The sequence below is a fragment of the Trematomus bernacchii genome, unplaced genomic scaffold, assembly GCF_902827165.1.
Source record: "Trematomus bernacchii unplaced genomic scaffold, fTreBer1.1, whole genome shotgun sequence".
Taxonomy (NCBI): domain Eukaryota; kingdom Metazoa; phylum Chordata; class Actinopteri; order Perciformes; family Nototheniidae; genus Trematomus; species Trematomus bernacchii.
The window spans coordinates 208518-352696 of NW_022987733.1; the positions used below are offsets into that span (position 1 = coordinate 208518).

The window sequence follows — 144179 nt, forward strand, 5'->3', positions numbered from 1 at the left end:
GGTTTTCTCATACAGCATCTCTGTATAGTATGTGTATTCACTCTCTGTCCTAAACGGCTTGTTGGAGCTCCTGCCCCCCCCTCCCTGTGAGCCCACTGTGCTCTGATTGGTCAGCTCGCCCACTCTGTTCTGATGAGTCCACCACCGTTACAGCGGGAACATCAGTGATTATGTGTTACAATGGCGTTTGTTTCGTTTCCAGGAAATGACACCAGTAATGACAAACAGATGAGAATGCTGCGTGGGGTCTGGGTGCCGTGTTGGTGGGACGTTGCGGGGCTCGCTGCTCCGCCCTTTGAGGCTCGAGGAGCAGACAGTGTGAGCTGAATTACTGGTGTCATTTCCTGGTTGCTGTGTGGGGTCTGCGAGACAGCGAGACAGCGAGACAGTGAGACATCGCGGAACTCAGCCTGAGCACACACGTGAGTGTATGGCGAACTGTGAGTGTAGATCCACGGAGCCGCGGCTGAGAAAAGATAAGGCTGAGTGAGTGTGTGTGTGTGAGGAGCTTCATGGATTGGTCCATTTGGACCTGGGCATGGTTACGTCACCATACTCAGGAAGAAAAAAATGGAAAAATAAAAATCTCCAGTTCTGGGGCAGCATAGACAGGTCTTTTCTGTGTTAGAGTTTTACTCGCTACAGGGTGTACTTTGAGGGTTTGTGACTTTGCAGACCGTTTACATGCAGAAAAAGCTACATAACACACAAGGGGACGGGCAGGGGCGGACTGGGACTAAAAAACAGCCCGGGACTCTCGACCAGCCCACTTCGGTACCGCTAGTAAATTGTCAATGGGGGGGGGGGTACCGGCCAGTCCGCCACTGGGGACGGGTAATAACCGGAAAAGCATGACATGGGACCTGCATTGGATTATTATCAGTTCTGGTAATAACTTCATAAATAACTACGTCTGAAAGCAGAAGTCTAGGGCAAATAATTGAAACCAACTCTTCTCTTTTCTGAGATGAATGTATTTGTATGCATGGTCCTTGTTGAAATAAACACATAATAATAACAACAACAATTGTATTGTATATTATATTCTTTGCAAGCTCTTGCGGGCCACATAAAATGAGGTCGCAGGCCTTGAGTTTGACAACCCTGCTCTATGGGGTGGTGCAGGAATGAGTCCTAAAACATGGAAATAAGTCAGCGTTTTAGCATTTCCAGTACCATAGTATTTTAAGTATGTGTTTTTGGTTAGACGCCTCAAATAAGGTCTGTGTTTAACAGAAGCTGATGAAATGTTTACATTATGTTCTACGACATAAAATACATCAGTTAAAAACCCCACTGGTACATTTGGAAGTTTCTATGTGTATTAAAAACGGCCACTAAAGGAGACAACTAAAAGTAATCATTACTCAATTCTGATTGGTCAATTAAGAACATGTGACACGTTAATACAGTATACAGACCGCTGTCAAGGACTATAATGACCGTTGCTAAGGAGGATCAAGGGAGAGAAAGTGAAAGAGGTTCAAAGTTGTTCCTTTATAGACAAACGTTGGCTTTTTTCTCAGTCAAAGTCAAAGTCAACTTTAACTGTGTGTACTGACAGAGAGATAGAAATACTGTTTCCAAAAATGTCTGCCGCTGGATTTGAGTGTCTGTGTGTTTGGGGTGTTAGTAATTACAATTAAACTTCGAAAATCAAGCTTTTTTCCTACAATAATCTAAAAAGAAAATGAAAAATTCATTTGTTGTTTTTGTCAAGGGAGCTATTGCGTTGCTAACTTCAGGGTCTTACATCCCTGCACCTCTCCATCCCTTCAACCCACTGACATGAACTCTGCTGAACCCAACAGCTCTGCACATGCCCTCATTTTCCTCCTCTGATCCGGAGCTTAATAATAGATCGTGGTCAGCTAGTCAGGTCTTCAGTGCCTCCAAGGCCCCCATGCATACTGTACCGAACTCTTCTTTACACAACGCTCACACCGGAGAAACTGACTTCCCCGCCGCCACAGGCTCCCCGCTCTGACTTCCTGTGACTCTAGAGACAAACTCTGCACTTCATTTCCATGCGAGGGGTATGAAGCGTGAAAAAAGAAAATAACCACAAGGAATTGCTTTATGTAATCTTTTTATGTCTGAGTCTGCATCCTCAATTTATGAGGCTGTAAACAGTATGCGCATATTTCATCACCGCAAGGCGAGAGACTGTGTGTGTGTGTGTGTGTGTGTGTGTGTGTGTGTGTGTGTGTGTGTGTGTGTGTGTGTGGTGTGTGTGTGTGTGTGTGTGTGGTGTGTGTGTGTGTGTGTGTGTGTGTGTGTGTGTGGGGTGGTTGTATATGGATGTGGTGGAGAGAGGAAGAGGGGGGGGGGGGGGGGTTTGTTATAGCACTACAATATTAGAATGTGAATAATGCATACAGTATGATCCACCTTCTGAGTGAGAAAATAAAGGCCGGGCCATTAAAAAGCTGCAAAATGAAATTGATGATAAGCATCAGAGTGTGTGTGGCGATCCACCACACACACAGCGAGGTGTGTCTGAACCGTTATGTGAGGCTGTTGGGCTGCAGTTAAACATACAGTGATTGACTTAAACTTGAAACACTTTAGTCTAAAGCCTAAGTGTGCTGGAAGATCTCTGTGTAATGTTTAAAGGGATATGCATGTCTTAAAGGTCACCTATCATATTATTTTTAGGCAATAGCATAGGTCTCAGATATATAAAAAACATGTCTATGAAGTGTTTTGCTCAAAATACCAAACAGATCACCCATTCTAGCCATGCTTCATATCCCTCTATTCCACTTCCTGTTTCAAAAGTGCTGATTTAGGGTGTAAAACTTTTTTTTAAATTGATGAAAAAGAGGGGCGGAGCTTATGCCTGCTCATGCGGGAGATTCTACCGGCAGATACTGCCGTGATGAAACGCCATATCATGGATTATCAAGGATTATTTCTGAAACAGTATGGAGCTCAAAGGCTTTCTCTCTTGCCGGTTATACCACAAGGTGAGTTCCTTTTTATTTCCTGCTTCTTCACACACATGCTCTCCAGGACAGGTTAGCTCTGAGTGTTAGCGATGATAATGTAAACACCGACCATATTACGTCCAAAACAGTCGGGCATTGTTTCTGATAGCAACTTTCTGATAGGGCCGTGGGTCCGCCGCCGATATGACGTCATATCGGACGCAAATCCGGATCAGCTCCGTTGCAGCCCCGTTTTTAGAGATTTGGGTACGGAGGTTTTATTTTCTGACGCTGCGTGAGTTCCCTGACTCACCGGGGACACATATTTATGTATAAAAGACATCAGAAAGTGCATTTTGCATGATAGGTCCCCTTTAAATGCAAACAAATGCACCATGCAAAGAAAGTGAGAGCTGCACTGGAAAAAATGCTGCTCCAAAAACAAGTTAAATAATAAGTTTTCACTTGAAATAAGCACAAAAATCTGCTAATAGAACAAGTGAAAATGTGCTTGGTAAGATTTCTTGAAATAAGAAGGGATATTTAGATAAATCAGATCTTGTAATTAGCTGGGGGAACTCATTTTGAACTATATTTCACCAGAATCAGGAAATGTTGTGTTCAAAAGTGTTTTGTTTTCTGATGTTAGTTGGTGATTTTCTAATAAATATGTAAAAGAATATGTGTTTCATCTGAGATACAACTCAAAATAAGATATTTTGACTTAACAAGATGATGCATCGTCTAAAAACAAGACCCGATATCTCACTGCAGTGTTACTTCTGAAGTTATTGTGTCTTATATCAGGTGTAAAGACATATTCTGACTAAATATTAGACACATATACTTGGCAAGATTTCAAGTTTTTGTTGTGTGTTATTACAGTCAGTAGAAGGAGATATATAACTACATTTACATTTATATTCACTTGTGTTAAAGCTAAAGGTTCACATTTCCAAATAATCACCATTAGTGTACATTTCCTAAACATAAACATTGCTTTCAATTTGCATTCCTGTCTAAAAGAAAAAGTTTTTTATTGATTTTATCACAAGTGGGCGCCAGTCTGAAATGTTCAGATACTACCTATAGTGGCTTTCACTTTTTAAAAGGACATTATACTCTTATTTAATCTTGCCTTGTTTTGTTTTTTGTATTCTATTTACTTCAAATCAATGTAAAAGCTCCTGAAATGAATAAGTAATGAACTAGACTGCATCTCAGCTTTTAAGGGCATACGCAAGCAACTAAAGAATTGGTGTCCAATTTTTCAAAGTCTGTCTTGCGCTCTGATAGATAATGCTTTTTGTAATGACTTCACTTGCTAATACTCGACATTAAGGACCCTTTGAAATGCACTAACAACATTAAGTGTAGGGGGACAGTCCTTGTTTTGTGCAGTGAAATATCCAAAGGTTCACATGAAGACAAAAAATAGATGAATATCTTCACAAACTACAGTCTTTTCAGTGTAAAGATTGTCTTTTTGTGTCCCTAAATAGTGTTCCTGCAGTAGAAGTCAAGTAACAAAAAGAAAGAATACATTTGATTTGTCTACCATAGACTTTGGGGCATCTACACACAGTTAAAGTACGTTTTCAAGTCCATTTAAAACAATCCTTTGCCATTATTCATTCCTCCTCATACTGGCCATGAAGTCCCTTTTAAATCTAGTTGGGGGGGCAAAAACCTTCTCGAAGTGCGAAGAAATACTCAAAGTCTCCTCTGAGGCTTTAGCAGTCTGAGTTAGACAAAATCAGGGAATATCTTTCAAAAGTACGGCATTTTTTGTGTAAGATTTCCTGAACAATGTGTCCCTCTTGAGCTGTAGTGGAAGCAAAACGAGCGAATTTTACACTTAATAAAACACTAAGCAGAACCACTTTATTAGTCTAACGCACACTGCTGTAATCTCATATCTTGTTCTGATAAACGTAATATATATATTTTTTAGAGAAGGAGGCGTCTTAACACTAGAACCGCCAGGGGTCGCTGTATACCTAAAACCGCCAACGGGTCAAATGTACCCGCTATTATATCTTTTAAATAACCGCAGTAAACAACAGGCGTTGCTATAGCAACACGTCATGTTTACACGCGGCGAAAATCACTGTATTTTCTATATGGTAAATATTACCCGCTGATGGGTATAAATGGTCATTCTTTTGGCCATTTTTTCAATCTGACTTCATATTGACCATTTTTAACAACAGAGGGTGCTACATAACACACTTTCAGGAAAAGCCACAGACTAGGAGACTTGAATATTTTATTGAAAAAAAGTTACATACAATCAAGAAACAGCAGCAGGTAAAATTAACCCGTTGGCGGTTCTAGTGTTAAAGACCAGTATGAACAGGATCATTGCTTTAAGTGAGCCTAATTGATGTTAATGTTCATATGAGTGTTGTTATAAGACACACTTGAAGGATCACATTACCTTTTCGGTTATTATCAGTTTTCATCAAACTCCACACACTATTTCCAAACAGTGGTTTAGCTACAGTATGTTCACAATATTCACTAACTGGATTCAGCACAGAAGTGAAAGTCTATATTTTACGTGTCCGTCGAGAGGAAGCACTTAGCAGTTGTTCTTGTGTACATTCAATCGTGCACGTTTGTGTGTGTGTGTGTGTGTGTGTGTGTGTGTGTGTGTGTGTGTGTGTGTGTGTGTGTGTGTGTGTGTGTGTGTGCATTTATTTTGATAGATGTTTCATTTACTCCATGCTGGATATCAATTTGTGAGTGTGCTCAGGAGGAGTCTGGGAAGAGAGCATTGACGTATTGATGTATGAGTTAAGGTTAGACTGCACCATGGGAGAATTGGAGCCACATCCTGTTTACATGCGAATCAATACTGTTACAAGTCTAAATGGTGAGAAACGTGCAGGTCACACAGGGGAGGAGGAGTCCAGGATTAAACCGGATAAAGGAGGTGAGAATGTGTGGAAGTGGATGCTGTTGTAGATCATAAATAGATTAGAAGGAGAACATTGTGCTGTTTGCTTTCCTGAACACTGTGGTGTGATACAAGATAACTTTAGAGACATAAAACAACGGCGCCTGGATGACAGGCCGAGAGCTGGGAGTTATTGCAGTGTATACAGTATTTTGAGAGAGCGATAAAACCCATCAACTTTCTTTATCACCGCTGCTCTAATTAAGTGCCAAAAAACATCAACAGTTCAATAGCTGTTTTCATTGTGCTGTCATCCAGGTACATAATGAAGTTCTCACTTAACTACGCTGTCGGAGAGTATTTGCTGAGCTGATACACTTCAATCTTGCTTCACGTTCACGTTATGCAACACCTGTGAGTCGCTGTTGGCCAATCTGAATCAGAGAAAATGGGATTCTTGAATAAAAGGCACCCGGTGGAGTTTTTCATTAAATTGTGTTGTTTTGTTTCTCATCAAAATTCACTTTGTGCCTCATTGAGACCTAACAATGAATCCTCCATCGCCACACTGGCCTTCACTTGTTCTGTAAACAGCAACTGCAGCTCTGATGAAGTCTACAGAAACAATAAGATATTAAACATTTAAACACAATCATGTTTTAGACTTCTAACCACCAGAGCCAATGTGAAACCTTGATTTAGTTCACCTGGGTTTTAAACTACACTATAAAAGCAACAAGTCAGAGGAAATAGGTTGTTGTTTTTAAAGCCTATTATTCTTCCTGATGTTTTAACTGCGGCTTAAACATAATTTGTATTATGGGTTGGGTTTGCATGGGTTCGGACACCACATAAAGACAGATTTAAAGCCGTGTACAAGCCCTGAACCTGTCATTACATACCAAACTGTGCAATGTACTATACAAAAATATATAAAACGCCACACTACGAAAACGATACTAAACAATACGGTACAATACTGTACCAAACGATTGATAAGTTCTGGGCTTAAAGACAATCAAATGAACGTGTGTGGCTGGAGTTTTAGCTGCCAAAGAGCTAATAGTGAGATGATGAAGACAGAAACTGAGCTTGGAAGAGAATACATTTGACTTTTGTTGACAAGATTGCCAGAGAAATTGTTAAAAATGTACGATATTGCAACCTCTTCTGGGTGTCTTTGAAGTCTCATGGTATACATTTGGATTCAAGCAGCACCCATTTTTTTGATACCTGTATTTGTGAAGTTGTTCTTTCTACATCCTACATGAGAATTCAGTGTTATTTTGTTGAGGTATGACAGGGAATAGCGAAACAAAGAGCTGTGCAAAATCCAAGGTAATTAAACCAGAGAGAAATATAATTGATTATTCAATTTTTTTGCTGAATCACAGTTCCTTTTTTAAATGAAATGAGCTGAAGATCGGATGCAGAACACATCATACATCACTAGAGTTAAGGTGACCCCTTCATCAGATGAAACCATTCAAATAAATAAAGTTTGGGTGGTTTTACAGCTTACTTCCACCTGTCTGAGTACTGAAATAAATCAAACTGAGTACTGAAACAATGGAGTTAAATGGATTATGCAACACCTAAAGATCTGCTAATGTTGGGAACCAAACTGAAAATGGAGGCAACAACCTTTACACATTGATTTTGAGAAATACAGTGACCCCTCCTATGACTTTTTGACCTGAATTAGAGCAAAAATAAACATAACACCTCGACTCTAAGCAGGAAGCATGCTCTCCCTCTTTATTAAAATACATCTGCCTATCAGAAACAATTGACTTCTCACCTTATTATATTTAGTAATTGTATATCCCCCGTGGTTAATACCGCTGTTCTATACAGTATCTGTATGATTTTGATCCCTTTATCAGCACGGAGGTTGTTCCACGGCATCAATTAGTCCCGTGAATATCATCATCGTAATTTAGACCGGATTCGCGATACATCTAATCTGAGCGGCAGCGGCGGGGTTTTAAATGAGAGCTTAAAAAGAAATGAGAGGAATGGGGAATCTAAATCTGATGGTATCCACACAGCTGCGGATACAATATTAAACAGAGACCTCCTGGGCACCGAGGCTATCTGATTGGCAATAAAACCCACTTGAAGAATTTGAAACGGCGCTAATTGGGATGTGAAAGACAACGAGGCATGGCAGGAGACACGGTGATAAAGTCATGAAAGGGCCGATGCAACGTGATCATGTCTCAGTGTTCATTACATTACTTTTATTACCTCTGGTTTCATCTTGATCAGAAAAACTATATTTCATCTCGTCCCTCTTTCTCCGGACCCTTCGCCATCTGTTGTTTCTCTGACTGAATTCCTCTCCTGTTGCTTTCGCAAGATTGTCCATCACTGTACAATCAATTTCTGCAGAGATGAACCAATTAAATGAACAAAAGGCCCATTTCTACACTCACTACATGTTCTCTCTTGGCCTGGAATGGAATAAGTCTATATGTGGCCATCACATGGAAAAAAATGCAATCACACTTCAAAAAAAGAAAAGAAAAGTAAGAAGCCAACTTTTGCTCCGGGTGATGTTGAACTCGAAGGCAGAAAGATAGAACTGCATAAAAATGTAAGCGCTGTCAGTCCTCGGCATCAACACAGTGCTTCCTCTCAGGCCTTTGATATGCTTTAATACATGTTAATAGAATACAGTGTGCCCAGGGTAGAGTTTAGGAATTACAAATTGCAGCGCTCTATTCACGAGGGACTTCTTGGACGGCAGCACCTTGACACATTCCCTCGTGGCTCTCAAAACGGGAAAAGGAATGAGAATATTTCAAGAATGAAAGTCGACTGCAGGGAGAAGGGCTGCCAAGTGAATGCACAGATGGTTGTGTCGAGCTGGCAGAGGACGATGGGTAGGTCACGTGACTTTCTTTGGCAAGCATCTGGCATCTGGGGAAAGAAACGTGCATCCCCAAAACACCATCTCCCTCCTTATTCGGTTTATCTCACCGCCCAGCATCCGGGAAGACAATAGGGCTGTGGAAATCAAGTGTGTGTGTGTGTGTGTGTGTGTGTGTGTGTGTGTGTGTGTGTGTGTGTGTGTGTGTGTGTGTGTGTGTGTGTGTGTGTGTGTGTGTGTGTGTGTGGTGTGTGTGTGTGTGTGTGTGTGTGTGTGTGTGTGTGTGTGTGTGTGTGTGTGTGTGTGTGTGTGTGTGTGTGTGTGTGTGTGTGTGTGTGTGTGTGCTCTGAATGTCTCAAGGTTTATGGAAATCTCCTGGGATGCAGGACTGGGTGGTCACAGGCAAGCGAAGCATAAAGGAGACTTGCAGCTGCAGTAAATGAGAGGTTTTGTTGAGGATGGAGCGTTGGCTTTTCTTCAATGAACTGATGAGGTTGTACACATGAGCTCCCCAGTGGATGCCTCTCACACAGTTAATGGCTCATTCTGGTCGGGCACGCCTAGCTGGGTGTAAAGGGTGTAATCAAAGAGCTGGTTTCTTAATTGTGACCTTTTAAAAGATGGCTGTAATCCATTTATTGCCCAGTCTCCATTACACAAAAGGCAAGACAGTAATTAGCTGTTTTCACATCGTGTGTACGAGCCCTGAACCTGTAATTATATAGCAAATTATGCAATGCGACACAAAACGATATGATACGATACAAAATCATACAAAAAGATGCAAAACGATATATGAAAACGATACTAAACAATATCGTACCAACAATATGATACAATTAAATTAAACCAAATTATACCCTAATATTTCCAAATATTACGATACAAAACGATACGATACCAAACAACACTGTAGGATATGATACCAAACTATAAGATTAAATTGTAAATATGATGCAATATCAAAACTATTCGTTACCACACGATACAAAACGACACAAAAAGATACAATACGAAAACGATATTAAACAATACGGTACAATCCAGTACCAAACGATATGATATGATACCAAACAATACAATAACAATCCGATACCAAACAATACTGTAGGATATGATACCAAAATATATGATTAAAGAGTAAATATGATGCAATACCAAAACTATAAAATACCAAACGATACCAAACGAAATAACGATTTAACATAGCATTACAATCACTGAAGACGATATGTTCAAGACCACATCATTTGATTTGGGATTTAACTCAGAAAACAGTGCTTCAGTCTAACCCTATTCAATCTTAGGACCCTACATTTCCATTTTTCCAACAAATCATATTCTCTGTTCAGGACATCTCTTTGAGAGTTTTTACAAAGGGTTGACGTACAATCTTTGAGCAGATTTGTAATTTCTGGATCAGTTTTGACTCTTAAGCTGTGGCAAACACTTACCATGTAGTATTACAATACTGTAGAACGCATATAATCACAGCTGTGAAAAACAAAAGAAGAACAAAACATGTAAATATATTAAACTATGATCAACATCCTCCCTTCGGTTTAGAAATGAATCGCCTCAAGGTCAACAAAAAATCTCCATAATATCTTGTACATTCAGTATGTTAATATATCATTTATCATCACCTCCTTTTAAATAGAGCCTGTAACTACAGACAAGCATCTTTGCACTTTGGCAGTCGTCTCATTGATGAGTTTAACACATGAGAGCAACAATCTGGTGTCCATTTACCCCCTGCTGTGAGGCGCCTGCTAAGACTCGATCACTTGGCAGCGACCTGACTCTCAGCATCCAAAAACAGCCGCTCAGCGATACATCCAACACAAGGGCAAAACACAAGAAAAACATAGTACAAGGGCGAAATGTGTCTCAACAATGTAGGACAAGATTTCAAAAGTACACAAAAAAACTGTGCACTGTGTTGGAAAAATATTACTGGTCACCGGCTTGAGCTTCAATCTCAGGATCCATGTATTTCTGATCCTCTCAAGAATGGAAGTAGTCATCACATACAGAGCATCAACTAGTTCCTGAACAGTGTCCTTCACATGCTGATATCCAAGAGAGGGAGTTACACAGTCACAAGATGGAGGAATACCGGTTCTTCTAAGTAATCATACATCCTGTCATGTACAAAATACTGAGTTTTTTCTCAAAATGTTGGCTTTTTTCTGAAAATCTAAAAATTCTGACTTTTTCTCAAAATTCTGACTTTCTCTAAAAATTCTGACTTTTTCTCAAAATTCTGACTTTTTCTCAAAATTCTGACTTTTTCTCAAAATTCTGACTTTCTCTCAAAATTCTGACTTTTTCTCAAAATCCAGATTTTTTTCTCAAGATCCAGATTTTTTTCTCAAAATTCCGACTTTTCCCCCAAATTCTGATTTCTTTCTCAAAATTCGGACTTTTTCTCAAAATTTAGATTTTTTTTTCAAAAAATATCAAAATTCAGATATTTTTTTCCAAAGAATCTCAAATTTCTGACTTTTTCTCAAAAAATTTACTTTTTCTCAAAAATCTGCAGTATTCAATGTTTACTTCAGATTAGTTCCACGTCAGAAATGAGCATGCTTGTCATATGTCTATCTCCATAGAGGCTGAATCATCATGTTAATCACATAGCTATCATATGCCTAAAACAGTCCTGATGCTCTTCTAGGTAATCATACATCCTGTCATGTCCACAGCTACAGTTGGGGTACCTTTGTTATCATGTGTACTCTGATATTGGAAGAATACATTCAGTATTTTCCTAACACACTGTATCCGTCTTTTCATCACTTGAACTCAACTTGTCGAATCACAATTTATAACCTGTAAAAATGAGCATATATGCAAAAAGTAAATGAATAATAATGGAGCTCTGCACAGACATACTGCATGGTTGGATGTCGCACCAATATCTCACACAACTTTCCCCCAAAAAGTTCAAGGCAATTTAAATTCTGATGGATTGCAAGAAACTGTCGGTCACAGAAAATGTAATTTGTACAAACTGCTTCAAAAGCGTACAGCTCTTCTTTGCAGAACTTTGATGTCAAAGTGCCATGTCAATAATTCAGGTTAGCTTTTATCCTATAAAAACATTCTGGAGGTAGTTTTAATCTCAGTTTCTAAAGCAGAGGAACATTCACTTTCCTGCAAAGATCTCCAGTGAAAGGAAACTGGAACTATTTCTTCTGCCAGATTAAATATTATTCACACAATAAACATAAAATACATTATATATGTTCAAACTAATGGCAGTGATCTAGAAATAAATCAAAGTGGCATCAAAAGCAATATGGCTCTCCATACAATGCATGTGTTTCAGACCTAATGCTATGGAGGTAGGTGTTTCCATTTGATTTGTGTGAACAGATTAATAATCCGTGTGTAAATGTGTAATCTGCTAATGTAAAACACCTTCTACAAATACAGACAAATATTTGTAAACTCACATTGTATTTGCAGATACAAAAAAGGATCTTCAAACACACACAAAATTCCACAAATAAAAATAGAATCGGTCAATAATATAAACAATTTACATAAATGAAAAGCATTTGTGTGTATCTTTCTAAAATGTACAACTTTTGATCGGGCATTTTTTAATCCAGTTTGTATTTGTGGATCTCAATTCTCTGTTTGTGGATCAGCTTATATACACACAGACAAGCTTTCAGCCAAAATGTACTTGTGTCACTTTTTCAAACCAATAGATAGAATAGAATTGGGAGGGAGGGATGAAACCCTCTGTAATGGTTACACATGCAGAGCACACAGTGAAATGTGTTCTCTGCTTTTAACCCATCCTAGTACCAGGAGTCTAGTACTAGCAGTGGGCAGCTATTGTACAGCACCCAGGGAGCAATGGGAGTGAGGGGGGAAGGGGGGTGTCCGGTAGCTTGCTCAAGGGCACCACGGCAGGGCAGGAGGTGAACTGGGACCTCTCCAAGTAGCAGTCCACACCCTACGGCTCCCAGTCCAAGCCCCTACTGACTGAGCCACTGCCGGATGACGTGGTAGCTGCCTTTGCAAAGTAAGAACATGCAGTCGGAAAAAGACGCCTGCTTCTCGTGCATTTTATTAATCGTTTAATGTAAATGTGACACAGTGAGTATTGTGTCTTTCTTCGTTAAATGTATACAATCTTAATGTATTTGTACTTTACACAATAACAGAGTGAACACCCTTGTGGGAGTCATAAAGTATTCTTCTTCAAAGGTGTGGTGTTTGTACCTTCCATTTTGATACCACTTTAGCACTGAAACATCAACCTCCTGAAACATCAGTGACGTTACTGCAGAGATGTGTTAGCAGCAGACGCTGATGCACACTGTCACGGATGATAAAAGGAAGTCCTGCTGCAGAGGGACACTTTCTGTATCATCTGCTCTCCAGAAGAGTCTTTAGAGAGACGCAGGATTATAGATCCGGTCCACACTCACACAACCCAGTCTCACAAAAAACATTCTTGCATTTCTTCTCGCTAGAAATGTAATCAAAAAGCATTTTAACGGCCAAGCTATTCTACAATTTAGGATTTTCCACAAAAAATAAATCGGGTATCCGCCATGTTGTTTTTTTCTCACGCTGGGATAGTTTGCAATCACGTGACATGGACAGTGGTCATTAGAAATGAATAGGAAAAAATGGTGTCCATGTCACGTTTTGAGAGGGGTTATTTGTGAATAAACTACGTCTTGCCCTGTCGACCAACGTAGCTATTTCAAGTTTTTTTTGTGAGACTGGGTTGGTCTGCAGGGAGACTCGGACCATTTGAAGAGCTCAGTCAGAAACAGTGCGCTGTGGATCCAGCAGGGGGCGTTTAACCAGCTCATGGCCCTGAACAGTGTCACAGGGACTCATCGGCTGCTATAGGTCACCTATCATGCCGTTTTAAGGCGTATATTATGGGTCTCAGATATATACAAAAATATTAAAAACATGTCTATGATGTGTTTTGCTCAAAATACCAAACAGATCATGCATTTTAGACATCCCTCATATCCCTCTGTTTCAGCCCTGTTAGAGAACTGCCGGTTCGGGGTCCTTAGCTTGAAAAAACAAAAACGGAGGAGGAGCTAATGCCTGCTCAGAATTCTACGAGATACTCAGCTAAATGCTGCCGTGATTAAATGCCATCATGTTCCAAACCTCATCAAGGATTATTTCTGAAACAGTATGGAGCTCAAATGCTTTTTCTCTTTTTTCTTTACCACAAGGTGAGTTCCTTTTTTAATTTCCTGCTTCTTCACACATACTCTCTCCAGTACAGGTTAGCTCTGCTTAGCGATGCTTGCTAATGTAAACAATTTAACACAGACCATATTACGTCCAAAACACGTCGCGCATTGTTTCTGATAGCGACGTTTCTGATAGTGCCGTGGGTTCCACAGAATATTGTTGGTTTTAAAGGGATTTTTAGCCACAAATGTTATATTTTTGTAGTAAAACATTTCACATTTAGTCAGTAAGCTTTATTTAAACTGGATAAGCAGCTTTGCTTTAGCCAGAGAGGCTGCTGTCGTTCTATCAAGGACAAGTATGCGATTTTCCCATCAGTAAAAATCTATAAAATCTATATAATTGTATGGACAGACAACAGTTTGGAGCATTATTTGTAACAAGAAATAACTGCTTAGGACTTTGTGAAGGTTTGTTTATCAATGGAGAAATATAACTGAGTTTTGAAGGATTCAGAAAAGTGCAACAAAAAAAACGTATTAACGCACGCACGCTACATTTAGACTTTCTAATACTTTGCTGATGGTATCTCGCAAATAATACAAATAATAACAGAGCAGCTCAAGGCCGAGCAGAGCCCCATATTACCCACAATGCATTTCATAACCTCATCGCCCTGGTTGTTACAGTAATTCTCAGGTTTCAGCCTTGGTATAATGACAGTTTGTGACGAATGTGTATAAAACTGAAAGTGAAGTTCGTCCATTATTTCAGTGTCAAAATACAGCAATGATCTCCCAGGCTGGGACTTTTAAAGGGTGTAAAGATTACTGTTACACTACCTCAATTGTGGATTACTAGCAGGATAATAGTGTTATTAAAAACCTAAAAAGAGCATATCGTGTTTGTTGTAAAAGGATCAGATGTTATCTCTTCTCTGAGGATAATACTTTAAGTGTGAATGTATACTTCTACTGCCTGAATCTACTTTATGGTTTTCACTTTCTTTGCTTCATTTGTTCAGCAGGTGAACCGATATGTTCATAAAATAGTGTGTGTGAGCTTAACTGTGTGTATTAAACTAAAACGGAGCATTTTCTGTCAGCACAGATTTTAATTCATCTTTTTTAAACTGTAGTCTGTGCTCATGAGTTTCAGTGTTAGGCTACTGCCTGAATATGCTTCATGAAAGGCAGCTTTTCTTATAAATAAAATCACTTTAAGGTCACTTTGTTCAGTTGTCTTAGATAATACACTTAAGTATATACACACACACACACACACACACACACACACACACACACACACACACACACACACACACACACACACACACACACACACACACACACACACACACACACACACACACACACACACACACACACACACACACACACACACACACACACACACACACACACACACACACACACACACACACACACACACACACACACACACACTCTGTTGGGCCTACTGCAGCGTAGCCACGACCCTGTTTTAAATTACCACTTTCTGATGCAATTACCTCCCTTGCTGTGGGTGATGTTGGCTCTTTGTTTCACCGCCGTTTGTTTTCTCTCATCTCTCTGCGGAGCATCCCGGCAGAGACTCCGTGACCTTGGCGCCCATTCAGACATCGCCACCAGTCCGTGCAAAATAACTGAAAACGCACTACTCTAAAAGAATACAAAAAATCACAATTGAAAAACAATTCCCAGCAGGCACTCTGGGAATAAGAGGAGGAAATGGGATGCTCACTCATGTGCTGAAGAGTGTGTGTGCATGCATGTGAGCGCCTTTGTAAGAGTGTGTGTGCGTGCGTGCGCGTGCGTGCGTGTGTGTAAGAGTCGTGGGAGAACAATCCGATCAGTGTCTTTTTGTTCTTGTCTTTTCCGCTTCCTGTGTTGTGTGGACACTGCAGAGCCACGCGTTGGGAGGAGAACTGCTTCTTTCAGAACTTGTTCAGGTTACGAAAATAAAATGTAAAAGTTTGCTTCACTTCACAGAGCCTCTCTCAGTACACACACACACTCTTTGCCACATCACAGGAGCAGAAACTCAACTAGTTCTGCTGAGCCTACACGACGTGAATAGATATGAATCACCCCATATGCCAAATGGGTGTCATTTATTAAATGACAGGTGTAGTTGCGTTGGGATTTGTAGCATAAAATCAAAACAGAGTTGTTGCCAGCGTCGCTAACAATGGGTCTCAATTATCTGCTATTTGGTTTCATCAGTCCAGAGTGAGCTGTTTGGCCCGAATAAATCAGCGTGGGCAGATGGCAGATCAGTAAATTGCACATAAAAGCCGAAACGCGCAGACAGAAAGAAGATAAAAGGAATAAAGTCCTGATAGTCATTATTACAATTCATTTATCACATATGCAACCGCCTTCGGTGTCCTCACTTCACTCGGAGATGTGATGTCCGCTGCGTGATAATAACACGACGGAGGTGTGAAATCTACACCGAGCCGCAGCATCTGTTTGAGCCTCCAGTTACTCTGCTCATAAAAGCAACTCATTAAAGCCCTGATTGTGAGGAAACACTTTGAAATTCTTCATTTTATCAACGCAATGCCTTGAAACTCATCATTCATTGTCTAATTTCCACTAAAAACCCTGTTAAAGGCTCAATATGTCAGATTTTATTATCATATTATCCATGAAACGGAGGCATGTGGTGCAGTGGGTTGTGCGTTGGTGTTCGGATCAGGGGGTCACAGGGTCAAACCCCACTGCAGTCAGCATGTGGTTGTGTCCCTGGGCAAGACACTTCACCCCAACTTGCTCCTGTGGGGATTGTCCACAGTACGGAGTATGTAAGTCGCTTTGGATAAAAGCGTCTAACAAGTATCATGTAATGAAACGAACAGGGATATGTACAATTACAAAGAAATGTGTCATTTGCCACCACAAGTATGTTGGTAATTGCAGAAGTGAAAAAGGCATTTCCAAACAGTATTATATTAAAACTGAAAAGTGTCATTCTGTTTTTATCTCAAACAATTACATTTAGGAGCATTTTCATCTTCAATCTTCAATTTTAAAGGCTATTAAAAGTACTTTGTAGACTAGGACTGCATCGTGTCATATAAGCATATCATGTGTTTTATTTGTAAAAAGTAGATTGTGTAAATATGAGTAACTAAAATAAGCAATACGTTGAATGTCCCTCTGAAATGTACATGTAGTGGAGTAGAAGTGAAAAGTAACCAAAGTACGTCAAAATAGTAATCACAAGTACCATCATTTCCTTAGAGTAAATATAATTGCTGCCACAAAATTAAAAAACATTATGGCACAGGTTAACAAAGAACAACGATGGCTGTTGGTAGGAAACAGGAAATGATCAGCAGTCTCAACAAGTCTCTCGCTTCATTGACTAATCCATCCAATCAGACTTCCCCCCCCGACAAGGCTTAGCTGCTTTAACAACGTCACGCTACTTACGCCTTTGTCACTGACTTACAGGAGTTACAAATGGTCCCAGTACGTCCCGTTAAACACAGGTCAGGGTCTGAAAACATGACATATTGAATGTTAGTGACTAAAGATTTCACTGTACATGAAAAGTAAGCCTTTCTGTGTTTGGGGGAATGATTTCAACTCACTTTGAATCTGATATGGTCTACATTTGTACTTTTAAAGAACAATATCTAGTGTTATCCTCAATTTATGGACTTGTTGTTTGTTTTGTATTTTTCCTCAATTACAGCCACCGTAATATCAATTTCCAAGACTTCAATGGCAAATGTCCGACTTTGGTGTCCGTCACTCAGAATCAAAGAACCACCGGTTTATTTTTTTAATCTCACAAATCTGCAATAATCAAACTGAGAGGAATCCATCACAGAGACTTATTCTTCCACCAACAGCGGCCCCATGAGACTGAGCAATAAATCCACCTGTTGTTGGGAGTGAAAGGACACAATCATACTGTAAGTGGTCTTATTACCACTGATACAGTTCTCTTTACCATTGCATACAACAGAAATGCCTAAAATAGCCTAATGGCTTACAAAAGAAACTGTAGATTCCCTCGAGGAATCTGATCATCTGATTAAAGGTTAACATAATACTTCCAACTCATCCTATATTGACGTTTGGTCAGGATCCCTTGGCCTAACTTTCAAACGCACTGGGAAGCCCTTTAGCGTTGAATTTCAACTTGTTTCAAAGACTTGTATCAACCAATACCATACCTTACAAAGAAAAGAACATTAAGGATCTCTAACTTCAGTATTCTCAAAGGCAGTGGCGAGCCGTCAGGGCCCTCTAGGCCCTCTGTGAGGGCCTAAGATATTCCAAAAAATAATATTTAAAAACATTTTAAAAATATATATTTTTTTAAATATATATTTTTTTAATATTATTTTTGTATATTTTTCATTAGTTTTACCGAAAAAAAAATTGATTTAATTGTATTTAAAATAACATTTCCAAAGAAATAAATCCTTCGAATCTGCCTGTTCAGTCTCTGTTGAATGTGAAGGGTTACATGAAAGAAGCTCGTCTGGCCCTCTCTGCGATTCACAGAGGGCCCGCTATAGTAACTGAACGAGAGAGTAATGTCAAATGACAGTACAATTGACCAATCATATCTTCCCTCTAAATGGGTGGGTTTTATTATCGCGGACTTTATGACAAGTTCCGCCCGCTGTGAAACTTTTCTTGTTTCCATAGCAACAACAACTTCCTGTCAACAGCGTGAACTCGCCTTCAAAATAAAAGCATGCCAAATTACACTTAAGACATACAACTGCAACGAAAGTAACAAACACAATGCAATATCATTTTCATTGTCAAAGAACACAAATGGGGTTCACAGGTGTTGTTTTGTGTGGTAGAGGGTCGCTGTCATTGATGCGTTTTGCACCCTGGGCCGTTGTTTTGATATTCCGCTGAAGTATACGCTGTGACGTAATAACTATTTTTTTTTCTTTTTTTCGAGGGAAGGGGAGGGGGTCAGAGGGCCTAGGTATAAAGCTCACGGCTCGCCACTGCTCAAAGGTTTCATCTGTATGTAAACTTCATTGTAGGCTTGTTTTACCCAAAGAATGCATGCTTTCCTATTTTACCCCTGAAATATGGTTCCAGTTTTATTTACCAAGGTCACGAGACAGAAAGTTTCAGCATGAAGTTTTTGGATTTAATTTAGGAAGTGAGTCACTGAGCCAAGAAAACCCAAAGTATACACTTATAGAGTGGAGGAAGAAGTACTCAAATATAGACTAAATTAACAGTAGCAATACTTCATATAGCAAATTACCAATACATAGTGAGTATAGCAATATTACGGTAGAAGTAAAAGTCCTGCATTGAAAGTGCAAACGTATTAGCATCAAAATATACCTAAAGTACCAAAAGTAAAAGTCCTGCAAAACGGCCCATTTCAGAATCATACACATTACCTTATTGGATTATAATTAACAGTTTATTAATGTATATCTCTTGATGGTGTTACTCCTGGTATGAATGGAGTTTATTTGAATTATTTATGGTAAATGAACTGTATTCATATTCTGCTCTATCTAGTCTTGACAATTCTTCAAAGTCTTTAACATACAAGTTATTCACCCACATATACACATACAGATTCAGAGGCTGCTATACAAGGGGCCACCTGCCCAAGGATGCTAATATTGACACACACTCACACACCGTTGGCCATCTGGACTGGAGCGACTTGTGGTCAACTATCTTGCTCAAAGATACATATACATGTTGGGCTGCAGTTTAAACCCCAACGTCCAGATTGTTAACATCAAAATGTATTATTTGATTACTATTAATAATCTAATTCGGCAAAATAACTAGTAGCTTAAGCCCTCAAATGAATGTAGAGAAGTAAAATGTGCAATGGTTGCCCCAGAAATGTAGTAGAGTTAAAGTATAAAACAGCATACATTGAAAATACTCATCATTACTCACTACATTTCACCAATGGGCTCGTACAGATATTTTTACGACGTGTGATTTTGCAGCTTATTTCGTGGCTCAACTGACCTTTCAGATGCTGCACTCCCTCCTAGACTAATACGTCTGTGTGCAATCATGAATGGATAGGTCTCATAAAAGTGTGTATGTACTGTATGATACATTCTGTATTGGCTGGATACTGTAGGTGACCTTTTGGAGTATGCATGTTTGTGTGTGTGAGTGCACATAGGGGGTGGAATCGGTACACAAAACCACGTTAGAGCTGTCACAAGCAGAGCTGAAATTGGATTAGTGTCACCCGTGATAAGGCGAAAGGGGCGAAAGAAGGAAAAGGAGAAAATTGGAAGAAAGGAAACGGCTATTTCACCGCCGCTGCCGCCGCTACCTCGCTCCACACCTCCCACAATAATTTCATTTCAAATTCCAGGCGCTGAATGCACAGCCGCGCTGCTGCCGTTATGGAGCCGGCTGAAGTTAATGGAATATTTATATGCAGACTGTGGAACCCTGAGTTTCCTTTCTTTTCTGAACAACGCGTAACTCTGCCCCCACACCCCCTCCCATCCTCTCCCGTTCTGCTATCTCTCGTTCTAGATTCGCCTTTGTTAGGATTTGACACTATTTTTACACCTGCAGGAGCGCTGTGTTTCCATCGGGTGCAGTTTTGTAAGGGGAGAGAGAGAGAGTGAATGAGAGCATATTTCAGTCAGGTGCTATTAGCTTCACCACAGAGAAATCAATGCAAAGGGAGTAACAAGCCACGACTTAACATCACGTCGTTTTATAAACGCCAGTGGAAGATTCAATTAAGCTAATGCAAAGACAAAGAGAGGGAGGGATACAGATGCACGAGCATGTGACGATCAATAACAAAATAAGACCTCAAAGGGGGCAACTGCCCTTTAGAATTTAATGAAATTGTCTGACATAAAGTAAAGTTAAACAGCCCTAAACCTCTGTCTATTACACAAAAACCTTATGTGTTGCTTTTGTAATTTTCTGCCTAGTTATGAGAAGATAATGTGAATTACGTTTACAGAATTTGTAGGCACATAGTTATAGTATCTTAGCCGTATAAAATCAGCATCTTCTTACTGCCCGTTTTTTAATCCGAGTGCCTTAATTGAGAAGGTGGTAGGCCTACATTACATGTCTTCATGTATGTAGCATTAATTATCTCTATAGCCTAATGTATGTTGACACTAGTTCAAAAATGGCTTGGCCTATTTTGGAGTGATATGAGTGATTTGGGGGGGTATTGAGGATGCTGAGTCCATTGCTGACATTTTCTTGATCAAGAATAGCAGTTTTAACCCGAAAATGCCAATATGTGTACTCTCTGGGCTGATTTTGATAAATGTTGGGTCCATTTGGGAGATTTAGGGGACTCTGAATCATTTGGATTAACCAGATTGAATATTTATTTGAAAAATAATTGTCTACAGCAGAGGTAATAATGTTCATCTTGTGCTCTCTATATCCAATGCTTGTAACATACTCATGGTATTCATAATGAGTCCACTGAGAGTACAAATATGGCCACTCTCTGGTTAAAACTGCCATTTTTTTATTCTGAAAATGTCAGATATGGATTCAGTATCCTCTATAACCTCCATTGCCCAACATATGCAAGTTAGCAACCGGCAGTTTCTATGTGCTGGGGACCCGTACTATACATTTCTATCATAAAACTTTGGGGTCCTCAACATTTCCGGGTTCACTATGCTAGCAACTAGAATAATATCCCTTAAAACTGTCACAAAAGTAGCTATTCCGGGACTAGATTTATGTCAAAGTAACAACAATCTTGTGCTCTCCATATCATTAAATCACTCAAGGTAGTACAAATCAGTCCACTGAGATTACAAATATGGCCACTCTCTGGTTAAAACTGTCATTTTTCTATTCTGAAAATGTCGGATATGGATTCAGAATCCTCAATAACCTCCAAAAACACTCAAAAAGGGTTCAAATTGGCCAGGCCATTTTGTAACTATTGTTTACATAAGGCTATAATGCCATTCATTTTAATTTATGCAAGTTATGCTAATTTTGTGAATTGCCCAACATATGCAGGTTAGCATCCGGCAGTTTCTATGTGCTGGGGAACCGTACATTACATGTCTAACATAACACTTTGGGGAACCCAACATTTCCGAGTAATAATATCCCTTAAAACTCAGTCACAAAAGTAGATTTTCAGAGATTTATGCAAAAGACACAAAAATGTACAGGGTTCCCTCTTTTGAATGTGGGCCCCTGCCCCTCTAACATCCTGTGCACGTGCCTGCTGTGGAGTGATACCGCCAAAACGCTGCAATAAATAAAGATGGACGTCTGCAGAGAGCAGGCGTTACAGGAGAGTGAGAACAGGTCTGCGTGGGGGAAGTGAAAGGAGAAAAGTAGCAGGTGGAGTAAAGGATATAGTGAGAGATGGAGATGCTGACAGGTGAAACTGAAAAGAAACAGAGCAGGGAGGAGAGAGGGAAGAACTCACAGAGGAGCTATAAATACAGGAGAGAGGGTGATGCATAAAGACACAATAACATGCCTCAACATTGTTGGCATTCAGCTAGCGTAGCAGTATAGCCGAGCTCCTGCTGTGTGTATAGCGAAAAAACCAATAAGAGGGAGGTATCATGGGATTGAGCTGGAGAAATATGTGGTGCATTATTTGGCTGTTAAAGGGGGGTAAGCTTAGGGGATTGAGAGATAGGACTGGGATACGGATAGACTCCCATTAAGTATTCAACCACAGGGTCACAACAGTTTCAGCTCCTCAGCAGAGAAACACATTTCCATTTTGCCACACGCTAGGAATCATCCCTGCAGCGTTTGTGCAGTCACAGCCCCCGCTGCACCGAGGGGATTTACAATTTTATCTGGAGGGCCTTCTGCTTGTAAACAATAAGCAGGAGTTTATGCCGGGAGTTTGTCACCCAATAACTTTGCGGGGTATGACTCAGTCGCAATGCTCCAATAACGTGTTTGTGCTGATGCTTTAATCATTGTCCAATGTTTGAATGGTGAGCTCTTTCCCTGCACTGTACAAATGATATCAGCTGCTCTTCTTTTTTTCTTTGCCAGAGCTGAATATATCCGACTCTGCATGGTTTCCTCCAGTGACCTAAATACTCCCCAGAGATTTGATCAACCTTCCCTTAGTGTGGCCGAGCCTGATAACTCCTTCAACAGATAACGAGCAGAGACACACAGGGAATATATATAACAGAGGTGGGAAGCAGTGGAGTACAAATACTTCATTACTAGTACATTTATCTGGTATCAGTACTTTACTCCACTACTTATTTTTCTGACGACTTTTTACTTCTTACATTTTGAACACAAATACCTGTACTTTCTACTTCTTACATGTTGAACACAAATACCTGTACTTTCTACTTCTTACATTTTGAACACAAATACCTGTACTTTCTACTTCTTACATTTTGAACACAAATACCTGTACTTTCTACTTCTTACATTTTGAACACAAATACCTGTACTTTCTACTTCTTACATGTTGAACACAAATACCTGTACTTTCTACTTCTTACATTTTGAACACAAATACCTGTACTTTCTACTTCTTACATTTTGAACACAAATACCTGTACTTTCTACTTCTTACATGTTGAACACAAATACCTGTACTTTCTACTTCTTACATGTTGAACCCAAATACCTGTACTTTCTACTTCTTACATGTTGAACACAAATACCTGTACTTTCTACTTCTTACATTTTGAACACAAATACCTGTACTTTCTACTTCTTACATTTTGAACACAAATACCTGTACTTTCTACTTCTTACATTTTGAACACAAATACCTGTACTTTCTACTTGTTACATGTTGAACACAAATACCTGTACTTTCTACTTCTTACATGTTGAACACAAATACCTGTACTTTCTACTTCTTACATTTTGAACACAAATACCTGTACTTTCTACTTCTTACATTTTGAACACAAATACCTGTACTTTCTACTTCTTACATTTTCCAAACAGGCTGGTTCCTTTAGTTTGAATGTGTGTTTGGTGGCGTGATCATTATTATTTAGAGTCATTGCGTGCCTATTGATTTGAACACGATCCGTGTATCCATCATTTCCTGGTCTTCTCTAAAGAAGAGGGACCAATGAAAACGTTGTCATGTTGCCGTTGTTCAGCATGGAAACATTCATTAGCTAACAATGACATTATTGTTCTATTAATATAAAGGGAGGTCAGGTACTCTTTCAAACAGCTGCTAGTTATGGGTACTTTTTACTTAAGTACATTTCAAAGCCCTCTTTACTTTTACTTGAGTAAAGAAGTTTAGTCAGTACTTCTACTTTCACCAGAGTATTTTTAAACACGAGTATCTGTACTTCTGCTTGAGTAAAGGATGTGTGTTGTTTTGCCGTCTCTGTATACGAGTGAAACAGACACCACCTGTACTGTGTTTCCATTTAAGTTTGTATCTGTGCTGTTCACATCAAACAATGGGAGGGAGAAATTCCTTGGCTCCCTGTTAGGAGTTGAAAAATGACACGACTGGACACCTTTTTGAGAAAGCGACACCTCTCTCTTGTCGGGGAGGAAAGGAAGTTCAGGGTGTGATATTGGCGGAGAGGAAAAAGATGAGTTATGTCGTTTTTAATGAAAAGTATCTGCGGTGTCTTGTGTGGAGTTGTGGTTGGCACCATCAGCACATCGTTATCTCCCTCTGTTCCCCGGCTACGAGGCAGAGAAGACCACCCAGAATGCAATGCGGCAGAGTCGCACTACAGGCCATTAAACACAGACAGCAGCACCTGGCGAACAGGGGACGAGGGGGGAGGAAGTGAAGGGGGAAGGTAGCGGAAACGCCAATAAATGGATCTGAGAGGCGCTCATTATCACTCACAACAGGTACTACTGGCCACACATCTTCCCTGGTTAGAATCAGAGGGATGAAGTACAACTAAAGATGAATAAAAACAACAAATATTTATAATGAACTGCTATGAACATGCAAAGTTAAAGTGAAAACGTGCAATACATCCGTAAATCCTGTTTCCCCATCATACCGTGGTGCTTAAGATGGAGGTTTTAAGTGTCCCTCCTGTTGTCTTTGGGACACACACACACACACACACACACACACACACACACACACACACACACACACACACACACTCTTATGTGCCCATCCCCCCACATGGATCACACCTGGCACACGCAATACATGTTCAGTGTCTGTATTTACTGCAGTTGTTCATGTATACCAGTAGTCTGATACAATATTTACAGTTTGAAAGGGTGTTAAATGAAATTTGGTGATGATTAATGGTTTTTGTGTTAATGTAATAGCAGTTAAAACAGGACCGGTCAAATTTGACCACGAACACCAAAGTAAGGGGGGGAAACGAAGACAATAGGAGGGTTATATAGCAAAAAACAATGGATTTTTGGGCCAAAGATTCACGAGAAAGTGTTAAAAAACGGTCTTATATAATAAAAACGTGCCATAAAAAAATAAAGGTAAACTAGTAAATAAGAGTGTATATAAACATACGTGGAAAGACCTAAAGGTGGCTAATGTATTTATTATAATTGTATAATTGTATTCTTGATTATTCATTTTAATTATTGCATTTTTTATTCTTGTTTTATTCAGTCCTGTGTTTATTGATTTTTCCATTGGTTTGAAATGTTTTTGTCAATCAAGTATGAAGTTATGTGTGGTATTTTTATAATGTGGGTAGGATTGTTTTTATTTATGTTTTTGTGTAGCACTTTGTGTTACCTTTTGTGAAAAAGAAAAGTGCTATATGCCTAATGCTGGATTGATTAATTGATAGTAATGTGCACATTGTACTTCAATATATAACTATTAAGATTGTAAGGCCAAGGGTTTTGATGCTGACGGTGAAAAAAAAGTCCTGATGTGAAGAAGAACATGTCTGACATTGTTTTTGGTCTTAGACCTCTACATGATAGGTGTTAGAAATCTAAATAGGAAAAAGAGTGGAGTCATTTCTGCGGATTAAAATGACGTTTTGAATCAGCTCTGTATATTTTGCAACATGACAGATATAAAAGGCCACCAGTGTCGTAAAATAACAGTCTGATCTTCCCTGTCTGGACTCTCTAAAAGGCCATATTTATAATCATTTTTCAGCTCATGTTCCCCCTCGCAGTAGAATTGAATAAACCAGTCATGAATTAAGGTGTTGTAACAGTGCCCCCTAGTGGACGAGGTGAGAAAAGTGGTGTGCTTTAACCTTGAGTCTGCAGTTACTCACTGGCAGACACACTTGTTGACAGTTTAGTTTAACACTTCCTCTCTTGTTTAACCAAATATACCTGATTTTATGATGGCAATATTCGTTTCCAAGCTGTATATTAGAGTCTAAAGGTCATAACAGACATCATTATCTGAGTGAAAACACATGCTAATCACATTTTAATCTTTTCTGATCAGCGTCAGATAACGGCAGTCTTAACAAAAGGCCTCAATGTTTGCAATTATTTCTCCAGCTTCACTAGACAAAACCGTTCAAATGCCAATCCCCGCACAATGCCTGTCATTTAAACGAGCACCTGACTGTAATTATGCAAATGTGGAGTAATTAGCCAAGAAACCTGGAAGCCCTAACGAGTTGTTGCGAAAGACTACAGGGTAATTTCAGATAATGAGCCTCCCATTGTGCGCCTCGGTTTACATAACACACTTCTTCTTTTTTTTAAGGGATTCCCATGTATAGCCAAATACTTCATCGCCATGCTAATGTCTTACAAATTAGACTCGTTGCCAGTTGAGAGTGTGAAAAAAACATGTTTAGCTTAACCTGCCACAAACATGCCTTGCTGCTATTTTGGCCCCCGTCACCTGTTGACCTGACAGGCAAGTGTCGGGGGGGAATAGACATGTCAGCTGCAGGTGGAAACTCTCAACTAGGAGCGATGCTTTGGAGATGTTCGGCGCATTTGGAGATCAGGATTTCACAGCTCTGAGGGACTGCAGGTAAGGGGACTTCTCTTTTTACTTTTGCATGCTTTTTTTTACCTGTTTTGAATGGGTTAACCTGTAGTTAAATGATAGGATGGACTCAGGATTTAAGCTTCTTCCTTTGAACCGGAGGTTAGTTGAACGAAGCGGTATAGAAACAGTTTTATCTCAGCAGCTATTGCACAAATTAACACAGCATAGGAGCGTCACACAGATGCCTATTTATCTATTTAATTATGAATTTTGAATGTCCATGTTTGTACTAGTGTTTTTCTTTTTAGATGTTTTTTAATATTTTGAGATTTGACGGAGCAGGTCGTACTTTTATTAGATATGTTTGTTTGTAGAGTGTGTCAGGATGGATCCCTTGTCTTTTCATCTGCAAACTAAATCTACCTACGGGTACAAATAAAGAACTTGAACCTGAGCATCAAAGGCTTCTGGATTTCCCTTTTTTTGTTTGTTGAGTGGTTTGTGTTTGCCACGTTGGTGACATTTTATAGAAAGCAGCTGCATCAGACACAGCACAGTCACAGCTCATTTACTTCCCTTTTGTTTGTATTATCTTGCTCTCTTTTTACATGTTACTGGTGTCTGAGAAGGTGACCTGAAGTGTCACACAGGTATACAGCATATTTCCATCTTTACTTCCGTATGCTGCTGGATAGAAAGAGTTTTACTTTCTTTGGAAAGACGCCAAGCAAAATGTCTTCCTCTAATCTCCTAAGAAGACGGTGCCAAAGGTCTGTCCTCTTGAGGAAAACTGGATTCTAATAGATTATTTTTTTAGCTGTGATATTTAAAATTGCTGACCCTAACAAAGATGAGTCCAGCCAGTATTCGGGATGTGTAATTTCTTCCCCAGCTGAGCAGTTAACCAAGGCATCGATATGGAGGTTTCCAACCCTCTGAAGATGTACGGCCTGTACCTGGAAGCCGTCAACGATTACATTAATGAATCCTACGGAGAGGACGTTTGGAGGCTCATCGAGAACCGAGCAGAGATACCCCACCTCAAGTTCGTCCGACATCAGATGTACAAGTACGTAAATCATGTTTCCCCGTCACACTGTGGTGCTTGAATTGAGGTTTTAAGTGCTTGAATAGCAAAAACTGTGGATTTTGAGGCCAAATATTCACAAGCGAGTCTTATATAATACCACAGCAACCTGACTTTTGCACAATTCAAGTGCAGCATTTTAAGACCTGAATAAATGCTAAAACTAGGCTGCCAGTCACAATAATGACATTTATTCTTTGGTTAGATATGCTGTATTTAGGGGCCTAAGCTTATGTGCAGCTGAAATGCTAACAATTGTTGTGATGAAATATAAGCTGCTGCCTTTTATCAAATCAAAAAACTCTTCATATCTTCAAATTCTGAGAGTTATCTTTCTCTCTGACATATTTGTATTACATTTTTTAAAGATCAACTGTCAAACATTACACACTACTCACATACAGTAGCTGGAAGTCAAGGACAATAGAGAGTAGAGAGTAACCTTTCTACTCGTATTTACATCGGTCATATTCTATTTAACTTTGTTTTAATTGTATTTTCTTCGCTTTTTAATGACTGTCTTCCCATTTATTTCAATGTTATCTTAATGCACTTTTAATTGCCTTGTCTTAATGTGCTATAAAAGAAAACTACCCTTGCCTGCTATGACGATACCCTTCAACATGTTAGACACCATGTCAGAAACAGCTGTAGTGTCATGCAGTTTAGCACAGTAATAAAGCAAGTATTCATTAATAAATGTTGTATTACTTTGACTATTTGTACTCTCATGTTGACTGTGCTCACTCCTGCACTTGTCTTTGTTTGAGGAAACGTTGCTTACTTTTGGGTCAGAGCTCTACCAGAAAGCTGATTTTAAAATCTCGTAGCATTAGCATCTACTTTAGCATACATGTATTAATAGCTTTTCCTCGACTACGCAGTGACAACCTGATCCTGCGGCTGGCCAAGGCGGCAGGTGAGGTTCTGGGAAAGACCCACGACGAGCTGATGTATGCCTTCGGGGTCTATATGGTCAAGAGGATCGGAAACTACGGATACGAGCGGATCCTAAAGGTGATGTAGTGAACCCTCCCTTCAGATTATCTTTAGCTAACAGCAGCATTAAGTGCATGTCCTCATGTCTACACTACATCACTGACTGATGATGCATTAGTCACTAAATGAAAGAGTGATATCTGGCCTCATGGAATACAGTTATGTTTAATATTTCTGAATCAATGGATAAGTCATTTGCGAGCAGCCACATCATGAAGCTTGGACCTTGACAAGAACCGTTTAGATGTGTTGAGCTGTACAAAAAGCACTACTTGCAATTGAATGTTTGTAATGGGCAACGAAGGTCTCGTTCATTCATTAAAAAATAAATCAATGATAGAAAATCCAGAGGAAATGTATTGAATCAGATTTATCACCAGGTAGGTTCACACGTACGAGGAATTTGACTTGGTTTCGTGGTGCATACATAGAAGTAAAACAAAAATTAAAAAACACAGATAGAACTATTTTAAGAAAACTATAATAACATAAAAAAAATATATATATAGTCAAATATAGCAGTATTTACATAGAAATAGAATGGAATAAAATGGAATAAAACTCGGCAGTAACAAAAAAAGAAAACAGATATTGTGTACATTGTGTGTTAAAACATTACTGTATCGTTTGTTCGGGTAAAAGGCGATCATTGGGGGGTGTAGAAACAAAACCAATGACTACTTAGAACCAGAAAGACATTAAAATAGATCCTCGATACCCAGTATTCTGACAACATGAAAAACTACTTTAACAAGGAACATAATTCACAATAAACAAACCGCATAGTTTACAATTTAAATATCATCATCCATCTTTTTTAGGTCTTGGGGCGAAATGTGCGCGACTTCATCAACGAGCTGGACAACCTGCACGAGTACTTTCGCTTCTCCTTCCCCAAAGTGCAGCCGCCCAGCTTCTGCGTGGAGGAGGAGTGCGAGACGAGCCTCACGCTGCACTACCGCAGCACCCGCAAAGGTTTCACCCAGTTCGTCAAAGGTAACGAGGCCCAGAGCTACGGGGTGTTTCTCAATCGCGAGTAAAGCTGCTTCAGAGCCACTATTTCAAGCATACTACGTCATCGAGTGCCGCCGAAGTACTGTTCCAATCTCCAGCATACTAGGAAATCTACCGAGCCCGGCGTACTCCGTTTGGAGAAATATCGAGGCTGCACATGAGTAGACTCCGCGGTCTTAAAATCCCCACAATGCTTTGCGCACGGACCAATTTCCCCAAATCTGTGACGGAAGATGTAAGGCGGGGCCTCTCATATGACGCACACCTGCACACTTGCTAGCCTGTTCCACTCTTTGTTTTCCGAATGCCAGGAAGTATTCTTGCCTCGCTTCTGAAGCAAGATGCTCGGCAGACATGTTCTACCAAGCAAGCGTACTCGCGATTGAGAAACACCCACGGCTTACAACTGTTTACCAGAAGGACAGGAAACTGGGTTTGTCAAAGTCAAGTCGAAGTCAACTTTATTGTCAATCTTTCAGTTTGTGTGTACAGACAGAGAGATCGAAAAACCGTTTCCCACAATCCAAAATCCAAATATGTATATACCTATATATACACAATCAAAGACACATTTATACATTAAGACCCAATTACACAACAACAATCAATATATACAAAAATAACAGTCACTTCAATATCTTTGAGAATGTACATTAGTGCAAGACTGTCCATAGCAGCGTGAAAAAAAGAAGAAGTGTCTGGTGCTGGATTTGAGTGTCCGAGTGTTTGACCCCCAACCCAAAGAACAAGGGCAGAGCAAAGAGTTCTGGATAGAAGTCAAACAAATCAAGGCCTATGTGTTTTCACAACCTCTCTTTCTCGATAAAAGAAAAACGTCCACATGTTAAGGAAAGGCAGAGATGGCAAAAGTACACACCTTTACTCAAGTAGAAGTACAGATACTCGTGTTTAAAAATACTCTGGTAAAAGTAGAAGTACTGACTAAACTTCTTTACTCAAGAAGTATGGGCTTTGAAATGTACTTCAGTAAAAAGTACCCATAACTAGCAGCTGTTTTAAAGAGTACCTGACCTCCCTTTATATGAATAGAACAATAATGTCATTGTTAGCTAATGAATGTTTCCATGCTGAACAACGGCAACATGACAACGTTTTCATTGGTCCCTCTTCTTTAGAGAAGACCAGGAAATGATGGATACACGGATCGTGTTCAAATCAATAGGCACGCAATGACTCTAAATAATAATGATCACGCCACCAAACACACATTCAAACTAAAGGAACCAGCCTGTTTGGAAAATGTGAGAAGTAGAAAGTACAGGTATTTGGGTTCAACATGTAAGAAGTAGAAAGTACAGGTATTTGGGTTCAAAATGTAAGAAGTCAAAGTAAAAAGTTGTCCGAAAAATAAGTAGTGGAGTACAAATACTTCGTTACTGTACTTAAAGGGGACCTATCATGCAAAATGCACTTTTGTACGTCTTTTATACATGAATATGTGTCCCCGGTGTTCCAGGGAACTCACCAAGTGTCAGAAAACACAACCCTCTCTATTTTCCTCCATACCCAAATCTCTAAAAAAGGGGCTGCAACGGATCTGATAAAAACTGATCCAGATTTGAACACTGTCCTGACGTCAGGACAGTGGCGCTACGGCTATTGGGCCAACTCCACCAATCAGGAGGAGACATCCACGGCCATTGCCGTTCGAAAGTGCTGGAGACGCTGTAGTACATATGCCAGGCCTGTAAGTGGCGCTGTAGTCTGCCACAAAAGCAGCGAAGAAGACTTGGTTAACATGGTTACCCTTCTGTTTATTCTCCACTGTGGCTTTCTTTCTCCCTCCCCGAGGCAAGCGTTTGCTCCCGCTGCTTTAATTCAATGCAATCCCTCCCCGTCGAGGCAAGCACTGTAATTCTCTCCGGTTAGTCCACCAGCAGATGACAAACACCCACCTCTCCGCCTCTTCCAAGGAACGAGGGGACCGTGCGGCAGAGTTTCAGTTTCAGTTTGTTTCGCCGGTCAAGATGTCCGTTAAAGTTTAAATCTTCCGGACAAAATTAGAAAAGTGCCGGTCAAAGGTCTTCTTTGTTATTTATTGAGCTTTAAAACAAATGAATAACGACTCTATATAATAAAACACGGAGGATGGAGATCTCTTTTTCTCCCCCTCTTCTGACAGCCCAGCAGCTGATCAGAGCACGGCTCACCTCTCCTGCAGGGGGGCGTGGTCAGCAGAATCAGACCCGTAGACAGCAAACAGCACATAGAGCGAAATGAGGCATGGCTAAAATGCATGATCTGTTTGGTATTTTGAAAACAGAAACGTATAAATATAGCTTATATAGGTATGGCCCTACAATATATAATTTAAATATAGCATGATAGGTTTCCTTTAAGTACATGTTTCTGGTATCAGTACTTTACTCCACTACTTGTTTTTCTGACGACTTTTTACTTTTACTTCTTACATTTTGAACACAAATACCTGTACTTTCCCGACTCTGAGGAAAGGAAACGTCCACATGTTAAGGGAAGATGTGGAGGATAAATGTTCAGGGTTTAGGAAAACAAGTGTGTTGCACTTACTGTACACCCGGCCATTTAATTACGACATGCCGATAGTTGTTCCTTTCCTTTTGTAAAGGATAGTCAAGTGTATCCTATGTTTAAGGAGAGCATAAAGGAAAAATTGAAGTTCCTTTTGAGAATATGAACAACCTCCTAAACACTATACCATGACCCAGAAGACAAACGTCCTGGAGTTAAGGGAACATGTGAAGGATAATTACACCACACATCCGACAGTCTGACACAATCACCTTCTTCAAATCCCAACAAAAAAAATCAGCCTACTCACTGCTCCCTATCCTCTGTCTCCCCTGAATAACCTGTCCCTATCATCAGTGTCCACTTGAATTGTCTTCTCCATGATGGTATGTTTGTGTTTTTATCATGTTCTGTTGCCTTTAGAATATTTAACAAATTGTACGGTGTCCTTGGGTGTCATGGAAGGTGCCTTACATTTAATTATTATTATTGTAATTCAGTAGGATTTAGTCAAAGACGACTGCGGTGCTAAGAGAATCTGACTGCACTAACACAGGTGGATATAAATGGGCAAATGTTCCTTTCCTTTCATGAAGAATGGTCCGGTGTAACCTAAGCTAAGGGAGATAATAAAAGAAGAATGAAAGCTCCTCTCCTATCATCTAGAGCAGGGGTTTTCAAAGTGTGGGAAGGTGAGCCTCCCCTCAGAGAACATAAGAACAGCCGCACCATATTATTGTTGTTGCTATAATGCAGGGGTATTATTATCCAGTGGAATGCCCTTACCTACTGGCCTAGTTAAATCAAAGTGGTTACTTATTTTTGTCTGGGCAGTGTAGTTTTACACACCATCTTATTTGACTTTCTCAGGGCAGACCCCCACAAAGAAAAAAATATATGTACACACGTAAGGTCATCATCTTAACAGTTTTTTATGCTCGAGTCATCCGTGAGCAGAGCATCAAGTTGGCATGCCTATTACAGCTGAATGCGGCGATTACCATCTTGTTCAGCAAAACGCCTCACAAACGTATTAACATCCAAAGCTTTAGTGCGTTTTGATTCAATGCTGAGTACAGCCAAACTTGACAGTCTCTTCTCTGTCATTGTAGACCGCAAATACCTTATTCCTTCCGTGTACTTGGGTCCGAATGTTTCTCGTTTTCTGCCGCCCGTTTAATTGAAATCGCCGCCAATCACATTTCCTCGCTCGCGCCAGGGTTACAAGGCTCGCGTCTTGTGCTGCATTCACTTGCACTCGGACATCAGGGATTTTCTCTGATAAATGTCCGATGAGCCACAACTTTTATTTCAAAACAAAGCTGCCAACTGGGGTGGCCAGACGCTGTCTCCTCTCTCACTTTAGGTAACTTCACTAAAAATCGATCCATGTTGCCGCTCGCATAAAGTTAGCTGAAGTTAACGAGCTAGATTTCACTGTTTCTCTTTATTTTTTTCTCACGCTGCGCCTCCCCTGAAGCTCTCTGGCGCCCCCCAGGGGAGGCGCGCCTCACACTTTGAAAACCGCTGATCTAGAGAATTCAACAGTAACCTCGGCGCCACTTAAGTACTCTAAGGTAATTTCACTAAAAAGACTAATCACCAAAACCTAGGGCTAGGGTTTAAACAAGTGAAGGTCCTATCTTTCCATAAGCACTCTTCCTTAACCTCCGGGAAACACTTCATGGGATTCAGGAACAATGTAGAAAAAGACAACTGCCAATGAAAATCCAACTGCTATAATATCGTAATGCTCTTATTAAAGCAGCCACGTACTGTAGGTCGTTTGACTCAGTTGGCAACCTTTCTAAGGAAAATTGACTAATCAATCGCAGCCTAAATCTTCACATTGTGTTTATGTAGGTTTCTACCCATTGCATGCTGGGATATGCTCGAATCCCATTAACCTAAATGTGCTTAAGTATTAAAAAAAAGACTACTGACAATTACTCCAAAGTGTTATTTGGTTTGTCCAATGAATAAGATAGTTAACGCAGGAAACAGACACATTATAAATTATTTAATGCCCTTTTTTTGCATATTTAAAAACGGCCTATACTTTGAAAAACAAAACGTGGTATTTTAGGTATTTAACACAATATCTTACCGTGGGTGCCAAAAGGAATATATCCATTTTAGTACAAAAGTCAAAACAGTGTACACCATGTCTTCTTTTTAGTTGAAAGGCATTGTGGAGAAGCCAACCTTCACTTTCAGCTGTGATACTACAGATAGATAACCTCGATGACATTAAAGCAACATTAAGTTCACTGTGTGTGGACAATATGTTAAGTCTATGCACATTAATTTTCATAATGAAGAGAACTGAACTGAAACCAGTGAGAAGGTTAGAAAAGACATTGAGAGCACTGGAGTGTACTCTTTGAAATAGCCTTATGAGATGATCCTATTTGTTTTAATTAAAGTTATCAAACAGTATTGGACCAAGAGAACCAATGACACAACAGTTAATAGGTTTATATAGCTAACAGTTTGACCTTTAAAACTGAAAGTGATGAGCCCAATTATATTATATTAGATATAACTTTATCACACACACACACACACACACACACACACACACACACACACACACACACACACACACACACACACACACACACACACACACACACACACACACACACACACACACACACACACACACACACACACACACACACACACACACACACACACACACACACACACACACACACACTGTATTTTGAGCAAAACACATCATAGACAGGTTTTTATATATTTTTATATATCTGAGACCCATAATATATGCCTAACAATAGCATGATAGATGACCTTTAAACAAATAATCTTTGTACAAAACAACCAAAAATATATATATATAAAATATGAACAGTGTGAATAGGATTAGACACAGACCAGTATTTATGCTTTTTGTTCATAGATTATGGTATACTGTACTGTGTTAGAAAGTAAAATAAATGATCTGTCCCAATGTTACCAGGCAAGGTCAATCCATTCAGGCCACGGATACAAAAACACATAACAGGGCCTTTCGATTACTCTCAAGTGTTATTGGGATGAAGCTTGCATAAGCCTGAATGTCCTACAAGTTGACCTCCACTCCACTCATCTATGACCGACGTGTGTTTGATTGTCTCCTGCAGGACAGCTGTCTCAAGTGGGACGGCAATTCTACAGCACAGACATCGAAGTGGAAATCCTGTCTAAAGAGGAGACGGAGAAAATGACATATGTGGTACGTACTGAGGTCAAGTATGAGGTCATCAGCATGGAAATATCTCAATCAACTTCAACGGGACGCTAGGCAGAAAGCTTGTTTACACTCAGACAGCAAGTGTTTATTGGATGGAGATGAGTGTTTATTGGGCTGGGAAAATAATTGACAGGAGAACAAATGTCAAATGTGCAAGCACGTGTTCCTGTTGTCTTACTATCTGGCTTCAGCTATCATCAATATTAACATGCAAGCGCTTTGAGCACCAGGAAAAGCGCTATAAATCAAAAGTATTATTATTATTATTATTATTATTATTAAGTTCAAGCCTGTGGTGTTGGCCGTAGAAAAAAAAATTATCGCAAATGCATAGAGGAGAGGATTGAGACTAACAAACATAAAATAAGAACAGCTTTTTTAATCTCTCAATAAGTCAATGTGTAAAAAGTCATCCAGAAAATCAATGATTTTACTTGATCCACTGCAACAAAATTAGCTCAAACTGTATTTTTTGTTTTTAAATACTGTCTAGAATAACATTAATGTCACCCCTGCTGTTTCCTGTAAGCAGAAATAAATCACTGTTAGGATTTCTGAAATAATAAACGGGCGCTTCCCAAACCGAAGGTCACATTTGTATTCATAAGTAACTCATAAGGTCCCATTTACAGGCATTTTAATTGTATATGAGGTATCTTTTTAATAAAACAAAGGTTATAAGATGTAACCGATAACTTAATTCATGTTGATAACCATTTCATAATTATTTATAAATCAGAAATAAGCTATTTGTAACATTTAGACTGATGGCGATATTTCACATGATGTTTTTAACTGAAGACTTCCTAAGTCATAGCATGAATAAAATACGTTTTAATTCAGTTCTGCAAACTCTCTGAAGCTCTTTGCCAGAGAGACCTGACAGGCCAGAGGTTTTCCTTGCTAATAGTCTATTAGTTAATTATTTATCATAAAGTCAAAGCCTCCAGGTGCAACTTGAAACCAGTTTTGAAACTAAAATATAAATTAAGCTAAAAATGTGCAGTTTAATGCAACTGAAAATAATATTATTTCAATCAAAAATATTTGAATTTCTATTTATGTGCAATGCCTTGTTTTTATGCTGCTGCAACGCAAACATTTCCCAAATTAGGATTAATAAAGTACATTTTATCTTAAAATAATATAATTTTGTCGCATTTTCAACTGTATTTTTTTGTTGAAACCACCACAAATACATGTTCAGTATTCAACTTCTAATTCAAACATTGATTAAATGTCTCACTGCTCATCCGTCCAGGTTTATAAGATGAACTTCGACAACGCAGCCTTCAAACACTGCATGAGTAAAAGTTATAACTCATCAGTTTTTTATATTAAGTTTTGACGCAAATGTTCTGAAGCTCTTTGTCAGAGAGACATGACAGGACAGAGGTTTTCCTTGCTAATAGTCTATTAGTTATTTATTTACCATAAAGTCAAAGCCTCCAGGTACAACTTGAAACAAGTTTTTAGAAAAAAGACAAAATATAAATTAAAGGGGACCTATCATGCAAAATGCACTTTTGTACGTCTTTTATACATGAATGTGTGTCCCCGGTGTTCCAGGGAACTCACCAAGTGTCAGAAAACACAACCCTCTCTATTTTCCTCCATACCCAAATCTCTAAAAAAGGGGCTGCAACGGATCTGATAAAAACTGATCCAGATTTGAACACTGTCCTGACGTCAGGATGGTGGCGCTACGGCTATTGGGCCAACTCCACCAATCAGGAGGAGACAGCCACGGCCATTGCCGTTCGAAAGCGCTGGAGACGCTGTAGTACATATGCCAGGCCAGTAGATGGTGCTGTTCTCACAGAATCAGCCCTTGCAAAAACAGAGCTAAAAATGGTCAAATTGAGCAAAATGAGGCATGGCTAAAATGCATGATCTGTTTGGTATTTTGAAAAAAAAAAAGTATAAATATGCCTTATATAGGTATGGTCTCTATACTATATTATTCAAATATAGCATGATAGGTCCACTTTAAGCTAAACGTTTGCAGTTTAATGCAACTGCCAATAATCCTATTTTAATTAAAAATATTATTCGTTTTTTGTATCCCAAACTGTATTTTTTGTTGTTCAAACCATTAAGATTGACCATAAAAATGCCTCCAGTTGCAACCTGAAACCAGTTTTGAAAAAAAAAGACAAAATATACATTTAGCTAAAAGTTTGCAGTTTAATGCAACTGCCAATAATCCTATTTTCATCAAAATAATATTCTTTTTTTGTATCCCAAACTGTATTTTTGTTGTTCAAACCATTAAGAATACATGTTAAGTAAGTGACTTGTAATTTAAACTTCTCACTGCTCATCCGTGCAGGTCTACAAGATGAACTTCGACAACGCAGCCTTCAAACACCGCACGCCGCAGCAGAAGACGGCGCCGGGCTACGAGAAGCTGCCGATGAAGCGAGGCCTCTTTTTCGACATGTTCCCCTTCAGCGTGATCTTCCGCCGCGACATGACCATGTACCGCATCGGAGACGGCCTCAAAGAGGTCTTCTCCGACCTGCAGGGCAAGAAGGTCAACGAGGAGTTCACTCTGATCAGACCCATGCTGGAGTTCACCTGGGATAACGTGAGTCCGGATTTGTTTATCATAAATTGCTCATGGGATTTCAATAGAGTGGTGCAGGGATGACGTATTTTTACAGGCCGACCCGAAGTAAGCTGCGCATGGGTTCCCTCGACAAAAAAGCAATGGGATTTCTCCATAGGATTTTGGAATATTGTAAAAAATAAGATCTTTGGAACCTGTTTGATAAATGCACGTTTTGTTCAGCCGGATAATATCCACATGTCTACCCTACTTTTATAATTTTCAAATCATAAATCTAATCGCCAAAAGCAAAATGCTAACGTTATGCTATAAAGGAACTACAGCCGAGTACAGCAGGGTCGCACAACTTCGACGTCACGCCAACTTAAGATCCATATTCAGAAATACAGATTCTAAACAGTACAAGTTGAAGCGTTTGTTTGAACAGTTTGCAGGAGGCAGGAACTTGCTTTCAAGCAGAACAGGGCAAACAAACTTAGCGGAGTGTTTATCTGTTCGGCGTAATGACGTACAACGACCTCCACAACTTCTGTAGTCCTATTCAGCCACTTGGTAACAACCATCGTTTTTCAGACACGTCAACTCTTCAAAACTCACCAGTGGGGTCACTGCTGATGGATTTAATGTCGTAGAACAAAACGTGATCTGTCTCTTAAATGTGAGTCAACCACAGACCTTATTTCCAGCTGTTTTCCAAAATCCTATGGAGAGATCCCATTGGCTCTGAGACGAGGGAACCGGTAGTGGTCAAATGCTAACTCACTTCTGGGTTTTAGGACTCGTTCCTGCACCACTCTATAGCTGACAAACTAAGAAACACAAATCCTTCCTCTCATTAGATCTACACCCATCTGAACAATGTGTTTGAGCTGCTGTCTGTAGCGGTGGTGGAGAGCAAGCAGAAGGTCAACATTCCCAAACAGAGCAAGGAGGATCCGGAGGAGGGTCGAGAGAAGGAGGAGAGTGAGAAAGCAAAGAGAGAAGAAGAAAGAGGTAACGGGTCGCTCCATTTCAATCATTCCCCACTGCATTATGTATATAAAAGGGTTCATTTCAAATGGATGGGATCACAAAATGTCCATCAAGTCACTCCATCATTTTAAAGGTCATCGGATCTGGCAGAGCTAAATGAAATATTTATTATACAGTCAAGAGGAAATGATTATCAAACCGATTGAAGAGACAAATCATTTTTATAACATAAAGTTACTCAACCTTCAAAGCACATATATTAATACGTATATATATATATACGTATTAATATATGTATTATATATTCTGTAAATGGAGCACATCAAATAAGTGCAGTCTGGTGAATGTCAGTATAAATAGTGAATAAAATGGGAAAAAAGGGGAATTTGATGCATAATAAAGTAAGAAAGATATCACCAAACATTGTTGGAGCAATTTAACTAAATATATTGTTGTATTGCACAAGAAAGTACACATTTGAGGTACATCTACTTAATCTCCGTATATCCATTTAATACAATGTTATACTTCCACTTCCAAGGTACAAATTATAAAATGTTGTACCTTTTACTACATGTATCTGACATTATTACATGGCTTAGTTGAATACTCGATTCTGATTGGTCAATTCAGAACACGTGACACGTTGTTAATCCAGTAGTACAGACCGCTGTCAAGGATTTATTGACCGTTGTTAAGGACGCTCACATCTGCAGAAAGAAGTCCGGTCGGTTTAACTGTATACAGTTTGCTTTTCAAACTGTTTGCTTGTCTTTAGTTTTCCGTTGTCTACCGTCTGAGAGCAACATGGAGGATTTGAATATTCATTTTATATATTTGGAGAGCACAGTAATTTGGATGAATGGTTAGTGGCTGATGAGTCCCCAGCGAAGAAAAGAAAAAGACAACGGGGACAAGAAAACATCGGAGAAGTAAGACAAGAGGGACAAGAAAACAGCGGAGAAGTAACGGTGCAGAAACCCTCAACACGGAGCTGCGGTCCTTTTTACGCAACGGTCCAGCCATAGACATCAAACCAAAACATATTCAGTTGCCAGTTGCTTTGGCATTAGGGCAGGGATATCTAGATACTTTCCAAGGTTTGACATAATGAATTGTGCTACTTTTAAAGCAAGCAACGATGTTTTCAAATCTGTAATCAAAAAGGTCCGCAAAAACGTTTGGCGTTGCTACGTAGTTCAAACGGTAACAACGGACTATTTTTATTAGCGGATGTATGTCATTTTAAATCAATAACTATTTTTTAAATCAATAATACTATTTTTTAAATCAATAAAAACATTTTCTAAATCAATAAAAGCATTTCAATTAATATTGGGAGTCATGTCGTTACTTTGTTGAGGATGTGGCCTTGTAATAAGCGGGATAATGTGCAGCGACTTACATAGTAAATACGGATTAAGTCAATTGAACCCCATCTTTACCACCTGCAACATTAGAGTTATGTATACAATCATTATTATCCAGTAATATAATTTGTACTATACTGAAATGCACTATTAGCTTTTGTACTTTAAGTTAATTTTAAAGCAAATATGTTTGTACTGTTATTGCTATGGGTATTTCAAGAGTAAAATATATCACTAATCATTATTTGTGCAATTTAAAGGTGGGGTAGGTAAATTTGAGAAACCGGCTCGAGATACACTTTTTATTCTATTCCATACTCTTAACATCCCGATAGCAATGAATATCTTAAGTGCTTTGACAAAAAATCCATTAAAAGAATTCATCTGTGGAAGCCGTAGTACTGTAAAAAGCACGACCAATCATTTTAGCCGGCCCGGCTAAAATAACTGGATGGCCTACCTGCCTGTCAGTCTTCCATCTGTGCACACATTTATCTCGTGCCCTCATAGAGTGGCGAAGTCACGCCCACTTACTTCCGGGTAATGGGACCTTATTTCGGAAAAATTATGCATTGAAGTCAATGGGGAGAGAAAACTATTCTTTCGATCCCGTTTGAATTGTGCCATGAATTACACATATGATGTTTGTCAATCTTAAAAAATAATTTCCATGTCAAAAAAGTCACAGTTTGTCGTAAAACTGTTGAAATATAAGACTATGAAAAATACGTAACTAGAAAGACTACAAATCCCAGAGTCGCGTAAGTGATGTCACAATTGTTTACCTCCACCATTCAGATACCTAAGATCAGCGCAATATAGATATAATCTATCTATATGGCGCTGGCTAAGATAAGATAACTTTAACAAGATGCCTGTGTGCTTAGTACCAGGTTGTTATTATACCAGCAATGGGTCTTGCTCGTTCTTTTGCTTCCCGTCTGATGAAAGGACCAGGAGTGGCTTGATCAAGTTAGCTACCTAGCTAGTAGCTAGCACGTTAGTTAGCATTACAGCCTTGTCATTTTTATTAGCCTTAACATGAAGTAACATTAAGTAACCCAAAATGTTAAACAGTAAGAGTAGTAGTCATATTTCGTGAACCCTTTGAATAGTACTGTCACCGGTGTGATCATTCTATAATACACCATTTAAGCCCGGGGGAGAAATGCTAACGCTAACGTTAGCATCGGCGATCTTCTCTACTTCATGCTATCTGCACAAATGGTTGACATTAAACATTAAAACGACCAGGCAGTTCAGAGAGAATCAAAGGAAGGCAGGCAGGCAGCTTTGCATGACATTCTTCAGGACGTGTTTCATTGTGGTGATAGTGAGGGAAGTCAATCGTATTGTTGACAAGACAGTAGTGACGGCCATCTTGATGACGTGTGTTGTTGACCAGAGATGTAGTTCATTGAGCGTTTCACACAAACAAATGTGTTACTTCACAGTTTTACGACACATTTTTTTTTTTTTGACTTGCAAAATTATCTTTTAAATTGACAAACATCATATGTGTAATTCGTGGCACAATTCAAACGGGATCGAAAGATAATTTTTCTCTCTCCATTGACTTCAATGCATAACTTTTCCGAAATAAGGTCCCATGGGGCTCAACCGGAAGGGGAGGGACTTCGCCACTCTATTGGTCATGTGTGCGTTCGTGTGTGTTGGAGGAGGGGCTCTCTAAGGAAGTGGCAGATTTTTTCCGGCTGTGTATTTTCAAATTCTAGCGCACTCGAGCTGGTTTCTCCAAAATTACCTACCCCACCTTTAACTCAATAGATGTACTCAAGTATTGTAAAAAGGTTATTTTTTTAAATGTGATTGTTTGATCTACTTTACTTGCATATTTTCCATTTTTCCAATAGCCGCTTTCACACCAAGTACTTTGCCGTACTTAGTTCCCAGCACTTAGTTCCCCCATGGAACTAAAGAGCCGATCGCGTTCACACCGGAATAAGTTCCCTGAGGGAAGATTACGCAAATGAAGCCACTGACGTCACTTCTTCTTCTTCTGCTTTTGGTTTACTGGCAGGCCGCAAACCACTTCACGGCGTATACTGCCACCCAAAGTCCCCGGTCGGAAGTCCCCGGAGTTGGGGACTGGCTTCAGTAGAAGCTGCTGGGACTCCCAGCCTTCCGAGTAAATCGCCAGAACGCCGACACCTCCTCATCACTCCACCGCTCCCATGTTTTTTTTTGTGTTGCCATAAGTTATTCTCTTTCCGTTGGTGCGCGGGGCTAATGCTAATGCTAATAATGCTAATGCCAGCAAATACAATGGCGGCTTCAAAAAACTTTTCAGAGTTTTGCGGGGCGTGGTTTGCAATTCGCCCAGCCAATCAGAAATTGGTACTTTTTCTCTCCAGTATAGTCCCACCTCTCTAGCAGGCACTACAAATGGGGGTAAAAGTTCTCTGAACTAAGTTCTCTTTTTGGTGTGAACGCAAATTTCCAGGCACTATCGGAACTAAACAGGAAAAGTACGGGTAAAAGTACTCCGGTGTGAAAGCGCCTAATGTTATACTTCCAAATCCAAGGTACAAATTATAAAATGTTCTACCTTTTCCTGCACTACATTCATCTGACATTAGTAACTAAATACGGATTAAATAAATCTAACCCCATCTTTACCACCGGCAACATTAGAGTTATGTATTTACACCAATAATTATTATACAGTTATATCCTTTGTACTATTCTGAAATGCACTATTAGCTTTTTTACTTTGGGTTTATTACTAAGCCAAGTTTTCCTCAAGTATCATTTTGAATGCTTCTACTTGTAAGCGTATTTTCCACTGTATCATCAGTACTTTAACTTGATACTTCTTCAACCAATTATTATCTTAATGTTATGTGCAAGAAGGAAACATAATGGACATAAAACCAGAACATAACCATCAAGAACGGGCAAGAAACAGAATTTATAACAAGTCGATGAATTAGTAATATACTTTCATGTTGAACATTACCATTCTGCTACAGCCTGACTGTGATTAGTATTCAACACACAGCCTTCACACAGTTATGGCCCTTTTTAACTCTCCTTATTAAAGGTCACCTATTATGCAAAATCCACTTTTTCACATATTTTATACATAAACATGTGTCGCCTCTGTGTAAAGAGACTCTGAAAGTTTCAGGAACAAAGATTCTCTCTCTTTTTGTCCTGATCCATTTATATAAAAACCTGTCTGAAAATGAGCTGATCAGATTTTGGCCACTTTATGATGTCATAACGATGTTTTTGGCTTTTGTAACCATTAGCCAATCACCAACCAAGGTAACCCCCCCCCCCCCCCCCCCCACACACACACACACACCTTATCACCTGAATCTCCTCCTAGAGCACCATTGAGTTCTTTTTAACCAAATATCTCTCTGAGGGGCTTGGGGAGGGGCTCCTTATTTTCATCTAAAATAACAGAGAGAGAATCAGCACTTTTGAAACAGGGCTGAAACAGAGGGGATTATGGGATGCTGCAATGATCTGTTTGGTGTTTGGAGCCAAACACTTCAGAGACATGTTTGGTATATATCTGAGACCTATAATATATTGATGAAAAACAGTACAATAGGGAACCTTTAACTTAAAACCTGGTTCATTCAGTCCTGTCTCCTCTCACTGTTTCTGCTCCTCTTCCTCAGATGAAGGGAGGTCTAAGGACATGGAGGAGATGAAGAGTTCGGACCAGGAGTACAGCGGCACCGTCACGCAGTACAACAGCTCAGCTAACTCTGGAGGAGAGGACATTGAACTTCTGGCTTTCCAAACTGTCACCGGTCAGAGCCGCTTCACTTCTAACAAGCTAGTTTTTTTAATTTGCAGAGGTGGGAAGTAGTGGAGTACAAATACTTTGTTACTGTACTCTAGTACATTTTTCTGGTATCAGTACTTTACTCCACTACTTATTTTTCTGACGACTTTTTACTTTGACTTCTTACATTTTGAACACAAATACCTGTACTTTCTACTTCTTACATGTTGAACACAAATACCTGTACTTTCTACTTCTTACATTTTGAACACAAATACCTGTACTTTCTACTTCTTACATGTTGAACACAAATACCTGTACTTTCTACTTCTTACATGTTGAACACAAATACCTGAACTTTCTACTTCTTACATGTTGAACACAAATACCTGTACTTTCTACTTCTTACATTTCCCAAACAGGCTGGTTCCTTTAGTTTGAATGTGTGTTTGGTGGCGTGATCATTATTATTTAGAGTCATTGCGTGCCTATTGATTTGAACACGATCCATGTATCCATCATTTCCTGGTCTTCTCTAAAGAAGAGGGACCAATGAAAACGTTGTCATGTTGCCGTTGTTCAGCATGGAAACATTCATTAGCTAACAATGACATTATTGTTCTATTAATATAAAGGGAGGTCAGGTACTCTTTAAAACAGCTGCTAGTTATGGGTACTTTTTACTTAAGAACATTTCAAAGCCCATACTTCATTACTTTTACTTGAGTAAAGAAGTTTAGTCAGTACTTCTACTTTTACCAAAGTATTTTTAAACACGAGTATCTGTACTTCTACTTGAGTAAAGGATGTGTGTACTTTAGCCATCTCTGCCTTTCCTTAACATGTGGATGTTTTTCTTTTATCGAGGACAAGAAAGAGAGGTTGTGAAAACACATAGGCCTTGATTTATTTGACTTCTATCCAGAACTCTTTGCTCTGCCCTTGTTCTTTGGGTTGGGGGTCAAACAGAGTATCTTCTACTTGAGTAAAGGATGTGTGTACACACCACAGTCCTGTTGACCTTTCCCTCCTGATTCCTCTCAGGAAAGCGCAGCGAGACGATCTTTGAGGACACGCGGGAGCCTCCGAAGAAACCTCTCCACCTGAAGGGCCAGATGAAGTACGTCCCCCCGTGGGACTCCCTCATCTTCCTGGGGACCCCCATGTAAGACCACCACCTACACACTGACTATGTTTAATGTTTCTGACACAGAATAGAGCAGTGCAGTGATGACATATTTTAGTAGGCGGACCTGGAAGTAAGCAAAGCAAAGGGTCGCTGAAAATCCCATTGGATTTCTTTATATTGCAGTAAATTAAGTATGTGGCAAACACACGTTTATGTTACTTAACAAGTTTTGTTAACCACCACTGGGATTGTTTAGGTATTAACTCAATAGGCAGAAATAAAAAGCTAAGGTTAGACTATAAACCAATTGCATTACGGTAGCATGGTTGTGCATCATCACCGCTAAGCTAAAGGAAGCTAATGTTCGGCCTGATGACATTTAGTAGCTTATTTAGACACTTGTTAGCAACCACGTTTTTAAGATGCATAGAAGCTTCTGACATTCACCAGTGGGGGATACACTGACCTATTTTATGTTGTAGAAAAAAACGTGAAGATTGCGTAAGCTTGTGATAACTACAGACCTTATTTCTGGCTTCTCACCACAAACATGTTAAAAAAAACATCGACTTCGAGACGAGGGAACCAGAGGTGGTAAAAAGCTGAGTCTTTTCTGTGATTTAGGATTCATTTCTCCGCCACTCTATACAAGCTCTTGTCGTGATTCAGATACCTTAACACTCAGGAAGTTAAAAGATTATAATGTGTTGTACAAAGACACAGAATACTTGAGCCAAGTTAGAAGTGTTTGAACTAAGGCTGTCCATGTCAACACCTTAACGCTCACGATTAATCTGGAAACCTTAACATGTTGAAAGAAATGAACGCAAATTATTGACACCAATTTCGACCCAAAAATGCTACCTTAATTCCAGCGTATTATGCTTTTCGTTCCTTTTTATTATAAATGTTAGGGGTGGGAATCACCAGGCTCCCCACGATACGATACTATCACGATACGATACTATCACGATACTTAAGCCACGATACGATAGTATTGCGATTATACGATATGCTGAGTATTGCGATACGATATATTGCGATATTGCAAATCACAAGGCTCATATCCATGTCCGTCTTCCCTTCCTGGTTAAAAAATGTATTTGCAATATGAATAGTTTATGTAAATAACACAATGTGTGTTATTTGAACCTGAAAAGGAGATGGCATTGTTTTTGTTACTTTCATTTCAATTGTATACATGTCTTAACGTAACTTCCTGTTTTTATATAGACATGCTTTTATTTTGAAGGCGACTTTGCGCTATTAGGAAGTTACTGTTCCCAAAGCAAAAACTTGATGGAGAAAAATAACTGAGATAAAGCACAGATATTAACGGAGATATCAACATTTAAATACAGCGATATCAAAAGATAAAGTTTACATTTAAGTATTAGCACACCCCGAAGAGGCACAAGGTTAGTGTTAACTGTAATGTAAAAATGTGGTTTGTGTCTTAATTCGTTCATATACTGTATTATAACTTTGCTAATTATTTGAAGTTCACTTGTTGAATGGTATTCTAAAGTTATGCTCCAACCCAGTCTCACGGCATTTCGTGTTATAGTCAAAAAATTTTCATGTCACACAGAACGATTTTAAAAGCAATGTATTTCTATTGGTAGTATGTTTCGTGCCTGCAACACGTCTTTTTGTCCGGTCGGGTCTTGGAAGACCGGAAGCTGTGTGGTTCATAAAAACATGTTCTTACTCAATATCTTACCCTAAGCCTAACCCTATCCCTTTTATTTTAAATTGTATAATGTCTGAGTTTTTTTGCCGTCAGTGAGGAAAATAAATGTCTCAGAGCCTCAGAATACTGAAATCTGTATTTTTTTTTTATCTGTTTTTCCTTCTAATTTGTTATTATTTACATTGCTTTTAAAATCGTTCTGTGTGACACGAAAACAATGGGGAAATCGTGTTGGTGAACACAAATCAATAGATTCATTTCGTGACTATAACACGAAATGCCGTGAGACTGTGTTGAATGCTCATATGGATGTAGCTTAGATGTATTTGTTGTCTTGTGTCTTTGTGTAGCTCTTACGTTGGTTTTTGGAGTTTTCAATAAATTAGAAATCATCAGTCAAGTGTACGACCATCTTTCTGAGGGATATGCTACAGATTATATAATAAAATATCGATACTTGGCGTCCGTGTATCGATACAATATCGGCACGCAAAGTATCTCGATACTATGCTGTATCGATTATTTCCCCCACCCCTAATAAATGTATTCTTGTTTGTTCTCCCTACTTCTGCAGCATAGAGACAGTGGAGGACATGATAAAGATGGGAGTGTACGTGAACGATCTGAACCTGCATGACTCCAGCAGAGAGCTGATTCTGGCCGGGACGCAACAATCGGCTGAGCTACAGCTGGCCCTGGATCAGGTGAGGAGAAAAATCCCTTTTCTGCAGGGATGGAGCATTGCACACAAAGCACACGATGTACCAAATCCCAGAGCAGTTTGAGGTGGTTCACAGGGCTTTATAAATTGTACTGAAATATGGTTCCAAGTAGAAGCTGAATGATATGATACGCTGACTGCACAACATGTAAGAAGTGCCAGTTTTCTGCATTAAAGCGCCCGGCCAGGTGAAAGCTCTGCTCCAGTATCGTTTTCACCCATTACATGCACGTCAGTCATGCAGGAGAGATGTGGATTAAGAGGATTAGAGAAGGCAGAGAGGGATTTTTGAGCTTTAAGAAGAGGTGAGACTGTAACTGTAGACTCTATTGTCCAATTTCCCCATCCTCTAGGAGCAACAGAAATACGCTCAGCTGATGGAAGTCATCAAGACGCTGGACGAGGAGAAGAAGAGAGGAGATTCTTTGCTGTACGCCATGATCCCTAAAGCTGTGGCCGACCGCCTCAGGAAGGGGATCACTGCGCTGGAGACGTGCCAGGTACACAATAATACTCAAAAACACTGCGAGTGAGCACAGTATAACTGCCAAACTGAGGCCATAGACGTCTCGCAGATCCTAACCTGAGATGGCAAAAGTAAACACTGTCCCGACATTGACACCAGATGGACACACGAATATGGAATTGTGAATTTCGCACGAAGATGGCCCCGAACTTGCTCAACGGCCAAGCAACAGCCGAAGCAAGTACGATGCCTACAGAAGGCCACACGATGGCACCCGAACCGCACACTCCGTCATGTTGTTTCCATAGCAACAACAACTTCCTGTCAACAGCGTAAACTCGCCTTCAAAATAAAAGCATCTAAATAAAACAGGAAGTTAACCTAAATTACATTTAAGACATACAACTGCAACGAAACTAACACAAACAATGTAATATCCTTTTCAGTTTCAAAGAACACAAATTGTACTATAATACGATGGCTACACGACGGCATTGCGAGGGCTTCACGTAGTCGTGTTGCCTTCCTAAGACAATCGGGCAGCTTCTTGATTCCTTCGTATTGTCTTCGTGAGGCAATAAATGCCCGATGGCACCGATGATCACACGAAGTAAAGACGAAGAGGACACGATTTGACAAGATGCACTCATGATGGCCTTACGAAGGGCAAAATGGACACACGAATTCAACACGAAAATGAACCTTCGAAAGGTCTTTCGGCAATTTTTTGGCATGCCAAAGATTTTGCCACCGCTCACGAAGTTGCTGCCGGAGCCTGAGAAACTCCACCGGCGGTCATACGATGGCTTACGATGCCCTCACGAATGGCCCGATGTTGTTACGATCAGAGCAGAATTTGAACATTTCCTTTATCGTGTGTCCATTTGGTGTCAATTTCGGGACAGTGTGACACGGGCTTTACTCAAGTAGAAGTACAGATACTCGTGTTTAAAAATACTCTGGTAAAAGTAGATGTACTGACTAAACTTCTTTACTCAAGTAAGAGTAAAGAGGGCTTTGAAATGTTCTTAAGTAAAAAGTACCCATAACTAGCAGCTGTTTTAAAGAGTACCTGACCTCCCTTTATATTAATAGAACAATAATGTCATTGTTAGCTAATGAATGTTTCCATGCTGAACAACGGGAACATGACAACGTTTTCATTGGTCCCTCTTCTTTAGAGAAGACCAGGAAATGATGGATACACGGATCGTGTTCAAATCAATAGGCACGCAATGACTCTAAATAATAATGATCACGCCACCAAACACACATTCAAACTAAAGTAGCCAGCCTGTTTGGAAAATGTGAGAAGTAGAAAGTACAGGTATTTGTGTTCAACATGTAAGAAGTAGAAAGTACAGGTATTTGTATTACAAATGTAAGAAGTAGAAAGTACAGGTATTTGTGTAAAACATGTAAGAAGTAAAAGTAAAAAGTCGTCAGAAAAATAAGTAGTGGAGTAAAGTACTGATACCAGAAACATGGACTTAAGTACAGTAACAAAGTATTTGTACTCCACTACTTCCCACCTCTGATCCTAACACATAATTTACTCAAAGGAAGCACATTTCAAGTTCGTATTTTTCTGTCAACCCAATGCACACGGATGTCAGAGGTCAGCCATGCAACATTGCTTTTAGATTGGCAGTGACCTCCACAGGAAATGGAACTGCCATTTTTACACAAGCAACATTTTACACCAACAAATGAACTTCACTCGCAGCAGCTGTGCAAAAGGAGTGAGGAGAAGTGAGAAGGCCAACAGGGTCCAAAGATGTCTGAAGACGGACATGAAGGTATAGGTCAATGTTATTGACATTCAAGACCAAACACATGAGGGGTACAGAGCAGAAAGAAATGGAGTGTACCGTTTAACATTATCACAATGTGCTAAATAAAACATAGCACAGAACATGTATGTATGAAAAAAGACTCATTGTGGTATCCACCATATAAAATGACTAACTTAAATCTCAAAACATTCTCTTGCACTATTTGATCTGTTTTATTTGTCCTATGTCCTATATATATTCATGTTGCACTGTAGGAGGAGCCTGTGACCAAAGTTCTTCATTGCCACTGTAGCTAATGTGCACATGACAATAAAGCCTTGAATCTTGAATCTTGAAAAACAGACATCTTATTGAAAACTGATGTAGGCACCTGGAGAGTACACGGCTGTTTGCTCACAGTGAGAGATTTTCCAATCCAACTGTATGTATATAGCACATTTAAAAACAACAGAGTTGACCAAAGTGCTGTACATCAATAAATATATAAGAAAAGCAGCATAAATATATTTAGACAAAACCGATAGGACAAAAATAAACTAATGTAAAATCACGAGAATATAAAAACATTTTAAAACACAAAAAAATAGAAAACCCCAATTTAGAAAACACAGACTGATACGTCTCAAACGTGGTCTGCAAAAGCACGGGAGAACAAGTAGGTCTTTAAACGAGATTTAAAAACAGGCAAATCATCATATCATAACATCATAACATATGTTATTTGTTTTTGATCCCAGGTCTTCCCCGATGTGACCATCCTGTTCAGCGACGTGGTGAAGTTCAACGAGATCTGCATCCACATCACTCCCATGCAGGTGGTGGACATGCTGAACGAGATCTACATCGTGTTCGACACGCTCAGCGAGAAGCACAACGTCTATAAGGTCAGTGGAAAACCGCCTGATGCAGGACTGCAACTCAAGACCCTTTTCATTATCGACATTAAATATTTTCTAGATTATTGTTTTTGTCAGGGAATAATTCTGTATACATGTTTACCTTTTGCCCTCTGACGCAGATGCCCAAGCATTTTGTTGTTACCAGTTTGTGACCGGGCAACTCTCGGTCAGAGATAGTCATTGTTGTGGGACACCTGGAACACATCCTTCTCGGGGTATAGATGACCCCGAGCCATAAGCGACAACAAATGTGATTCAGTGTCCTCAGCTGTTTAGTCTATCTAATGAAGAATGTTGATTATTACACTCTGAACTAGTTAAAACCTGGAGCTACAGGTGGGGTCTTCAGAATTGATTGTGGCATCTCAACCCTGTGGTCAACTCGTGGCCCGTGACATGTCTTGTGAATTCTCCGGCCGAAGCTCCAAATAAACCGTCTGTGTTTGCCATCAAAGCTCCAGCTCTCCTCGTGTCTCTCTGAGTCCTGACTCCATCAAAGCTCCAGCTCTCCATCGTGTCTCTCTGAGTCCTGACTCCATCAAAGCTCCAGCTCTCCATCGTGTCTCTCTCTGAGTCCTGACTCCAATTGCTTCAGAAGTTTCCCCCACAGTTTTGATCTTTAACAATGTCAGAAATGATTGGCAAAAAGTCCATCCCAAAGTCCAAGGGGAATTCTTTAGATGTTTCGTGAGTCCTTTTCGACATAAAACAGAGTAACTGAGGAAATCTGCATATTCAACGTCTATAAGGTCAGTGAAAAACAGCCTGACCCTAACCCAGGACTGCAACTCACGATCTTTCTCATTATCGATTATCTGCCAAATATTTTCAAGATGAATTGTTTGATCTTAAAAAATGTCCAAGGGGGATTCTTTGGATTCTTTTTTAAGTCCAATTCTATATAAAACAGAGTAACTGAGGAAAACTCTATATTATTAAAAGCATGAAAACAGCCTTTTCTGACTTTTTGGCAGGGGAAATTATTTAAGCAATTATTCGACAATCAAAAATAGTTAGCAGCTATTTTCCTGTCACATTGAAAAATGTACTAATTGTGCAGCTCTTGCCTGATGTGTCTGCATATTTACACTTTACTTTCAACTCTCGTTTATTTTGAGATGTACTTTTGACAAATGTTTTATTGTTGCCTAATATTTCTCTATTTCCTGAATGTAAAATGAAAGCTCGTACTTTTTTTTACATTTTCCTTCTACGTATATAATTGAATCAGAATATATATATATACTTAAATGTGATTATTTTTGAGTTTAACTTCTTATGTTTATATCAATATTTATATGTTTTTGTGTTTTATTTTTGTATTGGACATTTTACCTTAACTTTATTATATTTATTTTATTATATTTTATTATATTTTATTATGCATATTCAATCTTTGACTTCATTTTATTCTGACATTGAGCAACTGTCACGAAACCCAATTTCCCTCCGGTATAAATAAATAGTCAGATCCTGATTTCTGACAAATGTAATCAATGAGAGAAGTGTGTTAGTCTGTCTGTAGTTACCGTCTCCCTCCTTTCTACACACACATTTATCAAAGATATTGAAGTGACTGCTATTTTGTATCTATTGATTATGTCTTAATGTGTGCATATGTATAAATGTGTCTGTTGATTGTGTAGGTATATATACATATTTTTATATATATTTGTATTCGAGATTGTGGGAAACGGTATTTCGATCTCTGTACACACAAACTGAAAGGTTGACAATAAAGTTGACTTTGACTTTCTGTGCAGGTGGAGACGATCCGCGACGCCTACATGGTGGTGGCCGGCGTTCCCAATAAAACCACCTTTCACGCGCACCATATCTGCGACATGGCGCTGGACATGCTGAGCTCCATCGACCACCTGAAGGACCCGTCCACCGGGGACAACATCCAGATCAGAGTCGGTGAGCAGCAGCTTCAGAGGATCACTTCCAATACAATACAATCCAACTTCATTTATATAGCACATTTAAAAATGGTGCTTGTTAGGAAAAATATCCCTGGTCACCGGCTTGAGCTTCAATCTCAGGATCCATGTATTTGTGATCCTCTCCAGAATGGAAGTAGTCATCACATACAGAGCATCAACTAGTTCCTGAACAGTGTCCTTCACATGCTGATATACAAGAGAGGGAGTTACACAGTCACAAGATGGAGGAATAGAAAGCAGTATTCAATGTTTACTTCAGATTAGTTCCACGTCAGAAATGATCATGCTTGTCATATGTCTATCTCCATAGAGGCTGAATCATCATGTTAATCACATAGCTATCATATGCCTAAAACAGTCCTGATGCTCTTCTAGGTAATCATACATCCTGTCATGTACACAGCTACAGTTGGGGTACCTTTGTTATCATGTTACTCTCATATTGGAAGAGGACATTCAGTATTTTCCCAGCAGTGCTGTACATCAATAAATATATAAAAAACCACAATAAATACATTTAGACGAAACCGATAGGACAAAAATAAACTAATGTAAAAGCACGAGGCAATAAAACCATACTTATAGCCACTGACTGAAAACCCTCATACATGATGTAAAAACAGTTTAAAACACAACAAAATAGAAAACCCTAATTTCGAAAACACAGACTGATACGTCTCAAACGTGGTCTGCAAAAGCACGGGAGAACAAGTAGGTCTTTAAACGAGATTTAAAGACAGGCAAAGAGACAGATTTATTTTCCATTGGGAGGTCAGAGAGAGCTCAGGGTCAGACCTCGATCACAGAGTGTTTTGATCCTTAGACTTTAGACATGTCAAGGTTGGGCTTTTTAATCCTCTGAATCACTGGGTGACCTTTAAGAGACATCTTGAGATCTTGGAGCACAATAGAAAGCTTTACTTTGAAATAGAGGACCAAGGTAACGTACAAAGTTGGACAAAGACAGTGTCTCCTTACCGTCACAAGGGGTCGCTGTACTGGAGTTAACACTAAACACTGACATGATGGCAGAAAGACAAGACAGATTTCCCTCAATATGGATCATATTATTGTTAGTTTGTTTTATTTTATTCAACCTTTAACAGGATAGGGTCTCATTGAGATACAAAAATCAGTTTTTTAAGAGAGTCCTGGCCCAAGATGGGTAGCAGCACAGTTAGAGACAATTTAAAACACCCAATCTCAACACAATCATACAACAAGTATCAGCCAACGTATTTACGGCCTTCTTCAAAGTCATAGAGAGTCGCTTTGAGTCTGTTTAAAAGAAACCAGATCTCTGAGTTTCAGCTCGTTTTGAAGCGTAGCTAAACGCCCTCTTCCCCAATTCAGTGCAGACTTTTGATGCAGATTTTCAAGGCTTTTATTGTCATTTGCACAGTACAGGGTTCTTACGGTCATTAAAAACCTGGAAAAGTCATGGAAATTCAAAATGCTAATTCCAGGCCCTGGAAAAGTTACGGAAAACAATATTTTTCCCAAAGTTTTGGAAAAGTCATGGAAATGTAACTAAAGTTGCATCAAATATCATTTATATTTTATCTAATCGCCAAAATAGTAATACTATAATGATAATACATACTGTATCGTATAGTAATGAAACGTAAAATGGCATTTTGCTTATTTTCCTGTTCCATGTTAAAATAACCCATTTTCAGTGGTACCGCTGAGAAAGAGTACTTTTTTTGGTCATGGAAAATTAGGTATGGAGAAGTCATGGAACAGATCATTGCAGCATCCCATAATCCCCTCTGTTTCAGCCCTGTTTCAAAAGTGCTGATTCTCTGTCTGTTACTTCAGATGAAAATAAGGAGCCCCTCCCCACGCCCCTCTGAGAGAGATTTGGTTACAAAGAACACAATGGTGCTCTGGGAGGAGATTCAGGTGATAAGGTGGGGGGGGGGTTACCTTGGTTGGTGATTGGCTAATGGTTACACAAGCCAACACATCGTTATGACATCATAAAGTGGCCAAAATCTGATCAGCTCATTTTCAGACAGGTTTTTATATAAATGGATCAGGACAAAAAGAGAGAGAATCTTTGTTCCTGAAACCTTCAGAGTCTCTTTCCACAGAGGGGACACATGTTGATGTAGAAGAGACATGAAGAAGAGGGGACACATGTTGATGTATAAAAGACATGAAGAAGAGGGGACACATGTTGATGTATAAAATATGTGAAAAAGTGGATTTTGCATAATAGGTGACCTTTAAGAAGGAGAGTTAAAAAGGGCCATAACTGTGTGAAGGCTGTGTGTTGAATACTAATCACAGTCAGGCTGTAGCAGAATGGTAATGTTCAACATGAGAGTATATTACTAATTCATCGACTTGTTATAAATTCTGTTTCTTGCCCGTTCTTGATGGTTATGTTCTGGTTTTATGTTCTGGTTTTATGTCCATTATGTTTCATTCTTGCACATAACATTAAGATAATAATTGGTTGAAGAAGTATCAAGTTAAAGTACTGATGATACAGTGGAAAATACGCTTACAAGTAGAAGCATTCAAAATGATACTTGAGGAAAACTTGGCTTAGTAATAAACCCAAAGTACAAAAGCTAATAGTGCATTTCAGAATAGCACAAAGGATATAACTGTATAATAATTATTGGTGTAAATACATAACTCTAATGTTTTATAATTTGTACCTTGGATTTGGAAGAATAACATTGGAAAAATTGAAAATATGCAAGTAAAGTAGATCAAACAATCACATTTTTGTTATACTTGAGTACATCTATTGAGTTCAATTGCACAAATAATGATTAGTGATATATTTTACTCTTGAAATACCCATAACAATAAAAGTACCAACATATTTTCTTTAAAATTAACTTAAAGTACAAAAGCTAATAGTGCATTTCAGTATAGTACAAATTATATTACTGGATATTAGTGATTGTATACATAACTCTAATGTTGCAGGTGGTAAAGATGGGGTTCAATTTACTTAATCCGTATTTACTATGTAAATCGCTGCACATTATCCCACTCAATCTTTTTTCCTGAAACTTTCAGAATCTCTTTACACAGAGGGGACACATGTTGATGTAGAAAAGACATGAAAAAGTGCGTTTTGCATAATAGATGACCTTTAAACCAGCTCCTATAAACAGTTTTCCTCCCTTCTCTCAGGTGTTCACTCGGGAATGGTGGTGGCAGGTGTGGTGGGTCTGAAGATGCCTCGCTACTGTCTGTTCGGAGACACCGTGAACACCGCCTCCAGGATGGAGAGCAACGGAGTGGTGACTATACTGACATAATAACAATAAAATGTGCCAAATAACCCCAAAGGCTATAGAGCAAGGGGTGTCCAAACTACGGCCGGGGGGCCAAATGCGGCCCGCGGTGCATTTTGAATCGGCCCTCAGCAAATTCAAAAGGTATAATGCAGTATGGCCCTCAAATGAAACTTGAGCTTGTCTTATATTGTACTTCTTAAATATACAAATATATTACACAGTAGTATTCATGTGTTAATAAGACCACTTTTCAAATAAATTCAGTCAATTAAAGTTGGAAACATTTTCTAACATCTTAGTTGATAAGAAAAAAAAACAATGACTTATTTACATAACAAGCTTGAAATACACCCTTCCTATTTCTCCTTATTATAATCAATCTGAGGCTTCTGTTTTAAGGGATGAGCTGCCAACACTCACAAGCATCATTTACCTACATTTGATTGATTTTGCTAACTTATAGCTGACTCTAGTGAGTGGCCCAGCCCTTCATATATCTTTCTGTATGTGGCCCTCGGTGAACCCCCCTGCTCTAGAGTGAAAATGACTGCAACGTGATTTCCCCGAGTCAAATTAAAGAAGATTAGCACAGAAAACCATTTCCTGTTTAATGACACCATGCTGCTTTTTAGTTAATGCAGCAGGCTTCATTTGCTTTCCATAACTTACAGTAATACAAGTTAATGTCATGTTTTGTTGGAAAATGATGAAAATAAAATTAATTAAAAAGGGGAAGGCAGTGTGTGAAGGCTTAATATCGTCACTAAGAAAACCCTCATTTGAGTCCAGCAGCGTAATGTCTTCACTCCCCTTTGATCGTCTTAAAGAGGTTTTATTAAACATGGAGCGTGTGTTTCAATGCTGTGCTTAAGCAGTAGTTGCGTGTGTGTGTGTGAGCAGGGCATGCAGATTCACATCAGCCAGACCACCAAAGACCACCTGGAACACGAGCCCTATATCATCGAGGAGAGGGGCAAGATATTTGTGAAGGTGAGTAAACACACAGCTTTGGGTTATTTATTAACGTCAGTGCATGGCTCATAGATAAATATATATTTAGTTATAGTACCAAAGTGAACTAAAGCTATGTATATCATTACACAGTTCACAGTGTTTAGTTAGTTTTAGTAGTTTACTTATTCCTACTTTTAACTTGCACCATTTGATCAAAAGCACTATTTTCTAATGCACTGCTTTATTTCCTTATTTATTTTATGTCCAAAATATATTGTGCGGTGCCTGGGATTTACAAAAAAATCACTTATTGAGATTTATATTATATGTAATACTTTACATGTAGTATTGTAGCTGTGATCAGATGTAATGCCGCCCCTACTTAAAGGGGACCTATCATGCAAAATGCACTTTTTGATATCTTTTATACATAAAGATGTGTCCCCGGTGTGTCAGGGAACTCACGCAGCGTCAGAAAACAAAACCCTCTCTCTTTTCCTCCGTACCCAAATCTCTAAAAACGGGGCTACAACGGAGCTGATCCAGATTTGCGTCCGATATGACGTAATATCTGAAATGTGGACCCACGGCACTATCAGAAACGTTGCTATCAGAAACAATGCCTGACTGTTTTGGACGTAATATGGTCGGTGTTTACATTAGCATCGCTAACACTCAGAGTGTGTGAAGAAGCAGGAAATAAAAAGGAACTCACCTTGTGGTATAACCGGCAAGAGAGAAAGCCTTTGAGCTCCATACTGTTTCAGAAATAATCCTTGATAATCCATGATATGGCGTTTCATCACGGCAGTATTTAGTTTAGACAGTAGCTGCCGGGTCCCGCATGAGCTCAGCCCCCTCCTTTTTTATTTTTTTTAAAGCTTTATACCCCAAATCAGCACTTTTGAAACAGGAAGTGAAATAGAGGGATATGAGGCATGGCTAGAATGGGTGATCGGTTTGGAATTTTGAGCAAAACACTTCATAGACATGTTTTTTATATATTTTGATATATCTGAGACCTACAAATAGCATGATAGGTGACCTTTAAGATTAATAAAAATAAAGTTATGTAAAGATGTGTTCATTGCAATACCATACATATAAACACAAAAAGTGTGTAAAGAATGTGTACCAATACAATATATACAGAGTTGAGTAAGTGCAACTAACCATTTTCAATGTTCTGTATATCTGCAAATGATATCCTATCCTATGTATAAACAGTATGTCTATGCTCCTGTAGTAAAAGCTTATATTTTTTGGACATTTTAGTTATTCAGAATATTTTATTTTTCACTTTATTGGTAATTGTTAATTCTCTATTCCACTTTTTAGGTACTTGGATTTAAATGTCTGAACACGCTGCTGCTTCTGTAACGAAATAATTTCCCAAATTGTGATCAATAAAGTATATCTGTCTATCTAATAGAGATATAAATGCTAAAAATATTCATTCTGAAAACACTAACAATTCAAGATGTATTCTTTGATAAATGTAACGCCTTCCTAGGCTGAGTATAACGGAAAATGCATATTTATTGAGGCGATTCTTTAAGTTTGTTGGAGTCGATAGGATAGACCGTTATAAATCCCTGTGGGGAGACTCAGGTGACATAGCAATAGAAAAAGAGTGAAAGAAAGGCCAGGTGCAAGGTCGAGTGCCTGGTGTGTCAGGGCCTTTAACAACGGGTTCCTTGTCGCCCAAAGTCAATTTGGTGTGTCCCGAACCCTCGGCCGTGACACGCCTTATTTGGCCTTTCACGGTCGACACCCGGCCGATTCAACATGTTGAATCGGCCAAAATACGGCCACAAGCTATCGGGCCAAGAAACCACTCTGATCAGCTGTTCAGCTAGCAAATGAGAAGCGAAACGGAAGTGAGGGACGTAAACAAACGATTTAAAAAGGCACAAGACAGCAGCTAAACACCAGCAGGTGATACTTAAAGACATCAAACATAGCCCTTAAAATGTCCTCTCTTACCTCCCACACATAGCAGGGACATCTCTGATATCGGCGGGAGCGTCCCCGGCTGTCCTCTGCTGAGAGCTCCGTGATTTGTTTGGTCAAGTCCGGTTTTTCATCTCATCGTAAATTTAGCAAGAAGTGGCCATTATTACATTGCTGACTCAATAAACTACACACCCGCCAGAACACTGCGATCATCAGATGCAGGTCTATTAACTGTGATTTTATAGTATGTCTGCACTTTATGTGCTCATTTCATCATTCATGTATTTTTATATTCTAAAACATGTTTTCGATGGACGAGAGTGAAAATGGAACGCACACGCTATTTGTTTGTTTATATCAGTCTGTTCTTCTTCTCTGTCTTCCGGTTGTTGCCTATTTTGAATGACGAATACACACTACCGCCGCCTGCTGGTAAGGACAGTTATTGCCACTCACGCATGCGCAGTTCGTACGTGCTCGGCTGAAGTCTTTGCAGTGATTTCCAGTGCGACACACGGCCAATACGCAGGAGAACTCGTCGATGGAACTGTCGGTGTCGGGTGTCGGCGAGTTCTCTGGTGACTGCCTGGTGTGTCAGGGCCTTTATGAAGTGCAGGTTGTTCCTACATGTTGTCACCAACCTTCGTACACAGTATTTCTGATCACCTCACTCTCTTCCAGGGTAAAGGCTACATGAAGACCTACTGGCTGAAAGGGAAGGGAGATTTATCGTTCAAGACCCCGGCAGAGCTGCGATACAACGCCGAGCAGAAGGAATCTGAGGACAAGAGCTCTAATGGGTGAGTTACAGGAGAAAGGCAGTGTGCAGCAGAGCAACACTTCTCCTTTTGTGCACAGCGAGGACTCAGGAAGCCCCCCGTGGAGAGGGTCTGAGACTGATCATTGCCCCCCGCAGACCCAGACAGCAGCATTAGGGGGTTTTGTTTGTTAGGAGGTGTCATGCTGACCAACAAAATCAAAGTTTTCACCAAGTTAGCAGAGAAACCACTTTGTTACTGAAGCAACACGAACACAAGATGATGTGAACTGGCAACAAACACAGAAAAAGAGCTGATATTCAAAGTCAAAGTCAACTTTATTGTCAATCTTTCAGTTTGTGTGTACAGACAGAGAGATCGAAATACCATTTCCCACAATCCCGAATACAAAAAAAGACGAATACATATAAAAATATGTATATACCTATATATACACACACACACAATGTATACATCACTTCAGGGGACATTACATTGACTTACATGCATTTCCTGGAGTCTTATCCTAACCTTAACCAACACATGCCTAACCCTTACCCTTAACCAGGGGTGCACATAACTGGTACGCAGGTACGCATGCGCGGCAACAATCTGAAATGCGTACCGTCACTTGTGTCACAAAGCGCATTTGCGTACCGACGTACTTGTGAAGCTTTTCCAGAAGGCGGTTAGATCACCGGACGACAGAGTCGGTCTCCGTGTGCACAGACAGGGCTGCTGTTAACGTCGGTCTGTACAGCAGCCCTGCGCTAAAACAGCTGATCACAACGTTCACACGCTCTACGGTCACGAAGCTCTGTACTCCACTACCACCCCCCCCCCCCGTTGACAATCGCGGTACAGAGGGCTTCATGGGAACTTTGAGGGGAGCCAGAAGTTGGAGTATCAAACACTGACTCCAGGTACTCATCTGAGTACCTCACTGAGAAAGTTGTGTGCACCCCTGCCCTTAACCTAACCAAGTCTTCACCCTAAAATTAATTATTCCCCTCATGGGGACCTCCATAAGGGAGGCGAGTCCCCACACATGACTGTGTAAACAGATTTAGGTCCCCACAAGTATAGTAATGCTAGGACACACACACACACGCACACACGCACGCACGCACGCACGCACGCACACACACCTCTTTGTTTCATATAAATAAGTAGTCAAATTGAATATTTTGTGGCAGTGACGCCTGCACCCACACCTTCGTTCTCCCCAGTGAAGAACAACACAAAACTGTCAACGCATCAATATAAAAAAAGAGTTCCTGAAGTCAAGCCTTTGAGACTTTTTTTATTAAAAAAGAAATTATTCTGCAGCTTAAAGTAGAACTTGTTCCCAGTGCAGTTCAAGGGCCTTGAAATTAGAAAAATATTTCAATCTCAGTTTCTAAAAGTCCAAGATAGTGTCTTTAGATCACATGTGTCAAACTCAAGGCCCGGGGGCCAAATCAGGCCCTTGGTGGATTTAATTTCGGCCCGCAGGATAATTTTTAATTACTATTAGATCTGGCCCGCTGGTATATTGCACGCACACCTTCACTCAATCCTGAGGATCTCCTCAGCTCAGAGCCTGACCCCAAACATTGATGAACTTGCACCCAAGATGAGATGCCAAGTATCTGGCTTGAACTAGCATCACAGAGCAGCACACTGAGTTTACATGGATGTTTCCTTCTGCACTTTTTTTCTTGCGACAACAGAGCATGTTTGGTTTGTTCTTTCTTTGGGAAATAGTTTTTTTGAAGCTGTTGTTGGCCTGTGGAAAAATGTAATCATAAGAAATGACTCTGCAGATCGAGCCATAAGAAATGAATGCAACTGATTATTTAATGTTTAATGTTGTTTTTATAGGCAATCATTTAAGCTTTGTTAGTTCCAGGTTTAATATGTGCAATAAGTTCATTTCAATAACTTCTGCAATAAACATTGAACCAGTCCGGCCCTCGACTAGTACCCATTTTTTTATTTTGGCCCACTGTGTATTTGGGTTTGACACCCCTGGTTTAGATGTTTTGTTTTGTAATCCCACAAGCTTAAACTTGTTCAGTTTAATAAACTATAAAACCGAAACTGAAGAAATCTGCTTTTTCTGACATTTTTCACGAAAATATTTACTATTTTTCTGTCAATTTGCTCATTGTTTTTGAAATAATACATGCACATTTGGGAAATAACTTCTCTCAAATGACAAATGTATTTGATTTGTTGAGAAAGCTATGATTATAGGGCAGGGATAAACCCTATCTCATATCAGAGTGATTTTTGATGTACCTACTTTGCTCATGCACTTGCACACAGACATTAACATATATCTTAAAGTGGACCTATCATGCTATATTTGAATAATATAGTGTAGGACCATACCTATATAAGGCATATTTATACTTTTTTTTTTTCAAAATACCAAACAGATCATGCATTTTAGCCATGCCTCATTTTGCTCAATTTGACATTTTTTAGATCTGTTTTAGCAAGGGCTGATTCTGTGAGAACAGCACCACCTACAGGCCTGGCATATGTACTACAGCGTCTCCAGCGCTTTCGAACGGCAATGGCCGTGGCTGTCTCCTCCTGATTGGTGGAGTTGGCCCAATAGCCGTAGCGCCACTTTCCTGACGTCAGGACAGTGTTCAAATCTGGATCAGTTTTTATCAGATCCGTTGCAGCCCCTTTTTTAGAGATTCGGGTATGGAGGAAAATAGAGAGGGTTGTGTTTTCTGACACTTGGTGAGTTCCCTGGAACACCGGGGACACATATTCATGTATAAAAGACGTACAAAAGTGCATTTTGCATGATAGGTCCCCTTTAATATGCATATCTTCATATCACTTTACCTAACTCTAATGCATATACTTTATTATATTATTTAATTATTTTTGTTTTACTATCTGTGCTGCTCTATTTCAGGGATCAATAAAGGGTTATCTTTCTAACTATCATCCTTGCAGCATAATGCAAAAGTAGTAGTTCACTGATAACTAAGTTTGTTTGTTTTTGTGATGAGAAACTAATACTATGTAAATGTACTAGCTCCATCAGCTCCAACACCAAGCGCATGGGCTCCAACCTGAACATCAGGGGCAGCCGGGAGCATGTGGAGGGCAAGCCGAGCCCCTGCGACCTCCCTCTGGATCACGCCCCCCCACCAGAGGTCGAGCCCGCCACCATCTCAGACGAGCCCCACGACAAGGAGAAGGCCAACAAAAAGACTAAAAACAACAAGGGGGCAAAGATGGAGGGGCCCCCGGTGATCGCTGTGATCGAGTCTTTGCCCCCAGAGGACACCACCGCTCCGCTCATCAACAGCAAGAGGAACAGCTTCAGGCAGCAGTACGCCAAGCTGCCCAATGCCAAACTACCCATGAGGAGCGCCTCCTGCTGCCTCCTGTGAGCGGAGAGTTTGTGATTATTAAACAAAACCCAACATGAGACCAGGGGGTGAAGATAAATATACTATTGGAGGTTAATCAAGGGGGGGAAATAATGAAATGTAACATCTTGCAGTGACTGACTATCATTGCATTTCAACAAGATGTGGAGGAGATTATTTAACTCGATTAAAAGTAGAAGTATCAGATTTTAGATTTACTCTGAACTAGATAATTTTGACACTGAACAAAGTGCTGACAATATCATTGGTGTTTAATTCAACATTTTGCAGTGACTAACAATCTGCATTTTAACAAGTGGTGGAAGAATATATTCAAGACAAACCCCAACATGTGACGAGGGTCTGAAGCTAAATGTACCATTGGAGGTTAATCAGACGGGGAAATAAATGGAAATTTGAACATCTTGCAGAGACTGACTATCATTGCATTTCAACAAGATGTGGAGGAGATTATTTAACTCGATTAAAAGTAGAAGTATCAGATTTTAGATTTACTCTTGTCAGTGTAAAAGTCTTGCTTTCAATAAGCTCCATTACCAAGCGCTGTCATTGGAGGTTAGTCAGTGGAAATTCAATATTTTGCAGAGACTGACTATCATTGCATTTTAACAAGTGGTGGAAGATTATATTTAATTTAAAGTAAAAGTAGAAATATCAGATTGTAGATTGACTCTGTTCAGTGTTAAAGTCCTCCATTACCAAGCGCTGAAAATGTCATTCGAGTTTAATCAGAGGGCAAAAAAAGGAAGAGGGATTTCAACACTTTTAACATTTGCAGTGACTGACAGTTTGCATTTTAAACCATTTGTGGAAGTAAACAAATATCAATCAAACATATATTTTAAGTACCAAAAGCAAGAGGAATCGTCAATATGTGTTTTGGCCCATTTCAGAAAATACAGAGTTAGATTGTTGATGCATTCATGTGTTCATAACGTCTGATAAAGTGGGTAGTGGTGGTCTAATGGATAGTGAGGTGGGCTGAAGATCGGAAGGTTGTGAGTTCAAATCCCGCCTGGAACACCACCACTAGTGTGCCCTTGAGTAAGGCACTTAGCCCTTAGTTACTCCAGGGAGAATGTCCCTGTAATCGGTAATTGTAAGTCGCTTTGGATAAAAGCGTCAGCTATGTGAAATGTAATAAAGGTGAAGTTAAATGTAATTACTTTGTATGCTATTCTTATTCCTGTTGCTGCTTAAAACACCTGTCTTGGAAAGGAACATATAATCTATCAAGGCTCCAAACACTTCCCCATTCTTCATGTTGAACTCCATCTGACTTGAGAAAAAGTACGATAAGCCTTTTGCATTTCAATAAGTAAGAGTTAATCACATATCGTAGTTAAAATGCCTAGTGTAAATTCGTTTTACATAAGTGCTTTAATTGAGCCTAAATGGACCATATTATGTGCTTTAATTGTCTACATGTATGCAGAGGTTTCACAACATCCTTCCTTATGTCGACTGTTTTAAAGAAAAGGAAGTGCAATGTGCTCAACAAGGAAACGGCACATTCACACAATTAAATAAGGAAGAAGTTTAAAACGATACTACAGGTGTTCAATCAGGAGAGACGGTTTTGATAAGAATACATATTTATTGCCAGGAATACACAAATGAATGTAATGGAGTTTTGGCAATAAGGCCCCGTTGTGCAGGAGTATCATTCGGGAGGGGAGAACCGATCCGATGAAACCCCCCGGGGTCTAGACACTGGTGGTGGTGAATGGATGGTTGGGTTCGGTCTGAAGGGGAGGGGCTTAGCTTGACCCTGGTGGTGGTGAATGGATGGTTGGGTTCGGTCTGAAGGGGAGGGGCTTAGCTTGACCCTGGTGGTGGTGAATGGATAGTTGGGGTTGGTCTGAAGGGGAGGGGCTTAGCTTGACCCTGGTGGTGGTGAATGGATGGTTGGGGTTGGTCTGAAGGGGAGGGGCTTAGCTTGACCCTGGTGGTGGTGAATGGATAGTTGGGGTCGGTCTGAAGGGGAGGGGCTTAGCTTGACCCTGGATTCAGAGGGACAGGAGGTGAAAAGGGGTGGAGGGGGGTTGCGTTGAGTCACCTGAAATTAGTGATGTGTCGGTCGCGAACGAGCCGATTCTTTTGAACGGCTCTTTGGTACGAACGAAGGGAACCGAGTCGTACTTGGTGAGAGCCGTTCTTGTTATCGTTCAATCGTTGGTCCGCACTCACTGCCTGCCAAAATCCACACGCCTTTTAAAAAAGCTTGATTTTGTTCCCTAAACGTATTCTGTGAAGACCCTATTAAGGGAATACGCGAGAGAGAGAAGTCATAACAAGTGGTACAGGACAGGTAGACGACGTGTTTTTCGGATGGAAAATGAGCCAAACGTGAAAACGCAGCAGCATTTGGATGCACTTCAACCAAAACCCAGGCAGTGATAAAGCGCACCATTTGTAAAGGCAAAATATCCTTTAAAGCAGGGTCAACAAATAATCTCCATCGCCACTTAATTATCATTATGACTGGTGATTATTTCGCAGATAAACCTAGTAACCCCGCCCCCTTTAAAAAAACGGCTCTTTTGAACGGCTCTTTGAAAGGAACGGAGCCATAAGATCCGGCTCCCTTCAAAGAGCCATAATTCCCATCACTATCTGAAATGACAGCTGTCAGAAGGGAGAGCAGATTTAAAAGATTTAACAGAGCGCTATGATAGGCTTGTGGGAATAGAGCGAAGTGATTGGTTAAGCTGGGGAGTGACGCCCCCGATCACTTATTGAGAGGAGAGAGAGTAGTAACATGGACATAGTACATTTATGAGAAAAGACGGTCTTCCTGGTTGAACTTGCGCTGAGCTTCATTAGTCAGAATATTCCTGTTTTTCTTTATTTTAATACCAGCCATGTTTGATGTCTCGTACATCTGCAACATGATGTATGTGACAATATAAGAAGTAAGGTGTTTAACTAAGAAAGTAAAATGAAAAGGAAGGATGAGTCATTTAAGTATTTTATTTTGTTCAGACTAAGTACAGTAGGCTTTTAGCTAGATATTCACAACATTGTCTTTTAAAGTCTTTTTGTTCTACTTCCTGTTTGTCACTGACTGCATTTGTTTCCTTGTATGATCGTGTTTATTTATTAAAAAAAAATGTATGATCACTCGAATGGTCATGTTTTTATTTGTTTGTGTCAGAGTCATGACAGAAATACTCAGGACTGGTTATCAGTACACTGACAGGTGGGAGGAAATGCACCTGTTTGAGGCTTGTTTGCAATGTGTGGCATAACAACATATAAAATACAAAGCTGTGTTAAAGAAAGGGGAAGTTCCTCAATAGTTTAAATAAAATAAATCCAAGAAAGTTTTCTGGAAATGATATAAATATGAGTTTTCTTTAATTAACTGCTCTCTGATAAACCTCTCTACATGGTTAAACACCATTTACTAGGAATTCAAGAAAAAGTGATCATATGACCATATCCATTTGCTCCATAATAACTACCAAATAAGAAAATGTTGGTACTAATTTGACATAATTGTACACTACTTATTTCCCCTTTTTACGCAACTCCACTACATTTCAGACGCAAGTCTACTTTTTACTCCATTTAATGTCATTTTAAACACTTGTTTTTAGGTTTTAACCCTTATGTTGTGTTCGGGTCTCCCATGACCCGTTTCAAGTTAAAATGATATAATAACTACGCTCTAGTTTTTTTTATCGGAACAAGGCTTCATGATATCCTCCACAACAGCTATATAAACATTACACCACAGATTTTGACAATTTTTGCCAAGTCTGAAGGTCTCTAAAAAACAAAGTGTATAATTTGGTGTTGGGGTCTGGGGAGACCCAGCAGAATTGTTTTGGGTGACTCGAGGTCAAATTTGGCCCAATCAAAATTCATCTTTGACTTTAGACACCCCTCCCCCACCCCCTTCATCCACTGTAACAATAATTTGTTCGCAACATGCACCTGGTCTCCCATCCCTCTGCCCCCCTCCCCCCACGGGAACTCCATCTTTCTCAAAGAATATGTACACTAACACTTGAACCTGAACACACACATGCACGTGTTCAATATGTGGTGTAATGTGTTTTGGGGCCATAACATTAAATTACAACAGGATTGTACGGTTATGAATGCATTATAAGTTAGTTATGATGTAGTTAAAACAATATTGGATGATAGTCATTTTTTTTCTGTGTTTTGGACTGAGATAAATCATGGGTCAAAATTGACCCGCGAACACCATGAATGGTAACAGCTTTTGAACACAACACAAGGGTTAAATATAAAAACACATGACATGTTTATACAATACGCTGCTGTACTGTACTACTATTTTACCCAGTATTTCACAAGTATCTAAAGTTTGTGAGGAATAAAATATTATTGGATAATAAATACAACTTACTATTACTGAGTGCTTTTGATACTTTAAGTGCATTTACCTGATAATACTCAAGTACTTCTACTTAAAGGTCTCCTATCATGCAAAATGCACTTTTTGATGTCTTTTATACATAAACATGTGTCCCCGGTGTGTCGGGGAACTCACGCAGCGTCAGAAAATAAAACCCTCTCTCTTTTCCTCCGTACCCAAATCTCTAAAAACGGGGCTACAACGGAGCTGATCCAGATTTGCGTCCGATATGACGTAATATCTGAAATGTGGACCCACGGCACTATCAGAAACGTTGCTATCAGAAACAATGCCCGACTGTTTTGGATGTAATATGGTCGGTGTTTACATTAGCATCGCTAACACTCAGAGCTAACCTGTACTGGAGAGCATGTGTGTGAAGAAGCAGGAAATAAAAAGGAACTCACCTTGTGGTATAACCGGCAAGAGAGAAAGCCTTTGAGCTCCATACTGTTTCAGAAATAATCCTTGATAATCCATGATATGGCGTTTCATCACGGCAGCATTTAGTTTAGACAGTAGCTGCCGGGTCCCGCATGAGCTCAGACCCCTCCTTTTTTATTGTGTATCAAACATTTTTTTTAAAGCTTTATACCCCAAATCAGCACTTTTGAAACAGGAAGTGAAATAGAGGGATATGAGGCATGGCTAGAATGGGTGATCAGTTTGGTATTTTGAGCAAAACACTTCATAGACATGTTTTTTATATTTTTTTTATATATCTGAGACCGATGCTATTGCCTAAAAATAGCATGATAGGTGACCTTTAAAACTGAATATTAATTAGATGTTCTTTTGGGAAAGTGGTTTGTTTACTCTCTGCAGAACATTATCATACCATAAAGCTAGGGTAGGTGATTTATTTGAGAAACATTTATTGTTTTATTTGTCTAAATCCCGACCGCAATGTGTGTTTTTTTTTGTAATATATCAGTTGTAATTTATTGTCTTTTAGTGTGATTGTAGTAATGTGTTTTTATGATTGTAGTATTTATTACATGTACAGCACTTTGGCCCGACCAAAAATCGCTTTTAAATGTGCTTTATAAATAAACTTTGATTTGATTTGATTTGATAAATCCCGACCGCAATCAATCAAATTCACTAGGATGGACTTTTTTTCGAACTACTTACATCGTAAAAAAGCTCTTTAAATTACATTTGAATTTAGGACTTTTACTTGTAATGGAGTATTTTAAGACCTTAGTATTTCTACTTTTACTTAAGTAAAGGATTTAAATACTTCCTCCACCTCTTGTAAAAGCCTTTAAGAGGTGAACGGATCATTCAGTTCAATAAAAAAGTTAATGGATACAGGAATTAGTTAATAAATCAGCGACTGGGAACAAAGGGATTTACTCTCTGGTTTCCTGAAGACATTTGCATTTGTTTTTTTAGTTGTTTTATTTTGCATTATAAGAAACTAATGTACGATATATAGCACAGAGTATATCATAATGGCATAGAGTTAAAGCTAAAATATATTAAATATCTAAAAAAGGAAACATTGATGAGTAAAATGTATAGGAGGTCATTAACAGATAACTGACACCTCAATCATTTGCATAAGTTCATTGATTTTCACGTCATCGGTAGTGTTTAGTGTTTTATACCTCACCCATTCTTGCCATCTATCGTCAAAGATATGAACTGTATTTCTAATTATCATGCTTATTTGTTCCACTATATTTCTCATTTACAAGATCTTTCCAGTTTGAGTTTATTAGGTAATCATCTTTCAACAAATCCTTCGCATCTAATCAAAAAGTGAGAAGGAAGGATCTTATATCTGATCGAACCGCGGGGATAAAGTGAATCCCTGTTGATTAAAATTACATTTCTCTCCACCCCAGATCCAGCATCTGTTCGTGTCTATCTGTGCTCTCCATCTATTTTATAACGCTGCGAAGAGGAATGACAGCAGGAGCGCAGAGAGCAGCTATAAGCTCAAAATCCTCTGTTCAATACAGCCTGCAGATCTTCAGGAGCAATTAGCTGACCTCAGCGGTTATGAGGTCACTTATTCCTGTGTTAGTCATCTGGTGATAACACACTGCCATTATGCTAGTGACCGTAAGAGAGAGTGTGTGTGTGTGTGTGTGTGTGTGTGTGTGTGTGTGTGTGTGTGTAGCAATCTCCAGGCGATGTTATAATGAAAGATAAGTGACATCATTGAAGTTCCTCTTATTATCTCATAACCAAAAGAGGCGAGTGTGTAAGCTGTGTACGTTACGAGAGGTGAGACAGGACACACACACACACACACACACACACACACACACACACACACACACACACACACACACACACACACACACACACACACACACACACACACACACACACACACACACACACACACACACACACACACACACACACACACACACACACACACACACACACACACATTCTTTCCATACTCATTGTGGATGCCATGCTTAAAGAAATACTTTATCCCCAAAATGATCTTTTATAAATAAATGTCTAAGCCCATGTTAGCTTGAATTCTTGCAGAACACTTTTCTAAAATGCTTCACCTTGAACAAAGTATCCAAAAAAGGAGAAAAGTCTTGACAAATTCTTTATTCACAGTGAAGGCATGCCATAAAGACATGTTTTTTCAAGGATTCAAGGTAACAAGAGGTGAGTAATGATAATTCAATGGTCGTTTTGTGGGTACAGTATTGGACAGGTATAAATGGCAGAGATGCAGAAACGTATCTTCTTACCGGTTTTAAATATCTACGTAAATGGCTCATGGGGTCATTTAAAATACCCAGCTGTCCTGTTGTAACCTTTATACTCACATAGGCCACAGGGTCACACACACACACACACACACACACACACACACACACACACACACACACACACACACACACACACACACACACACACACACACACACACACACACACACACACACACACACACACACACACACACACACACACAACACACACACACACACACACACACACACACACACACACACACACACACACACACACACACACACACACACACACACACACACACACACACACACACACACACACACTTCCTTTTGAGATTACATTACACGATAAAGAGGAAGCCATCAGGAAACCGCTTAAGCACTACTTCCTGTCTGTTGCCAGGGAGACGGACCTCATTCTGCAGTTGCGCAAAAAAAAAAAAAAAAGTTTACCAAGAGTCGACTCGAGCTAATTTCTTGCAGAAAGGGGGCCGAGACAAAGAGGCGGGTGTGTGTTTTTGGGGACGCTGGTGGGCTGCTAAACACTCCTCAGTCCAGTGTGACCTTTGACCCCCACAGCTGAGAACAATTAGCCTCCATGAGAGAGTTTATTGGACAGGTTTTTTTTGTGAATGGCCTGCACATCAGCCCCTCCAAACAGCTGGTTGCTATTCAGATAAACACACAGCTATAATATCAGGGGGGACACACACTTCCTGGTTCCACATGAATCGCTTAATTCATGAATACAACAAGCAGACATGTTAGGCCGAAGACTTGGATGTAAACAATATCAGGTTCAGGATCTTGATTGTGTCTTATACTACCCTCATGTGTGTTTATATTCCACTGCAATGAGACGTTTATGGCTCCAACAGAGCTCCATTCATCAGTGTGATAATGGCCTTCAGATTTTATTAACATTTGAGTTCAATAAAACGCAGTCCTCTGAGGTCAATTACTTTATGAAGTTTGTTTTCCATTTATATCGGGCAAAGTGCACTCATCATTATGGTGTCGGGTAAGATTTAGAGGTTATATTAATGTGTGTGATCTGGTTTATATGAATGCACCTGCTCATTACCTGAACAAGTTAGATGCTGCCTATCACAGTGCGCTGAGATTTGTTACAAACTGTAAAGTACTTACTCATCACTGTACCCTGTATGCCAGGGCAGGTTGGCCTTCACTAACTGTTCGGAGGCTCAGTCATTGGTACATGTTCTACAAAGCCATGTTGGATAAACTACCATCTTATATCTGCTCTCTGATCACACGGCAAATTGAAAGTAGCTATAGCCTGACATCTCATGCTGTGGTTTTGTTACATGTGCCAAGTGCTAGGACTGGCTTAGGTACGAAAGCTTTTATGTGCGCAGCTGAGCAATTTGGTTCCACTACCTGTTTTTAAAGCTCGGATAGATGCTATGCAATCTGATACTGTTGGTACCTGTAAATGTTGATAGGTATGTACATTGTAAATCCCTGTATCTATTGTTGGATGTCCTTTTAGTTTTTCTGTTGTTTTAGTCTTCATGTGGAACCTACTTGCTGCAGGTCTCCCTTGAAAAAGAGATCGATGATGATGATGATGATGATGACGGAGGCGTGTGGCGCAGTGGGTTGTGCACTGGTGTTCAGGTTCAAAGCCCACTGCAGTCAACATGTCGTTGTGTCCCTGGGCACACAAACACTTTAAGTGTAACATTTTAATAAATTGTATCATTTTATTACAGATTGTTATGTTTATATAATAAAAAGTAATAATATTTAAATAAATAATAATTTTAAAAAGTATGGTTTAATAAATTATAATATCTTCAGGTCTACAAACAATATACAAAAACAATTAATTTTATTTCAATTAATTTTATATTTTTATTACACATTCTTCTGTATGTAATACATATTTAATTTGCTTTATTTTATTCTAAAACCCAGTTTCCCTCCTAGATAAATAAATATAGTTTTCTAAAAATACACAGAATGCAGTTAACAGGTAAGGTACCGCAGGTGGAAATGATTGGCTAAATCATCCCTTCTCTTTTTGGGATTAAAGTGCATGGTCTTTTTTTAATAAAGACACAATAAGTAGCTGTAGAAATGCCATGTTATGTAGGAAATACATGATTAACAGTCTCAGAAAAAAAGTGTCATATGACTGTAATAAATCAACATCTAAATATAGTTACAAGCGGATGTAAGTGACGGATATTACACAGACATGACAGACGCTGATGGACAGGGCCGCATGAAATTATTAGCATCAGGTTACTGAATACTTCCTTTATATCAGAAGTATCGCAGGGTGGTAAAAGTGTTTAGTTTCAATGCAGGGAGTGTGTGTGTCAGAGATGGCAAAAGTACACACATCCTTTACTCAAGTAGAAGTACAGATACTCGTGTTTAAAAATACTCTGGTAAAAGTAGAAGTACTGACTAAACTTCTTTACTCAAGTAAAAGTAAAGAGGGCCCAAAAAGTACCCATAACTACCATCTGTTTTAAAGAGTACCTGACCTCCCTTTATATGAATAGAACAATAATGTCATTGTTAGCTAATGAATGTTTCCATGCTGAACAACGGCAACATGACAACGTTTTCATTGGTCCCTCTTCTTTAGAGAAGACCAGGAAATGATGGATACACGGATCGTGTTCAAATCAATAGGCACGCAATGACTCTAAATAATAATGATCACGCCACCAAACACACATTCAAACTAAAGGAACCAGCCTGTTTGGAAAATGTAAGAAGTAGAAAGTACAGGTATTTGTGTTCAACATGTAAGAAGTAGAAAGTACAGGTATTTGTGTTCAACATGTAAGAAGTAGAAAGTACAGGTATTTGTGTTCAACATGTAAGAAGTAGAAAGTACAGGTATTTGTGTTCAACATGTAAGAAGTAGAAAGTACAGGTATTTGTGTTCAACATGCAAGAAGTAGAAAGTACAGTTATTTGGGTTCAAAATGTAAGTAAAAGTAAAAAGTGATCAGAAAAATAAGTAGTGGAGTAAAGTACTGATACCAGAAGAATGTACTTAAGTACAGTAACGAAGTATTTGTACTCCACTACTTCCCGTGTGTGTGTATGTATGTGTGTGTGTGTGTATGTATGTATGTATGTATGTATGTATGTATGTATGTATGTATGTATGTGTGTGTGTGTGTGTGTGTGTGTGTGTGTGTGTGTGCCAGAGACACACTCCTGGCTACTCATTGTTGTGATTGTACCTTGAATAGCACACACACATGGGGAGGGAAACTGTGACAGGAGCTGCATTCCAGCGTAGGTGAACACAAAAAAAAGAAGTTAAACCACTCCCCTTTCTGGCTGCATCCCCTGGATTACTGCTAAATTCTTTCTGGTGGTTTTCACTTGTCAGAACAAGCAGAGGCACAACGTCAGCAATACAGAGACAGACAGAATCACAGAGAGAGAGAGAGACAGGCAAGTGTGATGAGCGAGAGGAGGTTTACAAGAGTTTGAACACAAGATAGGCTAAAGAGGGAGGGAGTGAGAGAGGAAGAGACACAAACACACACACACACACACACTGAGGGGTGTGTCAGAGCAATTTAGTTCCTCAAGGAAGTACAACTCAACATTATCTTAAGACAGGGTGGCAGCACTGACAGAAGCGCTGCAGGAGGGCTTTTTTTTTTTTAAAGCTTTTCATTCAGCTTGTGGTGAAAATGAAGACGTCTTTTTAAAAATCAACCGTCCTGTACTGTCAACCTGAGACAGAGTGAAGGGAGAGGCAGATTTCTGACACACAAAAAAGGAGGGAGGGGGACTCTCACAACACACAGGTAAGAAAACCTCTCCAGCTTTTGTGAAAAAAAATACAACAGGGGCCAGATTAGTGTCATGTTCTCCCTTTTCCCCTTGTTGGAAACTGTGTTCATAGCAGGCTAAGTTGAGGTATGATTGGAACAAATTACGTGACTTCTGTCAACTTCCCCATTTTTAAGCGCGAGTTGGGAGATATGCATGTTCTCACACAGTCATGCTGGAACAAGTACAGTGACATGCACAGCTGTGGAGCTCACACTGATGTTTGCACATGCTGAGTGTTGCTCAACTCAAACCTCCAAGGCACTGAGTGGACTTTCTCTTCTCCGCTCGCCTGCTTTGACTTTAAGGCACAGATAAAGACAGTAAAATGTCACGAGATTTCACTCACATTGTAGTGCGGATACAAGGTTTGAATACAAGGTGTGGGCCTCTGCGTATGACTCTTCAACGTTTAATAACGGCGGCCTGTTTCGCTTCCCTTTTGAGGCGAGGTGTAGATGTGGGGCTTAGTTGAGCAACAGAGGAGTTTTGCAATCCCGTAAGAGAAACTGCAATATGTGCTGTCTGGGAATCGGTCATTTAAAAAGCTTAAAAAGTACCCAAAACATGATATATGTTAAATAAAGAAGATCAAAACTATACATGAAACCAATCTTTACAAATGTGCACACAGAAGTCAACATGCTCTAAAAGAGAGAGACCATTTAGTCACAAACAAGACCAAGCATTTGAACCTTCAAGACAGTTTGAAAACACACAGCGGAAGTGGCGTTTCGTCATGACACAACACTCATCTGGCACAGAAAGAAATCCTGTAAGTTATCCGTTTTATATTGCAGTATCAGGAACAGAAAAGTGGGCAGTCTACCAATGGCCTGGGGTCTACATAATGAAAAACAGCTATTTTGTCATTGAATCACCCAATATTTTAGTGTTTTGTCCACTAGTTGTCAGCTAAAAGATGCCCTGATGGTTGCTTTAATGCATTTCAACAACAGGCTCCTTGTTTTCATGATTGAGTTGTTCTGTGTTTTTTTATTCTGGAACATTCTCATTGTTGGATCTGATCAAAGGCAGCTAAACGAGACCTCCTCTCAGCAGATACAACCCAGTCTGCTGGGGATGAAAGTCGGTGACGATGACTCTCTGTTTGAGCTCATAGCAAAGAGGCCCTTCTGTAATAACAGAGCAAGGCAAATTTTTGATCGGCTGAGTCAAAAGAGGCTCCATGAACCCCCCCTCTAAGCCCTGTGAGAGGATTTGTCTTCAACGTATGCCGGAAAGGGCGAGGACAGAAAGAACATTTTGGTTGTAAAACACCTGGAAAGTACTTTTTCTCCAAACATGCACAAGTCCATACGTGTACACAAACAGTGAGGCTCAAATCGGGAGCTATCTGAGGAATGCTAAATATTTACCTCTCCTTCCACTCCACCAATCATCACTCTCCCCCCGACTGTCCATTAAGCTCACGCTCAAAGATTCCTCAGCAGTAACTCTGAAGCAGAGACTCGACTGTGATCTCTGCTTTGTTATTTTACATTTTTGCACGGTGGCGGTATCAGATCTCTACCGAATTCAGAGAAAGAAACAAACACTTGAACATGTAATGCAGTCAACAGCATTTAAAAGCCCTCTTCAGTCCATCTGCACCCCGAAAATTGGTGCTCAACATCGAAAGCGTCCTCCATGAGAACGACTGTCCATTACAGGAAAGTGGTTTCATGGCAATATTCACAGAAATGTTGCAATGCCCTCTTCAAAAATCGGCCTAAAACAAACAACGTGGAAAACACCAAAAGTCAAGCAGCGACAGTCTCCAGCTGAGGGGTAACATTTCATTTCGTCTGAAGGCTTCACACTGTGCACGTCCCTCAAATCCCCGTAGTCTTTTTAGCAAATAAATGAGATTGAAGCATGAATCTGAAATAGTTATCACGCTGCTCCACTTCCATTATCACCGTTCAGGGAAATTAATCTAATGAATGTACTTTAATTCCCCACAGGGAAGCCGAAGCTTTCGTAACAAAGCGCTCTATTCGAAATGTGACACTTGTTCACAATGAATGGCTGTGCATGTAAAATCGAAGCTAGTAAGATATGCCATAATAAAAGTGACTGTTTGCTTATTATGGATGTTGCTGCTGGGATTTGGTTGCACACAGGGGGACGGGGAGAGTCTCATCAGCCGCTAAATATTTGCATGATACGATCGTTAATGTGACCGGATAACTTTTTTGATTATTAGTGAGCCATGGAGTCATTTGCTCACAGTGCTGACTGTGCAGTTGGAGAATGCAATCATTTGAACAAGGCTGTCAAATTAGCATAAACCTGCATGAAGGGAACACATTAAAACAACCATCAGGCAGTCATTTAACCGACTGCCTATGGATATAATGCTGTTGAAAATGCACAGGGTGTTTCAGAACGTTTTTTCAACCCTAGGCCAGTAATTAAGTAGCTTTTGGGTTCAGAGTGCTCACTTTCTGTTCCTACCCCTGATGCAATCTGGGAAAAGCCTGCATGGACCTGCCTCAGATATGCAGCCTTCTAGCTTCTCTCAAATACTTGCCCACACAGGCCATAAGTGGTATTTAGTGCGGAGAACTACACTGAAAAATGCAAAGTAACAACTTAATGTGAGTGAATGTAAAAAGCAAAATGACCCAGGAAGTATTAGAGGGTACAAAGTGGCACTGATGCAGACTGTAGAATATGTAAATGCTTACTGTAAATACTTTGGATTAAGGGGAAGTGGGATTGGAGAGGTCTTTATGTGTGTGTTTATGTCCAATAAGGGACATAAACACTATGTGCGTCATCTATTTATAGGTTATATTACTCTAATCCTTTCAATATTTGTTATTTAAATGATGTGGAAACTCCTATTTTGTTTGATTTGTCGTCTCTAATAAGAACATCAGCTAAATAAAATGTTGTTTCCTCTGTGAATGATTCCCTTCAAACCTGCCTGCTTTCATGATAGAGATTAGGGAGGGAGAATTAAAGGCAATTAAAAAGGAATTAATTCAAACTGTGTTGACAATCAAAAATAAACAGTGGATGTTGTAGTTGTGTCACAGCGAGCAGTTTGCATGTTGATGACCTCCCGGGGGGTTTTCCTCTGATGGATGCTAGGTGTGGTTTAAAATCTCACAGGAGAAATTAAAAGCCTCTGTGGAGTCTCTTCCATGGCGCTTCTCCCTTTTGGCATCATTTGTTGGATACGAAAACAAACACAAACTGGAACTAACATTATATTAAAGCAGTGTTTTAAAGGTCCCCTATTATGCTAAATCCACTTGTTCATGTCTCTTCTACATCAACATGTGTCCCCTCTTCTCCATGTCTCTTCTACATCAACATGTGTCCCCTCTTCTCCATGTCTCTTCTACATCAACATGTGTCCCCTCTTCTTCATGTCTCTTCTACATCAACATGTGTCCCCTCTTCTTCATGTCTCTTCTACGTCAACATGTGTCCCCTCTTCTTCATGTCTCTTCTACATCAACATGTGTCCCCTCTTCTTCATGTCTCTTCTACGTCAACATGTGTCCCCTCTTCTTCATGTCTCTTCTACATCAACATGTGTCCCCTCTTCTTCATGTCTCTTCTACATCAACATGTGTCCCCTCTTCTTCACGTCTTTTCTACATCAACATGTGTCCCCTCTTCTTCATGTCTCTTCTACATCAACATGTGTCCCCTCTTCTTCATGTCTCTTCTACATCAACATGTGTCCCCTCTTCTTCACGTCTCTTCTACATCAACACGTGTCCCCTCTTCTTCATGTCTCTTCTACATCAACACGTGTCCCCTCTTCTTCATGTCTCTTCTTCATCAACATGTGTCCCCTCTTCTTCATGTCTCTTCTACATCAACATGTGTCCCCTCTTCTTCATGTCTCTTCAACATCAACACGTGTCCCCTCTTCTTCATGTCTCTTCTACATCAACACGTGTCCCCTCTTCTTCATGTCTCTTCTTCATCAACATGTGTCCCCTCTTCTTCATGTCTCTTCTACATCAACATGTGTCCCCTCTTCTTCATGTCTCTTCTACATCAACATGTGTCCCCTCTTCTTCATGTCTCTTCTACATCAACATGTGTCCCCTCTTCTTCACATCTTTTCTACATCAACATGTGTCCCCTCTTCTTCGTGTCTCTTCTACATCAACATGTGTCCCCTCTTTTTTATGTCTCTTCTACATCAACATGTGTCCCCTCTTCTTCATGTCTCTTCTACATCAACATGTGTCCCCTCTTCTTCATGTCTCTTCTACATCAACATGTGTCCCCTCTTCTTCATGTCTCTTCTACATCAACATGTGTCCCCTCTTCTTCATGTCTCTTCTTCATCAACATGTGTCCCCTCTGTGGAAAGAGACTCTGAAAGTTTCAGGAACAAAGATTCTCTCTCTTTTTGTCCTGATCCATTTTTATAAAAACCTGTCTGAAAATGAGCTGATCAGATTTTGGCCACTTTATGATGTCATAACGATGTTTTGTCTTGTGTAACCATTAGCCAATCAGCAACCAAGGTAACCCCCCCCCCCCCACCTTATCACCTGAATCTCCTCCTAGAGCACCATTGAGTTCTTTGTAACCAAATCTCTCTCAGAGGGGCGTGGGGAGGGGCTCCTTATTTTCATCTAAAGTAACAGACAGAGAATCAGCACTTTTGAAACAGGGCTGAAACAGAGGGGATTATGGGTAATGCTGCAATGATCTGTTTGGTGCCAATCAGAGACAGGTTCTGTATATATCTGAGACCTGTAATATATTGATGAAAAACAGTATAATAGGGGACCTTTAAATGTATTCACTGTTTGTTAACCCAGCAGTGAGCGGAAGTCTATTTACTTGTTGATTTTATATAGCTCAAAATGAGGCTTTAAAGTGGACTAAAGGGATGTGGTTGGTAGCAGTCTGAAGGTTAGATCGTCAGAGTAATAACTCACAGGAGGGCAGGCGGTTCAAATCCCCAGATCATCTAGGACATTTTGGATAAGAGAGGTGCACATATGGTGCCCTCCCCAGCCTCCGAAACAACAAACATTTGGCCCTTGAACATGGCACTTAACCTCCAAACACCCCCACTGGAGCAGCTTGTTGTCTGCCAGTAAAAGAAGGAAACTGCAGAGCCGTAACCAGATGTGAAAACGCTCTTCTTCCTCTTCTTTCAAAAAGGGAGTGTCTTTACATATCTGCATTATTGTTGGGCGCGTGGGTACACCTCTTACTCTTAGACAGTACTTATCCTTCTACTTACAGCAGTGTATACATATTCTAATACACTTCTGCTTTCAAAATGTTACCTACGTAGAAAAGTACTAGCTTCAAAATAGACTTCAAGTACAAAAACTAAGAGAAGGCCTATTTCAGAATAGTATACATTATATTACTGAAATACAATTATTCATGCATTCATGTTTTTACCAATCATGTGTTGCATGTAGTAAAGGTAGAATTCATTTGAACTACTTAATACACTTAATAGATATATATACTACTGCTGAATACATAATATTTCATTCAAGATCTGTATTTTAGTAAGTCATTTTGCCAAATAAACGTAAAAAAACTACAATATTCGCCTTGAAATATAGCGGAGTAGGTGTATAAGATTGCATAAAATTAAAATATTCAAGTACAAGTACCTCAAACTTGTACTTGAGCTCTTAGCACTTGTATTTATGCACTAAGGAAAGCAATGCAAATTCAATGTTATCATTTGGCTAAGGATATTGATAGGCGGTAATCTAGCCAGTGACAGGGAATCTTTTCCATCTGCAGAAAGAGACACATGTTGGTTGAAACACATCTGTGTCCTGCACACCATTTGGAGAAGTGGTTACTTTACTCACCAATGTTGGAAACTACCTATTTGCAATGTTTACTACTGCTTTCTTCCAAGTCAAAGTTATATTACTTCAATCTTAGTTCATAGCTTCAATCAATTCACTCAAAACAAACTGGTCCATCAGTCTGAAGATGTAACTGTAACCAAATTCACATTTTGATTTCAATAGTTATCATGTGCAACCTAAAATCAGAGCCTTGTGTTTTACCAGTGCAAATCATAATTGGATATTTATACAGTTTCCTTTGTGACTACCTATTTCCTATCTCTTCCACACACATAGAAAGTCAACAGTATTATGAGCAGAGAAGAACATGCTCTTGGCTAAAGAAGTATTAGGGCCTGAAATGACACATTAACATCTATCCAAAATGTAAGTCTTATTCCAGAGTACCTCTCAATGGGCACAATTCAAAAATGTGTCTTTTCCTTCCTCCTAGACCACCATGGACCACTTCAGCTCCAAGGACATGGCGTTGAGCGCGCAGAAGAAGATCCTCAGCCGCATGGCCACCAAGAGCTCGGTCCAAATGTTCATCGACGACACCTCGAGCGAGATCCTGGACGAACTGTACCGCGTCTCCAAAGGCTACTCGGGGAACAAGTCGGAGGCGCAGAAGGTCATCAAAGACCTGGTGAAGATCGCCGTGAAGATCGGTTTGCTGTTCAGGAACAACCGCTTTAGCACGGAGGAGCTGGGAATCGCCACGGATTTCAAGAAGAAGCTGCACCAGGGGGCCATGACGGCTATCAGCTTCTACGAGGTACGTTTACACATTTGTTTTTAAAGTACAGAATATATAAACAGGCTTTAGGAAGTCAGAACTTCAGTGGTCTGAAATGACTCTCAAAACTGATATATCAAGGAATAGAGATACATCACATTGGCATATGGACACTGAACAGTAAATTGTTCAGGCAGAAAATGTCCAAGTTCAACGTAGAATACTAAAATAGACCTTAATAGCCTTTCAAATCTGTATTGCAAGGGTAAACGTGTGCAGTATGTTGCAGGGAATGGTTGTAAAGAAGGTTTTTAAGGTTTTATTTAAGCTATGTGGCTCTTTAGTACTTTTCTGGTAAGTCACTATCTATCACTAATGGAGAAAACACATTGGTGAATAATCTAAAAGGCCCACTGATAAAGGTATTGCAATATTTGTATGTTTGCAGTACTACAAACTGGTTGTGTGTGGGGTAATTACTTCAGCTTTGTATACACACAAAAAAGGGAACTACGCACACAGTTCGGAAAACTTTAAACAGCTTGACTCCAGACTGCTAAATTCGAAGCAACATTTGATTGCTTTCAAACAAGAAAATCACAATCAACAAGGACTAAAGTCTCAGCGATGGCCACTTAACTGCAGCTACGCACTTGACCCTAAATTACCTTGTTTCCATGACTGCTTTTGAGTCATGCATGGGTTTGAATCACACCAAACTACAATAATGACAACTGCAAGAACATATTTAATTACTATATAAACTGTCATATAGGATTATGGGTACACTTAACCCTGAGTTGCTCCCGATTGCAAGGCTAACGGTGTGTGAATGTTGGATTCCCTGAGCAAGAGTGGCACATTTCTCTTTATGAATGTGTGTGAATGATGACTTGAAGTATAAAGCGCTTGTAAGACTGAATAAAGCACCATATTCAATATTAACTGGTTGTGGCTGAGGGGGGAAGTTTCAGTAGTTCAATCTCCAGTCGCTGCAGTAAGCATGTTGAAGCATCCTTGGGCAATATACTGTATTGAACCCCAAATTGCTCCAGTAGGAATGCATTCTATGCTATTGAGATGTAAGTCGCTTTGCTAAATGCTATGTAGTGTAACCCACAGTCATAACACTTTCCCCCTTACTCCCTCAGGTGGATTTTACCTTCGATAACGGGGTGATGTCAGAACTCCTGACCAGCTGCAGGGATCTGTTGTTGAAGCTGGTCAACACCCACCTCACCCCCAAATCCCACAACCGCATCAACCACGTGTTCAACCATTACTCCGACCCCGATCTCCTGACCAAACTGTACGACCCCAGCGGCACCTTCAGACCCAACCTCACCAAGATCTGCAAAGGACTCGACAAACTCGTGGAGGACGGGACAATATGACGTCAAAACAAAACAAAAAAAAACAATCAAATGTCACACAGACACTGGGAGGTCAACAGACTCACATGAGACTCAGAACTGTTGGGACACATTTTGGTCTTACTGCTGCTGAGGAATGGCAACGTAAAACAAGTGATTTGAGAACAAAAGCTCAACGACGCCCCATCGTTCTCGAAGAACACGCGGGATGAAGATGATTGACTCATTCCTCAAGTGTTTAGTGTTCAGAGGTGATATACTGTTTAATTGTGATGTATACTTAGACAAATTCTCAGAAAAAGAACTTGAACATAAACTAGTTTCTACTGTATCGGCTGTTTTATTAGATAAGGAAATGTCATTAGATGCTTGATATTTGAGACCTTGAAATGTTTCTTTGAGAACTACTGATGTTGGGTATTCAGGAGAGATGCTAGCAGCTGGAAATATTGCATAGAGAGGACAGAGAGGGAACAATGCCACTGTAATACAGCACTGCCATCTGGTGGTGAAGACGCCGCTTCATTGTACTGTATTTCCCAAAGCTTCCGGAAGCCAATAATAAAGCCAAATAACCCCGCAGTAGACAATTACTTACACCAACACTTTGCAGCTTCAAAACATGTTTAGCAGCATTAACAAAGAGACTGATGGCTAAGTGGTGTTGACAGGAAGAGCTTAATGTTAAATCCTATGACTCGTGTTATTCTGGAGAGTTGATCACAGGCGTTGGCTGAGATTAAGACAAGTGTTGTTCTTTGGTTTTACGTTACCAAGACATAAATAAAATCAACAAAACAGGTTCAAATCCAGCCCCAATGAGACACTCCACTTTATGCGCTATTGCAATGTCGTTTAACTGCGAAAATACCGTTTCTGTGGATCAAATTTGTTCAACCATTAAGTTACAGAAAGCTTTTTTTTTAAGTTCTAATAAAAAACATTTACTTGAGAAAGTTTGAACAAGGTGTCAATATATATTTTTTTTTAAGACCTCGACAAAAAACATGGCCTGTATATAAAACTGAAAGAAAATGTATAAAACGATTGCTATCAAAATATATTCTGAAACACAAGTCTGTTTCCTATGCTTTGCTACGTTAGACTAAGCTTTGCTACGTTAGACTAAGCTTTGCTACGTTAGACTAAGCTTCTTCACCGGTGACAATTTTCACAGGGAACATGATTCATAAATGAACTATGGCTAAAAGGCTTTAGTCAGAAGACTCGCCCAACGCTGCATTATCAGACGGTGAGGTAGCATTACACATCGTTGAGTTGACCATATGACCGAAGCAACTTGTGACTGCATTCTCATTTCTAACATTTCACGCTCTTGTTTCCTGATTGTGAAGATATGTTTGTGCTATTGGCCATATGAAGCTTTACATACAGTATTTCTCAACAAATAAATAAGAAAGCTACATAACAAGCAGTATTCATGTTTTAAAAAACGGTTTGAATACAGTGTAACTTCCTATTATAAGTTCAACAAAAAAATGGCATACAGCAGCAGGATGACTGGAGATATATTCCTCTTTTTGAAATGTTCAAATCCTTCTTTAATGATCAGAGTGCAGGAACAACGTGTCACAGCTGGAAGATCTCATCCTCCCTGTCTCTCAGTTTCCTGGTGAGCTTGGTGATAGTGAGGGGAACGGCCGCATGTGATGCCTGCTGCGTTGTGGGAGATAAGAAGGCGCTCTGCGACCTGGTGAGCGGCCGACAGTCTGAGGCCTCGCTGCTGCAAGCTGCTTCTATAGAGGCCACCCTGTGAGAGATAGACAGATACAGTAAGTGTGAAGACTGATCGTTTCACTTCATCAGCATGCATAATGTCAGTGATATTGTGATAACCCTTCTCTTGCTCTGGGATTATGACACTGTGTACACCTGACATTAACATGCCACTTTTGTGTTTTCAGAATAAACACATTTTATTCGCAAACAAATACTAAATTCATTGTTGTTTGTAACTGGCGGAAATTCACTTCCTGTCCCTGGTTTTCCAGAAATTAAAGTATGAAGCAGGAATGCTATTCACTAAAAATAATGTTGGATGCACTCATATTATATCTCTTTGGGTTTCTTGACATTTTAAGACATTGTTTAAAAAGCCAGTGAAAGGAGTTTTGTAAACTTGCCTCTTAGCAGAAAAGTGAATTTAAGTATGTGATGAAGTGTATAAGACTTCAGCTCTTATTGTAAAAAGTAAAGAGGGAAGATGCTGTCATACACCTCTGAGAGAGTAATAAGGTTTTCTTTCTAAGTTCAGTCTACAGAGCTGTTTGTGGTTTGAGAACCAAGTGAAGACGAGAGAAAGAGGAACAAAACGAGATCTGGGGCGTTGATGAAGTGTGTTCCTGTTGCACCTTTCTCTCTGTGGTGCAAGTGATAGAATCTCGGGGGCGGTTTGACTCGAATGTAAAGCTGTTCACTTATGAGTTGTTTGCCCGAGGTGCATGATAATATCCGGTGTGAACAGGAGTTAAGAGTCCTGTGAGTGCCAAACGGATCTTGTTTAACTACTTTCATAAACAACATGAAAAGAGAATCTTATTTTAGGTGCAACATTGGCTTTTAAAGCAGGTGCATACGATGTGAGAGAAGTTAGAAATGAAAGGGTGTTTTAAGTATTAAACTTGACGCCAAAAATCTCTCTGTTTTAGGGAATGCCAGACAGCAAATAAAATGTCAAGACTTGAGGATCTGTCACAGCACAATCCAGAGCATGACTGTGTCTGAACAACCGAAGTAAACAAGCGTGTACCTTTTCTCTGCCTCCTGACATCCTCTCACCGCCGCCTGCTTGGATTGACTTATCAAGTCGTCCAACCTTTTCAAAAAGTCCACTGGAGTAAGGTCCGACGCTCTTTCTCTGCCATCGCTCTGCTTCTTCTCTGAAGGGCTCCTCGTGTGCCCGTTTTGTTTGGAGACCGAGCCAGCGCCGTCCTCTTCGAACAAATCCCCCCCGTCACTACAGTGGGCCAAGTCTGACAGCACAGGGATTGATAAGGACTTCTTCAGGAATATGGAGTCATTGGTGTACAGCCTGTTGGCTCTTTTGATTTGCTCCATCTGTGAGAGAAGATGACATGTCAGCATTGTGTATACTTAATTAAATAAACGTAACTAATTATGGTTTATCTTAATAATATAGAAAGTATTGGACCTTTTTAGAAGTCAAAATCAACAGCAGGAGAGCAATGCAAATCAATGCACATTTGTAACAATTTAAAATACAGTTTTTGATATGAGGGTTGACAGTGTTGATCATAATTAACTCCATTTTACTAAACCATAATTCATATTACTTACTTAAAAGTACTAAGTGTCATTGAGAACCTATAAAAGCGCTCTATAAATAAAGAAAAAGTATTATTGTACCTGATTTTACCCAAAAGTGCACACACACTTGGTCCCTTCAGATAAGTACAATAAGAAATACAAAAAAATAAACATGAAATATGTGTATCCTGCATCCAAATATAGCAAAAGGGGATATTTCATTGGGAGGCAGGGTATCACAATATTTCCAATATAAGTTACAAACACAAAAATAGTTTTACAATATATGTTTTTACTTACAGAAACTCCATATTTCAGGGCCAGGCCTTGCAGTGTTTCTCCGGGCTGAATGCTGTGTTCAATGCGTCTCTGGCGAACCGGAGAGAGAGGAGACCGGACCAAACTACCGTAAGACCGAGTCCGGTTCCCCAGGAGGAGGCTGTTACCCCCACCGGGCAAAGGAGCTCTCTCCCCGGACATAGTAGCGAACAAATCGGCAAGATAACAACCGAGCAAACGGTGGTAAAGTGTGGCTACAAGCTCACGTTGTTGACATAATGAGAAGCAAACTAACTAGCAGCTTAGTTAGCATTCTAGCTAACTGGTAATCTCACTTAAGCATGACGCTCGTTCTTTTTGTGTCAACGCTACCTGTCAAACCTATGCTACATTTAAAGACTATAACTTACTTCACAGCAAGTTTTAATAACCATATTTCTCAAATAAACAGCTGAAAAGTTTGGGAGAAAGTTGCGAATATGTTCATGTGTCCAGCTGTCAGCTGCCGTGTGTTGCCATGGCTGCCGTGTTCAATCCCGTGAGTCGTCACATGTGCTGCATTCATGACAATTAGAATAACCGCAACGAAATGAAACCTTGAAACCTAACATGTATTCTAATTGAAGCAAATGGAGATTTCTGAAATTAGTTCACGGTTTTCTGAGCGTTAGACACATGTACACTTCATGTGGTGCATTTCAAATAACGTCATGTATTGTAGCTAATGTTTTAAGGGACAGTACCTACAATTTCAAGTGTTTCAAGTTTTTGAGAATTCAAAAAGTTTAATCTAATATAAATAGTAATAATAATAGTATCAATAATCTAATGGTTGTATTGGCTCTCAAAATAAAATAAAAAAACTAAAAGGAACCGGAGATCATAATAATTTAGCACTTAAAAACTGATCTGAACTATATTTTTTAAATATGAAGCTTGTAATTCCCATTTTCCTTTCTGACTAGGAACGCAACATTAGCTTGTCGTTGTCGTGAAGTAGCTAGTCATCTATGCTAACCCGTTACTATTGACCTCTATTTTGAGATTATCAACCATAATAATGTCTTTTAAAAGGGAAGGTGATGACAAGAGTCAATTGAACATCCTGAAGGTAACATGTTACTTTGTTAACGTTTCTATTAGAGACTTCAGTTGAGGTTAAGGATGTTGTTATGGTTAGCATAATGCTAGCTAACTGTATCCACATGTTTCAGATTGCATCTTTGAAACTGTAATAAAGTTAGAATTAATGAACCACTCCTCGTTGTTTTTGTGTTCCAGAAACGCCGTGTTGCAGATCTTCTGTCTAATTATATTCCAGAAGATGAAGCAGCTCTTATGAATAATGGAAGGTGAAACGAACTTTAAAAACAGTGACATGTGTGTGAATGAAACTCTTGTACTTTGAGGTTGTTAAAGCTCTAACTGAAGAAATTAAACTAATAATTAAATTGTTCAATTGTGTTTCTAGATACACTTGCCTTGTGTGCTCTTACCGTCCTGTGTTTGACACGGTGGACACGCTGACAGTCCACAGAAACGGGAAGAAGCATCTGGAAGGTGAGGCGTTTAATGTCATTATTATAATGTTTTATAATTCCAGTGAATAAGTGTTTATATCTTTCTTTCCTAACATTATCTAGTGTACCACGTTTGGGTGGAAAAACTGTTACACCCCAAGCAAGACTAATATGTGTGTCTCTTTGACTTGTACGAGTATAAATCCTTTTTATCGGACACCAACATATTGTTTTTGGATTTTATATCCTGGCACAAAATGCAGGAATAGTTAACCAAATAGTGACAAACATAAAATGAGCCTAGATTTAAATATGTTGTTCATTAGTAAGTTACTGTGATAAGTGATTTTCAACAGTGGTGCATCTAGAAGAGGGCAATACAGATAAAATCCACTATGACAGTATGTCAATTTATTATTATCCCGAGGCTCCTAACCAGTTAATAGTGTTTGTTTTGGCTAATGCCGCAAATAAACCCTCACACAAGTCAAGTCACTTTATCAAATGGTACAACAATTCATATTAAAATCCAATATTTCATAAAGCTGTCCAGATTATTGATGTGTAACATGGTGGCATTATACAACAAGAGATGTAGGAGGTATCTACAGCACTAAAGAATACATTTTTAAATGGTAACTTGACACATGTATAGTCTCACAGTTTTATTGTTATATTTGCCCAGCTTCAAATATATAGATTGTGTAGGAAGTATACATGGCTTGAATAAAGTTAATTCTTGTATATTTTTCAGGTTTAAAAGGATTCTATGGAAAGAAAGCACGGCTAAAGAATGAAATCACAAAAAGGCACCATGAAAAATACGTTGAGGCTGAAGACAAAAGACAGGTAAATCAGTTGTGAGCTCCAGGTGTGTTTCCTCATCTGTCAATCTCCTGATAAGATAAGATCAATTATAAAACGGACAAGTCAAATCAAGCAATCTGAATTGTAGTTACTTTTCACAACAAGTCAGTATCCCTCCGCGTCTGAGAAAAGATACAACCGTTACAGCTGTTACATTACGTCCGTTACGAAACTAACTAACTAACAAAGCTTAAGAAGGAAACATTTAAGGTTAACTTCGACCTCCAGGGTGGCCCCACTATGGAGGAGTGGATTGAGCAGTGCCTATCTCCAACTGGAAAAGTACCACCATTCAAAAGCTTTCTGATGCGGGTCTTGAAACAAAGCAGAGAAATTATGACTGTTAGTGGCCACAGGTGCGAAAGCTCTCTCCAGAGCTACTGGAAGCCAAATCTCGGGGACCGGAGAAAGTGGAGCAATATTCTCGCCACGCCAAGCAACAGCCTAGAACAACCTCAGCCTATACAAGTAACCACGTAAGCCATTCTACTGATGCTGGACAGGTTTTCAGTGGGTGCACAATAAACGGCAACATACAAATCAATGTAAATAAATAGCCAAATAATGGATCAACGCTCTCTGTCTAATATGTTCGCTAGCTGTTAGTGTTGTTGCATAGCAACCACCTCGCACTATCTTTTGTGCAGAAGGCAACGGAGGGACTATTTTATTTTGAACATCATTATTTACTAATAAAAACAATTTAAATTAGAGTGTGTATTTTTCTTTCATATTGCCACACTTGGTAACCGTTTTATAAAAGCAATAGCTCACTTCAGGCCTGTCGTGAGCTATTGCTTAAATATACTTTATTGATCCCAATTTGAGAATTGTTTTCGTTACAGCAGCATGTAAACAAGGCATGGCACACAATCTCAAAATAAAAACCGAACCTTAAAGTAAAATATATATATATATATATATAATGGCAGTGGTGGATATATATTGGAAGACTTACTGTCAAATATACACTATGAAGGGCCAATTACAGCTATCAAAATATGTGAGTGTGCAACAAATAGCATATTAAATGTAGTTGTATGGAAAAAATCTCCAACATGCAGAAGGTCAGTGAATCATCACGGCCGAATAACAACATCAGCGGAACATACTTAGTGTTTCTTGGTCTGACTGAAACTGTTGTTGTCTCGCATGCATTGTGTCCCTGTGACAACCATATGACCCTGACAAACAACAACAACACTTTAAAATAGTTGTCCACTGTGGAAAAGATAAACAACACTTGACCTGAACTCTACTCAGACATTTCCACTATATTCTACTTACAGTGTTTCTTTGTTTTTTTTAGGAACCCTCCTGTTCAGCTCCTCTATTGGAACAAACTCGGAAGCTTACACATCACGCCTTATTGAAAACTGTCCCTTATAACAGCTGCCATACAAAAACCAGGTACGCGCCATTGTTATTTAGTGCACAAATTCAAGCATATATAATAAACACTACTTTTAAAATTGTAAAACGAATATCTTGTATTGTTTTCTAGTACAAAAGGTGGAAAAGGAGCTCTGAGAGTTGACTCAGATCCCAGTGAAAACTCTTCAAGCATAACAGCATCTGAAGAGGAAAAAGCATGCCGGAAAACTGAAGTTTCAAACCGTTTATCACAAAGCGCTTCTAGTGGCTGCACAGCAGGTAAAGTCGGTCATACAAAATCGTACATTTTCAGATTTTGTGTTGAGTAAACCCTGGTCAGATGGGCTTTAATTGTGTGTTTTGTATTTTGTAGCCAATGAGGATCCACAGCCAGATGTGAAAGGAGCTGAGTCAGCAGAGCCTCAGGAAGCAGAGCCGATAACAGCCGAGAGGAAGAGAGAGCTGGAGCATTACCTCAAACTAAAAAGGTACAGGAGTGTTTGTTTTTCTAGCTTGTTATCTAGGTTCATAGCGGATATAACACAAATGCGGTTCTACACTTTTCCCACTCCCAAGAAAGGCTCAGCGATGCCCAAAACAACAAACAAACGTTTACTTCCCAAACCAAGAAACAAAAGCCAAGTCTCTTACTTGAGCTCCTATGCCGAAATAACAGGGTTCAATAACCATAAAGAGCTTCTCACTCCTACTACAACACAACAACAAACTTGTCAAAAAGCCTTGCAGTGCAACAAACATTTTTCCAATCTCAAAACACACAAAATGCTGGTTCTCCGTTGGGAGCAGTAGAGAGACTATTAGTGATGTGTCGGTCGCGAACGAGCCGATTCTTTTGAACGGCTCTTTGGTACGAACGAGGGGAACCGAGTCGTACTTGGTGAGAGCCGTTCTTGTTATCGTTCAATCGTTGGTCCGCACTCACTGCCTGCCAAAATCCACTCTCCTTTTAAAAAGCTTGATTTTGTTCCCCAAACGTATTCTGTGAAGACCCGCCCCTACTCTGATTGGTAGGTTTCAGCACGAGGAGTGAGATGGGGTGGGTCTTAACGGAATACGCGAGAGAGAGAGAAGTCATAACAAGTGGTACAGGACAGGTAGACGACGTGTTTTTCGGATGGAAAATGAGCCAAACGTGAAAACGCAGCAGCATTTGGATGCACTTCAACCAAAACCCAGGCAGTGATAAAGTGCGCCATTTGTAAAGGTAAAATATCCTTTAAAGCAGGGTCAACAAATAATCTCCATCGCCACTTAATTATCATTATGACTGGTGATTATTTCGCAGATAAACCTAGTAACCCCGCCCCCTTTTAAAAAAACGGCTCTTTGAAAGGAACGGAGCCATAAGATCCGGCCATAATTCCCATCACTAGAGACTATCGTGCACTTATTCAAATAACTGATGTGGACCAATCAGGATGCAGATATCAGTAAACTCGTCCAATCACCATGCAGCATCCACACACTCTTACACAGGAACAGAAAGCCATTGTGACCCAGAGTCAGAGTTGTTCATTCTAACAACTAGAAGTCAGTTCCATATATTTCACAATCAGGCTTATTGCCAGGTAGGTTGACACGTACGAGGATTTTGACTTGGTGTCGTGGTGCATACATAAAAGTAATAAAAAAAACACAGATAGCGAACTATTTTAGGAACACTATAATAACATTAAAAAAATATAAGAAAAAATTAAATAAAGCCGTGAAATAAAATGGAATAAAATATAAAATATGTGCAAATATGAGCGTTTCTTCTTGCTTTGTCTTGTCCTCAGTGACGGGTGGTTGCGGGACCGGAGCGGCCAATGGGTGAGAGACGAGAACGTGGAGTTTGATTCAGACGAGGAGGAGGAGGCTCCTTCGCTTTCCCCCCTACCCACAAGTCCCTGAGAGGACTAACACATGTGGGGAAACACAGATTAGCTTGTACCACAGTGGAACATTCAGATGTTTGAAACAGCCGGAGCTCCACATGCACACACTTTCTAAAACCTTTCATTCAATTCCAATGTTTTTGTGTGCCTTTATTAATCCTTGGACTCACTTCCTGGTTGAAAGAACAGCCTGCTGGTCATTATCAGCTGCTACTGTTTACCAGGACACTTACAATTTAAGGAGACATGTAATTAACTCTGTATCTCATAACATTTGATTTACAGTTTGAAAATCTCTTGTTTTTGTGCTGACATTTTTTGCCTGTTTACATAAAGCAGATTTGTTACAATTAAAATGCTCTTTTTTAAGATCAAGTGTTCTCTCATTAAAGGTGGGGTAGGTAATTTTGGAGAAACCAGCTTGAGATCGCTAGAATTTGAAAATACACAGCCGGAAGAAATCTGCCACTTCCTTACAGAGCCCCTCCTCCAACACACACGAACGCGCACATGACCAATGAGGGCACGAGATAAGTTTGTGCACAGATGGAAGGCTGACAGGCAGGTAGGCCATCCAGTTATTTTAGCCGGGCCGGCTCAGATGATTGGTCGTGCTTTTTTACAGTACTACGGCTTCCACAGATGATATTTTTTTATGGATTTTTTGTCAAAGCACTTAAGATATTTATTGCTATCGGGGTGTTAAGAGCATTCCATGGAATATAACAAGTGTATCTCGAGCCGGTTTCTCAAACGTACCTACCCTACCTTTAAGCTACTAGTTATTTTGCCGAATTAGATTATTAATAGTAATCAAATAATACATTTTGATGTTAACAATCTGGACGTTGGGGTTTAAATCGCAGCCCAACATGTATATGTATCTTTGGGCAAGATAGTTGACCACAAGTCGCTCCAGATGACCAACGGTGTGTGGGTATCAATATTAGCATCCTTGGGCAGGTGGCCCCTTGTATAGCAGCCCCTGAATCTGAATCTGTATATGTGGGTGAATAACTCCAACAATGGTTGTGTCCTAAAGTCCAAAAGACATTAATGGATAATTCTGATTAATGACGACATTATTTCACGTTACTTCATCTTAGTCTGACTTGAGAAGAAAGCACGATCAGACTACAGGCGAGTAGTTTAATCAGATTATCTAAATCACTTTATTTGGAGGTGTGAAATCACCCAAAATCGTATTAATAACCAGACTTTGTAGCGAAAAACACAACTATGGCAAGTACAATGGGTCAAAGTTCAAGTCAGTGTAAATTGTGGATGCCCGGAGACATCTTTTTTACTTCCAAATCAATGTTTTTTTATCTCACTGTGTATCTTTTTTCCTGATTGATTAGAAATATTGCCAATTCCCAAATGTCTGCAGTTGACTGATCGCAGTATGACTTTAGAAAACTGACTTCAACTTGTTCTTCTTAACTTTCGATATTCAATACCTTCTCTGCAGTTTCAGTTACACAACTTATACCGACATTTGACAGCAAAAAAATGAAGAAGTGGAGCTAACCGAACACAATATGGTAATTCTGTCACAGCGTGCATGGCCCCCAGCATTATAATCCAAAAATACACTTGTTTTACGATCAAACCGAGAGAAACTCTGGGAATAAATGTGGCGGCGCTGACTTTAAATCATTTTAAGATGTCAGTGGCGCTGTATGGCTTCGGAGACGTGACCTTTGAGAAGCCGAGCTTTCTGCTTATTACTCGGTGGTCTTTTCAAACTTGACATTAAGTCGCGGAGCTTCATATAAATGAGGAAATAGATTCAAGAAATGAGAAGGAGGCGAAGGGAGGGCAGGAACCCCAGCAATGCTGTCAGAATCCTCCGAGGTTAGCAGCTGTCTCTGCTCATAAATCTCCGCGTGTGCAACCCTCTTTAAGTTTCTTATTTTTGGAAGAAGGTAACTGAAGCCCGGCGGACTCATTTCCCGTCAGGGGTCGGGGGTAAAAATAGCTCAGGTGCTTGAGGGAAGTCAGAGGATCAGGAGAGACTTTAAGGGATTAAATGCTGCAGGACATGTCAACATTAAGAGGAAACAACAACTCAATGTGAAACAGTCTGTGATTTGATCTGTTGTCTTACATAATGGACTTAAGTAAACAACATCTTATTGTTATTTTGTTCCTCTTCATTGATTTTGGTGCTAATGTAAACCAAAAAGTAATGGAAAGTAATCGGGTTACTTAGATTACTGATTCGTTTGTTTTTTTACAGGTAACTAGCAATTGTAACAGAATACCTTTTTTAAGTTACTCTCCCAACCCTGTCTCATTTTAACTCGTTTTTAATGTTGTGATTTTATTTTATATACACTTAAAAGGTGGGGTATGTAATTCACTTCAGAAACACTTGTTATATTCCATGGAATGCTCTTAACATCCCGATAGCAATGAATACATTAAATGCTTTGACAATAAATACATAAAAAAGGTCATCTGTGGAAGCCGTGGCGCTGTAAAAAGCACGACCAATCATCTGAGCCGGCCCGGCTAAAATAACTGGATGGCCTACCTGCCTGTCAGCCTTCCATCTGTGCACAAATTTATCTCGTGCCCTCATTGGTCATGTGCGCGTTCGTGTGTGTTGGAGGAGGGGCTCTGTAAGGAAGTGGCAGATTTTTTCCGGCTGTGTATTTTCAAATTCTAGCGCACTCGAGCTGGTTTCTCCAAAATGACCTACCCCACCTTTAATAGTCCCACAGAGGGGACATTTACACCTAAGGCTCATCTCAATTGAATATTTCACCTCCTTTCCCTCACTCGCGTCCCTTCCTTGCGTCCTCCGTAAGACACGAGCGAGAGACACGAGGAAGAGACGCGAGGACAGAGGAGTCCTCAGATATTAATTGGGATGTCCTCGTTCACTCCAGCGTCACCATAAACAACACTTTCGCCTAGTCTGCTCTCGTGTATCCTCCCTTTCGTATCCTCTGGAAGCGTCCTCCCTCAACTCCTCCGTGTGCATTTCAGCAATTGGGACGTCCTTCAAAATGGCGTGTCTTGATCGATTTTCGGGTCAAGTCCCGGAGGAGGGGGAGAGAGGAGTCGAGGAGGGACATTGAGATGAACCTCTTGTCTAGGGAAAGGTGCCTTGCTCAGAGACACCTCGGTAACACTTGGTCTTTCGGGGACTTGAACCGGTCTCTATGGACTTCGCCACCGAGTACAATTTTGATGTTCTTGTGTTTAACTTTTCATTTTTCTACATTTTGGAGGAAAATGTCGCACTTTTTACTTCACTACATTTATTTGACAGCTTTAATTGATAGCTTCTTTGCAGATTTAAATTATGATATATGAATCAAACAATACATTATTATTAGACACCTTTATTATAATACGTTAAGCTACCTAGGAGTATTTCAAGTCATTCAAGTAACGTTACCAGGTGACAACATTGAAGTGATTCACATTTTATACATCACTACGTTTATGAATGAATATGTTTTTGAAATGTTCTAGATAACGAGTACTTTTGCTTGTAATACTTTAAGTATCTTTTGATGCTAATACTTATATCTATCTAGTATTGCTACTTAAATTAAGTCCAATATATTTGTATTCACCCACTGGTTGTGATTTTGTAAATGATGGACCTGTCTACAATATCCCGTTATTGTGATCATCATATGAAATCTGTATTTCCAGGACATTAAAACCTAATAAAAACATAAAAACAGCACAATTAGAAGTTAATTGAAGCTCCTGCAAAACAATTCTGTCTTGTTTTATTCAAAGATAATGACACGCATCAAAGTCTGTGCTTCCTTGGTGCATTAAACCAATATGTGTTAATTGTGATATTCACATTTCCAACAAGAAATGTCAGATAAGGCGAAGAAACAATACAATTCAACTTGTCAAACATGTCCAAAAAATACTTGAATATATATTTTTATTTAAAGTATTTACAGTGTTTTTCCTTACCACAGTTAGCACCACATGTATAATGTTTTTTAATGAATGAGAACCTCTTGTTTAGGATGATGTTGGAGATGCACAAACAAGAAGGAAAGAAAAGACACTTCACATGTTGCTTGTGACCTATACATGCCTTTATGATGAATTCAGCAGTCTACAAAAAGCTGGCTGCAGTAAATGAAATGAAATGGTGGGACATGGAGGTTAGGTTGATTACAAAATGCACGATTCGATCAGCGATGGCGCTCCAAATTAAGAAATCTGACATGAAGTCTGTCTGAAATGGTTCTTCGTTTTCCTTTTGCTCCATGATGCTCTCATCTTAATCTCTGCTGGCGAACTGAAAGACAAAAAACACATTAAGAACACATTATAAAATTGCAATTAAAATACAATTACAAAGGCAAGAAATATAGATAAATCATGCTAAAATAAAAAAGACTGGTAAAAAGAACAACAACAAAAGTCAGCAGAGAGAAAACATATTAAATGTGGTATAAAAGACATTAGAAAGATGCTCAACATGCCCTTAGTACCTCTATGAGACCCAGCCTATTTGATTTCTCCTCTATTTCACACACTCCTCTTGCCCTGTGCATCTTATCCCAATATTTTCATAGTTTTGTATGATTTTGTGAGATTGTATGATTGTTCTCTCTCACGTCATTGAGTCGTGTGATGGCCATGGCCTTTATGTAGACGACACACACATTTAAATAACCATTTCACCAGAAGAGTATGTTCCAAATCAAGCACTGAGTGAGTGCATTGAACAAATCAATGGTTGGACATGTCAGAATTGTCTTCAATTAACCCTTAAGTTGTGTTGGGGTCTCCCGTGACCCGTTTCAAGTTAAAATTATATAATAACTACGCTCTAGTTTTTTGTATCGGAGCAAGGCTTCATGATATCCTCCACAACAGCTATATAAACACTACAAAACTGATTTTGACCATTTTAGCCAAGTCTGAAGGTCTCTAAAAAATAAAGTGTATAATTTGGTGTTGGGGTCTGGGGAGACCCAGCAGAAATGTTTTGGGTGACTCGAGGTCAAATTTGGCCCAATCAAGATTCCTCTTTGACTTTAGACGCCCCTCCCCCACCCCCTTCATACACTGTAACAATCATTTTTCGCAACATGCACCTGGTCTCCCCTCCCTCTGCCCCCCTCCCCCCCACGGGAACTCCACCTTTCTCAAAGAATATGTACACTAACACTTGAACCTGAACACACACATGCACGTGTTCAATATGTGGTGTAATGTGTTTTGGGCCATAACATTAAATTACAACAGGATTGTACGGTTATGAATGCATTATAAGTTAGTTATGATGTAGTTAAAACAATATTGGATGATAGTCATTTTTATTTTGTGTTTTGGACTGAAATAAATCATGGGTCAAAATTGACCCGCGAACAGCTTTAACAGCTTTCGAACACAACACAAGGGTTAATATAAAAACACATGACATGTTTATACAATACGCTAAAAGTGATTGTTTTTGGAGCCAAAGAGGCAATCGGCAATGTTAAAAAGTCAGAAATCTGGGAGTAGTCATGGACTCAGACTTCAATTTCCAGAGTCGCATTAAGACAGTTACAAAGTCTGCCTACTATCACCTTAAGAATACATCTATGCATTACATGAATGCACACAATATCTTGTTTTTTTATTACTACACATATTTCATTCCAATTCTATTTCAATGTAAATACTGCTATATATATGTTTTAATGTTATTATAGTTTTCTTAACATAGTTTTCTATCAGTGTTTTTCATTTTCATTTTGTTTTACTTTAATGTATCAAGATCAAGTCAAATTCCTCGTACGTGTCAACCTACCTGGTAGTAAACCTGTTTCTGATTCTGATTTTGATTAAAGGACTTATGCCTCAACAGGATTTGGAAAAAAACTGTCATGGATATTATCTTCTATCTCTGTATAATTCTATATAGTTCTCACTCTTGTCGTTGTTTCGTGTTGAAATTGAGTGAGTGCATTGAACAAATCAACGGTTGGATGCGTCAGAGCTTTCTTCAATTAAACAAAGATAAAACTGAGGTATTTGTTTTTGGAGCTAAAGAGGAACTATTCAAAGTAAGCACTCAATGTTAAAAACAACGGAAAAGTTCAGAAATCTAGATGTAGTCATGGACTCTGACCCTTAAGAAAATAACAAAGTCCGCCTACCATCACCTTATATATATATATAGGATTAAAGGAGTTATGCCTCAGCAGGATTTGGAAAAAACATGTCATGGATATATCTTCTATCTCTGTATAATTATAAGATAAGATAAGAGGTACTTCATTGATCCCAAATTGGGACATTTTTGCGTTGCAGCAGCATAAAAAACAACCAAACAACGACTATATGAGTAGATTTCTGGTGGTTCTCACTCATGTCGTTGTTTCGCGTGATGGCGATGGCGGCTCTGGCGCGAGGCCCCTGCTGGGTGAAGTGGTATCCAAATTTGAGGATGCTGGAGTTGTTCTCCAACATGGAGGCGATCTCCATCTCCACCGAGTCTCCCAGCTTCTGCCTCTGTGGCACAGGAAGAGAGCGTTACATTTAAACACAGCTTATCACCGTCTGCCTGGATTTAAGTACACACATCCTTTACTCAAGTAGAAGTACAGATACTCGTGTTTTAAAATACTCTGGTGAAAGTAGAAGTACTAACTAAACTTCTTTACTCAAGTAAAAGTAAAGAGGGCTTTGAAATGTACTTCAGTAAAAAGTACCCATAACTAGCAGCTGTTTTAAAGAGTACCTGACCTCCCTTTATATTAATAGAACAATAATGTCATTGTTAGCTAATGAATGTTTCCATGCTGAACAACGGCAACATGACAACGTTTTCATTGGTCCCTCTTCTTTAGAGAAGACCAGGAAATGATGGATACACGGATCGTGTTCAAATCAATAGGCACGCAATGACTCTAAATAATAATGATCACGCCACCAAACACACATTCAAACTAAAGGAACCAGCCTGTTTGGAAAATGAGAGAAGTAGAAAGTACAGGTATTTGTGTTCAAAATGTAAGAAGTAGAAAGTTCAGGTATTTGTGTTCAAAATGTAAGAAGTAGAAAGTACAGGTATTTGTGTTCAAAATGTAAGAAGTAGAAAGTTCAGGTATTTGTGTTCAAAATGTAAGAAGTAGAAAGTACAGGTATTTGTGTTCAAAATGTAAGAAGTAGAAAGTACAGGTATTTGTGTTCAAAATGTAAGAAGTCAAAGTAAAAAGTCGTCAGAAAAATAAGTAGTGGAGTAAAGTACTGATACCAGAAAAATGTACTTAAGTACAGTAACAAAGTATTTGAATTCAGGTGTTCAGAACTCAGAGTTTCAGACCTGGTTGTCGATCTTCAGCTCCACCAGGGTGGCGTTGTTAGCCATAGCTTTGATGACTTTGATCATGCCGTCAGAAGTGATGAAGTTGGACTCAACATTAAGACTCTGCAAGCTGGTGTTCTCCTGCAGCATCTCTGCACACGCCTGGCACACACACACACACACACACACACACACACACACACACACACACACACACACACACACACACACACACACACACACACACACACACACACACACACACACACACACCACACACACACACACACACACACACACACACACACACACACACACACACACACACACACACACACACACACACACACACACCCATATAAACACTATCAATACACACACTTCAACATAAAATCGAATTCTTTCCGTACTCATTGTGGATGCCATGCTTAAAGAAATACTTTATCCCCAAATGATCTTTTATAAATAAATGTCTAACCCCATGTTAGCTTGAATTCTTGCAGAACACTTTTCTAAAATGCTTCACCTTGAACAAAGTATCCATAAAAGGAGAAAAGTCTTGACAAATTGAAGTCAAAGTCTTTATTCACAGTGAAGGCATGCCATAAAAACATGTTTTTTCAAGGATTCGAGGTAACAAGAGGTGAGTAATGATAATTCAATGGTCGTTTTGTGGGTACAGTATTGGACAGGTATAAATGGCAGAGATGCAGAAACGTATCTTCTTACCGGTTTTAAATATCTACGTAAATGGCTCATGGGGTAATTTAAAATACCCAGCTGTCCTGTTGTAACCTTTATACTCACATAGGCCACAGGGTCGTTGCTGCGCGTGGCAGCGATGCTCAGAGACTCCACCTGAGAGTTCCCCTTCATCGCCTCGAAGATCTCCCTCAGCGTCGGGATGGGAATGTCCTGCAGAGAGACAGAGGGACTTTAATAAGCTTTATTTATGTATTTATTAACAAGGAAACAAGGTTCCCAGAAACCTGTTTGAACCTCTCTGAGTTTCCTCGGCCTGCTGACCTTGATGTTGTTGAGGTTGACCTCTGTCAGGCTGCTGTCGTTGTTGTGGATCCTCTCCAGAGTCTCCTCCACGTTGGTGGGGTTGGGCATCTCGTCTGGGAAGATCTTAAACGGATCTGGTTTCACTACGCCTGAAAATGAAACAACAACATGGCTCAGAATCCAGAGTTCAAAGCTTCTCTGCATTTGTTTGGAAACAAACTTAAGGCGAGTCAGAACCCACGACCCCAACAAAGGACTTTTCATGTTTAGAAAGGGCGTTAAATGCCACAAAAGTATTATTTTCTTGACTATCTTTACTGTTGGGAAAATCCTGAATGTCCTCTTCCAATATGAGAGTCCACATGATAACAAAGGTATCCCAACTGTAGCTGTGTACATGACAGGATGTATGATTACCTAGAAGAGCATCAGGACTGTTTGAGGCATATGATAGCTATGTGATGAACATGATGATTCAGCCTCTATGGAGATAGACATATGACAAGCATGCTCATTTCTGACGTGGAGCTCATCTGAAGTAAACATTGAATACTGCAGAATTTTGAAGGCACTGTTCAGGAACTAGTTGATGCTCTGTATGTGATGACTACTTCCATTCTGGAGAGGATCAGAAATACATGGATCCTGAGATTGAAGATCAAGCCGGTGACGAGTGATATTTTTCAGACAGTTCATTGTGCTAATGAGAAGACGTACTGTTGATGCCCTCGGTGTTGGCGATGGTGCCGGTCATGCCCAGAGCGTCGTAGTACTGCTTGTTGCTCATCAGCGTGTACATCCCCAGGATAGCTGCGGGAAAACAATCACGATGAATACAACATCTGTGATTTATGAATGAGATCAGAATGAATGTCCTGCATGCACTGATAACCCCAAAACAAGTTAAAGATTGTATTTAGAGGCAAGCAACAACGCAGTATTATGAACAGGATGTATGCAAACATGTTTCCAGCTTCATAGTTTCTATTCACTGCATTGCTTTTTATTAGCAGATCCCATGTTTTGTGAAACCTCAATATGCAAAGTTAGAAGTGATTACAGTTGTCAGACAAACTTAGTAATGTAAAGTACACCGACCTTATTGATATGAGAGCACAAATTAAAAATACTGAAGTATGAGCACCTCCAAAGCTAAAAGTGTAACACATTCAAACAGGGGGATAATATACAGTTACACCATGACAAGATGATAGGTGCTTTACTATAAGATACAATTAAAAAGAGACCAGTTATATTGAGAGAATTAGTGAATAATATACTGTAAGCATAGTCACTTTAATTTTAAGCCATATGAAAGGAAATATTGTGTAGTGTTGTGTGTACTTTACAAGTGGTCTGCAAGTCAGCGATATATTTTGACGTGAGGTTAAGTGACACTGAATGTACCTATTTTTAAATAATGAATCAGGTTTATTACCAGGTTGGTTGACACGTACATGTAAGAGGAATTTGATATGGTGTTGTGGTGCATCAAGTAAAACAACAATTAAAAACACAGATAGAAAACTATTTTAAAAAGACTATAATAACATAACAAAACAAATATATATATATGGTAAAATATAGCAGTATTTACATTATGTGTAACACCTTCACTGAACAGATATTACTGACAGTCCTGTCGTTACGCTGTGTGACCAGCAGGGGGCAGAGCTGCTAATGATGTAACCTGACAAACTGAGTCTCACTCTGACAGACCCCCCTGTGGGGAACCATGGGAGGGGGGGGGGGGGGGGGGGGGGGGGGGGGGGGGGGGGAGACAGCTGGTTAGGGGGGAGAGAGGGAGACCATAAAAAAAACCCTCATCATCCGGTTCAGCCCTTAGAATAACCCACAGGAGCTTCACAGCACAAACTAGACTGCAGCAGCAACTAGAAAGCTCAATATCAGGAAACGTAAGGATATTTGGTTCTGAAATCTTGCCTAAAAGATTTTGCATTGAGTACTTTATTCAAAGGAAATCAAGATTGTTGACTTTAAATGCTGTAGTTATGGCTTATAAACAGTAGCTTCACAGCACAAACTAGACTGCAGCAACTAGAAAGCTCAATATGAGAATTATGTTGATATAAATACATATTAAGTCACTGGAGCTTGTTGGAGCTTGTTGGAGCTTGTTGGAGCTCTCTCTCTCTCTCCTCTCTCTCTCCTCTCTCTCTCCTCTCTCTCTCTCCTCTCTCTCTCCTCTCTCTCTCCTCTCTCTCTCTCTCTCTCCTGTTGGCCCGTTTGCCAAAAAGCCCAAACAAAAGCCTGTCTGAGGTTTGATCCTCCTCTGGACTCCATCCAGCCGTCAGAGGTGGGAGGAGTACTCAGATATTATACTTGAGTAAAAGTAGAAGTACTAGTAATGTCATTGTTAGCTAATGAATGTTTCCATGCTGAACAACGGCAACATGACAACGTTTTCATTGGTCCCTCTTCTTTAGAGAAGACCAGGAAATGATGGATACACGGATCGTGTTCAAATCAATAGGCACGCAATGACTCTAAATAATAATGATCACGCCACCAAACACACATTCAAACTAAAGGAACCAGCCTGTTTGGGAAATGTAAGAAGTAGAAAGTACAGGTATTTGTGTTCAACATGTAAGAAGTAGAAAGTACAGGTATTTGTGTTCAACATGTAAGAAGTAGAAAGTACAGGTATTTGTGTTCAACATGTAAGAAGTCAAAGTAAAAAGTCGTCAGAGAAATAAGTAGTGGAGTAAAGTACAGTATACACTTTTAAAGGTCTGTTTAACTGAATGTGAGCTTCAGGAAACATGATAAACTGCAGCCTGAGTATCTGTGTGAGCAGTAGCTTCCCACTGGTCTGTTTTGAACAGATACAGTATCTCCCCCCCCCCCCCCCCATGTTCACTCCTCCCTGTCCATCTGGCCTGCTTGTTTATTTCTGTGTTGCTGAGCGTGGGGAATTGGATCCCAGCTCATGTCTGCTGGCTTTGGAGAACTGAGTCCACTGAGGGGGACAATATCAAGCTAGAACTGGGTCTGTGTGACAGAAGGACATTTAAAAACGAATAGTGTAGGAGCCATTTAACTGAGTTTATTATATAAGTTTTGTTTTTATTTTAATTGTTTAAAGGTCTCCTATCATGCTATTTTTAGGCATATATTATGGGTCTCAGGTATATACAAATATATAAAAAACATGTCTATGATGTGTTTTGCTCAAAATACCAAACAGATCATGCATTTTAGACATCCCTCATATCCCTCTGTTTCAGGCCTGATAGAGAAACGCTGATTCAGGCGTGATTAAATGCCATCATGTTCCAAACCACATCAAGGATTATTTCTGAAACAGTACGGAGCTCAAATGCTTCTTCTCTTACGGGTTTACCACAAGGTGAGTTCCTTTTTATGTCCTGCTTCTTTACACATACTCTCTCCAGTACAGGTTAGCTCTGAGTGTTAGCGATGCTTGCTAATGTAAACAAAGACCATATTACTTCCAAAACACGTCAGGCATTGTTTCTGATAGCAACGTTTCTGATAGGTCCGTGGGTGTAAAGCCTGCCCACATTTCCGATATTACGTCATATCGGACGCAAATCTGGATTAACTTCCGTTGTAGCCCGTTTTTAGAGATTTGGGTACGGAGGAAAAGAGAGAGGGTTTTATTTTCTGACACTTTGTGAGTTCCCTGACACACCGGGGACACATCTTTTTGCATGATAGGTCCCCTTTAAGGAAGTAGTAACATTTAAGATCCAGTGATACTAGTACTACCATCAACTGTAGTATCATTAAAAGAGTGTCTAACCTGCGATGTCGCACATCTCAGCGTCCGTGGCGTTCTTCAGAGCCTCCTCCAGCTCCGGCTCCAGCTTCACCTGCTCGTTCTCTGGGATATCTGCCGCTTTCTTGGCCTCAAAGGTCTTTCCTGGGGATTCAAATAAAGAAAAACACGAGTTAAGATGTAAACCTTAAGAAAAAAAGACAGAAGGACAATCAGACATGAGAAAGAAGTAGGAGGAGAAACAAGCGGAGGCGGACATAAAGAGACTTCTGTGTTTTTATGCATCAGTCATCAAGTTTCCCAGGGTTTTCTTTCTTGTAATCTTCATGGGGTTTTATCAGTCTGAATAGTTTTAGTAAAAGCTCTGTTTGGATCATGTTTCCCCAAACACAAGCTATTTCTAGCTTATCATGGATTTGTGTTTTCCACTGGAGACTAGCTTATGGTCTCTTATCTTTTTTATTCATGCTTTGATCATTCATCTTATCAATGTTGGTTGTTACAAAAACACATTTAAGAAAGGACATAGATATGGCTGTTGTTTGATTGATTTCCTTTTTAAGAGTCTCGCAGTGCAGGCCTTGTACGTTATTAATTATTGCAGAGGACATATTCTGCTCATGCTCTGTGACATGTCTCCATGCTTTAATGTTCAGAAAGCTCTTTATTTCTCTCATACTGCCTGTGCTGCAGCACCTCTTTTCACCCTCTGTCTGAAACCAGAGCCCAGTCTGCTCTGATTGGTTAGCTGGCCGGCTCTGTTGTGATTGGTCAACCGCTTAGAGATGTCCCGCCCCTTAGCCTATCATGTACAATGTGTCGGAGCACTAGCCAATAGAAGCACGCGTGTAACATAGTGATGTCTGATTCATCTGGAGGGAACTTTAGGATTTTACCCTTTGCAGACAATTTACATGCAAACTATATAACATACTACTAACTAATTAGTGCATATGTATAAATGTGTCTGTTGATTGTATATATATATATAGGATATACATATTCTATACATATTTTTATATATATTTGTATTTTTGTATTCAGGATTGTGTGCAACGGTATTTCGATCTCTCTGTCTGTACACACAAACTGAAAGATTGACAATCAAGTTGACTTGGTAGAGGAAAGGGAAAAGCCCAAATAGCATAAAAGGGTTTCTTAAAATCTGCAACATGCAACAGTTCACGCTCCAGCAGGAACTACAGTGCAAATATTTGTAGGTAAATTATTTCCTGGAAGGCCTTGGCGTGTCTGCCTGTAAGAGTTTGATGGAAATGGCCCCGAAAACTCAGTGATCTGCAGAAACCCCACACACACTGACACTAAAAGCTCCTGAGCAGTGGAGCATCACATAGTCAAACCCTGTACAGCTGAGTGAGGGACGTAAGACTTTGCACAAACAGTTAGTCCTTGTTTTTATTATCTTTGCTTTTAAAATGCCATTTTATAATATGTTTCTTAATGCCCTTTTTTTTTCACAATATATATATATTTTTTTTTTTTTTTTTTTTTTCTTTGGATGGAATGAATACCTATGGTGATAATTCAATGTAATACACCATTTTTATAGTCTGGTACCTGAAAAAGGTCAAATGGCACTGATGGAACCAGATGTACCCAAATGTGCCGAAAGCTTATTCCGCCTGGACCTTTTTTTTCCTAAACCTCTCTAAAAAGGTCAAATTTAACTTGTTTTGCCTCAATCTTGATACAGGGTACTTATTATATGTTATACTTTGGATTCCTAACGCTTTTAGTCTACCATCCCATCATTCAAGGGTGGTTTTCACTATAAGTAATGTTTTCTCTTTAGGCGGAGGTAAGAATTTACCTTTTTTTGCTATGTTCCATCTGAATTTACTCTGACTGAGAAATATCTATATTGATTCTGACACTTCTACATCCAACTCACAGATGTAACCTTGCTTTGATAAAAGAAATTATTCATATAACCCTTTTAGAAGTTAAGTTGTAGTCATTTGTTTTGGGCATGTCATTTTTCGAGCCTGAAACCTGAAAAACAGGCTCGGGGCTTAACAGGTTAATGTCTTTCATTTTTGTAAAGCACTTTGAATTGCCTTGTGTTGAAAGGTGCTATATAAATAAACTTGCCTTGTTGTTGCATTAAAATGACTTAAATGTAATATGTTGTGGCAGGATGTCTGCACTAGGGCTGCACAATGAAACAAGAATGAATCAAAATCACGGACAAATGCAATATCCAAATTGCAGTAATAGCAATATTTGGTCAAAGCTAAATATATGAAAATATCCCATAGCAGAGAAGTCATGGTATTCTACAGACTTAATAAGTACACATCTGTGTTTGGTACATATAGTTGTCGTGGCTTCCTTCCTTGTTTTTCTTTCAAGCCACTAGACGCCTTAAACAGACATTTCTAACTAGTTTTCTTTCCTCTATATTACTTACAGTTGAAGAGTTGCTTGGCCTCCGATGGTTTGGATGATATTAAGCGATGTGTTTGCTCAAAATAAAATAACACACTTTTACACATGCAACAAAGAAAAGAGGCCTTTACAATAGTCAAAACAAAGAGGCAAAACTCAAATAAAATAACAAACAACTTAGGTGTTCTTTCTTTCTTGATAAGGCTTATATAACTTCATAACTTAAAGGGTACTTGAACGGTTAAAAGCGGTGCCTCGACGGCATCTTTCTGACAGGTTGCAGCCCATCACTGTGACTTTAGAGGAGGCACTGTGGGAATTGTAGTCTTTTATAGTGTGTTGACTACAGACGTCACATTTAGGTGGCCTTTCTTATGAAAACAAAATACTTGCTCTAACATAATAGTCTTGACATTTTTTGTGCAAAAATAATCTCAAATGTTCAGCTCTGACCTTTCTTCTGCCCGGTGAAGGGCACCAGGTCCTCTTTGTCCTCGATCTCCAGCGCCTCCTTCTCCAGGTGCTGCTGCAGCGCGTCGCGGTCGTACGACCCCGTCGGGCCCTTCTTCGTCTGGTCGCGCTGCCGGTAGCCTGCAGGCAGCATGGCATTCTGGGAGAACAAGGGGTCAAATGTAATGTTGATGTGGTATTAAAGGTCACCTATTATGCAAAATCCACTTGTTCATGTCTCTTCTACATCAACATGTGTCCCCTCTTCTTCATGTCTTTTCTACATCAACATGTGTCCCCTCTTCTTCATGTCTCTTCTACATCAACATGTGTCCCCTCTTCTTCATGTCTCCTTTACATCAACATGTGTCCCCTCTTCTTCATGTCTCTTCTACATCAACATGTGTCCCCTCTTCTTCATGTCTCTTCTACATCAACATGTGTCCCCTCTTCTCCATGTCTCTTCTACATCAACATGTGTCCCCTCTTCTTCATGTCTCTTCTACATCAACATGTGTCCCCTCTTCTCCATGTCTCTTCTACATCAACATGTGTCCCCTCTTCTTCATGTCTCTTCTACATCAACATGTGTCCCCTCTTCTCCATGTCTTTTCTACATCAACATGTGTCCCCTCTTCTTCATGTCTCTTCTACATCAACATGTGTCCCCTCTTCTCCATGTCTCTTCTACATCAACATGTGTCCCCTCTTCTTCATGTCTCTTCTACATCAACATGTGTCCCCTCTTCTTCATGTCTCTTCTACATCAACATGTGTCCCCTCTTCTTCATGTCTCTTCTACATCAACATGTGTCCCCTCTTCTTCATGTCTCTTCTACATCAACATGTGTCCCCTCTTCTTCATGTCTTTTCTACATCAACATGTGTCCCCTCTTCTCCATGTCTTTTCTACATCAACATGTGTCCCCTCTTCTTCATGTCTCTTCTACATCAACATGTGTCCCCTCTTCTTCATGTCTCTTCTACATCAACATGTGTCCCCTCTTCTTCATGTCTCTTCTACATCAACATGTGTCCCCTCTTCTTCATGTCTCTTCTACATCAACATGTGTCCCCTCTTCTTCATGTCTCTTCTACATCAACATGTGTCCCCTCTTCTTCATGTCTCTTCTACATCAACATGTGTCCCCTCTTCTTCATGTCTCTTCTACATCAACATGAAAATGAGCTGATCAGATTTTGGCCACTTTATGATGTCATCACGATGTTTTGTCTTGTGTAACCATTAGCCAATCAGCAACCAAGGTACCCCCCCCCCCCCCCCCCCACCTTATCACCTGAATCTCCTCCTAGAGCACCATTGAGTTCTTTTTAACCAAATATCTCTCAGAGGGGCGTGGGGAGGGGCTCCTTATTTTCATCTAAAGTAACAGACAGAGAATCAGCACTTTGGAAACAGGGCTGAAACAGAGGGGATTATGGGTAATGCTGCAATGATCAGTTTATATAATTGTTAGGTAACTTTGTATTGCATACTATAATTGTTTTGTTATAATGTACATTGTATTCATCTAATACTGACAAACTATATCACAAAATATGGAAACACGTGGGTGGGTGATCGTGTGCAAAGACTGCTGCATTCTGGGAGAACAAGGGGTCAAATGTTATGTTGATATGGTATTAAAACCAGGGAACATGAGAGGATGGATTCAGTGCTTTTTACAGTAAAGGAGGGACGGAGTGGATCGAAAATGTTTTGGACATATCACTCATTTTTATCCTTTTTTTATTACTGATTTACTTTTATTTCTTAATGCACCACTTAAAGAGTTATGTGGTTTTAAGGGAGACATGTTCGTATAAAACTCTTTAGCTGCATGTAGTTCTGCAGTTACCATACAAGTTAAAGTGGACCTATCATGCTATATTATAATAATATAGTGTAGGACCATACCTATATTAGGCATATTTATACTTTTTTTTTTTCAAAATACCAAACAGATCATGCATTTTAGCCATGCCTCATTTTGCTCAATTTGACATTTTTTAGCTCTGTTTTTGCAAGGGCAGATTCTGTGAGAACAGCACCATCTACAGGCCTGGCATATGTACTACAGCGTCTCCAGCGCTTTCGAACGGCAATGGCCGTGGCTGTCTCCTCCTGATTGGTGGAGTTGGCCCAATAGCCGTAGCGCCACCATCCTGACGTCAGGACAGTGTTCAAATCTGGATCAGTTTTTATCAGATCCGTTGCAGCCCCTTTTTTAGAGATTTGGGTATGGAGGAAAATAGAGAGGGTTGTGTTTTCTGACACTTGGTGAGTTCCCTGGAACACCGGGGACACATATTCATGTAGAAAAGACGTACAAAAGTGCATTTTGCATGATAGGTCCCCTTTAAGGCAGTTTGCTGTATATAATTGTTGCATACTATCATATGTTTTTGTTTTTAAGATGTTATAATATACATTGTATTCATCCAATACTGACAACCTGTATCACAAAATATGGAAACACGTGGGTGGGCGATCGTGTGCAAAGACAAAGGCTGTCTGAATCATGTTCTGTTATCATTTTAATTTGGTAAACCTTGTTATGGCAACACTTGCTTTGACTGAGTGCCGCTTGATTTCACTTCAATTGATCTTTTGCCCCTTGCTGCTCACTTCTTGTATTTGACCCATTTAATCACCGGAGGAGAGACATCTCAGTGCTCTCATAGTGAGCGTTTGTGTTTCGCTTTAAGTATTCGATTCATGTACAACATCTTAAGCATGCTAGTCGACTAAGATCTTCCTTATTCTACGACAGCCCTAATGGTCATTTTTGTAATAATAGACTAACAATCTTTCAATTTTGAGCTGAATGACTTATGATTATTGAATCGTGAGAAGATCTCTTGCTAGAGTGGTGCAAATAAATATAAAATAATATTCTGATTCTGCAGATTCTGACTCTTATTTGATTTGATATTGCAAATGATTAATTCTCACATTCATATACATATTTAAAGTTTACAAATATAAAATCATTTTCTGACCCTGTGGCATTGGATAAAGAGACCCGAAGCCGCCCACATTAGCAGATTAAGAGAAATAAAATGTGTCTTGTACCTCAGGGTCCATCTCCTGCAGCTCGTACTCCAGCTGGTCCAGCTCGGCGGCGCTGAGGCCCTTCAGGAGGGCGTCCTCATCGATGTCCCGGGGGTCCGACATGGCTCCTGGTGCTCTGGCTCACACACACACACACTCACTCACACACACCAGCGCACACACCTGGGCGAGAGTGCACTGTGGGACAAAGAAGAGAGACAAGAGAGGAGGGGGGGATCAGAGTTTGTTTTGCACTTTGGAGTCTTGTAATGATGAGCTGAAATATTGTGGAAGTTTATTTAAAATAAAACTATTATTTAGAAGCCAAATCCTGTTATCAGGAAGACAGCTTTTTCTGCAGTTTCTTAATGTAAAATATCATTGTTAAAACAGTTGGCTAATATTTTTCTTTCGTCAACTAATTGATCAGTCGCTAATCGATACAACTTTATGTGGTGCATATAGTATTGTGCCATATGCCATATTATATACATTTCGTAATATGTTTTTTTTAACTTTTATATTTACCCAATATCCAAGAATTACAAAATTACTTAAATAATTGAAGGAAATACAAATAAAATATACATTAACACTAAAAGTATCTAAGCATTAAAAAATATACATAATAAATACGAATACTCTGATATACCAATCAAATATCGAATCATATTTAGTATTGGCATATTTTTAAATATGCAATGCATATCATATTGTTTTGTGTTGTATTGCAACCAATACTTAATGAACAGTATTGTATTGTACTTCATTTGTAACTGTATTAAACAGTTGTATACTGTTCATATTGTATTGAGAATGTTTCAGCTCATGGTCAGCACATTTATAGTTATTTAGGACTCCAGGGCGCTCCCATGTTTTCCAACTATTTGACCAAATTAGAAATGCCTTTGTCCTTATTCTACCTGGGGACCCCCTGGAGTCCCACTGTCCTTTCCAAACAGTGTCAGATCCTCAATGAGCTTATCGCCTGTCTCATCCACAGAGCTTTAATAATGGACGATAATAATAGATGCATTTCCAATAACAAATGTGCAATACTCAGGAGAGTAGTGTCTGTGTCACTGTGCCTCCAGGCCACACGTTAACACACTGTACGCTTCATTGTTCAACTTAAAGGTCCCCTATTATGCAAAATCCACTTCTTCATGTCTCTTCTACATCAACATGTGTCCCCTCTTCTTCATGTCTCTTCTACATCACCATGTGTCCCCTCTTCTTCATGTCTCTTCTACATCAACATGTGTCCCCTCTTCTTCATGTCTCTTCTACATCAACATGTGTCCCCTCTTCTCCATGTCTCTTCTACATCAACATGTGTCCCCTCTTCTTCATGTCTCTTCTACATCAACATGTGTCCCCTCTTCTTCATGTCTCTTCTGCATCAACATGTGTCCCCTCTTCTTCATGTCTCTTCTACATCAACATGTGTCCCCTCTTCTTCATGTCTCTTCTACATCAACATGTGTCCCCTCTTCTTCATGTCTCTTCTACATCAACATGTGTCCCCTCTTCTTCATGTCTCTTCTACATCAACATGTGTCCCCTCTTCTTCATGTCTCTTCTACATCAACATGTGTCCCCTCTTCTTCATGTCTCTTCTACATCAACATGTGTCCCCTCTTCTTCATGTCTCTTCTACATCAACATGTGTCCCCTCTTCTTCATGTCTCTTCTACATCAACATGTGTCCCCTCTTCTTCATGTCTCTTCTACATCAACATGTGTCCCCTCTTCTTCATGTCTCTTCTACATCAACATGTGTCCCCTCTTCTTCATGTCTCTTCTTCATCAACATGTGTCCCCTCTGTGGAAAGAGACTCTGAAAGTTTCAGGAACAAAGATTCTCTCTCTTTTTGTCCTGATCCATTTCTATAAAAACCTGTCTGAAAATGAGCTGATCAGATTTTGGCCACGTTATGATGTCATAAGGATGTTTTGTCTTGTGTAACCATTAGCCAATCAGCAACCAAGGTAACCCCCCCCCCCCCCCCCCCCCCCCCCCACCTTATCACCTGAATCTCCTCCTAGAGCACCATTGAGTTCTTTTTAACCAAATCTCTCTCAGAGGGGCGTGGGGAGGGGCTCCTTATTTTCATCTAAAGTAACAGACAGAGAATCAGCACTTTGGAAACAGGGCTGAAACAGAGGGGATTATGGGTAATGCTGCAATGATCTGTTTGGTGTTTCAGCCAATCAGAGACAGGCTCTGGATATATCTGAGACCTGTGATGTATTGATGAAAAACAGTATAATAGGGGACCTTTAAAAACCCTCAAGAGGAGAGAAACAACCCACTGACGTGCGGCTGTTTGACAAACGAGGAGGTGAAGGAAGTGAAGGAAAGAGGGTCTTTGTAACTCTAAACCTTTAGCTCACCACACGGCAAACTAAGAATAGCAGAATGCAGAGAGCAGAGGGGTGGAAAGTGCAATCCCTTATTTATCATTGACGGACACTCGTTCATACATTAGTGGACACACCCGAAACATATCTGCACCCATGTGATGAGAGGCAAAGAGCAGCGAGTTCTAGCAGAGCCATGGAACTGGGAAATGAAGTCCCACAGCGATAACTCTGGGTCAGAGTATGCGTAATGCAGCTATCAGGTTTGTGAGGTTTAATGTTTTCGGGCCAGATTTCATCCCAACTTGGCCAGATGAAGAAAACCCATCACAGCTCAGGTCACAGAATGTGTTTTCATTTATCCAGTGTGCTTTTACCAATGTGATGGCAACAAGAGTTCATGTTTTCTACAGCGTGCAGCTTTTTTCTACAAAAATATATTATCACGTTTATGCTCAGGGGCTTATTTAGTTACACAGGCCATTTTCAATTTGTACTTAAGAAGGACATAAATTGAACTGAGGTGCGTAAGTGTTGTGGATGACATAAGACAAAAAGCCTATAATATGTTCTCCTTAATACTTCACTGTAAAGTCCAACAAGTTGTCCCTGTTTGCAGTCAAAATATAGACACAAAGAAGTGGACAAGGTTATTGAAACGTCACCTATTAGTTTGTGTATAACCGTTTTAAAGCCTTCAGTTGGGCGTTTTGGTCGTCTCCATCTTGTTTTTTGGGATGTGAAAGTGACACGAAAGAGTGGAGCTAAGTACAAACGACAACAACGCATTACAACTAACTCTCATTAAAGGAAAATGCACGATTAAAGTTGTACAAAAAAGACACGGGCAACACCCGAAACGAAACAACACTGTGATAGCGAGCTGTCAATCAAAAAGACTAAAGCATACAGTGCGTCTTTTTGACGCTAAATGGGTCCATCATTTACAAAATCAACACCGCGCTTTGTGGTCAAAACCAGAGGGGTTTTAAATGTGTCAAATTTCCGATAGGCTCTTGAACATTTCCAGCTTTAATGATTATATAATATAAAACCGAATGTAAAGTCTCATTAAAACTAAATAACACTTTGTTTGTGGTTTTTTTGGTGTCAACGTTACTACTTCCTGTACAAAATGAAGGTCGTTTAAAGTTCTGTCAAACCAAAGTCAAAGATCTTTGTTTGAAAACAGTCCTCTGTTCCTGACTCACACACAATGTGACCGTCCGTCACCTCGTTCCTCTCAAGGTAACGCCTGTTTGGTTGGAGTCACTGATCAGATTACATTTTACTAGAAAGGACACACACACACACACACACACACACACACACACACACACACACACACACACACACACACACACACACACACACACACACACACACACACACACACACACACACACACTCCGTTTCATGTCTTGTGACCATCTACCACATGATACACACCATACTGTATGCCCGATCATACAATGGCTGCCAATGAATTAAAGAATGACAAAAGTAGACAAATGTTTTCTCCAAGAACAAGACCATTGAAACCCTCACTCACTATTCATGATTGGTATAAAGATATAACACTGATTATTGGTATATTAACCAAACAAACACAACACCAACAAATACAGCTCAAGATATCAATAGAAATATTGATGCAATATTTGTAGAACTTCAATACATTAAATTCCAAATACTTGTTGGGAGGTGAAAATAGATCTGTTGCCATTACTGTTCACAGCTTAGATTGATTACCCCTTGGATTATTAACATGATGATTTCATACATGATTTATTGGGTTAGGTTTAGGGTGATACCAAATTGGGAAAATGTTTTCGTTAGAGCAGCATTGCACATCATTTGAAACTTAAAAAGAGTAGGAAATAAACTAAGTTGACCGGGAAAGACACAATTCTGTAAACTATCTGACACTATGAAGGGCCAACATCACAGCTAACACAGTTTAAAAGTAGGATATTATTTACAGGAAGTGTGTGAGGAATGGCATATAAATTAAGTATAAAAAGTACAGTGTGAAATCAGCTGTTAAAACTTGCTGCTGTACGCTGGCAGCTCCTTCCTGACGCTGTGTGGCTCTAACGCGTAAATCCAACGACAAAGACACCGGATCAGAGAGGAAGACTGAGGAGATTTAAAGGATGAGAGGAAGGAGGCTGAAGCTCAAAGGACCAGGAGGAGGATACACTACACTCGCTTTCTGTGTGAGAGAGATAGATAGATAGATAGATAGATAGATAGATAGATAGATAGATAGATAGATAGATAGATAGATAGATAGATAGATAGATAGATAGATAGATAGATAGATAGATAGATAGATAGATAGATAGATAGATAGATAGACATCTTCAAAGCGAAACACAAAACCAACATCAGCCGTTAGCTGTTAGCACTCAGAGCTCACAGCTCCTCATATCTGTTCAGAAACTAGACAAAAGTTAAACAAGTACAAACCACAGACTGCCTGTGTCATGGTGAATACAGTCGCTGGTTTATTTATGTCTGTATAGGCCGTTGTTGTGAGTGTGGGCGGTCGGAGCATATATTGAGTTAGCTTAGCCGATCTCCATTCAGAAAACACGCATTTTAAAAGGTTTTTCGCCTGCCGTCTGTTTGCAGACTTGTCAAAGCATTAATTCATGGTTTTTACTAACCGGTATCAGTATGTTGTTACTTCGGCATCATTTTGAAACGTGTATTACAATTAAATCACGGTCAAATATGTTCATTGTGTTGTAGTTTTAGCCACTCACGTCACTAGTTTAGCATATTCAGCCAGGTTGTTGGCCCGGAAAGAACAACGATTTTGGAGGGCCAGAAAAACTGTGTAAAGGTAGCCCTGAGCCGGAACTAGCCCTAGTGGAAACGCAACAGAAAACGGGCCGGGTTTGGCATGGCACGCTTAAACCGTGCTACGCGCTGCAGTGGAAATGCATTAGAGAATGATCAAATGAATTGGAGCAGCCCTATAGAGAGCAGCCTGTGAATTATCCAGTGAATGTATGCGACTCAGTGTCCGTCCAAACGAGGCTCATGTGAATATCCTGCAGTCAAGCCTTTGATCCGTGCTTATTGTTGCGTTAAATGCACGTCTGTCTTCTGACACTCGAGCTAAGTGTGAGCGCTCGGACAACTGCGGACCATCAGCCTGCCAGTCAAGGAACTGGGAACAAAATACTTTGACCTACACATATTTAGATGGACCTCATGTTGACGTTAGTTTGACGTTATAACTGTACGTCTCCTCTTGTAGCACTGCTAAAAGAATTACACATCCAAATGTAATCAATATTTTTGTATCTTGTGTATTAAATAAATTGTGGAAAATGGTACACATTTAAACTTCCTATGTTTATATACATGTATTTATACCGCTTTATTTTATCGGACATTTTCTTTGAATTCTTATCTTTAAATACATTATTTTTTTTAAATATGATTTGTTTGTACATTCTTACTTTCAGGAAACCCAAGTGCCCTTTGGAAAATGAAGTATTCTGATTCTGCCTTTAATTCTGAGGGACTATTTGTTGTCAGCAGTCCAATATAAACTAGTTAGTATATCAAAATAACTGCATGGGCTTTGGCAGATAACAGGAAGTGGCACCCTGATAAACATCCAGACCCAACAACATTGTGTTTTCATTGTTTTGACATTTCATTTGGCTCGTTCCACACGCGCCGCCTGACCACAGCAGAAACAGCCCGTGTGTTTGTGAACGAGCGTCTGTCACCAGAAGGATTTCTATCTAAACCACAACAAACTGAGAGAGGAGCAGCGAGGCGGCCGACAGCTGGCTTTCTTTTTAGGATTAAATCTCATCCTGCAGTAGCTGTCTTTATGAGATCCGTGACATGAGCTAAGCTTGGTTATAAACTACAGTCCATGGTCATAAACGTATGTCTCCATTTTATTGGGGTGGTTAATGGCAGCTACTGCATATTTTTAAGCATTAATACCCAATCTGAAAGTGTGCCAGGTCTGATTCGTCTCTCATGTGTGACATAAATCTAACGTTCAGCAATAGAGAGGTGCAGCAATGAGTCCTACTGGAAATTAGTTTCGACTTCTGGTTCCCTCGTATAATAGTCAGTCAATTATGTTTTTGGTTAGAAGGCTAAAATAAGGTCTGTGGTTAAAACAAGCTGAAGAGATTTGTTCTATCACGGCAGTAAATAACCCACTGGTGGAGGTGGCTAACGACGAGTGACTGAATGAAACCATTAAATGTCACCACGCCGAACATTAGCCGCCTATAGCTTCACGGTTGTGACGTGAAGTCATGTGACGTAGTTTGTTTAAAGCCTACGTTTTTTTGCATACATGCTTCAACTTTCATAAATATAGAGATTATCCTGCTGGACCAGATGTGTACGTATCATAAACGTGTGTTTGCCAAACATCTTTTTTATGCAGTATTCTGAAATCCAATGGAAGAAAAACATTGCTTATTCCGGGTCGGCCTACAACACCCCTGCTGTCAACTCCAGGAAAAGCACATGGAGTCATATTTGACCCGGACACGTTACCTACTTGTGACTCTTCTTAGCAAGTCAGATCAGAATGTGTCATCATTACCACAAGAATAATTAATGAATGTTGCATTCTCCTGCAATAAATGCCTTAGGGCTGAGTTAATTGATCGTTAAAAATGGCGGTCAGCGTGAACTAACTTTTGCCTATTTGCATTTATGGTAACAATTCACCTTTTAAAATGGTGCGGTTTTTCTGTTGTGTGACGTAAGACAACCTCTTCTTGTTTTTTAAGATTATTTTAACCAGGTCGCTTCAGAGGACGGACCAAAGTGAACTCTGACCTCTCATTCCTTCACATTGGAGCAGCTGATCACCCAAACACATGCTTTCGCAGAGGTCCAATTGGATAGGAGGCAGAGAGTATGTTGGGAATTGTAATTTGACTGTGTTTGGGGTTGGATCGTCATAAATTACAGCTAACATGTCAGAAATCTCATGGAGCAAATGTTTCCTCCAACAGGAGCTCCAGCAGCTGCTCTGTTTATCACCGTCTCCAACCATCTGTTACCATTTGTTTTTCCACTTTGGTCACAGAGTTCAGAGATGTCTGATACAGGAAATATCTTATCTTTAAAAACACACTGATTTTAGCAAAGATGGGCAGAGGTGGGAAGTAACTAAGTACATTTACTTAAGAACTTTAGTACAATTAAGAGGTACTTCTTTACTTGAGTATTTCCATTTGCTGCTACTTTGTATTTCTACTCCACTACAGTTCAGAGGTAAATGGTGTACTTGTACTCCACTACATGTATTTAATACCTTTAGTTACTTTACAGATCTGGATGAATGATGTGAAATATAATCATCACTTAAATCAGACTTTAGTTCCACCTGGAGTAAATCCACAAGCTACCCTGCAGTATACAAAGTCATTCAAACTAGCTGCACCTTTACCAGCTTTGAGAACACTTTCATGATCAATCATTATAAAACATATCATATATATTATTCTGAAATGGACCAATCTGCACAATGACTACTTTTACTGTCGCTACTTTAACTATATTTTGATGAGAATACTTTTCTACTTTTACTTGAGTAACATTTTGAATATAGGACTTCTACTGAAACAGAGTATTCCTACACTCTGGTACTTCTACTTCTACTCAAGCACAAGATCTGAGTACTTCTACTTTTACTCAAGTACAAGATCTGAGTACTTCTACTTTTACTCAAGTACAAGATCTGAGTACTTCTACTTTTACTCAAGTACAAGATCTGAGTACTTCTACTTTTACTCAAGTACAAGATCTGAGTACTTCTACTTTTACTCAAGCACAAGATCTGAGTACTTCTACTTTTACTAAAGTACAAGGTCTGAGTACTTCTACTTTTAAGACAAGATCTGAGTACTTCTACTTTTACTACAAGATCTGAGTACTTCTACTTTTACTCAAGTACAAGATCTGAGTACTTCTACTTTTACTACAAGATCTGAGTACTTCTCCCGCCTCTGAAGATGGGTAAAAGTCTGCGGGAAAAAAGGCACTTCATTTGGAAACACGTCCAATAAAATCCTGAGCATGTGCGCTTGTTCTTCCTTTCCTCGTCCAATAGGAGCTTCTATGTGAAAGATAAAGCACTGAGCGAAGCAGCAGAGGAGTGTGTGTTTTATAAGTCAAAGACCAGAACAAGGGTTTGGATTTCAGTGACAAAGGTTATGCACTCATAAATGCTCGGGGATGATTTACACTCTGCTTCTGTGCCAAGGCGTCTGCTTTTACTGGAGCAGAAAATAAACTTTGAGGTCATTCCTCTCAGATCCGACGATCTTTGTTGGGTTGAGAGGTCTATTTTTTTTTTTGTGCAATGGTAGCAGAAGTTGTTTTAAATGCCACCGATAGCTCAGAAGAGTTGTCACCATCCGCATGTCGGCTTCTCCACGTCTTACCGCCAAAGTGTAACATTCCCAATCTGCCCTCGGCTTAATTTTAGCTTCACAAGTCAGCTACTTCCAGCCGTGCGAATACTCCCCAGCTTAGGTTGCTCGCTCCTTGAGACTGCGCAACTATTTGAGGCCCAGAGAACAGCTCGGTTGCAAGTTTAAAAGTTTAATTTGAAATAACTAATAGTCCACCCATTTGGAACGGCTGCAAAACGATGCCAAAGATATTTGTGAACTGTTTTTCTGTTCAACAATACAAAAAAAGGCACTGTAATTGAGTTTAATCTGCAGTTAAGTCATATCTAGTTAATTACCTCAGCAAACCATTTAGCAACAAAAGAGGCTGCTATTTTTCTTATAAAGTGTGTGGAGACCAAACCAGAGGCAACAAGAGAGTGGATATTGGACTACCATTCATCTGGTACACAAACAAGGCACTATGAAACATATAGGGCCGTTTTAAGGTGTTTGATTGTATTTTTAAGCACCATGTTAGTGCCAAGAGAGCCGCTTGGGATCATAGTTTCATAAGGGGGAATTTAGTAAAGAGAAACGTCCACCAAGGTTGAACTGCTGCACAGCACTCATGCAGATACTGGAAGAAGCAACAAGTGGAACTGTTTTTCTGTAAGTCAATAAAACAAGGCACTGTAACTGAGACGATTTGGCACAAAAGGTCACATCTACATAACAAGCAGGCACCCTAATGAAGGAGTCAGTCCCCAAAAAGACCAGCGACAGATACACAAACAAGGGAGGGTGAACTTAAACCCTTCTTCCCGGTTTTCCAAACTCTGCAGCCCACTGACACAACATCTCCAAATCCCCTGTGATGAATTAACAGGCCGGCATTGAGCAGCTATTGGACGGCTTAACCCCTCCACATGCCACACTGATGGCTTCATTTGAGCGACAGTATTTCAGTTTTCCTCTGACCCCCAACAGGGTGTGACAGGTTCAGAGTTTCAGCACGGAAACTCATGTCAGCGTGAAAATTCAAATAAGTCCAATTGAGCATCAAAGTCGCCAAACTCCTGCACGAAACGTTAGATTTTTAGGACGACAATGAACCCACTCATCCTGCAGCTTTGTCCCGTGTCAAATCCAAAGTCACACACATGAGCGCCTTTCCCCTTTAAAGATTAAAGTGTGGATCATGCCAGCAGGAATCTCCCAAACAAACACACAGAGACACAGAAGCAGCCTCTCACCTACCTTCACAGAAGCGCAGTGCTGAAGCCCCTTGGTCAGGCAGTTAGAAACCAGAGAAAGTTATTTCTTGTTCCTCTTCTCCCCCCTCCTCTCTTTCTCTCTCTCTCTCTCTCTTTCTCTCTCTCTCTTGCAGGCCTGCTATGCTGAGACAGGCATACTGACGCTCAGCACTTTGAGAAGTCAGCATTTAATTATTTTGGCTGATAGGGAGAGGAGGGGGAGTGGGAGAGAGTCACATAGAGAGAGAGAAGTGGGGCATGAACTCATGTGTTCATCTGTCACTCGATTAGACCTGTCAGACAGGAAGAGGAAAGGCTGACCTCTAGTGGTTTGAGCGGAGTTACACTTTTATTCTTTGAATACTCTTTTTATTGTCATTTTTGTAAACATTCAGACATAACACATATATACAACAACATACACCCGCATACGTACGCAAATGTGTGCAGAATAGTTACATACATCTCTCAATGGGTGGCAATAATCTCACCTTAATCATGTAGCAAGATATCTATGTATATCTTAGCTTACATACCAATTACTTAAATAAAAGCACAGAGAGAACATTAATAAGAATAATACATTATAATGGAGTTGCACCTTTAAAGAAGTTCCTGTGAAGCATGAACAATTTGCAATTTTCTATATTATTAGTATATTATATACTATCCTAAGTGTATAGTATGTCTATGCTCCTGTATGTTAGACTTTTTAAAGAACATTTGTGTTATCCAGAATATTTTATATTGTTTATATTCGATATACTATTTTTTCATTTTCATTTAATGTTTAAATGTGAATTCTCTATTTCACTTTTTAAGTATTTGTATTTTAATGTTGAACACACTTCTGTAACAAAATAATCTATCTATCTATCCATATATCTATCCATCTATCTATCTGTCTATCTATCTGTCTGTCTATCTGTCTATCTGTCTATCTGTCTATCTGTCTATATATCTGTCCGTCCGTCCATCCGTCTATCTATCTATCTGTCTGTTTATCTCTCTATCTATCTATCTATCTATCTGTCTGTCTGTCTGTCTGTCTGTCTGTCTGTCTGTCTGTCCGTCCGTCCGTCCGTCCATCCATCTCTCTATCTATCTATCTATCCATCTCTCTATCCGTCTGACTGTCTGTCTGTCTATCTATCTATCTGTCTGTCTGTCCGTCCGTCTGTCTGTCTGTCTGTCTGTCTGTCCGTCCGTCCATCTATCTGTCTGTCTGTGTGTTTATCTGTCTGTCTGTCTGTCTGTCTGTCTGTCTATTTTATTGTGATGTCTTAATTAGTTGCTTTTAAATGAAGCATCTGCATGTTCTGCAAGGATTGTAAAGGGCTTCATTATTCTAATTTATTTACTAATCAGGATTTTGGCTTCAGATTATTATTTAAAATACAAAAATGCAGTTTTATTGTTTCTACAGTTTAAGTAAATCCACTGTTAAAAAGACAAGTGCATTTTAAAAGTTCAATAACCCAAAGTTCATGCATCCAGTTTAAAAGGTAAACACAAACAGGACGTCTTATGAAAGATATGTGCATGCGTTATTTTACATTTCCCACACAGTTTAACACATGTAATAATCAGATTTATCACATACCTGCTCTCACTCTGTTGTTCTGCTCCATCCCCTGATTGTATGCTTAACGTTAGCTGTGTTTGTTCGCCATAGTTTACAACTTAGTCCTGCCTTTATTCACTTTTTGGAAATGTAGTAATCTTAGGGAGTGATGAAAAAACCTTGAGAGTCTGTTCTTGAAACCACACCCTCCAAATAATTACTTATTTTAATGAATTATAACTCCCTACATGTAGCCTACCATAGCCTGTATGAAAACTACGAACACACGAGCAGTGAGCACAACGGTACTTGGAAGCTAGCCAATCAAACAGCAGCAGAGGGGGCAACAGCCAATCAGCGTTGAGCATGCTCAATGTTGTTTTCCGGGGTACTTTTGATACAATTTAAAAAACTTTTTTCCATCCCAAAATGTATTTATGACTTGATTATTTGTCTGTAAATAATGAGCATTTTTTAATTACAATTTATCGAATCTATTTCCAATAAAAAATGTTGGTATTAGACAATTGTGAAAATTATGAAAACAAGATTAAACGTTATTTTCAAGTTTAATTATATTTGAGGTTTAAGGAAATCTACCGGTAAAAATAATAGTTTGGTACTTGGAAGCTAGCCAATCAAACAGCAGCAGAGGGGGCAACAGCCAATCAGCTTTGAGCTTGCTCATTGTTGTTTTCCGGGGTACTTTGGAAAACTTCTTTTTTTCTAGCCACTGTATAAATTACCTAATGAGTAACATAAGCAAGGATGTTTCAATGGCATTCATTGCCCTAACCCTTATTTGTAGGGGAAACTTACATTGTTACAGCAAAAGTGAAGATAGAGACAAAAGAAAAACACTATTAGATAAAAGGGCATGACACAACCATGAATATTATGGTTGTATTAAGACTTATTCCTCATAGTTAATACTCTATTCTACATATTTGTATATGCCACCCCACTTAGATGGATCCCTATTATTAATATATATTTGACCAGATTTAGGCATTCTATCCATTGATTTGTACTTAACTTAGACTTGTTATATTTCCACTATCACCCTTTTTTGGCTGAACAGCAATCTTACTCAGCATAAATAACGTCTTTGTTTTGTTGTCATAGCTTGTATCAAATCAGGTTTTATTTATATAGCACATTTAAAAGCGATTTTTGGTCGAGCCAAAGTGCTGTACATGTAATAAAAACACAATTACTACAAACACAGTAAACGACAATAAATTACAACAGATATATCTTAAAAACAAAATAAAAATAAAACACACAAAGTCAGTGCCTACTAGTCTCAACCCTTTTGTAATTGTCTCCCTTCCCCCAAATGTTTCATTTCCCTGTTTTCATTTTTCATTTATATCCTTAAGAAACCCCGTAATGTTTTTGCTGAATGGTCTACTTTCTACTTCTCTTTCTGTGTCTCTGCCAGTTCCTTCCTTGACATTTTTAAACCACTTTCACAAGGTCACGTCTTATTGTTTATCCTCTCTTATCAATAAAGGTTTGTCCACTTTCCTCTCTTTAAATTAAAACCTTTTCTATCCCTCCCTGGTTTTGAAGCAGCGTGTCAAATGTTTAGTACATATATAATATCATGACATTAAAGTACCATTATTACTTCCTGCACTTTATAGGCTTGTCATTTAATAAGCAGTAGCAGCAGACAAAAGATCCTGGAGGGAAAATTATTGAATACTTTACCTCCACTGCACATACAGTGAAATTTGACCTCTGCATTTAACCCATCCTAGTAGCATTTGTGCACAAAGAGGATACTATTCCTTAATTTAAACACCGGATACATGTTTAACTATACATCTTCCATTTGTTTATTAACCATCAACAAGTGTTTAAATCATTGTCTGCACTTTACAGATGTTTTGAACCAGATTGCAACCTCTACACTTCCCCTGAGTCTCCACTAGGTGGCAGCAGATACACACTATTAATGTAAAATATGAGCTCTGGAGGGCTTATGAAATGATTGCCTTCCAACACGCAACGCAGTGTTTCTCACTGTACAAAGCCCTCCAGTGTTTGGCATCCAGGCTTTAAAATGAGCCAGAGAGCGGTGTGAGAAAAAGAAGACATGCAATGAGCAATAGTGAGCTCATTATTGGATGGATAAACGTATGGTTTGGTAAAAAAAACAAGATTGTAAGGCAAGGCAAGGCAAGGCAAGTTTATTTATATAGCACCTTTCAACACAAGGCAATTCAAAGTGCTTTACAAAAAATGAAAGACATCAATGATTTCCAAAGTGTAGTCTCTCTACTAGGTCGTCCTCAGACGAGCCCTCCATCGTCGCTTCCAGTCATCCCGGTTCTCCATACATCTGGCCAGTTCATTGGTACTTTGTGCTCCTGCGTCATTCTTGAGTAAGTCCACACATGTTAGTGTGCGACGTCCTCGTGACCGATGCCCGTGTGTTGGTTCACCTTGCCTTTGGCAATGTAGTAGTAGAGGTAGTACTTCTGACCTCTGATGCTATTCAATTGCAAGGACTTTTATAATACAATACAATACAGCTTTACGTTTTTTAAAACCTCAAAACCAAAGTGCTGTACAGTCAATTCAACAAATAAAACATACAAAAAAATCACACAGCACACCTGAAAACAAGTACAAGTAAAAACAATAGACAATTTAAAAGCAACAATCTAAAAGATGTCAATACGCTAAGGAGAAGTCCCCATAATGACTGGCGTCTAAATAAAAATAATGAAAGCTAATTTTGCAAATTTGAACGTTGTTGTGGTTGGACCAAGCCTTAAACAATTCGAACGAAACACAAAGTGCTTTTTGTCTAATGACAGATGCTTCACATACTGCACAGCTTAGTGTGACTGCAGCATCACACACATGCTACCTGACTGCATTCTCCTCTGTGCACCATAGAGATACCAACAACAAACAAAGTTATATAGCATTTGTTTGTTTTTATTTTCTAATCCAAATAATCCAACTTGAGTGTGAACAGAAAAACACCCGAGTTCCCACACTGTCTGCACCTTAGATTGTGACATGTAAGCACTTATTTTATCAGCTCTCTGTTATTGAAAGCCTGCACATTCCTCTGCATGTTCCAATGTGAGCTTTAGCACCTGGGGCCTTTGTGCATGTGAACCACTTTCTTAGAGATATGTTTCAAGTTACAGTTGAGGAGAAGCATGAAAGAAACGAGTGGAGAAACGGGAACAAATACAAATGCTTCCAGGACACAAGGGTCTTTAAATGATGTGGATCATATGCCTCCAATTTGTATTATTACATATCCCATGAAGGAAGTTTCACTCTTGTCCGCTTGTTTCAACACCTGTAGAAGCTAAGCTGATGGAGGGAGAGAGAGAGAGAGAGAGAGAGAGAGAGAGAGAGAGAGATGGAGAGAGAGAGAGAGTAGAGAGAGACGGAGAGATGGAGGAGAGGAGAGCAGAGAGGGAGAGTGGAGGAGAGAGACGAGAGGTGAGAGATTGAGGGAGAAGAGGAGGAGTGAGAGAGAGCTTTGAGGGAGATGGAGGAGAGAGCGGGAGAGAGGAGAGCTGAGAGGGGAGGCTGGAGGCTGGATGTGGATGGATGGATGGTGGATGGATGGATGTGATGGATGGTGGATGGTAGGGAGGGAGGAAGAGCTAGGATAGATAGATGATGATAGATAGATAGACTAGATAGATAGATGATAGATAGATAGATAGATAGATCGATAGATAGATAGATAGATGGCTAGTAGCGAGAGAGAGAGGGATGGATGGATGGATGGATGGATGGATAGATAGATAGATGGCTAGATAGTGTTGGGATTATCTGCAGTCATCACAACATATTCTTGGAAATGTAGTTAGTTTAGTTTTCCTTGGATTGACTACTATAAATGACCTTCTCTTAATCTTGGTTTAGGGGAAGAGAAATAGCTCGGAATATTGCACCAAAACTATCCGCAAAATAACGTTGTTGTTGTATTTGTTATTTTGGTGAATTGACCTTTTAAACTCTTAATTTCCCCTCAAATTTCCTCAGAATGTTTGTGAAACTGTGTGACAGCATCACTTTCTGTTTACGCCCCCATGCAGCTGAATCATGTTGACACTGAGTGAAACATTTAATTAAAGATACTACAATCGTGTTAAGCCTTTTCTACAATTTAAAACAGTTAATAGGTATACAAAGATGCATGATAACTTAATTGTTGGAGAATTCAGCGATTAAATAGTTAACACAATGTGTACCAACAAACGTGTGTGTGTGTTTTTTTCCATATTATTGACCCAAATGAAGTGACTGTATGAGATACATATAGAAATATTAGCTTCTACAGAATATGTTCTTAATAATTCTTAATAACTCATAACTTTAAAAACTCTTAAATTATTTATTTTGTATTTCGTAGCCAGCCAGCATGCTTTAGTGCTAACATGTAAATACAAATATAGTCATATAATATCTTTTGTATTATAAATATTACTCTTTTAATGATTGGAACTGTTCCTATTTGGTTAACCCTTATGTTGTGTTGGCGTCTCCCGTGACCCGTTTCAAGTTAAAATGATATAATAACTACGCTCTAGTTTTTTGTATCGGAACCAGGCTTCATGATATCCTCCACAACAGCTTTATAAACACTACAAACCTGATTTTGACAATTTTTGCCAAGTCTGAAGGTCTCTAAGAAAAAAAGTGTATAATTTGGTGTTCGGGTCTGGGGAGACCTAGCTGAATTGTTTTGGGTGACTCGGGGTCAAATTTGGCCCAATCAAGATTCATCTTTGACTTTAGACACCCCTCCCCCAGCCCCTTCATCCACTGTAACAATAATTGTTCGCAACATGCACCTGGTCTCCCATCCCTCTGCCCCCCTCCCCCCACGGGAACTCCACCTTTCTCAAAGAATATGTACACACTAACCTGAACACACATATGAACGTGTGCAATATGTGGTGTAATGTGTTTTGGGGCCATAACATTAAATTACAACAGGATGGTGCGGTTATGAATGCATAATAAGTTAGTTATGATGTAGTTAAAACAATATTGGATGATAATCTTTTTTTTTTTTTTTTTTGGACTGATATAAATCACGGGTCAAAATTGACCCGCGAACACCATGAACGGTAACAGCTTTTGAACACAACACAAGGGTTAAAAGGCATTGTAACTCAAGGTATAATAATAATAGTAATAATAATAGTAATAATGAAAATAATAATATTCTTATTCTGTAGTGTAAACCGTGATTCTACAGACGGTTATTGTGCCATGTTGCTGCAGTGCGTGGGTGTTTCCAGTGAAATGACTGACTCTCCAGCAGGGAGGGGAAGTGTGAACCTCAGTGATACTAGACAGAAAGAGTGAGTAAGATCGAGAGAAAGAGTGAGACGGGGCGAAACATTTGGATATATATATAGAGGCAGGAGGCAGCACTAACACCGTCTGGATTCAAGAAATGAGTAAAAAAAAAAAAGGAACCGATGGGCAGCTGAATTACAAAAACTGAAAGAACTGTAATGCTTTTTGGCAGTGCTGACACAAGAATGATTATCTTATAGTCCAGAAACTGATAACTGAATTCAGTCTGTAATGTGGACACACAGTGAGGCACAGACAAATGTTGCAACACTGAAGAAAAACTGACCTCGAGCCACACTTCCTGAAAAAGAAACGTAGGCCTACATACCAAGAGTTTTTTAACACGGAGATAATTTACGTGGGACGAAAATATGTAAAAGCAAGTTACAGCCTGAAGGGAACAACACTGCTTTCAAAAACATCTCTGCACCATTACATTCAACTGTTAAAGCGACAGTTCGTTTTTTGCTGTCTTGCCAAGAGTTAGATTGCAAGGTTTATACCACATTTGCATCTGTAGAATAAGTACAAGAAGCCATGTTTTAATTGTTGTATATGCAACGATATGACGTTATTGTGTACTGTAAGTGCAAAGTGCAAAGGCTTGATGTAAATTGAAAGTTATTATACAAGCTTCAAATTCATATAAACACTTTCTTACAGTCATTATACTCACATTAACATCTTTCAACCTGCAAAACTGTACTTTGGTTTTAAGGTAATGTCAGCAAAGTAACATTTACATTTCAAAGAGGTGCAGAAAAGGTTTTTTGCAGTTCAACAGGAAGTGTGCGGGGCTCTCCCCTGATATTCAAATTAAAAACCTCTGGGGAGAAAGCCTACGCAACAACAAAGACTCTATCACTTGATTTTGTCACAAAATCTCCCATTTCTTTCCGACTGCCTCTGCTTCTCTCTCACACATCCGCATTAATCCTTTCTCACACACACACACCTTGAGACTGGAAACCGGATGTCAAATCACCTGCTTCCTCATTCACATAAAAGGGGAAATACATAGATGGAATTCCTGTAAAATGTGTCATTACGTGTATTTAGTTTCTACCACAAGAGGGGGTACTTGAGATGTACCCAAACCAGCAGACAAAAGGTCTTTGTCTCTGAAGAATCCTGCTTCTCCTTTGTGTGTGTGTGTGTGTGTGTGTGTGTGTGTGTGTGTGTGTGTGTGTGTGTGTGTGTGTGTGTGTGTGTGTGTGTGTGTGTGTGTGTGTGTGTGTGTGTGTGTGTGTGTGTGTGTGGGAGTAATGTATCCTGTGTTGACAGCATACACAAGCGTTGTCCTTTGCTTTGCCTTCACTTTGTGTTTATGATGTTCCCAGTGGAATAGTTTTGCACCTAAACACCGAGTGAATATCAAACAAAACCACATGAGAAACATTCCACTTTGCCAGACTAATCTCAGGCCCAAACCTGTCCCAAAAGCACAGTGTGCCCTGCGGTAAGACTCACAAGGTGTTGGCTACTTTGCCTGTATGCCAATAATCACACAATGCCCAAAGTCACAATGTACAAGCGTGTTGTTGAGCAGTCATATGTGCCAGCAAGTGTTCTGCATGTACAATTAAATTGGGGGCATTTAAATATGGGAGAATACAAAGAGAAGTGGAGCTGATCGTGTCATCAACATGTTTAACATATCAGCTTTTAAAACAATCAGGCGAGGCGGAAGTGAAATGTTGCAAAGGTTAAAGCTAATCTGATGATAAGGTAAAGCTAGGCGAGGCTGCTTTAAAGGGCAGAGGACTTTAGTGACACTTTGTTTGGGTTGCAGTGTTGGAAGAGGATCATTTACATAAAGTAATGTAATGTAAACCATTACATTTATGTTGATCATATAATTATGGCTTAAAGGTCACTCATAAAACGCAATGATCACTCAGCTTTTGCATTGGCCCTGCAGAGATTTTGAGTGTCTGTTGTTTTGTATTACGGTTTGTTTTCTGTTAAAACATTGCAAAAGCACCGGTTTAGTGCCTGGTCCTATCAGGGTTTACTGTATGAAACTGTAAGACTTTTAGAGCATTCATCAGGTTAAAGTGAACTATCCCCCGGATATTTCCTTATATAGAGTTACCCCCGGAAACTTGCGTTGACTCACTCTGAAACACGCTACAAGCAAATATAACGTATCTTATCTTATCTTCTTGCATGTCTTAAAACCCTACTTTATGATTTGGAGATAAGAAGGATATTACTTTAGGTCACACTTTGATCACCAGTGTGGTCTGTTTCGTAATTGGGAAACTTTCTAAGCATTTCATTTTCATTAGAATATATCTGTGTTCATATTATCTTTTTCTTTTGGTGGCTGTTATTTAAGGACATTTTATTTCCTTCTGGTCCAATCTGTTTAGTTGAGCCCTGATTACATTATGAGTTGAAGAAAGGTGTTTATGTGAGATTTTGGATACAAACTCATGGTAAATGTCAAAGTGTCTGAATAAAAACGCGAAAGTAAAATAAGAATAGCTTCAGGTAGACAGAAGCATTAGATAGTAAAGAGGTAATATGTATAGTATTGATGTGCAAAGTAACTATAGATGTCAGGTAAATGCAGCGAATGAAACCGCTCTGCACACTATGACCTATACACCATAATTTAGTTTATATTAATCACACACAACACCTTAAGATGTGGTAACACATGTACAATCAATGCATCTGAACCTCTGTCACTTTAAGGTGGGGCAGGATTGACCAATTGGGTTTCAGTTGATGCAATCCTTCATAATCCTTTAATGGGTGACACCATAGTGGAGGAGTATGCAAGTATGCTGCAGGGCTGGTTTGAGACGTTTTAAAAGCCACCTTTGATCTATTATTGCTGTATTATAACTTGTGGATAAAGTCATAAAGACAAGATTGGAGGAGAATATAAATTGAACATTATATATGATGAATAAAGAGATCTTTCGCTAACTATAGTATTTTGTTTCTGAGCTGTTGAAAACATGACTAAAAATTGCGCTGGCTCCTCTCCAACTCTGCCTTGATTTCCTTTTATTTCAGTATTATTTGTTTTAAGTCCTATATATATTAATGTTGGACACTTGGAGGAGCCTGTGACTTCAGTTTTTCATTGCCTTATCTACACTTTAGCGAAATGTGCACATGACAATCAAGCCTTGAAATCTTGAAACGCTTCGAGACGTTTGGTGATGGGAGAGAAAACCTTGCATTACTCATTACATACTATTGCGTTACTCGAGGCTCACGCATCAGTTGTCCCTCTGGTGAGGGTGTGAGCCAGACATTTCAAGGTGATCGGTATCAGGGATGAGAACATCTCAGACATGTTGAGGCAAATGATGTTTCACTGTCATCCACCTCTTCATTCGTGTCACTGCATTACTGAGGAGCCTGAGTAATGTGCTCACTGTGGAAAACAGTTCATGTAACCATGGTGACACAACAATTACATGTATGTGTCAAACAGGTGTTAAAACAGACTCCTAGTCTTTCTTTTAAATGGATTTATTCACATTGTATTGAGTACTGTTACAAAATCCAATTCTTCATTATGACATGTATGGTGTACTTTGATCTTCATTCAAACAATTTATTTATATACCATAAAAACAATTGACTCAATTTTCTCTCAGGTCTCCAAAAACAAAATGCGATTTTTCCCCAAAAACATATTTTGGATCCAAACGAAAAACACATGTCACATTTTGAACATAAAAAGGATGCATAATACAATTATTAAGTAGCATAGTTTATCCACATGGCCTCAAAAAAAATGCAGTGCAACATGTTGGGTGTCGTTGTGATTATTTGCAATGCTAGTTGGTAAATTACCGTAGCTACCGCACATTTGATCGGGGACTTTTGACGGTCATTTGGGAAATATTACGTATCCATCTAAGTAGGTATTTAAAAAGCAGTTTAGTTGTGTGGTTAACATGAGTTTGTTGGAGACTGGGTTAAAATGCTCTCCTTTCCAACAAAGCTCAGCACTGTTATGTGTGTTTGTTTTTTGTAACCAGTGCAAACATATGAGTCAAAGTTCACTAAAGTTCAAACGTAGAAAAATCGTTCCCTTCAAATTAATGGATTTTAGTGTTTAAAATGTGTGTGTGAAGAGTTTCTTAGATTGGTGGAACCGGTCTAAAACAAGTACAAACTGTTTCGATGGTATGACTCGATGCTGAGAAATCATGTGACTCGGCTTTAATGGATTACCAGCATAAAGCATTTTCCAACCCTGCTGGTTTTTGATGTTTTATACCAAACAAAGGTGTAATTGTCATATCATATTTAATAGAGACATCCACTGACAACTGCTTCAAAGCGCTGTGTGTTTGCCAAACAATAATAGTCATGTTTGTAATACTTACAATGAAATGCTGCCCTTTGGGGAAACATTACATATGATGAAAATAATCATGATTATATATATGCAGTGTTAAATACCAACCAAAAATATGTGATTAAAATATGGTGGTGACCCTTAAGCAGCTGTTAAAATAGACAATCTTCAAAAAACGTTCTTGTTTTGAGTCCAAAAATAACTAGTAATCCAAAGTCAAGGGAATATTCAACAATAATAATTGGTACACTGAAAAAACTGAAACGTTCACTTTAATTAAATGTATTATGTCAATAAATATCACATAACTGCATGAGGTTAGTTGAAAACAATAATATTAAGTTGAACCTAATATTAAGAACCCAAACTGAATATTATTGCTTTCAACTAACCTAATAAAGGAATGTCAAATGTGTTGACATAATACATTCAATTAAAGTCAACGTTTAAGTTTTTTCAGTGTATAAGTAATTGGGAGGCAAAAATAACAATAAAACATTTATTTAACCCTCCTTTTGTCTTCGTTTTCCCCCCCTTACTTTGGTGTTTGCGGTCAAATATGACCGGTCTTGTTTTAGCTGCTATTACATTAACACAAAAACCATTAATCATCACCAAATTTCATTTAACACCCTTTCAAACTGTACATATTGTATCAGACTACTGGTATATATGAAACACTGCAGTAAATATACAAAGAATAGACACTGAACATGTATTGCGTGTGCCAGGTGTGATCCATGTGGGGGGATGGGCACATAAGAGCGGGAAATGTGTCAAATGTGTCAAATGTGTGTGCGTGTGTGTGTGCGCGCGTGTGTGTGCGTGTGTGTGTGTGTGTGTGTGTGTGTGTGTGTGTGTGTGTGTGTGTGTGTGTGTGTGTGCCAGGTGTGATTCACATGGGGGGATGGGCACATAAGGGGGGGAAACATCTAGAATGTGTGTGTGTATGTGTATGTGTACGTGTATGTGTATGTGTGTGTGTGTGTGTGTGTGTGTGTGGTGTGTGTGTGTGTGTGTGTGTGTGTGTGTGTGTGTGTGTGTGTGTGTGTGTGTGTGTGTGTGTGTGTGTGTGTGTTATCTGATCCGGATGGTTACTAATTCCATTTCTTTATGGTGTTACAAAGTTGACTAAATCATCCAAAATTCAATGAAAGTGGTGATCAGCAATTTTATATGTTCAAATGTCTACTGTGAAGGATATCATGAAGCCTTAATGCAATCGAATGTAAAACAAAAAAGTTATGATTGATGAAAGTAGTAAATCGGTCAGAGTTGACCCGAAGACAACAGGAGGGTTAAAGTGGCTCTCGTATTCCCATTACATATCTTTAAATATCTATTTGTAAATGACAGGAATTGAATCACAAAATCACTTTTAATCAGCTACGCTACCAGGGATTTCTGTGCAAAACAAGCCCTAAAACAGACTCTAAAATATGCAGTTTAGTTGGAATGTCCAAGCCCTGCTGCTCAAATGTCACTTTGTTTGTCTTGTTGTCATGTGAAAACGAATAAAACCTTAACATATTATAAACGTCTGCAGTATACAAGGTGCTATTCTTTTCCCCATATTATTTTCGGGGACTTTTATGCCGTATGATCTTTTTTTGCTTTGTGGCGCCCAGTAATTATACTGTAAAACAATACCTCGACACAACAGGTCGGTTTGTTGTGCTTTTATTTAGGCCTTAATGTGTGCATATGTATAAATGTGTCTTTTGATTGTGTATATATAGGTACATACTTTTATTGTGATTATAGAAATGTGTTTTTATGTGATTGTAGTTATTACATGTACAGCACTTTGGCCCGACCAAAAATCGCTTTTAAATGTGCTTTATAAATAAACCTTGATTTGATTTGATACTTGCATACATATTTTTATATATATTTGTTTTTGTATTTGGGATTGTGGGAACATTTCGATCTCTCTGTCTGTGCACACAAACTGAAAGATTGACAATAAAGTTGACTTTGACTTTGACTAAACCAGGCAAAAGATAGAAGAAAACATACAAAAACATATCCTCGTAATGTCTTTCATTTTTGTAAAGCACTGTGAATTGCCTTGTGTTGAAAGGTGCTATATAAATAAACTTGTCTTGCCTTGCAAAACACTCAAAATACTCTTTCACATTAAGAGGACAGTTTCAGTTTGGTCCCTGTGCTTGTCCTTGGGTCCTGATAAAGAATGAATGAGTGGAAAGCTGAATGGATCCAGACAGCGAGGCATGCTTCTCGGTCACGTAGTGGATGGCGTTTCCTTTGTCTCCGAAGCTCACAGCCGGCTTTGTGTGAACGAGGGGATCCGATTTCCCCTCGTCTTTGATGTCCCCTCCTCCCACGCTTCCACGCCTCCTCTCTCTTCTCCCCCAACCCCATACCAACCAACTCGCCCTCCCACGCAGTCAACCACACGCACACACACACACACACACACACACACACACACACACACACACACACACACACACACACACACACACACACACACACACACACCACACACACACACACACACACACACACACACACACACACACACACACACACACACACACACACACACACACACACACACACACACACACACTTGGCCTTGCCTTCTGCTTACGGGAAACCCTCAACAAGGGCTGCATTTGGAAGTGAACGCACGGCCATGAGCCTGAATACCTCATCGAGTGACTGCATGGGGAACAAATTCAGGATTAAACGAACAGCAGACCTTGAAGGAAGACCCAAAACATATGTCCAAACAAACCATATTAGTGTTGAAAGGGTTGCAAGAAAGAGTATAATAATACCAGAAATCTGTTGAATGTCTCTCTAAAAAAGGAGCAATTTGAATGCCCTTTGGCACTGGAGATAAAAGTAATTTCTCCTTCCTGTTGTAAGGAATAAACAACCTTTAATCGTGAATTCCTTATGATAACATCTCCTATTTTAGCCATGCCGAACTGAATGTTATTCTTGTTAGCCTGAACACACGCACACTGGTTGCCTTATAAGGAAAACATGGTCAGAGTGAAAGGTAAATCAAGACGAATGAAGAATATAATCAATAGACGTTATTTTTATATCCTTGTTGCATACTTTTAGTGGAGTTAGTTGCTTTCCACACACATAATACATTTATTTTATCAATGGTGAGGCTTCTACCTACCTGAACTCTCACACAACCATTAAAAACATTAGGGTCATTGTTCAAGTTCATGGAACGACGAATAAATACAAAAGGCAATGGCTTCTCTGTTTCTTCCTACTATAACAGCCCATTGTTATGCCATGCATTTCGGTCAAGACATTCACGTTTCCCTCGAGAAGCATTGTAATAACTTTAGCAATCACTTCACGTTTATATCAGTGATAGTGTCGATAGTTAATAATTAAGTTCCTGCAAAACGAAAACATTCCCACGCCTTAAATCAACCTAATTCAGATTTAGTGCCGCTATAAATTCATAGTGCAATTCACGCATCACTGTTGTAAAAGGACAGCTGTAATGTTACACGTGGTTTTTTAAGATACCATTACTTATGTTAAGAAATGAGGAAATATACAACTTTGCTAACACAGCCAACCAACAAGGAAGTATAACAACACAAGACAATGCAAGCCAGATAATATTACTTCCACTTCCTGGTTCAATTGACTCTCTCCAGGCTCTTTTTCTGGCGGTGTTCACCCCCTTTCCCGGGCCTGGAAAAATCCATAGGTCCAACGTCCATGAGCTTAAAGGCTAAATGTGCTAACGGCTAACTAGCTAACAGCAGTGCTACTGTTTGCTGCAGTGGCTTAATTAGCAACAAGTGGAGATTCAAGGCAGAGCAGCAAATGGACATCGGTGAAAGCATTGAAAACATTTTCTCAAAAGCCTTACTCAAGCCCCCCAGAAGTTTCTACGACCCTCTGAGAAAAGTTAGAAGCAAAAACAGAGTGGGATTGACAGACTCCATTCTCTGTAGTTATGGCAGCATCGAAAAACATTTTGAAGCTTATTTGAAGGTAAAACATTTCCAACATGTTGCTTTGAGCTAAGCATGCTAACAAAGGTGGTGAAGATGGGAAGCATTGGTTGCAGCTGTTAGGCACTAGCATGTTAGCATTGTCATTGTGAGACAGCTGATTGCTCTGCTTTATAGAGACACAGACAAAAACAAGAAAGACACATCTCCAAAACGAATTCATAACTCACACCATTTCATGAATGGTACTAGACCATATTCTGCTAACCGTTACCATGTCTTAATGTTGACAATAACGTCTACACAGGACTCAAATGCCCTGAAACCAACACTCAACAAGCAGTCAGTTGTCATCACGCTGCAATTTTACAAAGCATGATATTTACATTCCGCATGTGACCTAAATGTCCATATGGCCCGTCTACGTGGGGTTAATCCATCTTAACAATCGTTGTGCATCTCTTTCTAATTTATGCCGCAAAACAACATGTGGTATGTAAAGCATCCCTTTGATTGCATTGTTATGAGTGCTGATAAAGATGGCCCCCACCCTATAACAGGGTACCTAACTGCCAGACTGCCGGGTCAGGGGCGGGTCGGGCCTCTTCCCGCACACAGACATTTTCTCTTTTGAGGCAGCGTCCTTTTCCTGCAGCCGGGCTGATGTCAGGGCGCAGGAATGTGGAAAACAGATCACAGTGGGGGGCCTTGTTCTCAAAACAGTGAATGCTGGAATTCAAACCACATGCCACACACAGCCTGACCGAGGGGGAGGGGGGAGAGGGGACCACACCGAGAAAACAGACGATAACAACCCAGGTTTTAGTTATATTATTATTATTTAGGTCATTTTTGTAAAGCACTTTGAATTGCCTTGTGGTGAAAGGTGCTATACAATAGAATAGAAGTAGTGCCATAGACTCTACTGCACTATTTTATCTGTTGTGTTGCACTGTTGGAGGAGCCTGTGACTAGGGTTGCAAAGGAGCGGAAAGTTTCCGGTAAATCTCCGTAAATTTCCGGAAAGTTTCCATGGAAAGTTAAGCTGGGGAGTTTTGGAAATATTCGATGCAAAATTAAACAAAAAAACATGACATTTCAACAGATTTCTTTTTTAAATCTTTTTTTTTTAAGTAGAACAGAACAAGTTTTAATTGTTTTATTGAACAATTATTTGTTTCATTGAAGAACGAAAAACAGGAATGTTGAGTTAAATGTTACTCATCCCCCCCAACCCCAACCATTAAAAAATGAACAAAAATGCACCCCCCATCCAAAAATCCCCACAAAGTCCCATTCAAAATGTTAAATGAAAAGAGCCCTTCTCCCTCCAAAAAGTCCCATTAAACATGCAAATCTTCCTTCAAGCAATCCTCTGCATTTTTGCTCTTCCTGGGCCTCATCAACATCCACACTCTTCCTCTTCCTCTTCAGTGTCACTGTCCAGCCTTGTTGAGGATGGCTCTGTGTCCGGCTCAAAGAGCCTTAGGTTTGCCCGAATGCCAACCAGTTTTTCCACTCTCACATTTGTGAGCCTGTTGCGAACCTTTGTGTGGTCTCAGTAGCCATGCAGTAAGCAGTGTGCTATGGCATCTGTTTGTTTTAGTCAAGATTATGCTAAAATATACTTTCCCCAACTATATTTAAGTTCCCTATCAAGAGCCAACCTTACATATAGAAAATTCCCGTTAATTCCCGTTAATTTTGCAACCCTACCTGTGACCTAAGATTTTCATCGACATAACACTGTAGCTATGTACGAATGACAATAAAAGCCTTGAATCTTGAATCTTGAATCTTGAATTACATGTCACTTGTTAGACGCTTTTATCCAAAGCGACTATCATACTCAATACTGTGGGCAATCCCCACAGGAGCAATTTGGGGTGAAGTGTCTCAGGGACACAATGACATGCTGACTGCAGTGGGGTTTGAACCTGTGACCCCCTGATCCCAACACCAACGCACAACCCACTGCACCACACTGGGAGGCGTCTCCCATCTTGCCTAGTTTCGAATGGCTTCAGCTGATAAAATCCGAAATATGCACGGAGGAGTTGTCACGACAGGAGAAAAGCTCTGAGTAGTTCGGGTTAATGTTAAACTGAAAGTAAAGTTTTCTTAGACGCAGTGTCATTGTATAATGACAAATAAACATATTTCAAGATTAAGCTCAACAAACTAGACCTTGACTTTCAATCATCAAAGTGGAAGGTTCTCTCTTCAGTGAATTGGCGCAATGATGGTCAGAGTTCAACTTTTGAACTTCTGACATGAGTCAATAACAAGTGTTTCATTTCAAGCATGTAGCCAGTAACATGCAGATACATTGACATTATTACAACCTACCTACAGCCGTTATGTTACAATACTTTGCAAACAAACAGAAGGCTATGTATTACATGCTTATAATGAAAAGTACGCATCATTCTCACCCTGGAGGCAATCATTATTTCAGCTTGATCTTTTCAAAACAAAATTACGAGCAAGGAACTAAAAATACAGTCGACAATCTGATTGGTGCAAAATATATAAAAGCCCTCAAGGGATGGCGTCCCTCAGAATGAATTCAGTAAATGAAGGAAAGGGGAACACCGGATAAAGGATTTTACATGCCAAAGTAAATAAAGCAGACGGATTCAGATGGAAAGAGAATGGGAGAATGAAAGTGAAAGGAGGGGTCGGTACAAAGAGAAGGAACATAAAAGCCTCTGGCGAAACCCCAGCGTTAACACGGTTGGCAGACAAAATGTTCTTGGGACAAGTTCAAATCAATGCAAAACATCCTCAAACGATCAGGAAAGGCTGCAGGCTGCGCCGAATAAAAAGTCAAACATCGTCTTGTTAGGATTCATGTAAACAAAGGAGACTCTGAGAGGAAAGACGGAAGATGAAAACAAGGAAAATATGTAGACAGATTGCAGTTCGTCAAAACAAGCATTACAGATCTCGCAGAGTCTACGTCAAGAAATAAGAGAGATGATAATATCACAGAGGGAAAATATAAATAGTGAGGCTACAGCATGACTAAAGCACAGAGGTGGGAAGTAGTGGAGTACAAATACTTCGTTACTGTACTTAAGTAAATGTTTCTGGTATCAGTACTTTACTCCACTACTTATTTTTCTGAAGACTTTTTACTTTGACTTCTTACATGTTGAACACAAATACCTGTACTTTCTACTTCTTACATTTTGAACACAAATACCTGTACTTTCTACTTCTTACATTTTGAACACAAATACCTGTACTTTCTACTTCTTACATTTTGAACACAAATACCTGTACTTTCTACTTCTTACATTTTGAACCCAAATACCTGTACTTTCTACTTCTTACATTTTGAACCCAAATACCTGTACTTTCTACTTCTTACATTTTAACACAAATACCTGTACTTTCTACTTCTTACATGTTGAACACAAATACCTGTACTTTCTACTTCTTACATTTTGAACACAAATACCTGTACTTTCTACTTCTTACATGTTGAACACAAATACCTGTACTTTCTACTTCTTACATGTTGAACACAAATACCTGTACTTTCTACTTCTTACATTTTGAACACAAATACCTGTACTTTCTACTTCTTACATTTTGAACACAAATACCTGTACTTTCTACTTCTTACATTTTGAACACAAATACCTGTACTTTCTACTTCTTACATTTTGAACCCAAATACCTGTACTTTCTACTTCTTACATTTTGAACCCAAATACCTGTACTTTCTACTTCTTACATTTTAACACAAATACCTGTACTTTCTACTTCTTACATGTTGAACACAAATACCTGTACTTTCTACTTCTTACATTTTGAACACAAATACCTGTACTTTCTACTTCTTACATGTTGAACACAAATACCTGTACTTTCTACTTCTTACATGTTGAACACAAATACCTGTACTTTCTACTTCTTACATGTTGAACACAAATACCTGAACTTTCTACTTCTTACATTTTCCAAACAGGCTGGTTCCTTTAGTTTGAATGTGTGTTTGGTGGCGTGATCATTATTATTTAGAGTCATTGCGTGCCTATTGATTTGAACACGATCCGTGTATCCATCATTTCCTGGTCTTCTCTAAAGAAGAGGGACCAATGAAAACGTTGTCATGTTGCCGTTGTTCAGCATGGAAACATTCATTAGCTAACAATGACATTATTGTTCTATTAATATAAAGGGAGGTCAGGTACTCTTTAAAACAGCTGCTAGTTATGGGTACTTTTTACTGAAGTACATTTCAAAGCCCTCTTTACTTTTACTTGAGTAAAGAAGTTTAGTCAGTACTTCTACTTTTACCAGAGTATTTTTAAACACGAGTATCTGCACTAGTACAAACACTTGAAATCTTGCCAAGTATATGTGTCTAATATCTAGTCAGAATATGTCTTCACACCTGATATAAGACATAATAACTTCAGAAGTAACACTGCAGTGAGATGTTAGGTCTTGCTTTTAGACAATGCATCATCTTGTTAAGTCAAACATTTTTATTTTGAGTTGTATCTCAGATGAAACACATATCCTTTTACATATTTATTAGAAAATCACCAACTAACATCAGAACACAGAACACTTTTGAGTATTTGCGGGTTATTTTGTAACTCAACATTTACTGATTCTGGTCAAATATAGTTCACAATGAGTTCTCCCAGCTAATTACAAGATCTGATTTATCTAAATAAATATCCCGTCTTATTTCAAGAAATCTTACCAAGCACATTTTCACTTGTTCTATTGGCAGGTTTTTGTGCTTATTTCAAGTGAAAACAGCTTGTTTTCATTGTTGCTTAACTTGTTTTTGGAGCAGCATTCTTTCCAGTGTCTACTTGAGTAAAGGGTGTGAGTACTTTTGCCATCTCTGCTAAAGTAGAGGGAGAGTCTCTTCTGATGATCAAAGAATAAGAGAGATGATGATATCACATAGGGACAATAGAAATCAAACAAACAAGTATTCATACAGGGAGACTAAAGCATGACTAAAAGCAGAGTCAGAGTCTCTTTTGATGACACCTAACAACCAGAAAGACGTAAATAAAAAGGTTTCCTCCATCATATTAGGCAAGCCTAATCCACATCATCCTGTCTGGGACACGATGTTCTCATGAATAATGATTACACCGTGTCCTCACCCTGCCCGGACGTGATGTCCAGCACATTCCCGAGAAACAAAGTGTTCCTAGACATGTGTATTTACTCAGCCTGTCCACTGACAGCAACAGGGACCGCAGGGCACGTCCCAGGCGTTACTTTATTTTTAATGCAGAAAATTGCTTTAAATATAGGCTTTTAACATGGCTTTGATATACATCTAATTCAAAATCCATTGGATCTTGTTAATGCTGTTGGAGAACAGTACATACGTTATACTACGTTTAGTTTTAGTGGTACATGTGTCAGCTGAACAAATATCAATGTTGTTCCAGCTTTAAAATACTTTTTTCTCCAATGTTAATATATATATTTCTCTTTTAGACTTTTAGAGAGTAAGAAACAGCTCAGGAAACGTGTTGAATATTTGTCAATTATTTCGAATTCTCTAAAACTTTCCAACTTGTTCTTCAAAACATGAATCTAGAAAGGAGTTGGCACACATCTGTTACTCACATCCTGAATTAATGAATTGTTATGATGTGTCATATCATTGCTCACGCACACTGTAAAAAAACAAAAGCCACATACATAAATAAATAATACTAAAACAAATAAACCTAGTTTAGACTTATGGGTTTACAAAGAAAATAAAGTGAAACATGTTTCACTCAAAACATAAGAGAAACCAAATTAAAAAGCTTTCTTGTTTACAAGATTCATTGAGACCATGTTTTATTGTGTCTCGTCGTTATTTCAGCAACTTACAACAAAAAGTAATTTGAATGACAAAGCCTTTTTTAGGCTGTAAAACATACTAAAAAAGGATTTGCTGTCTTTTCTGTTGAGGTGAATAAATGACCCACAGTTTGAGGTTGAGGTCGAATAGTCCATTTAGCTTAGGAACCTTCCTAACGGAGTGAAATGACCCGGAAGTCCCTCAGTGGCAGCCATGATAAGTGCCGTTCGAATTCTCTAAATTCAAAGGAAAGGAGGTTTCAAACTTCCTTTATAACCTCCTTTAGCTTAGGAACCACTGGACCTCCCTAACCGAAAGGAGAGGAGAACATGCTGCCCCACAATGCCTTGCGGCCGCGGCATTTGCCGTCACACAACAGTCGGCCGTTCACGGAAACAACCGATTATGAACGAGAAATGATATCATGAAAGTTACGGTTCAAAACGTATGTGGTAAGTTGCCAAAGTGCTTTGTTTTGAATGTTCATCAGTATTATAATCAAAAAGAGAAATATGAACGTTAGTTTTGACTGAAATGATCAAATAAAGTCAACATTTCACAGTCTTTACTGAGCTGTGTGGGGTTTGTTCAACTTTTAAAAGATGTTTGAATGGTGATATACACAGTGATAGATGTTAAGGACTAACGTTTATAATAAATACATTTGTATTGATTTTAAGATCTTTTCATACAATCATACGTATTGGGATCATTTGTATTAATGTGGACCAGAGGGAGAGGATGACGAGCATAAGTTTCACTTTCCTTTTTTATTTCAATAAGTAGTTGAGTAAAGTACTGATACCAGAAACATGTACTTAAGTACAGTCACAAAGTATTTGTTCTCCACTACTTCCCACCTCTGGTTAAACCTACAGGACGTAGACATATATCTGTGATGCTGTTTAGCTGAGATAGTGTTTTGGGAAAATGCCCAGCAGCTTTTTATTCACATCTCCTTCCTTCAGTATGTCATCAGTAGGCTACAGGCCAGCGTCTCCTGACCTCCTCCTGTCTAATAGAGCTCCCGTGTGTTTTTGTAAGGCAGAGTCACGTCTGATGGGATTACATCGTCCTCTTATGTAAGGCTCAGCAAGTCCAGACATGCACTTTTAACCAGTTATTTCAGCCCTGAGCAGGAATCAGGAATCTGAGCGGCTACTGCAGTTCAGAACAAGCGGTTCCCGGCTCCTGATGAAGCATTAATGTGGAATGTCAGGCGGTACGAAAACAAGCTGCGGTTCATGGCCTATTCCCTAAATAGGCCATGTTGTGGTCAGTTTATTTTTCTGCCTTTTGCAGCATTTTTAGCTTCAAATGGCTCCTGGATATCTTTTTCCCTGGACAAACTAGATAGATTATTCAAAGAATACTGAGGATTTTGTTATTAAAACAACATTTTACAGCGATTTCCCTGCGTCACGGCTCAATGATATCCCTTCTCCAATGTCCGCCATACATACAATCAGGGACGTGCACAGGTACGGGCTAATGTTGCCCGGGCTGACCTGCCCCTCTGGAGAGAGCGTTTGTTGTGGCCGAATAAACATGATAAGCCCACAATTAGTATTGTAGAGTCTCGCTGCGATAAAACACACCTTGTCAGCGCTGTCATCTGCCCCCTGTCACGTGACTTTACAATCTGACAGCTGAAAAGCAAAAGAAAGCCGTCCTAGGGCCTTTCTCATTTCACTAATTTCCCCTCCTCGACTCCTATCCTCGACTCCTATCCTCGTGTCTTAGTCCCGCCCACAGGAGATGCGAGCGGAGGAGCTGAGGAGGGGAACCGAGGAGAGAGGAGTGGAAGCAGCAGGCGGTTAGAGAAATGAGAACTCCTCTCCTCTGAGCGGTCATTTTAAAGAGACGTCCATTAATGATGACAGGAGGCACAGCAGCCCTCTGGGTGTTTCTCAATCGCGAGTACGCTTGCTTGGTAGCACATGTCTGCCGAGCATCTTGCTTCAGAAGCGAGTCAAGAACACTTCCTGGCATTCGGAAAACGAAGTGTGGAACACGCTAGCAAGTGTGCAGGTGTGCGTCATATGAGAGGCCCCGCCTTACATCTTCCGCCACAGATTTGGGGAAATTGGTCCGTGCGCAAAGCATTGTGGGGATTTTAAGACCGCGGAGTCTACTCATGTGCAGCCTCGAAATTTCTCGCCACGAAGTACGCCGGGCTCGGTAGATTTCCAAGTATGCTGGAGATTGGAACAGTTCTTCGGCGGCACTCGATGATGTAGTATGCTTGAAATAGTGGCTCTGAAGCAGCTTTACTCGCGATTGAGAAACACCCTCTGTCTGATGGACAGAACTGTGTTCATGATGACTTATATATTTACTTTTAATTCATTCACTGTGCGGTATAATGAGACAATAACAGGCTACAGATGCGGACATAAACACACACATATATAGGTATATATATATATTTATATAAATATATACAATTTCAGAATCAAACAAGTATGAGAGCACTCACAGTATAATAACGTAACACTATCAGAGACTGGATATATCCCCCCCCCCTCATTTTTTCTTTAATAGTTACTAACATTAGATATGTTAATGAGATATGGACCGCAAAACAAAAGATGTCCCTGGTTTTCATTTGTTTTTTAAATAAAAAGTTCTTACGTTTTTTTTCGGGGGGGGAGGGGAGGCCCTTTTTCTAGTTTAGAGCAATAGCCCCTCCAAATGTCTGTTCACGTACCAGCATACAATACAGAAAATTGAAGTTGTATTTGACAGATAGCATTATTATATTGTTCACATGTTCTATAACCTTGTTGTGAATTGGTTTGATCATACACAACTTAATGAATTAAGCTGTACCCTCGACTGTACTGTACTGTGTGGTAATTAGCTAATGGTGCTAATATTGCTAGCATGCTAACATGTCAAAGAGAGATCATAAACGTGGTAAGAAATAAAGAAATTACACCAACTTAACATTATCATCTTAGCTCAGTTGCTTATTCATATATCTCTGTGTTTTAACCGTTACTTTTACCTATCTACACACTGACAGATGTACTTTTATCACGTTGCCCGTACGAGGAATTTGACTTGGAGTTGTGTTTTTTTTTTTTTTTAAATATAGTCAAATATAGCAGTATTTACATTGAAATAGAATTGGAATAAAATATGTGCAGTAATAACAAAAAATATATTGTTTAGTTACAGTAAATATTTCAAACTCCATCAGTCATTTCGTCATCTGCCTCCTATAGAATCCTTCCTCACAGAAAATAGAGCCCCATATGTTGAGTAAAACCGTTCATTAGGATAAAGTAGGTCAACGCTGTTTTAAAAGGCCTCACAGGCTTCAGCATGATGCAACGCGCCATTATACACAGATTACAGTCTCAGATGTCTAATATTAAAAACGCACATAAACACCACTTAAGGGTATACGTCATGTCTGCGGGCTTTGTGATTGGTTGACGCAACAGGAGAGTGGTTAAAACAAAAAAAACAGTCGTCTTTATTTCACAGAAATCCCCTCCGTAATCCAACAGATTCCCCAGAGCAAATGTAGAAAGCAAAAACACGCACGCCCACGAGCTTTAGGTCCTATTGAAAAGCATTTTTAAAAGGCAAAAGAAAAAGCTTTTGGGTGTCTGATTTGCAAATTACAGCTTGAGGATGTAATGCG

General features: G+C 39.4%; 5 protein-coding genes across 7 annotated transcripts; 3 read left to right on the top strand and 2 right to left on the bottom strand.

Annotated features, from left to right (window-relative positions):
* Nucleotides 1-26786: 26786 nt before the first annotated feature.
* Nucleotides 26787-64503, top strand: LOC117494909 (soluble guanylate cyclase 88E-like). Of its 2 annotated transcripts, none has more exons than XM_034145911.1 (18): nucleotides 26787-26845; nucleotides 27696-27872; nucleotides 28775-28907; nucleotides 29711-29885; nucleotides 35564-35655; nucleotides 38006-38263; nucleotides 39085-39238; nucleotides 44244-44378; nucleotides 45398-45518; nucleotides 47750-47879; nucleotides 48250-48396; nucleotides 50896-51042; nucleotides 52821-52977; nucleotides 56163-56272; nucleotides 57170-57259; nucleotides 59861-59979; nucleotides 62981-63537; nucleotides 63577-64503. In XM_034145911.1, exons 2-17 carry the CDS (start codon nucleotides 27721-27723, stop codon nucleotides 63339-63341), a joined length of 2481 nt encoding a protein of 826 aa, XP_034001802.1. In that variant the 5' UTR covers nucleotides 26787-26845; nucleotides 27696-27720; the 3' UTR covers nucleotides 63342-63537; nucleotides 63577-64503. The 2 variants fall into 2 exon arrangements, with proteins under 2 accessions (XP_034001802.1, XP_034001803.1); XM_034145912.1 differs by lacking the exon at nucleotides 26787-26845 and adding an exon at nucleotides 27140-27573.
* A 9414-nt stretch (nucleotides 64504-73917) lies between these two features.
* On the top strand, nucleotides 73918-82814 carry tnfaip8l2b (tumor necrosis factor, alpha-induced protein 8-like 2b). Its single transcript, XM_034145830.1, has 3 exons — nucleotides 73918-74286; nucleotides 80579-80902; nucleotides 82015-82814. Exons 2-3 carry the CDS (start codon nucleotides 80585-80587, stop codon nucleotides 82255-82257), a joined length of 561 nt encoding a protein of 186 aa, XP_034001721.1. The 5' UTR covers nucleotides 73918-74286; nucleotides 80579-80584; the 3' UTR covers nucleotides 82258-82814.
* On the bottom strand, nucleotides 82561-86529 carry lysmd1 (LysM, putative peptidoglycan-binding, domain containing 1). Its single transcript, XM_034145829.1, has 3 exons — nucleotides 85825-86529; nucleotides 85007-85314; nucleotides 82561-84007 (listed from the first exon to the last, which is right to left on the bottom strand). The coding sequence occupies exons 1-3, from the start codon at nucleotides 86002-86004 to the stop codon at nucleotides 83827-83829; spliced, it is 669 nt and encodes a 222-aa protein (XP_034001720.1). The 5' UTR covers nucleotides 86005-86529; the 3' UTR covers nucleotides 82561-83826.
* Nucleotides 86530-86670: 141 nt separating this feature from the next.
* scnm1 (sodium channel modifier 1) lies at nucleotides 86671-91806 on the top strand. The gene is made up of 8 exons (XM_034145828.1): nucleotides 86671-86914; nucleotides 87085-87155; nucleotides 87275-87363; nucleotides 88078-88172; nucleotides 89500-89600; nucleotides 89695-89843; nucleotides 89938-90052; nucleotides 91364-91806. The coding sequence occupies exons 1-8, from the start codon at nucleotides 86864-86866 to the stop codon at nucleotides 91476-91478; spliced, it is 786 nt and encodes a 261-aa protein (XP_034001719.1). The 5' UTR covers nucleotides 86671-86863; the 3' UTR covers nucleotides 91479-91806.
* Nucleotides 91807-95367: 3561 nt separating this feature from the next.
* tmod4 (tropomodulin 4 (muscle)) lies at nucleotides 95368-119618 on the bottom strand. Of its 2 annotated transcripts, none has more exons than XM_034145900.1 (10): nucleotides 119463-119618; nucleotides 109466-109642; nucleotides 106393-106549; nucleotides 103555-103674; nucleotides 100482-100574; nucleotides 99783-99913; nucleotides 99564-99671; nucleotides 98775-98918; nucleotides 97816-97960; nucleotides 95368-95750 (listed from the first exon to the last, which is right to left on the bottom strand). In XM_034145900.1, the coding sequence occupies exons 2-10, from the start codon at nucleotides 109565-109567 to the stop codon at nucleotides 95728-95730; spliced, it is 1023 nt and encodes a 340-aa protein (XP_034001791.1). In that variant the 5' UTR covers nucleotides 109568-109642; nucleotides 119463-119618; the 3' UTR covers nucleotides 95368-95727. The 2 variants fall into 2 exon arrangements, with proteins under 2 accessions (XP_034001791.1, XP_034001790.1); XM_034145899.1 differs by having other exon boundaries at nucleotides 119467-119617.
* Between the last annotated feature and the right edge of the window lie 24561 nt (nucleotides 119619-144179).

What these genes read in the sequence shown, in the direction of transcription:
- lysmd1 (XM_034145829.1), bottom strand. Translation starts at nt 86,004, where the DNA reads ATGTCCGGGGAGAGAGCTCCTTTGCCCGGTGGGGGTAACAGCCTCCTC. An exon ending in CCCTGAAATATGGAGTTTCT is followed by an intron (nt 85,315 to 85,824) that starts GTAAGTAAAAAC and finishes CTTCTCTCACAG; the next exon opens with ATGGAGCAAATCAAAAGAGC. An exon ending in TGTCAGGAGGCAGAGAAAAG is followed by an intron (nt 84,008 to 85,006) that starts GTACACGCTTGT and finishes TATCTCTCACAG; the next exon opens with GGTGGCCTCTATAGAAGCAG.
- tmod4 (XM_034145900.1), bottom strand. Translation starts at nt 109,567, where the DNA reads ATGTCGGACCCCCGGGACATCGATGAGGACGCCCTCCTGAAGGGCCTC. An exon ending in TGCAGGAGATGGACCCTGAG is followed by an intron (nt 106,550 to 109,465) that starts GTACAAGACACA and finishes TTGTTCTCCCAG; the next exon opens with AATGCCATGCTGCCTGCAGG. An exon ending in TGAGATGTGCGACATCGCAG is followed by an intron (nt 100,575 to 103,554) that starts GTTAGACACTCT and finishes GTTTTCCCGCAG; the next exon opens with CTATCCTGGGGATGTACACG.
- LOC117494909 (XM_034145911.1), top strand. Translation starts at nt 27,721, where the DNA reads ATGGAGGTTTCCAACCCTCTGAAGATGTACGGCCTGTACCTGGAAGCC. An exon ending in AAAGAGAGAAGAAGAAAGAG is followed by an intron (nt 39,239 to 44,243) that starts GTAACGGGTCGC and finishes CCTCTTCCTCAG; the next exon opens with ATGAAGGGAGGTCTAAGGAC. An exon ending in CTGCGCTGGAGACGTGCCAG is followed by an intron (nt 48,397 to 50,895) that starts GTACACAATAAT and finishes TTTTGATCCCAG; the next exon opens with GTCTTCCCCGATGTGACCAT.
- tnfaip8l2b (XM_034145830.1), top strand. Translation starts at nt 80,585, where the DNA reads ATGGACCACTTCAGCTCCAAGGACATGGCGTTGAGCGCGCAGAAGAAG. An exon ending in CGGCTATCAGCTTCTACGAG is followed by an intron (nt 80,903 to 82,014) that starts GTACGTTTACAC and finishes TTACTCCCTCAG; the next exon opens with GTGGATTTTACCTTCGATAA.
- scnm1 (XM_034145828.1), top strand. Translation starts at nt 86,864, where the DNA reads ATGTCTTTTAAAAGGGAAGGTGATGACAAGAGTCAATTGAACATCCTG. An exon ending in GCTCTTATGAATAATGGAAG is followed by an intron (nt 87,156 to 87,274) that starts GTGAAACGAACT and finishes TTGTGTTTCTAG; the next exon opens with ATACACTTGCCTTGTGTGCT. An exon ending in CATTACCTCAAACTAAAAAG is followed by an intron (nt 90,053 to 91,363) that starts GTACAGGAGTGT and finishes TCTTGTCCTCAG; the next exon opens with TGACGGGTGGTTGCGGGACC.